Genomic DNA, 116,726 nt, shown 5'->3' with positions numbered 1-116,726 from the left:
TCGTAACTGTATCCTCAACCATTTGGATTTCAAACAGCGCAAGCCGCCAGGATGGCTCAAATGGAGAAACAAATTGAAGCCCTGGAAAGAGACAAGGTAGAACTGGCTGCGCAAAGGGACTCGGCCTTGAAGGAGGTTGAAGGTACTGCCAGCTGACAATCTGAACTTCTCTCTTTTTAATGCAGTAGATTTTTATCATAAATGTGTTTTGTAGACCGCAAAATCAAATCTCAAGCTCAATTTGACGTCCTGGTTGGTAAGATCAAGAGGCTTGAAGAAGCAAGAGATGAAGTCGCTAATGTCGCTACACCACTCGTCCAAGCTATGTTCCTCAATAACAGTGGTCCGAGTGCACTCGACGCAACCGAAATCTTCGACAAGCTGAGAGTTGCTCCGGATGTATATTTCAAGAATATCAAGAAAGCTGGAAGTATGGGAGCTAGCACGGCATTGGCGATGACCAAATCCTTGTACCCGAGGATTGAAATTGACGCCATTGATGGCTTTGCAGACGGGACAAGCGTAGAGGCTGCTCTTGATCTTATCAGCAATGCTCAAAATGCGGCTAACAAGATTGCAAGTGACGTCGTAGATCAATTCCGCAACACCGACCTTCAGCCGAGTAGTAATAACTCTGATGATGAAAGGACTGATTCTGACTGAGCATAAATGTAGCAAATGGAGGCATAACTTGTACAATACTGGTGTATTTATGCTGTGCTTGATAATTCTAGCCAAGTCTTTGATTTCTTAAAAGCTTTTATCAAGCTTTGTTGAGCCTAAAACCCAAAGAAGCTATTAAAAACTTTCAGTCCTCGCAGACTAAGTAGAAAAATCAAACAAGGCAATGATAGACCAAGGAAGCAAATTGAATTGATAAAAAATCACACTCCGTTATTATGATGATAGCCCCCGACTGACAACTTCAAGAAGAAAACTTGATGTTGACAGTCAAGATAGGGAAGTACAGTGATAAGCTGAAGCGTAGAAACGACGAAGATGTTCGATGTTCCAAGAGTTGTCGACGAGTGTACCGTCTTCGCGCTTGAGTCGATAGGAGCCTGGCCGGGTGACTGCAGAGATGATAAATGGCCCTTCCCATAGAGGAGATAACTTGTGCCGATCTCGTGTAGTTTGAATTTTCCTCAAAACGAGGTCGCCGACTAGAAAGGCACGGGATCGAACATTGCGATTATGATAACGTCGCAACCCTTGTAAGTATCGAGCCGACTGAATCAAAGCTGCTTCGCGGACTTCTTCCAGTCGGTGCAAGTCATCCACTCGGTCCTCCTCGTAGCGTTCTTCGCGGAAATTACGAAAGCGCAAAGACTCGAATTCGACTTCACTCGGCAACATTGCTTCTGCCCCATAGACAAGGAAAAAAGGTGACTGGCCTGTGGCCCGACTGGGTGTAGTACGCAAAGACCAAAGTACTGATGGTAGCTGTTCCACCCATTTGCCGGCATAGGGTTTTAGCCGGTCAAAAACTCGCGCTTTAATCCCTTGAAGTATCATGCCATTGGCTCGCTCCACCTGTCCATTGCTCATGGGATGTGCTACTGAGGCATAGCAAATCTTAATTCCAAAGTCTTCACAACAGTCTTTAAAAACTCCGCCAGTGAATTGTCTGCCATTATCAGTGATGATCCGATTGGGCACTCCAAATCTATGCACAATGTTGATGAAGAAGTCTGGAGCGTTATCTGCTGTAATTGTGACAACCGGTTTAGCTTCAATCCACTTGGAGAATTTGTCAATGGCCACAAAGAGGTGCGTGTAACCGCCAACTGCCTTTTTAAACGGGCCAACCATGTCGAGCCCCCAAACCGCAAACGGCCAAGACAGTGGGATGGTCTGCAACTCTTGAGCTGGTAGATGAATTTGTCTGGCAAAAAACTGGCAACCTTCGCACGTGCGCACAATTTTGTCGGCGTCGGACACTGCAGTAGGCCAAAAAAAACCCTGCCGGTAAGCTTTGCCGACAATGGTGCGTGCGGCAGCATGGTTTCCGCATATCCCAGAATGTATGTCTTTCAGCAATTGTCTCCCTTCCTCTAAAGATACGCAGCGTTGCAGAATCCCTGAAGGGCTTTTCTTGTACAACTCAGCTTCATGCATAACATAAAGTTTGCTTCGTCTTGAAATCCGCTCGGCCTCATCTTTGTCTTGGGGGAGTTCTTGGGAAGTCAAGAATCGTATGAGGGGCTCTCGCCAGTCGGCTTCAACCATAGCTACGTCATGAGTGCCCGCAACTTGAGTAGTATCTTTGTGAGGTACTGTCGGCGTATAAAGGTGTTCGACGAAAACATCGGAGGGCGCCACCTCGCGCTTGGATCCAAAGTTGGCAAGTCTGTCGGCGGCTTCATTATTGTGTCGAAGAACGTGACTGAGCTCGAGCCCATCGAACTTGTCTTCCAATTTGCGTACCTCTTGTCGATATGCCATCATGTTGTCGTCAAGGCAGGACCACTCTTTCATAACTTGGTTGACGACCAGCTGTGAATCGCCTCGAACTATTAGACGCTTTATCCCTAGGGAGATCGCAATTCGCAGTCCATGAAGGAGCGCCTCATACTCGGCAACGTTGTGGGACGCCGAAAAATGTATCCAAAGCACATAGCTTAATCTTTCTCCAGTTGGGGAAATTAGAACCACTCCTGCTCCAGTGCCCGAAAGTCTTTTTGATCCGTCGAAATGCATGGTCCAGTGCTCCATTTTCTCCGCGGGGGTATCCTCCTGGCACTCGGTCCATTCGGCGACAAAATCAGCTAACGCTTGGGACTTGATTGAAATTCGGGGCTTGAATGATATGTCCAAAGACATCAACTCCAAAGCCCACTTAGCAATCCGTCCGTTTGCTTCGCGGTTGTGCAGTATATCACCGAGTGGAAATGATGTGACCACCGTTACCGAGTGACCTTGAAAGTAGTGAGATAGCTTCCTGGTAGTAATTAGAATACCATATAACAGCTTCTGAACCTGAGGGTACCTCGTTTTGGAGTCGGCTAGGACCTCGCTGACAAAGTAAATCGGTCGCTGGACTTTCTGGACATGGCCTTCTTCCTCACGCTCAACGACCAAGACTGTGCTCACAACCTGGGAGGTGGCTGATACATACAGCAACAACGGCTCCTGCGGGTGTGGTGAGGCTAAGACCGGTGGCTCGGTGAGGAGTTTCTTAAAATCTTCGAAGGCCTTCTGTGCTTCGGGTCCCCATTGGAAATCATCTGTTTTCTTCAGTAGCTTAAAGAAGGGCATCCCCCGCTCGCCAAGTCTTGAAACAAATCGGCTGAGCGCCGCCATGCATCCAGTCAGCTTCTGAACATCTTTCTGGGTACTTGGCGGTTTCATGTTGAGGATAGCAGTAACTTTCTCCGGGTTGGCTTGGATACCCCTATGAGACACCATAAAACCAAGCAGCTTCCCTGACGGTACTCCGAAGGTGCACTTTTCAGGGTTTAATTTCATCCTGAAAGCGCGGATGCTCGCGAAGGTTTCTTCTAGATCCGAGATTAAATCATCCTTTTGTTTGGTCTTGACGACTACATCATCCACATAGGCTTCAACGTTGCGGCCGATCTGCGTTGAGAAGCATCTCTGGATCATACGTTGATAAGTTGCTCCTGCGTTTTTTAGTCCGAACGGCATGGTGACATAGCAGTACGCTCCAAAGGGCGTGATGAATGAAGTCTTCAAGCAGTCGGATTCCTTCAGTCGGATCTGATGATACCCCGAGTAGCAATCCAAAAAACTGAGAAGCTCACAGCCGGCGGTCGAGTCGACTACCTGGTCAATGCGAGGCAACCCAAAAGGATCTTTAGGGCAAGACTTGTTGAGGTCAGTATAATCAACACACATGCGCCATTGCCCCGTTTTCTTCCGAACTAGAACCGGGTTTGCCAGCCAGTCGGGATGATGGACTTCTTTGATGAAGCCTGCCGCTAACAGCTTGGTTAATTCCTCCTTGATCGCGTCCTTCCTGTCTTGTGCGAATCGGCGGAGTCGTTGTTTGATAGGCTTGGCATCTTCTTTGACATGTAAGGAGTGCTCAATCACCTCTCTAGGAATACCGGGCATATCAGATGGTTTCCACGCAAAGATATCTTTATTGTTCTGAAGAAAGGTGATGAGCGCGCTTTCCTATTTACAATCTAACTCGGCGCCTATTACAGCAGTTTTAGTAGGATTAGAAGGATCTAGGGGAATCTTCTTAGTCTTGGCTTCGCTTTCTCCACTTTTTGAAGTCTTGGTAGCGGGCACTTCTCCTTCGCTCGCCGTGGCTGCAGCCAGTCGGATATCCTCTCGGGCAGACGCCATCTCGCGGGTTTGGGCCATGTCGCAACTCTCCTTGTCGCATGTGACGGCTTGCTTGATGTCGCTCCGTAGGGATAGGACTCCTCGGGGACCAGGCATCTTCATCATCATGTAAGTGTAGTGCGGGACGGCCATGAACTTGGCTAACGCCGGGCGTCCGAGTATGGCATGGTATGCTGTCTCGAAATCGGCAACTTCAAAGCTGATATTCTCTGTGCGGAAGTTTTCCCGAGTGCCAAAAGTGACCGGGAGGGTGATCTGGCCGAGTGGAGTTGCGGATAATCCTGGAATTACTCCGTGAAAAGGCGCATTGCTTGGTTTTAGCTCGGAGCGAGGAATCTGCATATCATCCAAGGTCTTGGCGAAGAGGATATTGAGTGCACTGCCACCGTCGATGAGGGTTCTGCGAAGCTTGACATTACGGACCACTGGGTCTAGTACCAGGGGGTACCGCCCCGGGTGGACCACTCGGTCAGGATGATCCGAGCGGTCAAACTTGATTGCAATCTCTGACCATCGAAGATATTGGGGCGTGTCGGGCTGAACAGCATTGATCTCCCGTTCGGTCAACTTTTGCTTCCTTTTAGACTCATAAGCCAGGGGGCCGCCGAAGATATGGTTAAGCTCCTTGCGGTGGTCTTGAAATCCTACCGGGGTGTCGCCGTCGTCCTTCTTCCTCGACGTGCTTTGTTCTTCGTCGGAATTCTTCCGTGTAGTCTTGGTGTATTGCTCCGCGAATTGCTTGTAGACGAAACAATCTTTGGCCACGTGGTTGGAGTTAGGATGGTGCGGGCATTGGGAGTTCATGATCTTGTCGAACGTGTTGACGCGCGAACGCTGTCGAGAAGAGTGAATGGCGGTTGCAACAAGTTCCTCAGGCTTACGCTTGCGGTCCTTATGATTGTTACTTCCACCTCCTCCCGTAGCCGGCGTATCCTTTTTTGGCTTCCAACTGGGACCCGACTGCTTTGATGCGGTGACGGCGTCTTCGGCTTTGGCGTACTCATTGGCTTTTTCAAACATAAGTTTGACTGTCCTGGGAGGTTTACGCCCGAACTTGCCGACCAATTCTTCGTGGCGAATCCCTTTGGTGAATGCGGCGATGATAACGTCGTCGGTGATGTCGGAGATCTTGTTACGTTGTTCAGAAAATCGCCGGATGTAATCTCGAAGGGATTCTCCGGACTTCTGAACAACGTTGTAGAGGTCGAATTGTGTGCCGGGACGCTCGAAGGTGCCTTGGAAGTTGGCGATGAAGTGGTCGCGTAATTCGGCCCAAGATCCAATCGTACCACGGGGCAATCCATGGAGCCAAGATCGGGCGGAATCCGCTAAAGCCACTGGTAAATAGTTCGCCATGGCCTTGCTATCTCCTCCTGCTGCGCGGATCGCGAGACCGTAGACGGTAAGCCACGATTCTGGGTTGGTGGTACCGTCGTACTTCTCTATTCCAGTCGGCTTGAAGCCGGCTGGCCAATCCACTCGACGCAGGTCGTCGGTGAAGGCTGCTACTCCATCAAGGTCGTCGTCGTGGCGGTCCGGCGAATGATGATGGCCTCGAGCTGCTCGGCGCTGTATGATTGTGTCGCGAAGATCGACGGGGCGGCGACGAGGTGGTGAGCGAGGCCGTTCCACTCGGCGCTCCCTATGATGGTCGGGAGGCGAGTGAACGGACCGCTCGTCGTGACCCCTGCTCCTGCGATTGGATCCTGCGCCAGTGATGCTGAGGCTTGGATGACGGTAGTCATGAGATCGGAAGTGGGGGAGTCGGCTGCCAGTCGGCGTGCGGACGCTTTCGGAGTTAACTGGGACCGAAGCCGCAATCATGGTCTTTGTCTGGTTCAAGATGTTGACGACGTGATCAGATTGATTGAGCTCGTTTTCCTTGAGGAGGGTGTCGAGGAGGGTGATCGCGGCAACCGCATTCTGTTGAGGGGTGCGGAAAACCGGTGTCCCTTCAACATCTTGTTGGCCGATGAAATCACGCGCTCGGCGCCCTGCTTCCAAGGCTCGCTGCCGTCGGTCCTCAGCCTCCTTCGCGGTTCGCTCACGCTCCTGCTGCTCACGCCGTAGCCGTTCTTGTTCTTGTGCTTGACGCTCCTCCTCTAGTCGGCGACGCTCAGTCTCGCGACGTGCTTCGGTTTCCCGGGCTTGGCGTTGCTCCTCTGTCTCGTTATCGGCCATGAAGACGCCGAAGTAGAGAGGGGTGTAGTTGTCATCTAGGCTTCCGTCGAAGTCGTCGAGATCCGGGTCGTTGTAGCGAGAGCTAGACTCGTCGTACTCTACGATGTCGGTGGGACGCGAGTCGACGGTGGGAGAGCTGTAGTAGCCATCCAGCTGATCCGTCGAAACCGTGCCGAGTGGTTGGAGGATGACGCCGACTTCCCTGAAGCTAGGCGAAATCGGTGTTGAAGCCGACTTCCGCCTAGGCCTACGGGATGGAGACGTTGTCGTGATGGAGACGGCCGCCAAATCGTCGGGGAGCTTCATCAGGATCGGTGGGTAAGCCTCATCATCTTGATCTGGTGACATTGGAGAAGATGCGATCTCGCCCGAGTGGTTTGAAGCCAACTCGATTGAGATGGTCTTGAAGTAACTTTCAGCCGCGTTTAGGAGTCCAAACGGGACTGAAATCCGGTTCTCCCCCGACTGGTCTGACTCCGAGTCAAGGAGAGAAATCTTGCCGAAGTTGTTGGTGACGAAGTCGAGGCTGCCGAACCGAAACGTCTGCCCGGGTGGGAAGACGAGGTCGTCGATGCCGGAGACGGAACCCATTGCACTGATCGGCGAAAAGCTTGACGCACCCCTACCTGGCGCGCCAACTGTCGAAACTAGATTTCGGCAATAATAAAAGGGGGTAGCTATCAAGCTGGAGAAGTGAATGGGTTTGGAGACAAAAGATTTATACAGGTTCAGGCCTTCTTATTCAAGAAGTAATACCCTACTCCTGTCCGGGGATGAATCCGCCGAGTATCTTATTGATTGTATGATTTGGAGAAAATCAACACATACCCCTAGAGGCACCCGGACCCCCCTTATATATGGGAAGGAGTCCGTGTTACAAAAGATAATCTATATCCCTAACGGAATATGCAGATACAGATAAAATACAGTCGTAACCGACTAAGTCTCAAGGTATTTCCTTGATGTACAAGTTGAGAAACAAACCCGAGATACAAATAAGATATTCTATCTATATTCGGTATCCTATATTCAGCCCAAATATCATCGCCGTGTAGATATGGGATATCCATAATCTCCACAAGTTGTAAAACTGTTCAAAATATCCTCATGCTACTAGATCTATTTTTATTTTTTATTCTCTTCGGCTTCAAGTTTCACATCTCCTTGCCATGTCGATGAAAACAAGTACATTGCCGATGATTATGCATCAACTAAAAAAAATCAAAATAGTTGCAAACATTTCTTAAAAAAAATAACAACATTTATATGACATAGTTTCAAAATTGTTGAAACTATGATTTATTAGGGTGGATATTCTCTGTTTTGTCCATATTAAATATGCTAGTGTGCAGAATTTATACATTTAACATTTTGATGTAGCCTAGCGGCTTAAGTCCATTGCAGAGGGTCCGCAGTGGGACGGGGGTGACGGGCTGAACGACGGCGGCCGTACTCCTGTACGCGAATTTTTTTTCTTAGAATCATTTTTTTTGTCAACTCAAATTTCTAAAGAGAAATTGGACAAACTTTTACTGAAATATTTAAAACTTTAAACTCGAAAATAGAAACAGATTTAATCAAATTCTAGTAGTACATGCACTGATGAATGTGACAGCAAAGCTAATGTAGCTCGTCTATGCAAAGCGTCGTCGTGCATGCTCTCGGCGGGGGTCGTCGTCGTCCTCAGGGAGCCGCCGTCGCAGATGTCCTCGAGGACTAAAAAGTAAAACCGGATCATCGTCGTCGTCATCATCATCAGACTCAGAGTCATCATCGTCATCCTCATCGGCGATCGGCGGCGGCGTCACGTGGCGGCGGCACATGGGGCAGGTGGCGTACGCGGCCTCGAGCCACTTGTCCAGGCACCCGCCGTGGAAGCGGTGCCCGCACGGCGTCTCCTTCCACTCCGCCGCCGCCGCGTCATCCCTGTCCAGGCAGATCGCGCAGTTGTCCTGCTCCTGCCCGTCGTCGACGTCGTCTCTGGGCGCCTCGACGATCGCCGCCCTACTCGACGCGCGGGTGGGAGCCGCTGCCGCCGCCGCCTCCGCGGACGACGACGGGATCGTCGTCGGGACGTCGTCGTCGTCGAAGAAGTTGCGGAATATGTAGTCGACGGCATCATTGACAAATTAAAGTCGTTGAGCGTCATGTCCATGAACTGCCTCATGTCGAGCAAGCTCTCCTGCGTCTCAGCGGCGTCGTCCGCCGCGGGCGCCGCCCGCCCCGAGTCCATCGCAGATGCAGCGGTGGAGCTTGGTGTTCGTGGTCGTCCTCCTCGCGCCGGCCGAACGACGAATTTATTAAGGAGAGGCGCGCGCGCGATAGCGTCTGGAGCTCGCGGTTGGCTGCTATGGTGGGTGGCTTTTGATATATAGGGCGGCATTGGCTGTGGGAGACGCGGATGACGAGACGGCGTCGGAGTCGGATTCGGCCTACTGCGCTGCCTGCCTGCCTGCCTGCCTGCTTGCCTGCGTGCGTGTGTGGAGTGGGGGTTTAGCCATTTAGACCGAGTCGGAGTCGGAGTCGGAGTCAGAGTTGGGAAGAGTTCTCTCAACTGCGGCCGTTGTTTGGACTGTGTTCGGGTGGGCTACTGTGCTGGGCCGCCGTTGTCATACGCACGCCTAGATGGCCCACAAAAGATGTTTCCGTGGTTTTACTTGGGGCTATGCTTTCGGAGCTTAAAACTCTAAGAAGAACTTGTCGGTAATCAGTTCTCATAAGTTAATGAGAATCGCCGACGCCGCGGTAGGCGAGGTGCCTCAGTGGAGCCGGGGTTCCGCGTTGTTGGCGGCTCTGTACCGTGCACTTTGTGAGTCTTGCACGAAGACGGATCCCAGCGCGACCTTTGGTGGGTGCCCTCTCTTTCTTTCTATCTGGGCAGCTGAGAGGATTGCGATCGGCCGCCCTGAGGTGGACCAGCACGCGTACGAGGAGTCACTGTACGAGGAGCGACCAGAGGTCGACTACCCTACGATGGGTACTCTGTGGTGCCGTCGTCAGGTACGTTGCATCGATCTTATCGTATTGTTAAGTTAATTGCTAAGTTCATTGTACATCACATCGATCGTCTCATATTGCAGCGTCGATGGGCTCACGTCCAGGTTAGGCGGTCGTATCCTGAGTTTGTTATGGAGTTCGACCGCCTTCTGCCGACTGACGTTGTGTGGGAGCCCTACAGTGCAGCGGCTACCCAGGCTCGTGCGTCGTTGGGTCTGTCCACACTCTGCACCAGGGACCAGGCGTACTGGATGACTACGGTTCCGATGGTCTTCGACATCTGCGTTGAGCCTCACGCCCCTTTCCGCGTGATGCGGCAGTTCGGCTTCCGTCAGCCCTTTCCAGTACCGTTTCCGACCACCGTCCCAGCTGCTGTTCACCGGTAAGATCTTGCACTACGCTTTCCGTTGTTGCATTAAAATCTGCCTGTTCACAATAATTTGTAACATCTGTCGTTTCACACTAATATTACATATTAATTCGCAGGTACTCGCGCAAGGGTCAGCACTCAGCTGGCGACTAGCTCGCCAAGTTGGCGACTTTTGTTGAGGACTGGTTGCTCGCAACCGAGGAGGTCGTGGACCACGAGGGAGAGCCACACACTGAGGAGTCGTACCAGGCCTACCTACGCTGGTACCAGCCACGCACCCGTACTAGGGTCACCTTCGCTCCCTTGGAGCAGCAGCCCCACGTTGCGAGCACTAGAGACCTCTATGCCAGGCACCGCGACCAGGACTTTGCTCGTGCTGTGAGTACCCTGCATCGCACCATTCCTTTATGTTTTCATGTCTTTCTCTTCGTCAAATTTTACGAATATTTACGAACAAATTAACCATGCAGGTCGACGACATCAACCGGGTCGTCGTTAACGGTTCAACGACGATCCAACGTTTAGGCGTGGGGATTCCGGTACCCGTAGAGGAGCACCTGACGACGTACACGTGGATGGTGGAGTCGATGCGCTCGATTCTCCGAGTGCTCACCTGTCGTGTAGACGACGTTGCTCGGGCAGACGCAGCTGTACAGCGGCCACCCGTACTGACTGGTCCCCGTCCAGCTGCGCACGTTCCTAGGCCGACTCCCCCTCCGCACGGAGGTAAGTATTTTTATTACTATTTCTGTACATGCCTCGCACATATAAGTGAGCCGTTTCACTTGCCGATTGCTTCAGGGTTTCGTGCACCGTTCAGCACCCCGCCTTCCTCGGCTAGGCCTTCTGTTGTGCCCCCCACAGGTACTTAAAAAAACAACATTACTTCGACAATCAATTTACATACATTTTATGTCTTAGCTTACAAGGGTCCCGTTGTCGATGTGTAGGTTTCGCCCAGTTCGCTATGACGCAGGCCGCCCACTTCTCCCAGGCTGCAGGGTCAGCGTCTTAGGCAGCTGTGTCGACCTCGCACTCAGCGCAGTTCTGGCAGTACACCGGGACTTCGTCACAGGCAGCCGGCACGTCGAGTCAGGGTCCACCACTGGACCATGCTGGGACCTCGTCGGACCGCTTGCTGCCTTCCACCTTGCTCTTCGACATCACTGACTTCGACTTCGCTTCAGGCTCGACAGAGGACGTCATTGGCCCCTCACAGCTGGGAGGCGCACCGCCGGTGCAGACGCAGGACCAGGCGCAGGCCACTCCTCCGCGGGACACTCGTGCTACCCGTGCTGTGCCACCGGATCGTTTCACCTACTCCCAGGACCACGTGCGAGCACAGGCCCGGAGGACCAAGCGTGGTCGCGGCGCGGGGCAGGGCCAGTAGAGCAGTCTTCTCTTTGTTTACTTGCTTCACTTTCCAGTACTGTATGCTCGTGTAATGACTACGTTGTTGTTATATGTGCACAATACCTTTCGGCGCATGCACGATACCTTTCGGCGCATGCACGACTACTTTCTGCCGCACCGATGCAGCCTCCTTTATTCGCGTGTGATACGAGTATTTGCCCGCCATTTGGCGCATACGACCAATGTAACTTTCGGCGCCGATCATGCATGTATCTTTCGGCGCCAATCAGGCGTACCCACCATACCCCACCACGTTCACATGTCAGGGGTATCACTCGATTTTTTGCGCCTATATAAGTCGCCTTAATGAGTGAGGCCTCACAATCTTTCAGAACTCAGTCACATTCAGTACTCTCTTCCCTACTTGCTTCATTACAAATCCGACCGGCTTTCGTCAATGGCTAGACGCCGGGGTGTTGAGGATCCAAACTGGCGTAGCGATCCTTGTGTATACCTACTACCACCTTGGTGCCAGCGTCCTCTCTGCCTATGTCTTCATCGTGCGGCACAGGTCGTGATATAGGTTGTCTTGGCAAGCGGTGTCGGAGCTTTGGCTGCTCTTTGCTCAGCCCACTTCTCTTTGTGGAGCTCCTCTCCTTCTCCCCGCGTGGAGCTCCATGGTGCTGATGTGGTGGAAGGCGACCGACGCAACGGACAGATACCTCCGATGGCTTGGTATTCAAAGTTAGTTTGAGCAAATATATGGTCAAAAAAAGCAAATATTTATGACCAAAGTAACTGAATTTCACAAAACTACATGTATCCGTAACACAAAACCGATTTGGAAGGAGGGAATTGGGACCGTTCGTCTAAGATCCATATCCATTGGTGAAAAATCTCAACCGGGATGGGATTCCTCTAAAAACATGAGCATTTGTTTCTTACAATGAAATTAAATTTCTTACAAGAGATGAATTAATTCCTCAAGAGACGAGATGGAGTATATCAACAAGCTAAAGAAGACTGAAACAAAAATGGTGGATTAATTGACAAAGCACCTCTCATGGTCTACCTACTATACATATGGTCAATCGACAGTTTTGCTACTTTGTTTAGATTGTCGTGCTCCATGCAAGGAGCCGCCTCGTAGTCGAAGCCGACGCCGCCACTCCTCCATAGCCGCCGCTCGAGTGCGCTACCACCACTCGCAACTCCAACGGCAGCGGCCCCACACCAGCCTCCACCTCGTCGTCGTCGCCGGCGTCCTCCTCCTCATCACCATCCAGATAATCCTCCTGCTCGGCTGCAGGCGGCGGCGGCGCGGTAGTGGTCGGCATCTGGTGGCGGCACATGGGGCAGGTGCCGTGCGCGCGCAGCCACTTCTCCAGGCACCCGCCGTGGAACCGGTGCCCGCACGGCATCTCCTTCCACCCCGCGGGCGCCGCCGCCGCGTCCAGGCCACCGTGGAGGCAGATCGCGCACTCCGCCGGTAGCTGATCGATGTCGCCGGTGACGTCCTTGAGCGCCTCGATCGCCTCGTCCGAGGCAGGCGCCACGCCGCCGCCGCCGCCGGTGGTTCTTGTCGCCGAGGTGGAGTGGATCTGGTCGAGCTGGTTGAGCAGGTCGGCGATGGTGCGCGTGCGGGGGTGCAGGCGATGGTCGTCCTCCTCCGTCTCCATGGCCGGCGTGCCGGTGGCGCTCGTCGTGGTCGTCGTGGTGTGGGGGCGTACTACGTCAGACAGTCAGAGTCCTTACGTTGGATTGATTGGAAGGAAGCCGACGGGCCGGGGTGTGCAGCTATATAGGCGCTGGGGGGCGTGAACGCCGAGACGGCGTCGGAATCCGATATGAAAATTGTTGCCATGCAAGGTGAGTCGGATTCGGCCGACGTTTATTCCCAATGTGCATGTATGCTTTGAACGAAAATCACGACGCCCATGACAAAATTAAGGTAGAAAGATCAACGGGCGGCTTTAAGATATTCAGAAACAGATCAAAACGTAGCAAGGGCTACAAAATTTTCCAAACTTAAGAGCAAGGTCAATAGTATAGCCGGTTGTTGGCTCTAATATTTTCCATGTCATTTTGCAGTTGATACCAAAGACAACTAGTACAGTAGATTGGCTATTATATCAGCATCATACATACGGTGAGCTTATATGGTGATTAGATAAATTAAGTACAGAGCTCTGCTATTGAAGCTCCGATAACAACTTGATTGTTGGTGATTATATAAATTGGGAATTAAGATAACAAGCTCCAACAGTGAAACAGAACAAGAAGAACAAGCTTAAGCACTCGTACATAACTTCATCAGATTAGAAGATCTCTTAATATCCATATGCAAAAACCCAAAATAACAAGACAACTGAACTTGCAGAGAAGCTGATGCTTGTGTCTCTGACAAAGTAGAACTCAAAATGATTCTAACATCAGTCATATGATGTCGATTAATTGGGGTCTTGATTTTCAAACTCTAAACACCGAGAAGCTGATGCTGCTGCAGTAGTTTCATGATGAGCTTGAAATAATAGATTTGTGAATTCTCCTCGAATTGGCGGAACAAATATCATTGAAATGTCACCAAATGGCATCACAGTATTTGAGTCAAGTGGTTCCTGAACCTATTCATAACAAGAAAAAATTTAAGGTACACTCGCAGATAAATTATGATGGAGATTTAATTCTTATTGATCTTACAGTTGGCTGTGAAGCTCCAGCTATATTTATGTTTGATGGCTGTGTGGTTTCTTCTCCTGCAAAGTTCATATGGCAAAATTTGGTACTTAATGAACAAAAGGAAAATGAAAAAAAACAGACAAGCAGGTTAAAATAGAGTACCTCTGTTTGTTGTTGTTTTCATTCCTCTGTCAAGCGAACTTCTAGATCTTTTTTGCAGTGGACCTTTTTTGTGAGGAGGAGCTCTAATTGATATGCTCTCTTTTGCAACTTCTTCTGTACACTCAAGAAAACATTGTGGAGCTTCATTTTCATCTAGATTGACCTTGCTTAGTAAATTTTCTACTTCTATGGTCAGTTTATCAAAACCATGATCCAAGTGTTGGAGGACTTCATTCGAAACTCCACATTTTAGTGTAACAGATATCATTTTTCTGCAAAGATTTGTACTTTGTGATGCTAAGCTGTCACTTTGGCCTTTTCTCTTGCATGCAAAGATTCTTCTTTTTGCATATTTTGTCCATCTACTCAATATATACTGAGGAGGTAAAACAATAATATTGTTGTGGTTGAAGGTCCGTAGTACATGCTTGCATAAAATACCTGCATGATTCAGAATTTGTTAGGGGTATATTAATTCCAATTCAAAATTTGTTATAGGTCAAATATTAATTCCAACTAGAATGGGCAATATGTCTGGAAAATACACTTACCAAGACAATTATACTTCCTGCAAGAACATGATATATTCATATGAACTGAATTAAAGATGACTCTTGCTTCGTCCTCACTGTGATCCACAGTTACTACCTTGTATGTGTTGATTGTCCCCTCTTGAATTATCAATGTGCATGATAGAACAAATTGTTTCTGAAATTCCTCCTCAAAAGCAGAATACATATTTCTCGTATATGATTCAGCGGCTGTCTTCAACATTGGCAAGTTACTGATACAAAGAATTGGATCTGAATTCCGTGATTTATGATCTTCATACAACTCTTTCCGGCGAAGACGTGCAATGCACTTATCATATTGTACCAAAAGTTCTGAAATGGAAAGTTTCCTACGAAAAGTTTTTTTGAATATATTGTTCATACCTTCACTCCTTTGAGTGGATGTCATGTCTGCACAAAATGAATCACGGCGATATATTGTGGCCCACTTCTCACGCAAATCATACAAGTTCTGTACCCAGGCATTGTCTTCAAGGTGGTAATCAGATATCAACTTTTGCCAATTGAAGTTAAAGTGTGCCACTGACCTTTCTTCATACACACATCTTTTGAAGTCACGAAGAAAATTAGGATTATTGGAGATTACATGGCTTAGATGCTTTGCAGCATTTTGGTATATACACTACAAGAAACGAGCCCTTTAGTTACCAAGGTTCTTGGTGACAAGATGTTGAATATTGGTTGCTGTTGATATATTGTTACCATGAGACCTTGGTGACACCTTGGTGGCTACAATCTGGTCGCTAAAAGTATTTTGGTACCAATGTTGGTCTCCTTGGTGACTAAATGTCACATCAACAGTTACCAACCAATTGTTGGTAACAATATGTACAACTATTAGTTACAAAGCAAATGTTGGTACCAATATATATTTAGTAACCAAGCCAATACTTGGTAACAAATAACATATAGGCACCATGGCCTCCTTGGTCACTGCACACTTGTAGCAACCATGAAAAATTAACCTTGGTGACTAGATACTAGGAAAAAAATGTTTCTAATATTCAAAATATTTCTGAACAATACCATATGCATCCACAACATTGACTACAGAAGTAGTTAGATCTAGCAAAATACAATTACAATAATCCATATGTCAAATAAGATCATCCAGGGAAAAAATCCATATGTCAAATATAATTACATTTAAATCAACAAATATATCCAAAGGCAAAGGCTATGGTTGTGATTCAAGGCAGTAGCCTATTTAGATGTGAATCTTTTGACATTTTAATACATTCATGGCATTTACAGTAATTAATAAGCCATTGTTTGTTCAATGTAAGGCTTCAACTTGACATGGTATTTGATATCGCAGTGTCGCCATGTTGTCAGGTCCATTTTTCCTATAGTAGTGGAATCAGGCAATATGTTGAAGGGCACTACCAAGTGATAACCTGAAAGAGAAATTCCTGATTTAGATTAATCACCAGAAAAGAAATGGCCACAATATTGGATAAAAAAATGAGCCTCACTCTATCAGAAGCACTAGATAAAAACATCTATGATTATGTTTCAGATCTTGGCGCATAAATCATGGAAAAGAAAATGATGGATACTTGAACATATGTCCATCTTACATATACATAGATGATCTGCTTGTGTTGCCTAGATAAGCTTGCAAATTCAGAAGTATATAAAAAAAGAAGTATTGAAGCTATGGTTACAGTGGAGTGTAGGGAAACAAAGCATGACTTAAAAATTAGTTTGTTCACAAGGATCAAGGATGAATTACACCTTGAATTGTTATTAACATTGAAACTAGAACATGTTGAATGGAGTAACTTCAAGAAATATTTAGACTACAAGAATTTCAAGGAACAAAAAGATCTGTGTTTCCAGATGAAGTTTATGAGGCATGAATTAGAGATGACCATTAATTAGTTTCAAACACTTACAGTGGAGTTTTAAGAAAGGGACATAACAGAAGCAAAAGATCTTCAGGTGCATGATCTCCTTGAGATTCCATCCGAAACCAGTGAATCTATCAAATAAATTTAACAAAAGCTAAATTGCATTTTCGTGTATTATAACACTATGATATGCTTTTCTATTAGAAGAAGAATAAAATGTTGCATACTAGATCCATCATTTGAGGTTGTAGCTGTGTAAGCCGGCACTGATGTACCATTAGCATCCATACAAGGAGTTGGGATACCAGCAAGTTTAGACACAACACTGTGCAACCAATCAAGTTGTTTTTGTTGAGATTCAAGCTGGTTTTGTTGTACAGCAAGTTGGTTTTGCTGTACTGCAACAGTTTGTTTTGTAGAAGCCAACTCTTCTTCCATCTGTTGATAGGTCCTTGTTGAAGTTGATGTAGCTCTTCTATTAGGTTTTGGGCCATGACCTCTCCCTCTAATATACCCATATGCCTTCCCGAGCACCTTCTCACATATTTGCGGCTCTGTCAAAGGTATTTCATCCTGTTGCATGGATTCTTCTTGCATCCTTACCATTTGATCCTTTAACCAACAAAAAATAAACACATGGTATATTAGATGATAAAAGTGATCCTTAATGGAAGTAAAGAGCCACTTACATGCTTTTCTCTAGCATCACTTGAAGCCCATCCTTTATCATTACTATAACATTCTTTGTACAATGTTATATCACCACATCCCTGTCAAAGTATAATAGTAAAATAACTCACCGTGTAAAAGTATAATAGTAAAATAACTCACTGTGTAAAAGAATAAAACAATATAACAAATACTTTTGGCTTACAAGTTCATGTTGGAGTGCTACAAATGATTTTGTTCCCTTCCAATGCATGTATGGCAAATTTGAACGGTTGTCCTTTCCTATTGTTGATCGTTTCTGCATATTTAGAAGTAGAAAAAGGATGACAACATATATATCTTACAAGTATTTAGTTATTTACAACATATTCTAGCACAACATGTATAAAAATAATAGTCTATTGGTAATACTATCATCTTCCTGTACTTCAACAAGCTAGCACAAAGAGATTTACAAACACTAACTATAATTCAGAGTTATACCTGAAACTCTTCTGTCTCAAAATGATCACACAACCAGAACCAGTCAGCAAGACGGTCTTCAAGTGCTTTGTGAGGATTCATTCGTGCGTTCTCTCCACCTCCATGCTTCACATAGTGCTCATAGAATCTATGGCGGAAACTTTTGTAACTAGAAGAAAACATCAACTCCACACAACCTTTTACATTTTCTTCATTGAGATCAAGATCGAATTTAAGCTACAAAATAAATTATGCCTCAGTTTTCAATTATTTTAAGTGAATACATCTAATACTAAACAAATTATAAACTAATGAACAAATGTTTAGTATACCTTTAGTAGTGTATGTAGTGCTTCCTTGTCAACTTCAGTCATATTTTGCCAACCAATACACTGGATAGGTGCATGGTAGCGAGTAATAATTCCAATTTCCCAAGAAAACAACTCATTGTTTTCACCAACAGGCCTTCTCTCAACTGAAATATTTAACTTGATTGGTTTGCCTCCTGTTTTTTTTATTAGTCGATCCAAGCCTTTCCCTTTATTGATTCCCCGAACTTTCCTCACAGATGTTGCCGATGAAGTTCCAGCAGATCTTTTAGAACACCGATCTTGAGCATGTGCTAAGTTGCGAAGCTGTCGAGTTTTTTGCCCTGGTGCCATCTACAATATTAAAAGAAATGCAGATCAGCACACTTGGTGAAATTACAAATTAGAGATGAAAAATAAATACACATTTATATTGCTCAATGACTAATAACTTTAGAAACATGCAGAAAAACAGCAATTATATGTCTATAAAATAGTTACCTATCTAAAAGAATCTCTACTCAGCTTCCTCCTCATACTCATTTCGAGAAATAGGCTGTTCTTTCAAAGCTGCTAGCTCTTTTGGATCAGTCACTACTTCTGGCCTAACATCATCTCGATGCAACATGATAGCTTCAAAAGTTTCATCCAGTAGAACATCACCCCCCTCCTCTTGAAATGCAATATCATCACTAATATTAATATCAATGTCACTTTCATTTGTCGAGCTCCAAATCTCTTGGTCAAATAGATGGCGATGGCTGACTTTTTGGACTACATGCCAATTACCTTTTAGTTTTGTATCAGCTACATAAAAGACCTGATTCACTTGACTAGCTAGCACAAAAGAGTCATCTATATACCATTTCTTTCCCAAGTTAATGCTACCAAAGTCATTGTCAATCCTCACGGGCTTGTTTCTCTCAAGGTCATACCATTCACACTTGAATAAAACAACCTGTCGCTCATTGGGATAACTCAAGACATATACATCTGTAAGAATACCATAATATGTTATCAATTTTCCCTTATGTGGCCCCTCAACACATACTCCACTGTTCTGAGTTTTTCGACCCTCTTCACGCTTCTTTGTCAAAAATCTGATTCCACCAACGATGCAACCAGAATATATGTCTACTTTTTTATGGGGACCAATAGCTAATGCATACAAACAATCAGATACTTGAGATGATCCTTGGTTTCGTAAATCTATCACCTATTTGCAACAAACAACAGAAGTTAGCTAGTGAAAAGGCTTACTCTTATATATGTAATAAACTATATGGACTTACTTTTTGGCGAAACTAATTGGCAAACTCTTTACACTGCCTATTTGGAACATTTCTTATACCTTCTGCTACTAAGGCATCCTCATGTTCACTAAAATATTTGAGAAGAATAAGCTTCTAATAAGTTTGTTCTAATAATTAAATAATTCTAACCAAAATTAGATGTTGACTTACTATATATACTGTTGCAGTTCTTCACAGTTATTGAGCACATACCAACACAAGGAGTCATATTGATCCTGTGTTAAGATCACACAATCTTTATGGCCAAATGCCCTGAATCTAGTAGAAAATACTGAGTAGAGCCCAAGAGGTGGCCTCTCTCCATCATAGTTGCGCTCTGCTCTGTTGAACCTTGTCTCAATTCCATGGAGATACATCGAGAAAAAAGTTGAACACTCTTTCATTATATATGATTCTGCAATAGAACCCTCTGGACGAGCCCTATTGCTCATCATTCCTTTCAAAGAACCAAGGAACCTAAACAAGCCATATTTTAGTCTTAGTACACTATAGTATAAAACCTAGATTGTTATGCGTACAAATGGGAGAAGTTAATACAGAATAATATACCTTTCAACAAAGAACATCCATCTATATTGTACAGGACCTCCAAGCCTTGCTTGTTCAGGTAGATGGACAGCCAAGTGCACGATGACATCAAAGAATGCAGGTGGAAGAATCATTTCTAGTTTGCACAGTACAATGACTATTTGTTTCTCCAACTTCTCTAGCACATCAAGCTTTAATGTCTTTGAGCATAGTTGGCGAAAAAAACTACCCAGCTGCAATAGTACTTGATAGAAATCTTCATGTAAAAACCCACGCATTCCAATTAGAAGTATTCTTTGGAGAAGTATGTGAAGGTCATGGCTCTTTAGCCCGGCTATCTTGCCCTCTTTATAGTTCACACCATTAGATATATTTGTAGCAAAACCATCAGGAAAGCAAACTGATTCTATGAATTTAAGGAACTCATGCTTCTCGTCTCGGGATAGTGTGTAACATGCATGAGGCTTAACTATACTACTACCCCTATGTTGCAAGTGCAACTCTTTTCGGATATTCATATCTTCTAAGTCCATGCGGGCCTTAAGTGTATCTTTTGTCTTGTCATCTATGTTTAATAAAGTTCCTAATAAACTGTCGCAAATGTTCTTTTCAATATGCATGACATCAAGATTATGGGGTAGTTTAAGATCCTTCCAATACGGTAGTTCAAACAAAATGCTTTGCTTGGTGAAATTCTTCCCAGGGATTTCCATACCCTTCTGTGAAGCTTTCCTTTTCTTGTTTCCAGGATGTTTTCCATACTTGAAGCCCTATAGATGGTCTAAATTTTGCAGCAATATAAATATTTGACTTCCTGACATTAGCTTTGGTTTCAGGGCTTCCTCATTCTTACCATTAAAATCCTTGCTCTTTCGCCACCTATGATGAATAGGCAGGTACCTCCTATGACCCAAGAAACCAATTTTGCTTCTAAATGACTCTGAATATGTCTCATCCAAGCAAATTGGGCATGCTTTATAACCCATAGTAGCATATCCGAATAGTGTGCCTAATGCTGGAAGGTCATTAATTGTCCATAGCACTACTGCACGCATATTAAAAGTGTCTCCTTTAGAAGCATCATAAGTAACCACTCCAATGTTAAACAATAGCTTCAATTCTTCAACTAGTGGCCTCAAGTAAACATCAATATCTCTTCCAGGTGTTTTCTTCCCAGGTATCAATAAAGGCATCAACATGAATGGTTCCTTCATACTTTTCCATGGCGGTAAGTTATACACAACTATAATAACAGGCCATACACTATAAGAGCTACTCATAGTTCCAAATGGGTTGAAGCCATCTGTAGCAAGTCCTAAGCGCAAATGGTGAGGTTCTTGTGCAAGCCATGGGTACCTTTTATCCAAGTCTTTCCAAGCTTCACCATCGGATGGATGCCTCAACACATTTTCTTCAACTACGCGCTTATCACTATGATATCGCAAATCTGAAGCTATTTCCTTATTCATGAATAATCGTTGTAATCTTGGTATCAAAGGAAAGTACCGCAGAACCTTTCGGGGTACTCGCTTGATCTTCCCTTTATGTTCCTTCCACCTTGATTCCTTGCAAACTGGACACTCATCATTTTCTTCCAATTCATTCCTGAACAACACACAATCATTAACACATGCATGTATACTTTCATAACCTAGTCCTAGGTCTCTCAGCATCTTTTTTGCTTCATAATATGTGGCTGGAAGTGAATCTCCTGATGGCAAAGCCTCCTTCATTAGTTTGAGCAACATCTCGAATGATTTGTTGCTCTAATGATTCAAATCTTTTAGGTGGACAAGCTTCAACAGAAATGATAATCTAGAGTGACTTTTGCAGCCTGGGTATAGCTCGCGTTGTGCACTTGTTAACAGACGGTCAAATCTGTTTGCTTCTTCATTAGGTTCAGCACCAATATTTCCACTACCTGCTTGGTCACCAATACTTCCACTACCTGCTTGGTCTTGCTGTTGAATCCCAGCTGTACCTCTATGGATGTCTCCTAACAGATCTTGAATCATGTCCAGACCATCAAAATCCTCATCATCTTCATCATTGATAGGCTCATCAACTGGATCAATATCTAGGTCCACTTGTTCACCATGAAAAACCCAATGCTTGTATGAAACTTGTATGCCATATAATACTAGATGAGTTCGGACTTCATTGATAGGTTTTTGGCTTATATTCATACACCTTTCGCAAGGACAAAGCAGTGCATCCTTGTCTCTATTTTGCTGACAGGAAAATTCGGTAAATGCATTCACACCGGCTATATAACCTTGTGAGAACCTATCAGGCAAATTCATCCAACTCTTATCCATATCCTAAAGTCCTGCACAAGCACCCTAGCTATCATTAATTTGTGGACTGAAATATAATATCATATATATGTCACTAATTAATATATATTTGTAAGTAGACCAAGCAATTTTCTTATGTTATACATAGCTGAACTAACACAAGTATTAAATATTGCAAGACCATATATAGGTCTATATTGGTCTGTAGTATATTCTCTTATTCTAGTGTCATCTACTAGGAAAACATTTCTCACAACCAAATCAAAACAGGGCATGGAAGCAGTGAATGGCTTTAATTAAATTCGGACTAGAAATTTGTCACCACTAATTATTACTGTTAGGCGTATGGTGAGTAGTGGGCCAATAATCAGTAACCACTCATCACACAACAAATTCAATCATATCACACCCAAACCAAAAATTGGGGCAAGTGAGCACCTAAACTGAGGCATTTGCCAAACTATTGTAGTTCAAGGCTCTCATTAGACATAGCAGCACCAATTTCTTCAACATGATTACAACAAAATCAATCCACAAAACCATAGTACTTAGGAAATCAAACGTGCAAGAGTAAAACAACCATTCAAATATCAGTTCAAAGCATTTCTATGGTGCTCAAAATCAGTTCAGTTAATAATAAAATTAATGTATGTAATTTGAATCACAAACCTAGAAAAGGGATCGTGAACCCGTCGATGTAGCTGTGAAACAGGATGCTTCTCCTTGCCTGAGCTTGCTGCAGCCGCTGCAGATGGATCTCCGAACTAGCCGCAACCACTACCAATGGATCTCACTGGACTCACGATGCTGGTCCTGATGCAGCCGGATGGGCCACCGGAGCCGTCTCCTACACCTCGCGTGGCCGACGGAGCCGTCTCCTACACCTCGCGGGGCCGCCGGAGCCGCCGCCTCCACCTCGCGCGGCCGCCGGAGCCGCCTCCTCCACCTCGCGCACGCACCGCAGCCGCCGCCACCACCTCGCGCGGCCGCCGCAGCCGCCTCCTCCACCTCGGGTTTTTTTGTGCTTGCTAGGTTTAGGTCTGAAGAGAAAAGGCCTTAGCCTCGGTGACAAAAGGCCCTAGAAGGCCCATGGTTATCACGTTTATCAATTTTGTGAAGGACAAGTTGGTGTGAATTCCTGTAGATCTTTTAGTCACCAGGGAATTAGATACTGGTAACTATTGATACACATGTAGCTACCAAATTCGTTGGTAACAAAATATACGGTAACTAAAGATTACTTTTCTGTAGTGATATGCCATAGGCAAAGACGGTGACTTGAGCTTAGGAATACAATCCTAATCGCCTTTGCCATTGCAGCACACTGATCTGTGAAAATTGTTTCAGGTTGCTTTCCAGACATTGCTTTCAGAAAGTTTCTAAATAGCCAAACAAATGAATCAGCACTTTCATCGAATAATAATGTAGCTCCAAAAAGAATAGTTTGCCTGTGATGAATTGTTCCAATAATAGGAGCAAATGGCATTTTAGAATTGTTTGTTTGAAATGTTGTGTCAATGGAGAGAACATCCCCAAAACAAGCATAATCTACAATGGCCTGACCATCTGTCCAGAAGAAACTACAAATTCGACCATCCTCTTTGTCCAATTGCAAAGAATAAAAGAAAGAAGGGTCTTCTGCTTGTTTGTTATCCAAGTACTCCAATAATGTTTGTGCATCTTGTGTTTCCAAATATTTTTTGCGCTCTCAACCAATAAAGTTATTGCAATCCATTTGTAAGAATGGCACATTTTCATCTCCATCTGACCACCGTTGAAAAAATTCAAATATCTCAGCTGGCTTAACTCCTGCTTGTTGCATCATGCTAATTATATGTTCATCGGCATTTGACATACGCCGTTGTGATCTAAGCATGTGTGCCTTGTCAGGACTTACAAAAGGGTGATTGTGTGCCAATTCAACTTTCTGCACCTTCCAAATACCTTCCCGGGAAATAAAGAACTGAACACGAACCTTGCAATCTATTCTTGTACAAGCACGTTCTTTCTTAGGCTGGTGTGTTGGATTACTGTTCTTGTGACCTTCATTACTACAAACCATGTACTTGGATGATAAAGTACCATCTGCTCTGTAGTTAACATGGCACTTTCTTACACTAAAGCCCAATGGCACTTTCTTACACTAAAGCCCACTCTTCTAGCATATGAATTGTAGAAATTGTATGCATCATCCTCAGATTGAAAGGTCATGCCAACCTTTGGCACTTGCTCGCAAGGAGCATTCTGATTGGTAGCCTATAAGTACAATGGAAGCATATATTAAATCGAATATTTTCTTGAATGAGTTTATAGATGACTTCTACACGGATGTGGTCAATTTGTTATAAAAAGAGCATCTTACCTTTATATTTGATTGAGCAAATTGTTCAAATTTCTCACAATCTGATCTGAACTCTACATTATGACCCTCAAGATTGCAATCCGAGCTTTCACCCATAGCATGATGGCCAATAGAGTTGAACATAAAACCGGTTACTACCAACACTAGATGGAATCAAATTGAAACAAAAATCGTGTTTAAGTCATCAATCTATTAGCCATATGGAAGAATCAACAGCAGATGGATAGTAAAAACAAGCATCTTCTCACCTTGGCTTGCTTCGCCGGCTTCAGGGTTTGATTCGCCCACTTGCCGCACCTCACGCAGGAGCACCGGTTCATCTCCTGCGCCGCGCTCGTCCATCTCCCCACAGCAACGTGCGCCGCGTCCGTTCGTCTTCTCACGTGCTAACGACGTCAGGATGCATAGTTAAGAGGGTTTGAGGGAGTTCTGTGCTTTGAGATTGTGACGGGACACGTGTTGCACAAGGGATTAAGTCTTTTGCAGGAGCGTAAGACTTCAGTCTTACCAAATTTTCTTCCCAGTCTGTGACACACAAAAGCTTTCCAACGCCAAGCTTGCCAAGGCACTTGCATTTTGTTTGTTCTATGTGTAGATCCTGAGGAGGCTGACTTGCTCGGACCTGGCCGAGGGAGCACATTGGGAGGTGGTGCTCATGGCGCTCTCCGCGGCAGCAACGGCACTGCTCGTGCTCGCAGCTGCAGCAGCGATCGATGACCACTACTCAGCGAGGCACCTCACGTCGTCGTCCAATTCAAACAAATCAGAGGCTGACTTCGACTAGATTTACGCCAAAAAGGAAACCGCGAGTTGTTCTCCGAATTGATAGGGATCGGGCATGACCTCCACGGACCGATTGAGAAATCCAAGAATCAATCGCGAAGGTTGAGCGGAGTGGAGAGGAGCCACAGACCAGGTGACCACGGAAGAGGAAAGCATGATCGGCGGCCGAACGTCGACATGCGCGCGCAGTCAACCCGGAGATGGGCCACGCGCTGTCCGGAGGGGAAGGAGAAGCCCGGTGCTAGTTCTATCGGCTACGCACGGGATCTTTCGCGATTGTTGTGGGGCCCGGCTGTCACACCCCGAAGTTCTCCTCCCAAGCCTAAAATTTAATTTATAAACGACCCCAAGAAAATGCAGGTGCAATCAAGAGAAAACCCTAAGAAAGTAATGCAAATAATAATCGGATTTGACATGTGGAATTTTTCTTGAGTTCTACATGTCGAAATTCATTAACAGGATTTTTAGTGGAATTTTCAGAGCTCTAGAAATAATTTTAACCATTTAAAATTGAGCAAGCAATATTTTAATTCCAGGGAAAATCCTTTTTCCTTTTTCTTTTTCTTTTTCCTCCCTTTTTTCCTCCTTTTTTCGAATGGGCCGCCGGCCCATTCTCTCCTTCCTCCCCTTCCTCCCTGCTGGGCCGGCCGCAGGCCGAGGCCCAGCCAGGCCGGCCGCCTCCCTCCTCTCCCCGGGGTCGCCGACAGGTGGGGCCCACCTGTCGGGCCCTTCCCCAACCTCCGGCCGCCCGCCCACGTCGCCATCGCCGCTGAAACCGCCGCACCCCGCCTCCTCCGGTCCACGTCGGCCATGCCCGTGCGTGCGCCGCGCCTCCCGCACCCACTCCCCCTCTCTCTCTTGCCGCGCCCTCAACCGAGATGGCCGGGATTCAAATTTTGAATCCCGCCGCTCTTTCTCTCTCTCCCCCACCTCCAACCTCCCACGTTGCCGGCGAAATCGGGCTCGCCTCGGCCACGTCCGTCTCTCCCGAGCCCCTATAAAGCATGCCCGCACTCCCCTCCACCTTTTTTCTTTTTCCACCGCTCTCTCCCGTGCCCTCCATTGCTCCCGCGCCGTGCGCCCATCCGCCGCCGCCTCTCCCGCTACTCCGGCCGCCTCTAGCCGCCGCTACACTCGCCGCCGCACCGCGCCGTCGCCGCCGTTGGGTTCGCGCGGCCGAGGTCCACCTCGTCCACCCCTCCTCCGTCAATGTTCGCCGCCGGAGCCCCATCCCCGTCGTGCGCCGGCGCCCTCGCCCTCTCGCACTCTCCTCTCTCCCTCTAACCCCTCTCCTTTTGTTCGTTAGGAGGTTCCGGAGCTCGTCCCACCGTCGCCATCGTTCTCCGTCGCTCGCCGTCGTCGATCGTTGTCGGTGAGGTCTCTCCTCCTCTTTCTCTCTCTCTCCCGCACTGTTTAGCCGTCGCGCCGCCGCTTAGCCGCGTAGCTGCCGCTTCGCCGCGACGCCGCCGCTCTCCGCCGCCGGTCGGTCGCCGTCGGCCGCCGTCTTGCGCCGCTGCCGCATGCTGTCGCGACCGGGAAAATTGCCTTTTCCCGAACGCTAGTGTATTAATCCCCGTCCCAGGAAAAGCCGGGGTACACCACACAAACATGATATAAAAGACACATCTTTATTATATCGATAATATTTACATTATTACAAAGGCGCTTCAGGCCTGACAATCAAAAATAAACAGCAGCGGACTAGCGGGCCTACGGCTCCATCTTCACAGGCGCTCAACTGGGGTATAAGCCAGGACTCCACCTAAGACATCTTCTCCAAAGCTTCTCTTACTGAAGGGGGGAGAAAGATAGAGCAAGAATGAGTACAACCACAGTACTCAGCAAGCCACACCGGAGATGCATAATTAATGCAAGGGAGTACAAGGGGATAATAATATAGGGGTTAAGTTTTGCAGTAAACAGCATTTAAAAGTCACTTAGTTGCCCAAAGCCATTTTATAAAGACGATCCTAGAGCTACACAGTATTATTAATCAAGGCCGTGAACCCACACGAACCTGCCTTAACCCAAGGCCTACGATGATTCAGACCGAACTGGCAACCCGACCCTGGGTCCCAGCTCGTCCCAAGCCAACCCAGGCCAACCATTCCACATTTTAGTTGTTAAGCAAATTTTAAGAATTAAAACACTGACTTGGGTACATTGCTCGGCTTGCCCATAACCGAGGGCGCGGCTATTCGAATAGATTATACTCTGATCAGAGGTGTACATCTTTACCCACAAGACACATCTTCCTCACGTGTAACCACGTGCCACATACCACCACGGTATACGGACGGAAGACGTGACATAGTTTCCAACCCATCCTAGCCATAGACAAGAGTACCGACCCAACCCCACCTACGGCCGGAACCCCCGGGACAGGCAGACAGGATTGAGCCCCCTAGCAGCAGGACACCAGCCCTGTGCCATGACATCTCGACTACCGGGCCGCAGCTCGTGTAGCCTTCATTTGCCCTGGAGAATGTCCATCGACCCCCGACTTCATCCATCTCCAATCCGTGTACTTTTGTTTATAACCAGACTGAGCCACAAACTAAGCCTTACCCACTAGACATGTGGAAGTACGGTAGTGCTTTGCAACAGAGGCCCGAGCTTAATCCTTATAGTACCCGAGGTACGACTAGCAAAACCCAACCACGCACCTCGAGCCCAGCCTAAAACCAATTTGGGGATTTTGAATAGAAGGAGCGGTGTGAAGCCAAATCCACAATAACCAAACCATTCCATAGTGTCCAGGTGATATGAATATTCCCAAAGTCTAGAGTTGTAAAACCACCTAATGTTACCTAATTAAATTGCGAAGCATCTACCTAAAATTAAACTAGTGGTGCCATGAGTAGAGTGTCCACTAGTTGGGGTTTTGTTTACTCTAGGGTGAACAAGGAAATAATAACAATAACAATAATAAGGTCATAACAAAGGTAAATAGGCATGGCTAGATAAAACAGTGATAACGCAGGAATTTAAATAAAGCGATAATGCAATAATTTAAATCAACATAATTTTATAAACTGGGATTCAATATGTTCAAGGATGATGTGACTTGCCTTGCTCGCTTTCCCAAACGTCGGCTTCAACTTCCACGAAGAGCGGATCTTCCGAAGCTGCAGCGTCTACACGACCGACGGAAAAGAAAAGGCTTTTACTCTACTAAACCCCATATAACAAGCAGAAACAAAGCACAAAAATGGGTTCTTGACTTCTTAAGGAAAAATTAGAGACTTGAACGGTCCAATTCCGAGTTCAAATGGCCAAGATATGGCCATTTGAAGTTTATATGCTCTTTAAATGGATATTTACGAATTTCTTCATTTAAATTTTAATTTAAAATCGGATTTATTGCGTCAGCCGAGGGGAGGGGCGCGCGGACCGGGTCCACGGGAGTGGGGCCCACGCGGCAGCCTCTCGGTCCACGGTGGACCGGGCGCACGCGGCTTGCGCTGGCCGGCGCCGTGGGTCCCACGCGTCAGCCGCACCCGAGGGCGCGGGCGGCTGACGGCCGGGCCCCACATGGCAGCCGCGGGGCGCGCCCGAAGGCGGCCTCGCCGGCACGGCCGACGGGAGGCGGCGCGCCCGCGCCCCGATGGTCGCCGGCGGCGACCTCCGGCGCGACGGAGCGGCGCCCGAGAGAGGGGAGGGAAGGAGGAAGCGAGATGGCGGTCCTCGGCTCACCCCGGGTCGACGGCGACGACGGAAACGGCGACCGAAGCGGAGAGAGGCGGCGGCGCGGCTCGGGTCGACGAGGACGGCGGCGTTCCGGCGGTCGGCGGGCGAAACGAAGGGGTGGACGAGGTCGACGGGGACGCGGCGAAGCCGAAGGAGGCGATGCCGAAGCGGGAGGAGGACCGGGGCGACGACGGCGGCGGACCGAAGCTTGGCGGCGACGGCGGAGAGAGAGGACGACGGCGCGAGCTCGATTCCGACGGGGAGAGCGAGCGGCGAACGGCGGAAACGGAGGAGGGAGGCACGGGGAGCGATTATATAGTGTTGGGAGTGAGAGAGGGCGGCCGGAGGGGAAGGAAACCGGCGCGGCGATCTCGGGCTCCATCAATGACGCCGGCGAAGTTTGCGGGAGTGATTCCAAACGAATCCGAGGGAGAGAGAGAGGGAAAAATGGGGGGAAAGGGAGAGGGGATCACGGGGAATAATTCCCCCCACTTTAATGCGCGCGGGGACGGCGGGAGGTGGCGGGATTCGCGGCGGCGGCGGCGCTAGGGCACGGGCGAGGCGGCGGGAGCGGCGGGAGGACAGGGATGACAGGTGGGCCCCACCCGTCAGCGAGGGTGGCAGGCGGGCCCGCCCGTCAGCGGCGCGCGCGCGGGGAGGAGGCCGATGGGCCGCGGGGGAGAGGAGAGGGAGGGAGGGAGCTGGGCCGAGCCGGCCCAAGAGGGGGAAGGGGGGAAAAAGGACTTTTTAGGGCTTTTCTTTTTATAAAACCTTTTTAACTTTGTTTATTTCTTAATAATTATTATTTGTGCTCTGAAAATTCCACTAAAATTTGAGGGCTCTTTTTAGACCAAGGAGAATTTAACAAAAATTCTCCGGGCCACATTTGAATTTTTCTTGTACGTATTTTAGTGTTTGCCAATTTCTTTTCGAATTTTAATTAATTCTATTATTCCTTTTGGAAAATGATTTTTAATTCGGGATGAATTTATCAGGACGTGACAAATCCACCCCCCTTACAAGAATCTCGTCCCCGAGATTCGAGGAGGCTAGCAAGAAGATAGGTTGGGTGGTCTTCTCTTCTTGTTTGACTTCTTCCGCTCCGTCTTCACAAACTTTCAGCAAAACTTCACGACTCGGAACTGCTTGGCTTGACCTCCTGTTGCGGATGGAATCTTCTATTCACCTGACTTGAACCAGGGTGCACCTTTTAGCTGACTCAGACTAGGTTGCGGTAGTTTAATGATGCTTCCGTTCCAGAACTTCTCATGATTCATATCTTCGGAGTCAACCTCATACAAATTACCCACTTCATGTCATGCGTCGAGATCAGCTCGTCATTACTAGGATACCATGCTTGTCATCATGAGAATATCATGCTTGTCATTTACTTCTAACTTACCACTGAATGCTTTGGACTATGATATCACGCTTATCCAGCATACCATGTTTGACAACTTGTCACTAACTGCATCATATTAGCTTTCCTGCTCTCCGGGTGCTAGCTACTTCTGCTATTCCATGCGAGGGTCGATAACTTTGCCTTTGAATTATGTTTCTCAACCGAACCAACTTATCCCACTTGACATGCTTTGACGTCTTCCCAAACGGCTTTACTGCTGGACTTCTTATTGTTTGATCGTTATCCTGCCAAATCTGAAGCTTCGTTGTCTGACCTCAGTAGACTATCTTCGAACATATCACTTGGTTCATAACTGGGAATAGCTCCCACGAACAAGCAGCTCGGATTCACTTTCTTTACATTCAGTTTATTTCCCACTATTATCTTCAGGTTGTCCTCAGTTAGCATTCAACGTATTCCTTTACACCTTTATCCTTGATGTGTTCTTTCCTATTGGATCATCTCCCAAGACATGGCATTGCCTGGTAACCGGTGCTTGCACTTTTCACTCCGTGTAGCATCTGATACCGAGTTAAAGATTTCATTCCTTGCCTTCAAAGAAACACTTTTACCTAGGTCGTCTTGCTTACTTCATCATGCTCAATGACCAGGTGACTGTTGCGGGGCAATTACTATCAGGGGTCTTCCTTGAGCGATGCAGAGCATGTTTCTGTTTATCCTTTATCAATCACCTTTCGGCCTACTTCTTTCCTGCTAGAGAACATCTTTGCCAATCTCTTTTATCAATCATCTTTCGGCTTATCTCTAACAGGTGGTATTCTTTAATGTGGATTGCGGACGCTTCTGGGGACGATGAGGTCCTTTGGCTTGCTGCCTTTCAGTGAAACCTTGATGTGGTTCGTCAAAAAGCTGCACTGACTACCTTCAAGGAAATACATTGCTTGCTATCTGTATCTATGCCACTAGGGTTTAATTGCCGATGATCATCTTTAGTGCTTCCTCGAGATGGGGAGCATCCAAATTGTTCTTCTGCCATATCACCTTTGACCCTTTTCTGATACCTGATAGACTAATTACCAACCATCGACTACTATGTTCTCAAATATTGATGTCTCCTGGATCTTCTTAACTGTTTGCAGGTATATCCGAACTTATCAATGTAGAGGCATGGCGGGTACCCTTATGGGTTTCATCCAACAATCCTTATCTTGATCTGTAAAAGGCGTATCCAAACTCCTATCCCCAACTACTGTCTCATTGGCTTTTTAACCCAACACAGTTTTAATTGGTTTTCTTTTCCATCAACAGGTTGGTTATTAACTCGAGGTTGGAACATAGTTCCTCTGAAATGAGACCCTAGGTCTCCTTTGCCAGCAAACAATTATACACATAATCCCATATCAGCATCTTCCAAAAGAATCCTCATAGAACTTGTTTTTATTACACATGTCTTCCTTAGTACACGAATACAAGGCCCTGCCTTAAACAAAAAGGGAAGGTGCTTAACATCGGTACATTGCATCCTCAACATGAATCTTCCATAAACATAACAAGCTCATTGTTTAAAATCATGAATATATTTATTTATTACATGATTGCTGCAAACTTTCGATTACACAATGATAAGTAGCAAACGGAAAACCACAAACGTGGCTACTCATTTTGATTCTGGAGAGATATAGCTGGTATTGTTCTAGTGACTGCATCCTGGATTGGTTCTGTGATGATGTGTTATTACTGCATATTGCTATCATTCACAGGAGAAGCTTCCTTCTGATTGCTAGTTGAAGCGGATAATGGTCTTCTGCTTCGTATCGCCCTCCTGAGGTTGATTGCCCTTTGCTCGGCCTAGAGTAGGTCGGGGAGAGACACAACTTCTTCCATCAACGACAATTCTTTGCTGAGGCTGTCGGTGCAGAGAATGGTTGGTGCTGAAGGTATTATTGCTATGATTTATTGCAGAGTCAGGTGCAGCAGGAGGAGCATTGGTGTTGTGGATGATATCGTCGATGTTGCTGTTGGAGCTGACTAGCTGATGAGACAACCGTAGAGTTGTTCGTTGGATTTCTGCGGTCTTGGTCAACAACACACTAAGTTGGCAATCCTTGGGCACATGGTTTGTACCTTCGCACAGAAAACATGTGACCTTGCGGGTGGGACACTCCCCTGGTGGATGGTCTTCTTCACAATGAGGGCAGAGTGTGAGACACATGCTAGCAATGTGTCCAATTTCTCCGCAACGGGTGCATGCCTTTGATTCCATCTCTTCCTCGCCGACATGTCGGGGAGACTCATCTTCATCATCCGAGGAGACTTGATCTGACCCTTCACTATCAGATACTCTGCCACCATGGCTTAGAAGGTGCTGGGTCAACTGTCGGGCACCTCGAAAGGTATTTCCTCTTTGACGTCTAGGAATAGTTATCCCTGCTGGAGGCCATTCGGTGCTGGTAATAGTCATCTTACGTACTTCTTCTTCAGTTCGCATCGGTGCTTTTCTCTTCTGATTCTTACTCTTCTTGACTTTGGCTTGCTTAGTACGTGACCCCACGTGATACGAAAGGCTAGGAGGAAAGCATTTCCCGGGATTCCATGGATTCTCTCCATTGGGCTCTCTACTTTGCACACTAGGCTGCAAGCTTGACTTGGTGTGAGGAGGCTGGTTTAGCGATGTCTGCCCTGCTAAACCAAAGGAAGGGGCTTCTTTGACATATACCCATGGACAATTCAGGGCATAGTGTCCTTGTTCTCTACAATCATGACAAAAGGGGACATCCTCTTCTGGCATTGGAAGCTCATTGACCTGGGTGGCAAATGTTCGATCAAACACATACTGATTTTGGTCTTGACTTCCAACCAATGGTAGCTGTGAACCAAGCAGCATGCTCGGAATGGACCAAGGGTGTGCCCTTGTTAACTCTCTTGAGGCCAGTGGTGGATTGAGTTGAAAACTTGAGTTACTTGAGGCATACCCGCTGACATTCTTTCCTTTTTCTCTGTTAAACATCTGTTACAGGGATTGAGGTGAGAGAGGAAACAAGCTAGGAAAGAATAGACCAGAACTAGAGACAGGACCTTAAAGGAACTAACTCTTTTTGTTGTTGTGTTGTTTGTTTCACTTATTCTGCAAGTTGATTAAGCAAACAACCTAGCATGGTTACATCACAACCCACCGATGCAAACCACACACTACACACACAAGCAAGGAAACACACGACAAACGAAACACTAGAGGGTGGCTTATGTTCTGCGACGGGTTCCCAAGATCTTCACTCCTTCACAGCTGGCTTCACTGCTTCCTCCACTTCGCTAGCGGACCCTGCGGTCTTCCGGACCTTCGGCGAACAATTGGCGACATCTTCTTCTTCGCAAAACTAACCAACTAGTACTAGTTGAAATTTGAAGAAGGAAGAAAAGGGTATACCTTTTGCAAATAGCATTAGGGGAAGGAGAAAAAGAGGAACTTTCGCAAATAGTTTTATTTATAAAATATGTCCTTAGGTTTTATCCACTTGGCTTATCCTACAGTCGAGATGGCTCTGATACCAGCTTGTCGCGACCGGGAAAATTGCCTTTTCCCGAACGCTAGTGTATTAATCCCCGTCCCAGGAAAAGCCGGGGTACACCACACAAACATGATATAAAAGACACATCTTTATTATATCGATAATATTTACATTATTACAAAGGCGCTTCAGGCCTGACAATCAAAAATAAACAGCAGCGGACTAGCGGGCCTACGGCTCCATCTTCACAGGCGCTCAACTGGGGTATAAGCCAGGACTCCACCTAAGACATCTTCTCCAAAGCTTCTCTTACTGAAGGGGGGAGAAAGATAGAGCAAGAATGAGTACAACCACAGTACTCAGCAAGCCACACCGGAGATGCATAATTAATGCAAGGGAGTACAAGGGGATAATAATATAGGGGTTAAGTTTTGCAGTAAACAGCATTTAAAAGTCACTTAGTTGCCCAAAGCCATTTTATAAAGACGATCCTAGAGCTACACAGTATTATTAATCAAGGCCGTGAACCCACACGAACCTGCCTTAACCCAAGGCCTACGATGATTCAGACCGAACTGGCAACCCGACCCTGGGTCCCAGCTCGTCCCAAGCCAACCCAGGCCAACCATTCCACATTTTAGTTGTTAAGCAAATTTTAAGAATTAAAACACTGACTTGGGTACATTGCTCGGCTTGCCCATAACCGAGGGCGCGGCTATTCGAATAGATTATACTCTGATCAGAGGTGTACATCTTTACCCACAAGACACATCTTCCTCACGTGTAACCACGTGCCACATACCACCACGGTATACGGACGGAAGACGTGACATAGTTTCCAACCCATCCTAGCCATAGACAAGAGTACCGACCCAACCCCACCTACGGCCGGAACCCCCGGGACAGGCAGACAGGATTGAGCCCCCTAGCAGCAGGACACCAGCCCTGTGCCATGACATCTCGACTACCGGGCCGCAGCTCGTGTAGCCTTCATTTGCCCTGGAGAATGTCCATCGACCCCCGACTTCATCCATCTCCAATCCGTGTACTTTTGTTTATAACCAGACTGAGCCACAAACTAAGCCTTACCCACTAGACATGTGGAAGTACGGTAGTGCTTTGCAACAGAGGCCCGAGCTTAATCCTTATAGTACCCGAGGTACGACTAGCAAAACCCAACCACGCACCTCGAGCCCAGCCTAAAACCAATTTGGGGATTTTGAATAGAAGGAGCGGTGTGAAGCCAAATCCACAATAACCAAACCATTCCATAGTGTCCAGGTGATATGAATATTCCCAAAGTCTAGAGTTGTAAAACCACCTAATGTTACCTAATTAAATTGCGAAGCATCTACCTAAAATTAAACTAGTGGTGCCATGAGTAGAGTGTCCACTAGTTGGGGTTTTGTTTACTCTAGGGTGAACAAGGAAATAATAACAATAACAATAATAAGGTCATAACAAAGGTAAATAGGCATGGCTAGATAAAACAGTGATAACGCGGGAATTTAAATAAAGCGATAATGCAATAATTTAAATCAACATAATTTTATAAACTGGGATTCAATATGTTCAAGGATGATGTGACTTGCCTTGCTCGCTTTCCCAAACGTCGGCTTCAACTTCCACGAAGAGCGGATCTTCCGAAGCTGCAGCGTCTACACGACCGACGGAAAAGAAAAGGCTTTTACTCTACTAAACCCCATATAACAAGCAGAAACAAAGCACAAAAATGGGTTCTTGACTTCTTAAGGAAAAATTAGAGACTTGAACGGTCCAATTCCGAGTTCAAATGGCCAAGATATGGCCATTTGAAGTTTATATGCTCTTTAAATGGATATTTACGAATTTCTTCATTTAAATTTTAATTTAAAATCGGATTTATTGCGTCAGCCGAGGGGAGGGGCGCGCGGACCGGGTCCACGGGAGTGGGGCCCACGCGGCAGCCTCTCGGTCCACGGTGGACCGGGCGCACGCGGCTTGCGCTGGCCGGCGCCGTGGGTCCCACGCGTCAGCCGCACCCGAGGGCGCGGGCGGCTGACGGCCGGGCCCCACATGGCAGCCGCGGGGCGCGCCCGAAGGCGGCCTCGCCGGCACGGCCGACGGGAGGCGGCGCGCCCGCGCCCCGATGGTCGCCGGCGGCGACCTCCGGCGCGACGGAGCGGCGCCCGAGAGAGGGGAGGGAAGGAGGAAGCGAGATGGCGGTCCTCGGCTCACCCCGGGTCGACGGCGACGACGGAAACGGCGACCGAAGCGGAGAGAGGCGGCGGCGCGGCTCGGGTCGACGAGGACGGCGGCGTTCCGGCGGTCGGCGGGCGAAACGAAGGGGTGGACGAGGTCGACGGGGACGCGGCGAAGCCGAAGGAGGCGATGCCGAAGCGGGAGGAGGACCGGGGCGACGACGGCGGCGGACCGAAGCTTGGCGGCGACGGCGGAGAGAGAGGACGACGGCGCGAGCTCGATTCCGACGGGGAGAGCGAGCGGCGAACGGCGGAAACGGAGGAGGGAGGCACGGGGAGCGATTATATAGTGTTGGGAGTGAGAGAGGGCGGCCGGAGGGGAAGGAAACCGGCGCGGCGATCTCGGGCTCCATCAATGACGCTGGCGAAGTTTGCGGGAGTGATTCCAAACGAATCCGAGGGAGAGAGAGAGGGAAAAATAGGGGGAAAGGGAGAGGGGATCACGGGGAATAATTCCCCCCACTTTAATGCGCGCGGGGACGGCGGGAGGCGGCGGGATTCGCGGCGGCGGCGGCGCTAGGGCACGGGCGAGGCAGCGGGAGCGGCGGGAGGACAGGGATGACAGGTGGGCCCCACCCGTCAGCGAGGGTGGCAGGCGGGCCCGCCCGTCAGCGGCGCGCGCGCGGGGAGGAGGCCGATGGGCCGCGGGGGAGAGGAGAGGGAGGGAGGGAGCTGGGCCGAGTCGGCCCAAGAGGGGGAAGGGGGGAAAAAGGACTTTTTAGGGCTTTTCTTTTTATAAAACCTTTTTAACTTTGTTTATTTCTTAATAATTATTATTTGTGCTCTGAAAATTCCACTAAAATTTGAGGGCTCTTTTTAGACCAAGGAGAATTTAACAAAAATTCTCCGGGCCACATTTGAATTTTTCTTGTACGTATTTTAGTGTTTGCCAATTTCTTTTCGAATTTTAATTAATTCTATTATTCCTTTTGGAAAATGATTTTTAATTCGGGATGAATTTATCAGGACGTGACACATGCGCGCCGCGCCGTCGCGCGCCATGGCCGCCGGGCCGGTTTGCGCCGTGCCCGCGCGCACCGGCCGCGAGCTCCCGCCGCCGTCCGATCTACCCTTGGGTAGATCGGGGCCATCGGTTCGGCCGTCGCGTGGCCGCCGCGTGGTGCGCCGCTCCTCCCCGGTCCGTGGACCCGATCCGCCGTGGACCGCCCTCCCCGAGTCACTGCCATGCGGGTCCCGCTTGCCGGCGCCGCGCCCCGCCTTGATGACGTCAGCCCTGGAATATATTGCGCAATAAATGATTTAAGGTTTTTCTTGTATAGTAATAAACACAGTGAATCTTCTAAAATTCATAACTAATTCATCCGAGCTCCGTTTAAGCCCATTCAAGTCTCAGTAAATCTAGAAAAATGTGTAGAATCCATTAAAAATGGTTTTGTTCTCTGTTTCAGTAGTCTTATAGCCTTTTTGCAATGTTTGCCTTGTATGTCGCTAGATTCCGGTTCCTCCGACGCTCCGGTGTACTTCGAAATAGTCGTCAAGGTTCCTCCAGCAGCAGAGCAAGGCAAGTCATGCTTGTCACTTGAACATGTTGATCCTATATTGCAAATGCTCTATTGTTTTCTTTCAAATATTGCATTGTTTTATAATGATACTATGGGTTGTTTACCTATTGTCATAGCCATGCTATTGTTGTACCTTGTTTCTTTGTCAACTTGGGGTGCTAACATGATTAGAGTTAGGACTAGGGATTGCTTAGCCATGCTTAGTTCAACTAGTTCACATTGGGGAAAATCCTATTAATGTTTAGACTATTGGTTCTAATGGTTTTGTTGGATTAGTGACACCGCTTTGGTGTTGGTTAATTAAAATAAATCACATGGTGGGCTGTGGGTGCATGGTTTGCTGGACGCACCCATGACAGTTAAGGACCGGTTCGCGGGATGCCCTGGAAGAACTTATCGTACTTACCACAAGCCAGCGTGGGCAACGGCTGGGCCTGTAGTGTAGCTCTCCTCTAGTCGACGCATCCAGGCAAGGGTGGGCGTGATGGAGCGGGGCGGGCCCTGCGACGGCCTCTGTCGCTTCCGGATTCACCTAGGCACGAGAGGGGACTGCCCGTTGCCCTCTGGGGACGGGGGTGAAACCTGAGGTGTGGTGTGCTTGGCTAGAGGGGGTTATGTGAAGGGTCCTGTCACGGCCTCTTTCCGATATGTCGTGGTGGCATGTCGGCGCACGGAAACGTGTCGTGGGGCTGTGTCTTGTGGGTACAGTTGTACACCTCTGATCAGAGTAAAATTATTCGAATAGCCGTGCCCGCGGTTATGGGCGGTCAACCAGATTCACCGTGATTAGTCTCACCCTAGTGTAATCTTTTGAAATTGGATAGTTTAGGTGGATGGTTGGGCCTGTCGCAACGTGGGTCAGCGTTGGACAGTGGATAGTTAATATTAATTAATTATTACAACTGTTTAATCTTTCAACTTCTGTTTATAAATGCTCGCTTTATGCAAATGAACCACTCTAGCTCTTCTTTGATAATTCCTTGCATCATATCCCTATTCCGGTATGACTTGCTGAGTACAGTGGGTAGTACTCAGTCTTGCTCTACTTTTCCCAACCCCAGAGTTCGAGGTTGTGTCAGATGAAGGTTTCTCCGAGGAGTAGGCTTCGTCCGTGCCGTCAAGGATGCCTGTGGAGTGGTGTTCCCGCTGCAGTTTTAGTCAAGGCTTAGCTCCTGTTGCCTTTCTTCTCTTCTGCTGCATTTGTGTAAACTTTTATGATGTTTGTAAGACGTGGATCTGAATGTCAACATTGTCGCTTGTGTACCCCGGCTGGTCCTGGACGGGGAATTTAATGCACATTCTGCTTGAAATTCTATTCGGAAATTTCTGGGCGTGACACCGGCCCGCTGAAAGTGTTTTCTATCGCTAGTACTAGTTGCATGCCGATTATAGCGCGTGGGAACCTGTGTAGCGTGCAGCTACAAATTAGTCCCGAAAATTTGACAATTTGACCCTTTTTGAAAACTATTTGTAAATTTGGTCCCTGGCAAAAACTATCACCAGATCTGGACCCCGACCTCAACGCCAGGGTCGATGGCGCTGAGCTTGAACACCTCAGCGCCGACCGCATCGGCGCTGAGTACGTGACGGCCGTTTCCTTCGGTGTACCGCCGTCTGCTGACGTTTGGGGGGGGGGGCTGAATCTCCGCGCCAAACATACTGGCACTGAGGTTGGCCATCTCAGCGCCATCTGATTTGGCGCTGAGATTGCCACCCGAGGGATTCTGAGCCGCATCTCAGCGCCAAAGAACCTGGCGCTGAGGTCGGCCATCTCAGTGCTAGCCGATTTGGCGCTGAGATTGCCACCCGAGGGATGCTGAGTCGCCGGGTGAGCTGCAGCTCAGCGCCAAATGGATTGGCGCTGCTGTTGTGCACCTCAGCGCCAATTGTTCTGGCGCTGACCTGTACAATCTCAGCGCCATTCTATTTGGCACTAAGGTCTAGCAGTGGCTGGCAAAGCACAGCCAGCCACACAGAAATTGACAGCATCACAAAATATAGAGTATTTAGCATCACAAAATTGACAGCCACACAATATTTAACACATCACAGCAACAGAACATCCATCAACCATCACTGTATTTAGAGTTCATCACATCCATCAACCATCACAAAATATAGAGTTCAACACATCCATCAACCATCATCTAGAGTTTGATATAAGTCTAACGCTGCCTAGAGTGTTAAGTACAAAGTAATCCACTAGTGCCGACCTCTCCGGCCACTAGTGGAAGGTGTGTACCGGTCCACCGGTGCCCTCTTTCTTTGCGGGCGACCCTGGGAAGGTTGCGATGGCTGCGGGGCACCTGCAAGCTGAGATGACCCGATTTCTTCGGGTTGTTCCTCTTCCTCTTCGTCACTCTGTCCATCTTCTTCTTCCCCTTCATCATATTCTTCCTCCCCTTCCTCTTCAGCTCTTTGTTGACTTGTTTCTCCGGCCTGTGTCCACATTAGTCTTGGTTGTGGGTCAACTGCGTCTGTGGACCTACAACCAAGTCTTGCCGCTAACATCCGACTTCGTTGTTTTAGCCTCTGCAAGAACAAAACAAATTAGTTAGAGGCAAGTGAAATGATTCATGGATTGAACTAATTGGTTAATTACTTGAAGTGCGCTCCGAAGTATCCCAACTTCATTCTCTGACCCAGCGGGTGTGCCAAGGGCAACACCCACGTCGTTCACGGACCTCATCAGCTCACGTGTCTGCAAGTGGATTTAATATTGTGAGAACATGTAGGTGTAATGTGAAATGAACAACTCTGAGCCTTAATACTCACCACTCGGTCACGTATAGGCCCGTACTTGACCGTCGCTCTTGCTCGAGTGTGGGTGTCATACTCGTTCATCTCCTCAACATCCTCGGGATCTGTAGCTATGCCAGCTAGAGTCCATGCCGGCCGAAAGATCCATGCGGCACGCCCAAATACACGTCTCATTACCCCATCCACTGGCCTCGACCTCTCTGGGTGAGGCTCAACAACATAATGCATTGTGGGGTTCTTAGCCTTAATAGCATTTAGAAGCGTTGGGAGCCGAACATATGCCTCATCCCAATCTCCCCATATGTTCTTCATGGCCACCTGCTTTGCACGCCAAGCTTTACCGTACGAAGGACGATAGTGCCATATGGCCTCCACAGCCTCAACTATAGCAACATGAGTCAATGTCGGCTCAGCTCGGACAAATGGTTGCAACCTATTACCGATGAACTTAGAAGTTAGTTGCAAGTGATTGCCAGAAGCCTCAGCACTACAACATGTGTGCTCTTTGCCTACACCGGTAACTCTCCACCTCCCATCCTTAGTCTTCCTTGCACGAACCTGCCATTCGCATGATTCTTCGATGCAAGCCACCGTGTACTTTTTAGAAGCGTTGGAGTGCTTCACATGGAATGGACGATGCACACTGATCGAGTAACTCTGCAGCCATATCTGTAATAGCTCAAGAGATTTAAATTCCAAACCATTCTTTGGCTCCTCACCCATTGCATCGATGATGCCATTGTATGTTACTCCTCCATCAACAACTGCTAGCTCATAATCGCTAACATCCTCGAACTGAACAACCTCTGGATTGCGTCCAACTAATTTCTCAAACACCTCCCTTTCTTCCTGAGACATCTTGGCTACTAGATGATCGTCATCTGAGTCTACGGCATACTCAACCTCATATCCCTCCTCCTCATGTGTGTCATCATACTCCTTTGAATGTTGGTGCAACAAATCAACACTCAATCCATTCATCAACAAAGTCTCCTCACACTCCCTCCGAGTATATATTTTGTCTCGAAAACAGAACCGCACCAAGGATGCTAATTGAGCATCCGTTGTACGCTCTTCTCCACCTCCCCCCATTGATCCATCTGCCACTTCATTATCATCATCAACATGATTTCCAACTATCGGAACTACCTGACTCCTTGCCTCATTCACCTCTGTTGCTTCCTCCTTCTGCAATTCCACATTTACCTCCACCCCTTCAGATTCAAGCCTCCTTGCCTTATTCGCTTCAACTGCTTCCTCCTTCTGCAACTCCACATTTATCTCCACCCTATCAGATTCCTGATTCCTTCCCTCATTTGCATCAACTGCTTTCTTCTTTTGCATGTTAACATCAACCCCCATCCCTTGAGATTCTATGACTTCCTCAACTGTCAAAGACTTAACCGACTGACTTTTCATAGCTCCTTCATCATCAAATGCTTCATAGTTTGGTTCATCATAAAACAGTGTGCGATTGAGGTCAAAAGAATCATCTCTGCAGTTAGTACGATCAAGCTTCGAAGCAACCACCTCAAGCGACTTGAATTAGGAGCCCAACACTATATCCACATATGTGTTCCACTCCAACTCCCCATTCAAATCTAGCATGTACTTGTGTGAAATGGGTCTTGCTCCAACATCATATCTACCTTGTATAGCTATAGACTGATTGCTCCACCCCAGCACATCCTTTGTACGACAAACTAACTCCTCAAAACTAGGTTTTCCACCAAATATAAGTTGCTTAACACTCATCCCTTCGAAATTGCTACCACTGTTACTTTGCTCTACCACCGAACCACCATAGTGCAATCGTACTAATCTATCCATCTACAACATTAACCGACATATTAGCATATTGCATTTCTTAAAAACTTGAATTTGCAATAAGAAAAAATCTAACCTACAACTATGTCCCCCAACGAAATTGTCCATAAATATCTAAACATACACAATCTTCCATTTGTAACGATCCATTCTAAATTTGAACTCTCGCCTTGTGATAAAAATTTTAAAAAAAAGAAGTGTTCTTCACTAATTTGGGGGAAAAATTAGGGTTCTTCCCTAAGGGCCAAAAATCTCCACTAAAAATTAGGGTTCTATGAGCATCTAACCATTGCATCACCAATAACAACTACAACCACAGAGTAGAGAACCAACTAATTTGGGAAAATAACCTCAAATCACGATTCTAGGGTTCATCCATCAATGAGCAAATCCAAGCAAAAAATTGCGAAATGACGAGAGGATTCGGAGGAGAATACCTTGCCACTATGTCCTCCAACAATTTCCCCTCCAAAATGCGACGATTTAGTGGAGATTTTTTCGATTTTTTGGAGGGGAGGAGAGAGATGGTTCGGCGCCGCTGCGCCTCAGCCGAGAGCCACTGAGGAGGAAGAAAGAAGGGCCGGGCTGCTGGGCGCGGCTCGGCCAAGGGATGTAGGACCTCAGCGCCAGACCCGATGGCGCTGAGGTCCTGAAACACAGCGCCAATGCGGTCGGCGCTGACATTGTGCCGTTCCGTCCATCCTCGTCTTAGGGCCGTTACGTACTCAGCGCTGATGCGGTCGGTGCTGAGGTGTTCAAGCTCAGCGCCATCGACCATGGCGCTGAGGTCGGGGTACGTCCAAATCTAGTGATAGTTTTTGCCAGGGACCAAATTTGCAAATAGTTTTCAAAAAGGGCCAAATTGTCAAATTTTCGGCAAATTAGTCGCCTGCTTTCATCTCTCTCTCCTCAATTCTCTTTTTTTCACGTAAGAAAAGAATGTTGTGGATCTTTTTGGAGCCTGCCGAGTCATCTTATTGTACCTGCTCTAAACTGGTTCATTAATTCACTACTGAATACGTGGACAGATTTACTCGGTACACACCACTGAATTCACACGTTCATCGGACGATGAACTTTAAATCAAATCAAGTATTGAGAAAGGATTCAAGGAATTAGACAACAATTTTAGAGTAAGGATAATCCCTCCGCTGACGTTGCCTTTGTCGCCCTACGTCGCTCCGTCATCTTCTGCCGGCGTTGCCTCCGTCGTTCGCAACAGCGATTCGTACAAGGTACAAACTGATTGATAAAGCATTCGTCCGTCATTGAACCCTAAAAATCCTCACCATCGCTTTGAGAATACTACGTTTTACCATCCTGCATGTCAACTCTGCAGGGTATCCGTGCAGAAAAAGAACTAAAAAATTTCGGCAACTAGCACAGACACCCATCTGGCACAAACTCACTAGCAAAAAAATTAGAATGTTTTGGCCAAAGTGTGTATTTCCTCCTGCCTTCATATTCCACTTTTGAAGTAGATCCGATCTAACCTTCAATTTCTCGGTTGAGGATTCTCTACCATAATGTCACTATCATTACAGTCACTGGTACGTGGGTCTCACCCTTTTATTGCCCCACATATTTATGTCTATAGTGATAGTGCCATTATGATAGAGAATGTGAAACCCCAATTTCTCATACCCTTCGGCCCGGAATTGCTTCCATTATTCAGATTGTTGAATTCTTGCTTTGCTTGGATACTTGGAGTTGGAGGTTGTCTGAAGATTCCTTCTGATGCTCATCATCAGTTCGTCACTTTGTCATCAGAAGCCTCGATCCCATCGTACGTTCCTAACATGAAGAATTCTATTGTTTGAAGAGTGATAAGACAACGCAACCAAATCGGAGATTGAGATAGATAGGATGGTTTATCTGGAAGCGTTCCCACGAATCGATCGAGTGCTCGCCGGAGCTTGGCGGCTTCCTCGATCGTCGTCATGCTGTCATCTGGCAAAGGACCCCGGAGGTCGACGACAGGAGAGGCGACGCGGGACGACGAAGGCAACGGCGGCGACGGACGATGGGTGCGGTTGAGCCGACTCCGGTCCGCCTGGGAGCCGAGCCGAGAACGCTCAAGCCGTTGGATTATTTGGGTGAACACGTGCCGCGTATCGGGCACAGGTATGCACAAGAGCCCATTTGGAGCCGATCGATCGGGGCCCTCTCCATTGGACTCCGACGCGTCCGTGTCGTTTCGTGTAATCCGACTCCGACGCTGTCTCGTCATCCGGCCGCCCTATATCTTGCGCCGCGTGTAGTGCATCTCTCCCGCCTGGTCGATCTCCTCTTCTAGCTCGCTCGGCAATCAGCCTCAAATCCATCACCCAAGCCCACCTTAATAAGATAAGCCTTCGTATTTACTTAATGATAAATCAAGCTACAATAAAAAAAACATATTTACTTTATTTTTTTAATAAAACAAATGGTCAAACATGAATAAAAATCAACAACATCATATATTAAAAAATTAAGGTACAATATATACTCTCATTTAATTTGTTTTCGACAGTACAACAAACTTGCATAGTTGCATGAGACATGAATAGTTGAATACTCCATCCGTTTCATATTATAAATTATTTGACTTTTTTTCTAGTCAACCAAATTTATAGAAAAACTTAGCAACATGTAAAATATGAAATTAGTTTCATTAAATCTAATATTGAATATATATTTTAATAATATGTTTGTTTTCTATTGAAAATACTATTATATTTTTTCTATAAACTTGGACAAACTGAAATAAGTTTGATTAGGAAAAGAGACAAACAACTTATAATATAAAACGGAGGGGAATACTTTACATATATAAATTGTTACTCCCTCCGTCCCTAAATATTTGACACCGTTGATTTTTTTTAAACATGTTTGACCGTTCTTCTTATTCAAAAACTTTTGTAAAACATGTAAAACTATATGTATACATAAAAGTATATTTAATAATAAATCAAATGATAGAAAAATAATTAATAATTACTTAAATTTTTTAAATAAGACAAACGGTCAAACATGTTTAAAAAAGTCTACGGTGTCAAATATTTAGGGACGAATGGAGTATTACGTTGTAATAGTTCATAACACAAATATGTCACATTCAATACCACCTGTCAAATTTGCCTAACCTTAGACATGGCAAACTGTGGCAAAGTGTGGCTTGCAACCAAACACACCCCTAGTATGCCTGTAGTTCACAACAACGAAGAAGTGGAGACATCGTAGGAGTATTTGTTGCACATGTGATGCGTGGGGTGAGGATGACACATTGAGACCGGCAATTCTTCATGGCACAGTTTAATTTGAATAATGGTCATCGATCAATGTCGTCGTTGATGCTCCCGACGGCAGCCTCCTCCTTTTCGGCGCCGCCGTCGTCACTGTACCTCGATGCATGACATCACCATCAATGTCTTCGTCATCATCACCTCATCAGTTTCGTCGTCGCCGACCTCCTTGTCATGCGGGTGGGCGCGGGCGCGGAAGACAACGCGTCGAACAGGTCACCAGCGCCCGCGCTGGTGATCATCTTCATCAGGCTGCACTGCAGCATGTCCAGAGCCGACATGGCCGAGTGCGCGGCGATGTCGCCGTACGTCTGCTGCCAGCTGACGTGACATTATTTTGACTGATAAATAAGATCCATTTAATATTTTTTCTTTTCCTTTTTCTTCTTTTCTTCTCGTATTTTATTTTTTTTCTTTTCTTATTCTTTCTCTGTGAACTAAGCAGAAGAAAGGAAAAAAAAAAAAGAATGAGTCGTTGTGCTTCCGGCGCGTTCGTGGGTGACGCGCGCGTGCGGACGACGAATCCTGTTTGATCTCGGCACGGCACATTTTACTCATCGAGGACTCTGGTTGGTATCGTCCCTTGAACTACTACGAGACGAACGATACATAAAGCGCAGCCATGGAAGGAAACAACCGAAGAAGTACGCGACATGCACACGTCGAGATGATCACCGCCGCCGCCGCCGCGGAGCAGCATCTGCCGGACGACCTGCTCCGGGACATCCTGCTCCGCCTGCCGCCGCGCAGCGCCACCCGCTGCCTCGCCGTGTGCAAGGGCTGGCGCTCCCTCGTCTCCGACCCGAGCTTCCGCCGCGCCCACGCCGAGCGCCCCGCCGGCATCGCCGAGGCCGACCACACGTTTTGCCTCCGACAAGACGGCGACTGGACCTTCCAGCAAAGGCTCCGCGAGGTCGTGCTCTTCGACTCGTTCCGCAGCAGATGGTGCCGCGGCGACGTCCGCAAGGCGCCGCCGCTCGACCTCACGCTGATCCCCTCGCCCTACGCCCCGGCGGCGACCATGGTCCTCGGCTCCTGAGACGGCGTGCTCTGCGTCGAGCGCGGCGCTCCTCCGCTCCGGAGACTCCGCTGGCGCTTGTTCGGCTGGCCCGACGACGGAAGCGGGCGCCGGGGCTACGTGCTGTGGCATCCGTTCGCCATGGCGTGCGCCACCGTCTCTCCCCCGCCCGGCCGCGGCGTCATCATCGGCGCCTACGCCCACCCGGCCACCATGCGCTTCCACCTCCTGCACGCCGCCGGCGAGGCCGCGTGCCTCGTGGACCCCGGCCTGTACGTCGCGACCGCCTTCCGGCTCCGGCGAGTCGGAGACGGCGCCTGGCGCGAGGTTCCCCTGCCTCAACTGGAAGACGCAGATGCGCGGCTGAAGATGCACGGAGCTCGCTCCATCCGACTGCACGGCAACCTCCACTGGCTAGTGCAGCGGGGCTCCGGCTCCGCCGGGAAACTGCAGGTGCTCGTGTTCGAGCGGGCGCGCGAGAGGTTCCGGCTGATGGATGCGCCGCCGCGCCGCCGTGGCGAGGAAGAAGACATGGCGAGATCGCGAATCTGCGTCCTCTCCAGCGGCAAGCTCTGCGCCGTGGCCGTCGCTCGGGCGACGAGCACGATGGAGATGTGGGTGCTCGACGACTACCACCACTGCTCCGACGACGCGCGGATCAGCGGCTGGCGGCTGATGGAGAGGGTCAGCCTGGTTATGTGGGACGGGGACGGGCGGCGCGACCTGTCGAGGACGTTCACGTCGGAGACCCAGGTGGAGGCGGTGCACGGCGAGGTGGAGGGCGAGGAGGTGATCGTCCGCAACGGCGGCGAGGTCGACGCGTACAGCCTCCGGCGCGGAGCGTGGTTGTGGGTGCGCGGCATCTCCAGCTCGGGTGGTCCTGTACTGGATGTGGCGCTGCTGGCGCACCGGGACAGCGTCGTACACCACGACGTGAGCTTCGGCGAGGCGTCGCGGCCTCTTCGATACCCCGACGACATCCATGGCCAGCGTTTGTTTGTATAATCGCATATTCAATTTGTTTTCGTTAAGGCCCGTTAAAAATTTTCACCCTGTAATATCAAATGTTTTGATATATACATGGAGTATTAAATTAAATATAAAGAAAAAACAACTAATTACACAGATTGCTTATAAATTGCGAGATGAATCTTTTAAGCCTAATTGTTCCATGATATGACAATGTGGTGCTGTAGTAAATATTTGCTAATGACGGATTAATTAGGTTTAATAAATTCGTCTCGCAGTTTACAGGCAGATTCTGTAATTTGTTTTGTTGTTAGTCTATGTTTAATACTTCAAATATATATCCGTATATCCGATGTGACACGCCAAAACTTTACACCTGTGGATATAAACATAGCCTTAGTACAGCAAACTTTACATGAGACATGAATACACTGTATGTAATATATCTTTATTATGTTGTATATAGGAATATAGGATCCGCACATATATACACAGACAAATATATCACATATATACAACCATGTATGCATATAGTCCATACTCGATCCCTCGCCCCTAAATATAAGGATTTTTTGTTGGATATGAACTTGTCCAGATTTGTTGTACTAGTATGTGCCACATCCAACCAAAATCCCTTATATTTAGGGACGGAGGGATTAACAAGTAGGGAAGGTTGGAGACATCACATGAAAATCTTCCCATCGGGCGCCCAATGCCCCCCAAAAAAATCGGTCGGTCAAATGTTTCAGTTGACCAACGAATAAAGCATTAAGTTATATATAGTGAAAAAAATAGCAACCGAAATATTTAAAAATTTTATGAAACATGGTGAAGTACATGTTAAAACATGTCGCTATATCATATGAAACAACTAATGTTAACGGATTGAAACTTATGTTTTTTTTCATCAGAATATAATCATGCGATATCTTGTCATAAAGATTTAATTACAACAAATACAACAACGTGATTGGATCGTAGATTAGATAATTAGTTTAGGAGAAAATTCACTAAAATGCAATTATATCCAATCACATGATATAATACATTATCGTAGATCGGTGTCACATATATTAGACCCTGTTTAGTTCCCGAGCAAAAGTTTTATTCCCTGTCACATCGAACGTTTGGACACATGCATGGAGTATTAAACATAGAAAATAATAACTAATTACACAGCTTGCGTGTAAATTGCGAGACAAAATTTTTAAGCCCAATTATCCATGATTTGGCTATGTGGTGCTACAGTAAACATTTGTTAATGATGGATTAATTAGGCTTAATAAATTCGTCTCGCAGTTTATAGGCAGAATTTGTAATTTATTTTTATTATTAGTGTACGTTTAATACTTCAAATGAGTATCCGTATATCCGATGTGACACGACAAAACTTTACACCCCTAATCTAAACACCCCCTTAGTCTTTTGCATGCTGTAAAAGCAGTTATCCAATCACATGATAGAATATATGATTGTAGATCGGTGTCACATATATTAGTCTTTTGCATGCTGTAAAAGGAAATCTACTCCACCTTCACATCGTAGAATACACAAACATCAAAATGCTCTGTCGGCCCGTGCTAGCTTGGGCCTTGGAGCACCACTGTTATCCGATAACCATAACGAATTGGATGACCATAAGGAAGCAACGCTCTCGATAGAACTAGAAGCCGTGCAGCCCATCTGCCTGGCATGGCTATAGGATCAGCAGGTTTCAGCTCCGGCGTCCCTCAGCAGCAGCAGCCGCCGCCGCCTCCTCTGCAGGCATCTGGTGGCGGCACATGGGGCACGTGCCGTGCACGCGCAGCCACTTCACCAGGCACACGCCGTGGAACCGGTGCCCGCACGGCATCTCCTTCCACCGTCCCGCCGCCGCCGTCGCCGCGTCCTGGCCGTGGAGGCAGATCGCGCACTCCGCGGCCGGCGCCAGCTGGTCGACGACGACGTCCCTGAGCGCCTCGATCGCCTCCTTGAATGCGGGCGCCACGCCGCCGGTGGTGCAGCCGGGCAGGGAGGTGGAGATAATCATGGAGACATGTTGCTGCTGCTGGCGCTGGAGATGGTCGTCGGAGACGGAGAGCAGCCGCGCGGCGAGCATCGCGAGCGACTCGCGGCTATACGGCGCAGCGGCGGGCGTGGCGGCGCTGTTGATCCAGGTGGAGTGGAGCCGCATGAGGTGGTCGGAGTTGGAACGGAACCGCGAGGCGAGCACGGCGCGCGACGGCGGGAGGCCGCCACCGCCGACCTCCGCCATGGCAGCAGCTGCGCCCGTGGTCGTCGTCATTTGGACGTACGCTCGTGTACCGGGTTTAATTGGAGTGCGTAGAATCAAGCTAAGCGAGCGATCGATCGAGCGCTTAGGTTTGCAGCTGCAATATATGCATGAGACAGGCGGCTGTGTTGTTGTTGATTATTTTGCTAGCAATGGAACAGAGAAGGAGAACAGAGGAGAGAAGCTCTGTGTTTGTTTCACAAACTGGTTATGCTTTGCTCAAGTATTGCACGTTACATTGATTGTTGGACAGCAGCATCACATCTAGGACATAGCTGCCTATTTATAGGATGGCTAGGAACTTTTCTGAACACAACTAGTACTGGTACATGCATGAAAATACTAGAACTCACAAAGAACATATTATTGTCTACACTACTCTAGAAATTTCACAGAGAAAGGACTTGCTCCTTGACTTTTGTTTCATGAGTAGTAGAGAGAGTTAGAGAGTAGGCTGGTATGTTCTAGAAATAAATTAACTCCAACAAACTCCCCCTTAATTTATTTCTTGCAAACTCCGATGAGCTCTCTGTCGCGGACAAATTTTTCTTTGGATAAAGCCTTGGTAAATATATCTGCCAACTGCTCATTAGTTCGGCAAAATTCCAATTTAACTTCCTGGCGATCAACTGCTTCCCGGATATAATGATACTTGATAGCAATATGTTTCGTCCTGTCATGACTGACTGGATTTTCGCTGATCGCAATTGCAGACTTACTGTCGCAATAAATTGTAGTAGGCTGATATTGCTTCTCGCCCAGATCTTCCATAATTCTCCTCAACCAAACAACTTGTGAAACAGCTTTTGATGCTGCTACATATTCTGCTTCGGCTGAAGATAAAGCGACAATATTTTGTTTTTTTGTAGACCAGGAGCACATACCTGAACCAAGTGAGAAAGCGTAGCCTGATGTGCTCTTCATATCGTCAAGACATCCAGCCCAGTCACTGTCCGTATAGCCAATTAATTTTGATTCTTTAACTGGCTTATACCATATACCATAATCTGCGGTCCCTTTGATATACCGCAAAACTCTCTTTGCAGCGGTAAAATTTAATTGACTTGGGCTAGACATATATCTTGATAATAAACTTGCCGCAAACATAATATCCGGTCGTGTTGCGGTCAAATATAATAAACTTCCAACTAAGCTTCTGTAAATTGTTGGATCTACCTTATCAGCTCCATCTCTAGCCTTTTGCTTTTCATTTGGCAACAAGGGGGTTGTAACTGACTTGCAGTTATCCATCTTAAATTTCTTTAGAATATTTTCAGCATATTTCCTTTGTGATATAAATATTCCTTCATCACTTTGATGCACTTCCATACCGAGAAAATAGTGGAGCAAGCCCAGATCACTCATTTCATATGTATGCATCATATCTCTTTTAAAGTCTTGCATCATCTTCTCACTATTGCCAGTATATATCAAATCGTCAACATAGAGTGAGACGATTAGGATATCCGTACCTGTTTTGTTGATATATAGAGTAGGCTCACTTATGCTCTTGGCAAATCCTTTCTGAATAAAGTACTTGTCAATTTGACTATACCACACTCTAGGCGCTTGCTTTAATCCATATAAAGCCTTCTTGAGTCTGAATACCTTATTTTCTCCCCCTTGGACTGAAAACCCTTCAGGTTGTTCAACATAGATTTCTTCATCAAGATAGCCATTTAAGAAAGCCGATTTAACATCAAGTTGATAAATCTTCCACCTCTTTTGAGCTGCTAGAGCAATTATGGTACGAATTGTCTCTAGCCTGGCAACAGGAGAATATGTCTCATAATAATCAATCCCAGGCTTTTGCTTAAAGCCTTTTGCCACAAGTTTTGCCTTGTATTTCTAAACTGAGCCATCTGGATTTAATTTTGTCTTATAAACCCACTTAACTCCAATAACTTCTCTGTCCCTAGGACGATCAACCAACTCCCATGTATTATTTTTCTCAATCATATGAATCTCATCTTCCATGGCCTTTATCCAATTATCATGTTTTTCTGCTTCTTGGAAACTTTGTGGCTCAACAACTGAATAATTGCAAAATTCATGTTGTTCTGACCCTCTTTGTTGAGAAGTAGATTCTAATAATTCAACCATACTTCTTACCCGTCTTGGAGCTGATTCCGGTGTAGAAATTTGCTCTTCACTGCTCGGGCTTGAATCTGAACTAGCACTTGAGCTTGACATTGGACTTGATGGCTGTGGACTTGGAGTATGATCTTCCACTTCATGAGTGCCATGCATATGTGGTTGGCCTAGTGTGATGGTAGTGGTTGGCAATAATGGAGTACTAGAGGCTTTTGGAGACTTCCAGTTCCATGTAGCACTCTCATCAAAAATCACATCTCTGCTAATGATAATTTTCTTTTTCTCCAAATTATAAAGTCTATAGCCTTTGATACCATCAGCATAGCCAACAAATATGCACCGATCACTTTTATTATCAAATTTTACTCTCTTTTGTGCTGGCACTTGAGCATAGCAAATGCAACCAAATACTCTCATATGACCAATGACAGGCTTTTTACCATACCAAGCTTCAAAAGGTGTACGGTTTGGTACTGCCTTGGTAGGACTTCTATTTAAAATATAAATTGCAGTATTAACTGCTTCAGCCCAGAAAGATTTAGGCATACCTTTGTCTTGGAGCATAGAATTGGCCATATCATTGATCGTCCGATTTTTCCGTTCTGCAACTCCATTTTGTTGAGCACTATAGCCTGCCGTTAGCTGTCTTCGGATGCCAGCATTTTCACAATATTTCTCAAATTCTTTTGAGATATATTCTCCTCCTTGATCGCTGCGCAATACTTTAATTTTTCGATTACTCTGATTTTCCACCATGGCCTTGAATTTTTTGAATATCTCCAAGGCTGCAGATTTTTCTTTTAGAAAATATACCCAGATCATTCTTGTATAATCATCGATAAATGTGATAAAGTACCAATTTCCTCCTTCTGAAATTGTTGGCACTTTACCAACTATATCAGTGTGCACTAGTTCCAATGGTGCACTTGCTCTCCAAGCTCTACTGTGGGGAAAAGAAGCCCGAATTTGTTTTCCAAATACACATCCTTCACATGGGTCAGACTTGAGAGTAATAAATGGAAGGCCTTGAACCATACCTTTTGTCCTGAGTAGCTTCAATGCTCTGTAATTAAGATGACCCATTCTTTTGTGCCATAAATCGGAAATATCAATTTCACTCCTGAGAGCCATTTGAGTTGGATGATTCATCCTTAATAGAAAATTTCTGTTCTTCTCCATATTTATTTTGGCAACCAGACGATTATTTTACGATCCAATATTTTGCAAGAAAAGACTTCAAAATAAACCGCGTACCCGTGTTCTAGAAGCTGCCCAATACTTAGCAAATTTTGCTTTAAATCGGGTACCAACAAAACATCTTTTATAAATTTTGGACCGTCTGCTGTTTGAACAGCAACCGTACCTTTGCCTTCACTTTGGGCTATAGAGCCATTTCCCATGTGGATCTTTGCATGATACGATGAATCCATTTCTCGAAATAAATTTGGATCAGCGGCCATATGGTTTGTACAACCACTGTCAATAACCCAAACATCATCTTTTTCTTCTTGAGCAGTATGGCAAGAGAAAACCATTTCTTCAGATTTTTCCTTTTCTTGTGAAAAATTAGCCCGATTAATTTCTCGAGTTCTGCAATATTTTGAATATGGCCCTTTCTTTTGCACTTGTTGCAGGTCATTTTCTTCCAGCACATATCTGTAGTATGACTAGATTTTTGGCAAATGTCACACCACAAATTTGAACTGGACGTACCTTTTTCTCTTCTCTCTTGACCATCTTCCTTCTGCCTGGAAAAGCCATTTTTCTGAAAATAACCACGGTCTCGCATTGGAAATCCATTTTTTTGAAAATTTCCGCGAAACCTTGAGTTTTGAGGCCTGAAGCTCAACTTTGACTGAAATGCATTTTCAATAGAGCTCCCTTCGCGCTGAAGCTTTCTTTCTTCGTGAGATTCCAACGAGCTCATTAGTTGCTGAATTGTGAGAGTCGACAAGTCTTTCGACTCCTCAATAGCAGCAACAATGTACTCGTATTTTTCAGGCAGACTGATTAAAATTTCCTCCACAACCTTCTGGTCGTTTATATCTTCACCATAGAGGCGTATCTGATTAACGATCTCAATAACTCTTGAGAAATAGTCTTTTACCTTCTCTGACTCCTTCATTAGCAAATTCTGAAATTGTCTTCTCAAGGTTTGAAGCTTCACCGCAAGTACCTTCTGAGATCCTTGAAACTCCTCCTTCAACTTGTCCCATGCTTCCTTGGATTTCTTGGCGCCAATAATACGCGGAAATAGACTTTCCGCAACTCCTTGTTGGATCAAGAACAAGGCCTTGGCGTCCGACATCCGATCCTCTGCCAAAGACTTTTTCTGTTCCGCCGTAAGAGTTTCTCCAGCGGAATACTCTTGATAGCCATTCTCAACAATATCCCACAATCCTTGAGATAGCAGCAGCGTCCGCATCTTGATGCTCCATATATCATAATTTTCTCCTGCAAATACAGGAACCATAGACTGCGCCATTGTGGCGCCCGAACTTGAAGCCATACTTGTAGCTTCAATTGACAATACCGATACGCCGTGCTACTCCGTCACGCCCTACTCGAACCTGGGCGCTCTGATACCAGTTGTTGTTGTTGATTATTTTGCTAGCAATGGAACAGAGAAGGAGAACAGAGGAGAGAAGCTCTGTGTTTGTTTCACAAACTGGTTATGCTTTGCTCAAGTATTGCACGTTACATTGATTGTTGGACAGCAGCATCACATCTAGGACATAGCTGCCTATTTATAGGATGGCTAGGAACTTTTCTGAACACAACTAGTACTGGTACATGCATGAAAATACTAGAACTCACAAAGAACATATTATTGTCTACACTACTCTAGAAATTTCACAGAGGAAGGACTTGCTCCTTGACTTTTGTTTCATGAGTAGTAGAGAGAGTTAGAGAGTAGGCTGGTATGTTCTAGAAATAAATTAACTCCAACAGGCTGTACGTGCCGTTGGGCTTCGTGAACGCCGAGAAGCTATCGGAATTCGGCCATCAGAATGTCATTGGGTTCTAGTGATCAGGACTGTGATCACAAGCACCAACGCATTCGGACTTGGACCTAGGACTCGGATTCGGCCTATGTTTTCAACTCGATAAGTCGGAAAAAAAATGTTTTGACTCCATTCTAAAATATATATACCGACACAGTTACTACCTCCGTCCTAGAATTCTTATCGCTTTGAGTTTTTTTTTTTTAATTTTTGATTTTTCGTCTTATTCAAAAAAATTATGGAATTTTTATTTATTTTATTTGTGATTTGCTTTATTATTTAAAATACTTTAATTATGACTTCTTCGTTTTTATATTTACACTAATTTTTCAAATAAGATGAAAGATCAAACGTTATAAGAAAAAAAGTTAAAGCGACTACTAATTTGAGACGGAGGTAGTACCTTTTTTCAAAGTTCTTTAGCGTTTATTACCTGCAGGGTACTGTAGAATAGGTCCCACGGTAAACCGAAAGACCTGAGGCCCGATGGCCCGGCTCATGGCACGAGATTTTGGCCCAGTCCAAGCACAGCACGACCTTTAATTAGACCATGTTTGGGCCTCTGCCTCGGCATGATAGGCCAATCCGGTATGACCCAGTCCAACGATTAGAGAGTTAAGTAGTTGAGGGAGCCAAAAATAAACTTATTCTAGCCATATAAGGTATGTCCCAAAGAGACGAGGAATGCAAAATAAACTTATTCCAAACATATAAGAGACGGCACAAAGAGATTAGGGAGCCAAAGTTTTTTCAAGAAGGAGCACCGTAGGCTTTCATGTCTTCGGGTCGGCCCGGCACGACCCAAGTCTTATTGGGCTGTGCCTGGGCTGATGGTGCAGCAAGTGAGTGGGCACGGCCTAGCCCTGCGTGTAGGTCAGGCCGTGTCGGTCCGGGCGGCCTATTTGGCCATCTATAGAAAAAAAAACTAGAAAACTTAGCGCGGCTTTGCCGTGCCCTTACGATAAACGGGTACAAAGCAAAAGCATCAAATAAATATGAGAATTTTTACCATTCTTGAGGAGGTACCAAGAGGTACCAGGTACCAGGTACCAGGAGGTGCCACTCACATCTAACCGTCGATCTCAGAGGGGTAGGATTGGAACCGGTTAAACGGGATGTAGCTTATCGTCTCCGCCCTCCCAGTATGGAATGCTGAGCTGCACATATACTCCCTCCGGGTTAATAATACTTGTCGTTTTGGAGAAGGGCACGGTCTCCAAAAAGTAACTTTGACAATTATTTTCTATTATAATATATATAGAAATATCAACAAATATATGGTTTGTTTGAAGTACTTTTTAAGACTAATCTACACATATGGTTTTTATATTTTTAAGATAAATATTTTAGAAATTATTTGTAGTCAAAGATTTTAAAGTTTGACTTTACCCTTATCCAAAACGACTAATATTATCAGTCCGGAGGGAGTATCTTCTTGGGGATTCCTAGTTGGTGCGTGCGTGTCAGCAACGCGCACGCGGCCCAACCCTCGTGCGACAACCCACGATTAACGTTGTAATTAGCGCCATAACTAGTTTTGATTTCTCGGTAATTTGCCGTGTCCTAATTTTTTAATTTTTTTTAAGTAACAGACTAAAAACAGATCTACACGTGAAGTCAAATTTTGAAAACTTTCAATCTAGATTTAAAAACTTTTCAACTCGAAATTTGAATTTTTGAAATCAAAATTTGAAAACTTTCAACTTCTCATCTCAAATTTGAAAAACTTTCAACTAGGGTTTGAAAACTTTCAACTCGAGATTTGAAAACTTTCAACTCGAGATTTTGAAAACTTTCAACTCAAGAGCAACTCGAGATTTTAAAAACTTTCAACTCGGATTCGAAAACTTTCAAGTCGAGATTTAAAAATTTTTAAATTAATTAAGATTTAAAAATTTTCAAGTACAGTCAATATTTAAAAACTTTCAACACAAAAAATTGAAAACACTTGCTGCTGGAAGATTAAAAAGTAGTGGGAAAAAACGCAAAAAAAAAGGGAAAGCGAAAAAAATCACGGAAAAAAGAAAGCAGAAAATAAGAAGATTAAAAAAGTAATAAGAAAAAAGCGAAAAAAAGATGAGCTGCGCGAAAAAAAGTAAGATTAAAAAGTATTAAGAAAAAACGCAAAAAAAAAGGAAAGCGAAAAAATATCAAGCGAGAAAAAAGAGAAAAGGAACAGATGGGCTGCGTGAGGGGTGGGCCGCGTGCGAGCATGGGCCAGGAACACGCGTTGATAGTGCGTACGCGCTAATTAGGAAAATTGTATCTTCTTGGCTGTGTGAGGCAGCATTAACAAATTGAGTGAATATGCAATGTTCAGGAAATTCCAAAATCATCTAATGGCTTAATGCAACGACAATTATTTTGATCTACAGTGTCAGAAGGCAATATAATTTGATAAGTTAATTTGGACCTCAAAATAGCATGAGTTACTTCGTATTCACTGCCAAACTGCATGCAAAAAATAAACGTATAACATGTCTTGGTCAGAAATTGGTGTGGGGATGAAAGCTATATATAACAAAAAATGGCAGCGGCTCTGAGCCTCTGATACTTCCTAAGATAAAGAGCATATGATTTCAGTTATTGGTCACTGCAAGTATAACAAGTACATAAGTGGTTAATAAACCCTATCATCAGTTAATTATGCTTAAAGTCATGCATATTAACCATGAACACAGTACATCAGAATAAGAAAAAAAGAAGAATTAAACTTGTTCCGAAGAGCAAGAGATCTCGTCAAAACATCAACTCCCTTCGCAGCGCTTCCTTGGTTATTAAGTGATGCCAACTTGATTTCTTTCTCCCGAAGGTTCATATAACGGAAAAAAAAGTGAATACACCCCCCTTATCTACTACTTAAAATGTTAGTAATGGTGGTGTCTATTTCCAACCACCCCTAGCATTGATATGTAGGCTTCACAATCTATACTATTACATTACCTCTCGAAAAGTCCTTTCCCGTTTCACTATTGACTCTTCTCAAACTTCAAAATCACGTACTTATTCAATAAGAAAAATTATAGTATTACTAGGACTAAATAAGTGCTCATTAATTGATTTAATAAGGTAAAAACTTAATGTGTTTTCTGTTGCAACGCACCAGCTCTAGGCTAGTCGAATATAAACATTTGCATGTTATAGGTGGAAATGAAAAGTATACAGCTTCATGTTGGTAGTTCCTTCACCAATTGGAGGCTCTTCTACTGTAACCTGCCATATGCGTACATTCTGATGTCTTCATCCACAATTCCTGCCATGGAGAACAAATCAATTTCACTAATCCATGAACAATTGAGCAGATGAAGAACCAGGGATATCAAACATGACCGCTGAATCAAAAATCCATTCATCTTGCTGAATCTAAATCGATTGATTCTACTTCTGTTTTTGCATTGAGCAACTGATGAACACATTCTTTCTCCCTCAATTCCTTCATCACCTTGGCTGCCACGCCTTCTCCCTCCACATAGCAACCTGAACCAAATCACCAAGAAACAAGCATCAACCCAAGTCAAAAGGAATAACCAAACACGAGATTCACCAAATGGGAACAGCACCGCTCGCCATAGCGTTGAGTTTCTGGATCCTATCGTGCTGCTCGTCGAGCACCCTGTCGAGGGAGGTGGCCTTCTACTCCAGCCGGTCAACCTCGGCGACGAGCTCTTCCGGGTCGGCCCCGGCCCGCGCATCGGGCTCCTGCCGCCGTGCCGCGTGGGAGGAGCCGACCTGTGTGGGGCACGGCACGCTCCGGTGACCTGGAAGAAGAGGCAGGTCGGGTGTGGGCGACGCCACACGGCTACTTGCAGATGGGGCAGGTGATGAGTGAACTTATTCTCCTCTCTCGGGCAGTACTCCAGCCATTGCTCCAGGCTGCCCAAGATTAAACCATCATCATTCGGAAATCGATTCGAAGAATAAGGAGAAATTTCATAATATACCATTCAATTCGCAGCACCATCAGGAATTACCACCTAATTCGTAGCACTTTCAGAACATACCACTGAGAACGCGAATTGTTCCATTCCGTGACACTCCGTCCCTTCGCAAGTCACGCCGCCCCGACGCCCTTCATGTGTCGTCCATCCCTTCATCTTCCGTCGCTGTCGAGCTTCTCCTCTCCCACGCCGGCAGCTCCTCCTCCCCACGCCGTCCTTCCCCTCCCCACCCGGCGGCTCCTCCTCCCCACGTCGGCGGCTCCTCCCCACACCGGCGAGCCCCACGCCGGCGGCACCTCCCCACGCCGGCGAACTTCTCCCAACACATGCCGGCAATCTCCCCACACCGGCGAGATCTTACCCCCATGCCGACAAGCTTCTCCTCCGCACTGCCGGCAAGCTCTTCCTCTCCGCGGTGGAGCTTCTCCTCGCGCATGTCCCCATCCTCACAACGCCGGCAAACCTCGACGGCTGGATCCACATCAGCCACCGCCGGCGCTCGTCGTCCCCTCGTTGCCTCCCGCAAGGTGATGTTGCTCCTGCCGACGTGGGGAGGAGCCGCCGGCATGGGGAGGAGGAGAAGCTCGCCGGCGGCGGAAGATGAAGGGGATGGACGGCGCGTGAAGGGTGTCGGGGCGGTGTGACTTGCGAAGGGACGGAGTGTCACGGAATGGAACAATTCGCGTCCTCAGTGGTATGTTCTGAAATTGCTGCGAATTGGGTGGTAATTCCTGATGGTGCTGCGAATTGAATGGTATATTCTGAAAATTCTCAAGAATAAGAGGATGAAATGGATTTGGGATGGAGGGCGAACCACAGGATGTGGAAGATGTGACTCCCCGCCAACGGATCCAAACTCCCTGCCACCGTAGCCACATCTCTTCGTCGCCGAGGTGCCCACGAAACCATGGTAAGTGGAGGCAAAGGGGATAGAGGTGCGGCGGGGAGAGGAGGTCATGGCGGCGGCGAGGCAAGAGAGGAGGAAACCGAGTGAAGTGGGAATTTGGGATTGACTGATTTTGAAAAAAAAAAAACCCTCAAACTTCGTATATACAACAAGGTCCACCGCAGCGATCTCTCACCGTTGATCTAAGCTGGAATCGCGCAGGGCCACGTGGAGGGGCTATTTGCACGTGGATCCGCATAGATTTCGATATTTAGAGATTCACAGTGTCCTACCGAGAGCTAACGGTGGGACCCACAGAATAAACGATCACACTTTCTCTTTTTTTTTCCACCTCAATCCCTTCTCTTGCATGTTCTGACAAGTGGGACAAACAATTACTCCAGTTTATTCCATAACACCGGTTGCTTCGGCTAGGATCGACTCTTCTCTTCTCAGCACATGTTATTTTCTCTGTAATGTTTAAGATCGGCACTATCTCTTTTCTCTCTTTTGTAGTACCCAGATAAAGCATACACCATGAATGCTCTAAGCACACTCTTCTCTCCTAAATCCATATATTCTTCAAGGCCGGCGGCAGCGCGGGCGGAGGGCCGCGGCAAAGGCGCGACTGAAGGGGAAGGGTGGCGGCGCGGCACGGGCGGAGGGGCGGCCAGAGGGGAGGGGAGGTGGCGGCGGCGGCAAGGGCGTCTTCAGGGTCGGCGTTGGCAAGGGTGTCTTCAAGGTTGTTGGCGGTGCGGGCGGAGGGGAGGGGCGGCGGCGGTGGCACGGGCGGAGGGCAGAGACAGAGGCGCGGGCAGAGGGGGCAGCGATGCGGATGGAGAGGAGGTCGGCTCCCCTCCCTCTCCTCTCCCTTAGCTCTACTCTCCCTCTGCCGCCGTCCACGATGACGCCGCCGCCGCCGCTTAGGTCCTGCACCAACTGCGACGACGACAACGACGCCGCCGGCTCGCTCCCCTCCTTCTCCTCTCCCTCCGCCGCCGGCCGTGACGACGACGACTACCGTGACGCCGACGCTTGGGTCCCACCGCTGACTGCGACGACGACGCCGCCATCGCCTGGATCCGCTGGAGGGAGAGGCCGTCGACGCCGCCAACGGATTAGGTGGTGGCGCCGGATTTTTTTTTTGTTAGTTGAAAATATTTTCACAGGCGGGTGGATCTACTGCCTGCGAAAATAGATGCCGCCTGTAAAAATGATTTTCGCAAGCGGGCTATTTTCGTAGTCGTTTGTCTACAGGCAGTCCTTCCCCCTGCCTGGAAAAACTATTTTTTACCGCCTACAAAAATGCTTTTAGTGTTGGAGCATCTATTGCACCTGCTCTTACGGCCCTCTTCTCTAGGATTTGAACCATGATGATTGGAGTTATATAGCCACGACTTTACTGCCACACTATTGATGTTACCCCCTCTTTTCTTATTTCTCTTTCTTCGTTAATTAGTTTGCTTTTTAAAAAGATACTAAATTTTTACGTAGGATTTTAATTTATATGATTTTTTTTCTGTTATTTTTTTTCAGATTTCAGGATTCGGGTCGTCTGTCAATTTGGAGCAGAATTGCACATAGGCTGACATATTTGACGCAATGCAACACTGTTGTATAATACAACACTTCTGTTTTTATTCCTTAACTTGCTGCAAATGGCACGTGAATTTATGGATGAATTTCTTAAAACGAAAGGCAAGACAGCACCAATGATTTACGTATCCATATATATTTATATTAAGGTAATATCCATTGGTAAGAGGAGACTGAACATTATTATCTAGGCTTAATTAAGAAATAAAATTGATGCTTAGTTGCTTACATCCCAGTCATAGGGATTAGATAATGTAATTATTCACATGATTATTGTTGATATTTCTTAACGACATTACTAGAAATATAATTTCCAACAATGAAGCCCGAAATGTTACTCGGTATTCTTTACGGATACAGTTATAATCCGCAAGCACGCGGATATACCGTTGTATTCCAAGGTATCTATTTATTTAATCCCAAGGGAAGATATGATAAGAGAGTATTATGCTAATAATTTTATCGCTTGTATAGATCAAAGTCTAACGCAGGGGTTAATCAATTCGAGTATAGGGTAGGTTGACACATAGAAGAAACTAATCATAATACTCTCATTCAAAAAATATTCTAAACTAAGTGGAGAAAGAATAAGAAAAGAATCATTTCTGCACTTCTAATATATAATTATTTTAATCTACACTTGCTATTGTACAATTATGCAGCCAATACCCCCTAACTATGCCCTCCTAGTATATCTTGAAGCCACCCCTAATTGCCGAGTTTCTTACGACAACCCGTCACAGCCATCCAACTGGTAAAGAATACGGAGGAGTACCCACACCAGGAAATTCTCTTAGTATTATATATGCACGTGGAGGAATACTCGTACTGAGTTGTCACCATTAGTGACCTACCTCTACAGACATGTGGCATATAACAGCTTTTAATGGTATCTAATAATCTAAGCACTGCGCTTACATTACTAAATACTACTCTACATCTCTGCAGATGACATAGAGCAATCATATAAATGAACATTAAACCAATACCATTGCATATCTCTAGTAAGCTTGCTACATAATTATTACGATTTACGAGACAAGTATAAGCAAAAGTCGGTACTCGAATAATTATATAAGTAAAGTAAAGTACCAAAGCTATATAAATAAGAATATTCATTATTGAATAAAGTCTTACAAGAGGTAGAAGGGATACTAGAGCCATACCCGAAATCTTCGGAAGACTTGAAGAACTAAGAAACTATTCTAATTCTACTCCACTAGTACTAGAACAAAGTAAATAAACTAAAGAGAATTCTTGATTTCTTCTTCTTGGTTTGTGTTGAAGTGGATAAGGTGAACTCCTTAAACAGGCTGCCAATGATGGTTGTGGCGGTTGGAATTGTCAGAAATGCCCCGCAACCATCATTGGGGAGTGATCAGGGATGTCCACGTGTACGGCCAGGATGAAAGGGCCTGATGGCGGTTCAGCCAAACCCTAGGCCCCACCTCCTGGCCTATCCTTTGGCCAGGAGGCTGACTGGTGGGTCCTTATGGCGTTATGATAGTTATGACCCATTTTGTGGTGGTTTCACCTGACTTGTGGGCCCTTCAATCCTTATACTCGCGCCTGATTGGTCGGAGGTGTGTCTTTGATAATATTTTCCATTATTCTTCTCCATTTGTATGAAGATCTCTATATACAAATAAAGTTCCAAGTACAAGTGGAAATATATTATTGTTAGACAAATATGCATGCAAGCATTGCTAGTTCTCCTTGATTTCCGAATATATTGATAGTCGAAATTGGTCTATAATATCCGTCAACAATTATCTCATAGTTCTTAAGTTGTAATTGTGATATTTGTGTTCTTCTTTTAGTGTAGGCTATTGTGGATATTGAGTTCGATTGATGTATTATGCCGATTCTGACCATCTTCTCCGGATTTTTAATATTACCTACTTCATCATGCTAGAAAAAACCACTATTATCAGTGGGTTTCTTTGTTTTGGTAAACATTTTTATTGCTTCCTATTTGTTGTTATACATCGTCATCTTTAAGTTAAGTTATTGATATTAAAATTTTTCCTTAAGGATTTCTATTTAGTACTAGAAAAATGCCCATGCTTATTTGAATATTATGTTAATTACTTGATTCAAACAAATATTGACTATTACATAATATCAGAAAATATCAAGAACTAATTTGTAAAACATGTAAAATAGTGGTGGTAGAGTGGTAGACTGATGATAGAACCACCACCACTATTATCCTTATAATCCTTTATAGTAGTATAGATAATATTGCGTGAGAATTTGATATGATTGATGTAACTCAGACTTGCATTGTCGACTCAACTTGGCTCGAGAGCCAATCGTTTTATCATTTAGCTTGCACCCCTATGGTGGCCTACCAACAGGAGACCCATTACCAAGGCCATCTCCAGGAATTTGGGACCTTGGGATGAAATGCAAATTGGACCCTAAATTTTCAAAATTTTATATGTCTAATATAAACAATATAAACAAGGCATAGTTTCACTCAATTATATAACTTCAATATGTGTTATTTTCATACAAAAATATATCAAATATTAACGCTAAAATTGTCAATGTAGTGCTAACCTCATGTTCTACAGAAAAGCACCATTTGTCTATTATTTTTTAAAATAAAATATTAAATTATATGTACGTAATTAATCTACTCCGAGACATCATTTTCAATTTCTATTGTTGCCAATCCATCGAGTCTTTCTTATATCATAGTACAACGACTTGGGTTTAGAAAAGCTCCTTTCCATAGATGCAACGGTCACAGCCTCACATGAATGGCTAATAAAACTTTGTATGCAATAATAGCATTAGGATAAAAGGGGCGCTCCTTCAAAACTTTAAAATATCAAAGAACACCCTTTTGAGATTGAATTGCTTCTTCTGGTCTTTGCCTCTTCTTTCGCTTTTCAGCACCAGAATCGTACTTCCTATTTCTAGCTGACATAATGAGGATTGAGGAAATAAGTGTCTTCCTATTTCATAAACAAAAGAAAAGTAATTTGAGTCAAACAGTCACATCACTATTTAAGTTTTGATTCAATCGATAGTTTGATTCATATTACATCTACTATTTGATACGAGACTCAATGTCTCAACTCTTAAGTCTAAAAGTAACTTTCCAATGCTGCACAAAGGTAGTAGTCAGGGACACGAAGATAAGTGGATGAGAGGCACTGACAAAGGTAGCCGGCCAACCGCTTGGCATTGATGGCGCTTGCCCGTTGGTCGCTCGCTGCCTCGTGTTGGGCTGGGGTCGGGACTTTGCAGGCATCGTCATTTCATCGTCGAATTTGAAATCGAGATTGACTCCAGTCACACGACATGACTACACAACAGTGTGACTTGATCTCGTTCGCCTCTCAGCCTCCAATGCACCTGATGGCAGATGGGCCTCTCTAATCGATTCACAGGTAGAAGCAGGATTGTGGCTCGGCTATGCATTAATGTGCGCCTCTCCGATTAACTTGGGTGCCCCAAAAAAATTGGGGGACACTCTATCATCGCCAATGTCGCACACAACCTTCGACAGGCTTGCCCATTAGTGTGACACTCCTGCCCACATCACTGCTCCATTGTCATCCATCACCTTGTCGACCATTGTGGTGTGCCAAACCGCGGCTGTCGTCTGTTTGTGATTTTGTAGTCTGCTTGTACTCCCTCTGGAAGTGTTTTTGTTCGTCGGTTTACGAGAGATGGCTTGACCTCAAGAACTAGCCTAGACAAGCAACACTTTAGCTCGTGATCCTAACTAAACCGAGCTGAGCGTCTCTTTCATCAAGCTTCCACAATGCAAGCCAAACCAAGCTCCGCGCTTAGCTCATTTCCGCCCCTATTTTAGGGTTGGGCCATATATGGCTGTGAAGTTGTTCATGGAACAAAACAAACAAATCCATCCATTAATTGCTTGGAGTTTTCCTTTCCACTAATGTTTTGCCTTGGTTTTACAACAGAGAAAACTTTTCTTGACAAATAGTTCCATAGAGCATATGTGATCTTTGCTAGCAAATTCTTGGTAAAGGATTTTAGGTGCACTGCAGATAGCAAAGGTAAAAAATCCATAACACAATAATATTTACAAGGATATTTGTGGCCCTGTGGCAGGACAATCATCAACATAGTTTTGCCACACTATTACATGAGTTCATATACATCACAATACTGATAGCATCCGGAAGAACACTTAATTTATTTACAAAGCATCCACAAGTGAGCGAACACTGCACATTTTTTTGGACATAAAACACACGCTATAAAGGTATTAGTCAAACACACACAGTAACACAAACTTCAGGCAACATACAAGTTAGAGTGCCATGAAACACATACACACATCGGCACCCACAGTTAGTCATTCGATGGAGAGCGGCTAGTAAGTTGTAAACTATAGTAAGCACACACAGTAGTAGTAATACCATAATTACCTTTTCATTAGATGTCTTCATCCTCAATTGCATCAATCTTTTTAGTATTTAGAAAATCATTAGACAATGAGCTTTTTGATGCGTCTTTCCGCAATGATTTTGACATGGGGACGTTGAGAGAGAATATCAAATTCCTTGAGAATATGAAGCGCACCTTGCTCTATCTCAATAGTTTTCAGCGTTGTTGGTACATCAAGCTTGATCTTCTTCAGACTAACAAATCCAATTGAAGAGAATAAAAGATGCTCGTCCTTGTATGACTCAGAATATAAGGCAAGGGTTTCAAGAGATGGGAGTTCAGCAAGCTTTGAAATGAATCCCTGAGATACCTTTGTTTTCTCCAATGAAAGCATGCTGAGATTAGGAAGGCATACATCCATACCAGTTATCTCATATAAAAATTTTAGTTTCCCTTGTAACTTCATGGACTTGAGGCGGCGAAGCGAGATTGTGATGAACACGGTTGATGGAATAATGTGGCCATGCAAGGCCAAATTCCTAAGATTCTCTAGCTTGCTCAGAGCAGCAAACAAAGCCTCCATATTACCAGTTGTAATGTTCCAAACAAATAAATTTTCTAGATGGACCATCTTTCCAACTGTCCCAATCAAATCCTTCTCACAGTTGTCAAGCTCTATTGAGTCAAGTGTCTGCATATGCTTCATGCTGCCAATTTGTTTAGGCAATTTGAGGGTAAAACCAAATACATGCCTTAGTGTCTTGATCATCAACCAAAAGTTCAGTGGGAGCTTCCGAACATTAGTTTCTCTGACATCCAATGTCTGTAGACCACTCAGGCTTCCAATGGACGGAGGGATCACTGTCAATGAACAAGATGTAATTCCAAGGTACTGCAGATGCACAACACTACCTATTGCATGTGGCAACTCATCACCAATCTCAATCCCTTGTAGGTCAATGACACGGAGGAACTCTGATCCTTGTAGCAATCCTTTTATGTGAGATCTGATGTCTTTCTGCTTCTTGTTGGTTATCCACTGTTGAGGTGGTGTGCAACATTGTCTAGTTTGGTCTCCTTTGGGCTCTTGTTCCTTTGGCTCTTGCTCAAACTGAGAGAAGATGGATCGTAGCTTTGGCAATGGATTAGCTAGGGCCGCATACTTGTCTGTGTAATTCTGTAGAGAGAGGCGACGAGCACTTGTCAAAGTAGGGATGTCATCACCACTATGCACCTCCAAGAAACTTGCCTCATGCGCTTCAGATTGCAAAAACTCATGTACTTTGTTTTGGATGGAGATGAACATAGTCCCGGTAGTAGAATTATCATCTACAAGAACAAGATTGACTAGATTCCTGGAAATCAGCTCATTCAGGAAGATGTAGCCCACCTTCTCCAATGTCTTTCCAACTCTAGGTGTTAGAAATCCCTCTGCCATCCACATACACACCAAGTTGCGTGCCTCGACCACTACATTGGGAGGAAATGCAGCAAAGTATAGATAGCAACATTTCAGTTCGTGTGGAAGATCATCAAAACACAGGGACAGTAGATTGTCGAGCCGCTTTGATTTCTTGGAACTAAGATACTTGAATACTTCTGTCCACTCATGGGGAAACTCTTTGGTTTGGACAAGACCTGATAAAAGAACAACAGCCAGAGGCAACCCTTCCGTGATTTTGCATATGTCTTCACGGTATTCTTCAAGTTTTTGATATTGTGCATCAAATTGGAGTAGTTTCTTCAACTTCAATACCATTGGACCTCCGGCATCACCTTGCTTGTCTTGGTTTCGTAATCGCTTGTGGAACAATTTCATGACAACATTATTTTCAAGAGGTTCTAACCGAATGTGATGATGATAATAGAGAGACGACTGTTCTGGTCTGTCAAATCTGATATGCACTATTCTATTACCAGTAGAACCGACTGCAAGGGTAGTGAGCATAGTGATAATGTTCTTCCATTCAGTTCTGCTAACTTCACCATCTATCACCAGTAAGTATTTCTTATCTCTCAACGCTGTAGCCAACATTTCATGGACCATGCTTCTAGGACAATTCTTGTTGTCTTCTGTAAGCTGCTGAACAATTTGATGTAGGATGTTGGGGGCTGTTAAATGAGGTGCAAAACTCTCCATAGCATGAACATCAAAACAATTCTTCTTCTTCATTATATTGTACACATTTCTCACAAGAGTTGTCTTGCCAACCCCACTCTTTCCAGATACAGAGACCACAATTGGACGATTATCATTTTTCTGTAGTTCTTGATCTGTTGGAGTAAGGGCTTTCTCAAGTTCCTCTTGGTGCTCTTCATATAATGTCAAATTTCCTTGTTGTAAATCATCCCTGTAGTTAAAACATTATACAGTTAGTACATTAAAGAGTAAATTTGCATAATGCCAAAGTGCAGTGTATTGAGAATCAGTATCAAGTTTGAACCATCTAGCTGCCTTTTCCCCAAATATTGGTAATTCAGAATCTTGTGTACATATATAAGCCCAAAACCCGTTTATGTAACTTTATGAAGGAGAAGAGATTACTGATGAGGCATGCACTTTATGTACATGTATTTTTTTCGTATTTCAGTATAATTTTTATCTTAACCACTAGCATTTATGCAATGCTAGTCATGAAGCAGCTAGTAGGTGCATGCTAGTAATTTCAAAAAACAAACTTTTTCTAGTAAATTTAAAAGGTAAATTTAAGTCTATCTATTTCTGATTAGTTTGAGAGCTTTTCTACTTTGTACCTAATATCCACACGGTTCATCATACAGACCTAAAATTTGATAATATATGGTGTATATTTCAACATACCTTGGGCAAATTTCAAAGTTGTTTTGCATAACGTGGCAGTAACATGGCCCAAGTAAAAATATTTTTAAACATCTACTACCTCCGTTTTTTAATAGATGACGCCGTTGACTTTTTCTCACATGTTTGACCATTCATCTTATTCAAAAAATTTACATAATTATAATTTATTTTGTTATGAGTTATTTTATCACTCATAGTACTTTAAGTGTGATTTATATCTTATACATTTGCATAAATTTTTTGAATAAGACGAATGGTCAAACATGTGAGAAAAAGTCAACGGCATCATCTATTAAAAAACGGAGGGAGTAGTAAATACTGAAAAAGTTAGAACACGCATGCACATTAGAGTATTTAGAACCTACATAAATTGTTTCCCCAAAAAAAATGGTTTCGTTCGGTTTTAAATAATGTTTTATAACTCAATTAACCTACTTTATTTTGTATGTACAAAATTAGTCAAGAATATTGGTGGTTTCTATAAGTGAGATTTCATAAGATCCATTTTACTCAAAAACCTACTTTTTCTTGGTATACCATCTTGGCACCATGTCATCCAAAATCACTATTAAACAAGACCGAGGTAAAAAACTATGCATGACAGTTGAGGTTTGAATAATGTTCAGTTTGATGTTCATTATTTGTTTTTATTCTTTTTCTATAATTTATATAGCATTTCTCTTGTAAAAATGCATGGAGCTATAAAAAGTGTTTCGTCGATGTGCTCTTGCTTGATCACGAAGTATATTTGGTCTGACACTGGAGTTATGACTATATGGTACTTAAGTCCCATAATTAAAAGCCTCTATACATTAATGGTTGGTGTAGAGGCTGAGTTATATTTTCATTAATGATATGATAAGTGTAATTTTTTAAAGAAATTACCAATATTATTTGGTTTACCAGTTTGTGCTATAACTACCAATGTCAAACATGACAACTTTCCAGTGGCTTAACCCCTTTTACATGAAAAGTATTAGGGATCATTTGGAATGCAAGATTTCAAAAATGCAGGAATAGAAAAGAAGACAAGATTAGAGTGTCACATGTGAACAAATCCTATGGTAATTCAAAACATAGGAATCGAAACATATTTGTGTTTGGATGAATCATTGGAATATAACCATAGGAATTTGATGGAACTAAGAGAGATAAGATGTATATTGGACTTCTCAAAGGAAATGTAAAATAAGGTTTAAGCTTAGTGTAAAATTTTCTATATATAAAATGGGTCCAGAGCATAGCAATCCATGGGAATTTGGTATGCTAAAATCTTTTGTTCCAAACAATAATATAGAGCAAAAAAAATCCTTGTGTTTAGAATCCTTTAAAATTTATTTGAATTTCCTTCAATCAAAAGTAGCCCTAAAGCTACTATTTTTTCTCCATTTACATGCAACATATGCACACCACAACACATGCCCTGAGAGAATTGTGTGCGGTAAATTTTCAAAGTAACAATTAAAGTAATTCCATATATGTTTAATTATATGTGGACACTAATTAAGATATAAACATTATTAATATACATCTCCACTTTTTAGCAAGTCAAAGACTTACGAGTGTTCGGTGTGATTAAGAAAACACAGTTGTATCTATATGTAGTTAAAGAAATCATATGCCATCTGCAGATTGGAAAATAGAAGAGAACCACACCACCAAGTCTGGATTGGAATGCCATTTCCACCATTTTTCATCATTGGGAACATTAATTTTTGATCTATCTACTTATTAGACTGTCCAACAGGATTCTAGGCCATTGGATTATATATTTACATCCAAAATGCTGTCACTATAGTTTCATACTTTATTCTTTGTTACTTTTTGTTTGTTCACAAATATTTCTCTTCCAGAATTGAAAGTGCATTTATCCCCCTAGTGGTTTTTGGTGATTAATGATGAAGTGGTTAAGGGATCAATGTGTTTATGGAGTAAAATGCAAGTGTTTTAGTCCCAGGATGCTTGGAGAACCCCCAAATCAACAAATTTAAAATGGCGAAAGAACTCGGAGTTGTATTAGACTAGTTTACTTTTTTGCATTCGAGTTTAGGAAAAATCATACTATTAAGAGGGATTCTAGGTGTGGTTCTGAGATAGTACAAGTGCTCTTACTCCTGTCCAAGCGAAGAAATATTTTTAAGAGCCATTTTTAGAATGGGTCTTCTCAAGACAGCAAGGGCCGGACGGAAGTTCCTGGCACTTTGGGCCGGAAGTTCCTAGCTGAGGTGAAGTCGACATTTTCCTAAATGTTGGTCGGAAGTTCCTAGCCCCAGGACCAGGAACTTCCGGTCCACCCTTCAGTTCAAATCTGTGAGTGACGGCTAGATGACGTCACATATTTGTTATATATATCAAACTCAGACCCAGCTCATTCTTTGGACATTTCACTTTTGCTCTTCCGTTCCCTAGTTATTTCTAGCCTCTCCCAAGGTGAATTTGCTTCCCCCACCCAAAATCTTGAGCCATTCTTGTGTGAGAGAGTGATTGTGAGGGTGTTAGAGAGATTTGCAAAAGGTTTTGAAGGTTAGGATGAATTGAGCACTTGGGGTATCTCGTGGGCTGTCATTTGGAGCTTATTACTCTTGGAGGTCTCTTCCTAGACGGTTAGGTGTCGCCCATGAGCTTCCTTCGAGATTGTGGATGTCCCGGGCAAGTTTGTGAAGGTATTCCTCACCTCCGCAAGGAAACGAGGTAAGTGATTAAGGAAAATGTGCTAAGGTTTCAGAGATCGTCCTAGTAGAGCAATTCTCACTTGTGGTCCTCTCTAGAAGAAAGTTGAGTTGGATCTTGGCGGTCACTCAAATTCTAGAGAATAACCTAAGGGTGTTGGATTGAAGGCTGTGGACCTTTTCTGGAATCTTTGCACAAGAGAGGCAAGAGGTTAATCGAGACCCAACTCTTCAGAGTTCCTCAACAGAGAGTAGGATACGTGCGATCCGAACTTCAGGAAAAAAAATCCCTCTTGTCCTCTCTATGATGATTTTGTGCTCGTCTCTGTGATCCATTTACTTTTTTGTTATCCTATGTTTTATATTGCTCTAATAGGTCAAGTTTCTTGAGTCGAAGTTTGAATCTTTGCTCTGATTTACCAATTGCTCGGAAGTTCCTGTCTTGCAACACCGGAAGTTCTGGCGTTCTTCATCAGGATGTTCCGGACCCTGTTAATTTAACCGCTGCGATTTGTTTTTAGAATTTCAGGTAAACCTATCCCCCCCCTAGGCTACATATCTCTGTGTTCAAGGAATGTGTGTGGCTAAACTTTCAAACATGATTGTATTTTTAATAGTTCTGTCCATAAATATTAGAACATGTGTGATGGACAACAATGCATTTGGTGCTTTGTTGGTATATTTCTTATAGAAATTACACCTATATATCCTCTCTAACAATTTATATAAACAATTTACCTTGGTAAATCTAATTAAGTGCACACTAAGTATGTTGGATAATGGAGAACCAACTAGAGAAGCATGTAAAACACAAGGAAAAATGCACTTTTGCACACTTACAGCTCAGAATTGCTTTCGGATATTGACGTTGAAGCCTTCCATGTCACTTCTATTCCCTTATTCACATCGTCCATCTTGTACCTATCTTTGTTTTGAATAATTTCCTCAAGCCTGGTGTTGATAGCCATTATCTTTTTAGAGAGAATGCGTCGCATTGGTACTTGCGTTGTAAAGGTTACAACATATCTCATGGATGGTTGAGCCCACCTTGGAAACCTGCAAAACATATATTTATACACTGAAGCGCTAGAATAGATATTTACAAATAGAACCTTAGTGGGATTTTCCCCGCACATGCGCACCATTAGTATTTAGAATAAAGAGGTGGGAAAGTTGATTTTTGAACTAAAACATAGATAGCCAATTAAAAGCCATGGATGCTTAATGTCTGTCGAGTTAAGTGAAATATATTAGGAAAATAATCCATTTTACAACTCTAAAAATAAATCCTAAATTTCATTTGGACACCGTTCAACATTGAACTTTTTTTAAAAAAAATCACTTTGCATATATCCTATATTAAAGTTAGAGTGGTCTTCCCTAATGTGGTGTTGAGTGGCAATCAAATCAGACAAAAAAGAAGAAGCTAAAAAAAGGCCCTCACATGTGTCATCCTCCCTTTATTCTTTCCCCTCTCTTCCTGCCGGCCACCTTACCCTCAGCCACCACACCTCATCTCTCTCTCCCTCCCTTCCGCGCTCCCCTCCCCCTCTCTCTATCTCTCTATGTGTGCACGGCTTCAAAGTAGCCAACTAAGTTATATTGAGCACCGTGCTCAACCTGCAGCTTGCCTAACAACCACTACGGGAAGCTCCAGGAGTGAGTCCTCTTATCCTATATACTTATATAGTTCATCCCCACTAAGTGTAGTTAATGCTATTTCTCTCTTCTCTCATTAAGCCATATCACCCCAATTATTTCTAGCCATTGGATGATAGATCTATGGTTCAAATTTTCTCTTCTTTCCTCTCATAACACCAAGTAATCTCAATCATTTTTAGGCCTCAAAATTCATAAGTATCAATTTGTTTTAGTTTTAATATTCATATTTCATCTTCTTTGTACATATTATGCAACTTAATTTCCAGCAGCAACGCGGCGGGGTATTCATCTAGTTTACAAAAGTTGCACCCTAGCAGCTTTTGAGAGCATCTTTTAATCCAACCTATAATCCAACATCCACCACCGGCACCTCCTATTCTAGTTGCGTAAACATGGCATGGGTGTGTGTTCATGCCAACGTGCTTTCGTACCACTGAGGTATGCCCATTGTTATGTACTTGTATGCTAAGCTACCAAGGACATTAGCCTTGAAGAGTGATGGGGATGGGGATGAGAGTAATATCCTAGATAATAATTTTCCTATTCACCCATTAATTAGCCCTATCATATATGCAATATGTTGCCTGAGGTCACACCCTGTAGTGGGGTGTGATATTCTCTAATTACTTTGGGGCAATTTCGTTTCTGCCCTACTTTAATGTCTAATATTGATTTACCCATACTTTTTAGGGTTTTCGTTTTTGCCCTCACTTCTTTTAAACGAACGATCGTTTGCCCCTACTTTGGATGGGGAAGTTAACAATGTTAAGTAATTGGCAGAAGGGCATTTATACCCTCTCCTATTTCTGTTCGTTAATTGCGTTTTTGCCCCCATTTCATACATATTGCTTTGGAACTTTATTTTTGTGAATATATTTAAAATGAAATGGCGCACATTGACTAATATAACAATTAGGACAGGAGACAGGACATACATTGCCACAACAATTAGGTCTGAATCTGTCCTAATTGTTATATTAGTCAATGTGTATCATTTAATTTTAAATATATTCAAAAAAATAAAGTTCCAAAGCAACATGTATAAGATGGGGGCAAAAACACAATTAATAAAAAAAATATAAGAGGGTATAAATGTCCTTGTGACAATTACTTAACACCTTTAACTTCACCATCCAAAATAGGGGCCGGATGATCGTCCGGTTCAAAAAACTGGGGGCAAAAACAAAAACCCTAAAAAGTAAGGGTAAAATCAGTATTAGACATCAAAGTAGGGGAAAAAACAAAATTGCTCGAATTACTTTCTAGTTTGCCCATTAATATTTTTTTATTTTGCCATGTGTTTGCTCTAGTTTTCCAGTTTAGTCTAACCTGAGTTTAGATAATTTCAAGCCAACATACAATCATTTGTGCTCCAACCATAGCACCATGGACTTAGCCCTTTTAAACTAAATGGGGATAAAAATGTAACCATTTTCCTTAACCTCTGAAGGAGATTATGTGTCAGAACTGCCACAAAGCATGTCCACTGCTAGGGTTAGCACCCCATTGCACACCTTGTCGGTGTTGATACGTCATGCGAAGTCCGAACTTAGGGTCAAGTAGGGAGGGAAAGAAGCATGATCCGTGCATGTGCACTTTGTGTAACAACATTTTACTTTTATTATGGGCATATGGTCAAGTGTTTGGCTGAAATTTTAACACTTTGACCTTTTACAAAACTAATTTTATAAATGAACCCTGCACAAAAACTATATAAAAAATGGACTTCGAGGACAGAACCAGGGCCAAAGGCACTGAGTTCCAATGGCTCAACGCCAGCGAGCATGGTATAGTAACCGCTACCACGTTAGCGGAACCTTATGCACAAGTGGCATCGGGTCAGCACTACGCTGAACTCATATATCGACAATTAATATATACCTAATTAAAAATGCGTAAGGCTTCTGGACGAGATTTTTGGCTGCCCTCTCCCTCCCATGCGCCGCACGCCTCCCTCCCTCCCTCCCTCTCGTGTGCGCCTCCACCTCCTCCCTTCCCCTGATCCCCCTTCCTCCCGACGACCTCTATCTCTCTCTCACAATCCCAAAAAATCATCCGATCCAACCCCATTGGACATGCTCCCCATTCCCCCGGCCCCTCTCCTCCCCCCACGGCCTCTCTCCTCTCTGGCGCTCCTCCTCCCCGTCGCCCCCTCCTCCCAGCGCTCCTCTTCTCCCCTACACTCCCTCCCTCCTGTGCGTTCAACAAAAATGGAACCTCCTCGTCTGGGAACACATTTTGACACACTCACCGACCGTGTTCACCACAAGAGCTCGTCGTTGTTGTTTCTCTCTCTATCAGGACAACGTTGTTGCTGGTCGTGTTTCCTATGTCTGGTTTTTCTTCGTTGCCACCCTCCATCATCTATGGACGAGTCACATCATGAGACACGTCCAGCCACCTTACTCACCACCGTTTGGTCGCCAGAGCATGAGCGCCCATCTTCACTCATGTTCTGTTTTTTGTTTAGGCTAGGGAAGACAATGAACAACGTTAGTCGCCTTTCTCCATCTTTCGTTCTTCCTACACATTCAAGGAAAACGGAACCTCCTCATCCAGGAACACGTTTTGACGCACTCATCTGGTCGTCCTCACCACCAGAGCTTGTCGTTACTGTTTCTCTCTCTATCAGGACCACATCATTGTTGTTCCTGCTATTCTGGTTTTCTTCATTGCCAACCACCACCATCTACGAACTAGTCACATCGTGGGGCATGTCCGGCCACCTTACTCACCACAGTTTGGTCGCCGGAGGACTGATGTCCATCTTCCCTCCTTTTCTGTTTCTTGTTTCATGTTGTTTTGATTTTTTTTTTCATTGGCAACCTCCACCATCTATGGACGAAGGCTCTAATCCTTCGTGGTCTAGCCCAACCATGCTCCTGGACCACTTACATAATATTGAGATCATAGGAATATGATCAGAACATGAAATTCTAATTTATATCAATGAAACGGGTACCCGTTCAGATTTTATGGATCAAATTTTCATCAATGGGCTAAAATAGGTTCTTTTTTAATTTCTAGTTAATTTCATTTGTTTTTTCGTTTGCGATATTAGTTTTAGTGCTATTTGATCCACTAAAAAATTATTGTAACTTGCAATTTCCTCTGTATTGAATTATTTATAGCTAAATAAAATAAGGATTTAGTTATATAATTTTTTCTGATATTGAAATATCGTTCCAGCCAAAGTTAGTTGTAGTTTAATACTGTTATTTCTGTGATCATATTCCCTTCAGTCTAATTGTGATATATGCATGGTTTAGGATTTTAATTTATGTCAATAAATGTTATTTAGAATCCGTTGCAACGCAGGGGCATTATGCTAGTACTTAATATACCACATCATGTCATCACCTTCTAGGTGGTGCAATGGTTTGTTGCTATTGAACTCCCAAGAGGTCCCACAAGGTATGGTGTTGACCCCAACTTCGGGGTTTGTGTTAACCTAGGTGTCCATTCTTATATACTTTAACAGGGTTTATTTCAAAAGGACTGGAATGTTATAATTCCTGAGTGTTTGGACCGGTGGTGTTTGATCAAGTGTTTAATATATAACAACCAATATTTATACAATTACTTAGTTTAAGTAAAGCAAAAGGAGTATTACTAGATTTACCATCAAAAGCACTTTAAGCATGTCTAATATGTTTATATATATTTGTCTAAATATTTCTTTCAGAAAAAAAAAACTCAAACGAATTAGAAATAATTTAACTACATCATATGTTAAAAACCGAAAATGCTTCCGGACGAACGTCCAGACACTGCAAAATATGGGACGTCGACCTTATCCAAACACACAGCCACATCCCACATCCTTCTCCACCACAGATTCCTTCTTTTCTCTCTCTTTCTTCTCTCTTGCTGCTTCACCAGCGTTGGCTACACAGCGGCAGCAACGGAGGGCGAGACGACGCGGGATAATTGAGGCACTGATCCTCGCAGAAAGCCACACAGTGATGGAGCTTATGCGGCGGCGCCGGCGGTGATGGGACTGGTCCTAGCTATGGGCACCCACCTCTCTGTTGCTCGTTAGGGGGCAGCGGCCGGAGTTGAAGAAGAAGACAGAGGTGTCGGGTGGCGGCGACCGGAGTTGAAGAAGAAGACGTAGGTGTCGAGAGGTGGTGGCCGAAACTAAAGAAGAAGACGAAGGTGGGTTTCCTCGGGGGCCGGCAACCAGAGTTGAAGAAGAAGTCGACGGAGGTGAGTTTCCTCGGGGGCCGGTGACCGGAGTTGAAGAAAATGGAGGTAGGTTTGTTTTGTTGGAGTTTTAGTGATGTTGCATTCTACTGTTTAAGCTTGTTGCACTCCTATTAAGGTGTTTCATTTTGTTTTGATTTGATGTTGCATATATTGAATCTTTGCAATCAATATGTTTCGATTGCATTTGGTTGAAACACTTATGTTGAAGCGATGAAACATTTTTCCTTGATGGATGAAACATCTGAAACATTTTGTAACAAATACACCGTCCGATGTTCTGAGAAATGCCAGACGTCCGATTTGTCCATTTAAAACCAGAGGCAATATCTATCATGGATGCAGAAAAGGGAATAACATACTACCTCCGTTTTTTTAATAGATGACGCCGTTGACTTTTTCTCACATGTTTGACCATTTGTCTTATTCAAAAAATTTACGTAATTGTAATTTATTTTGTTATGAGTTGTTTTATTACTCATAATACTTTAAGTGTGATTTATATTTTATATATTTACATAAAATTTTTTGAATAAGACGAATAGTCAAATATGGAAGAAAAAGTCAACGGCGTCGTCTATTAAAAAATAGAGGGAGTATCTAGTAGCAGCTATATATACCTGGACATATCGACGCGGAGATAGAAATGATCGAGGGCGTCCTCGGCGTCGAAGACGGCGTCGCGCGTCTGCAGCAGCCACACCTTGTTGACCTCGTCGGAGACGGCGCGTCGCTTGGCGTCGGCCTCCCGGAGGAAGGCCTGCAGCCACATCAGCCTGTCCCGGAGCCTCACGATGTCGTCGTTCACCGACACCAGCGCCCGAGCCTGCCCCACCGCCATCTCCTGCAGCCTCCACACCAGCGGCCCGATGATCGCCTCCGCCATTGTCGATCGATTTACTCTCTCTCTCTCTCTCTCTAATTGATTTGTTTGAGTTTTCCTTTCTGCAGACAATCTTTAATTTGCTTATACATTGACTTAATTCGTTACATATATATGTATATAGAGAGAGAGAGAGGGGACGACATGCTTGTACGTGAGCTAGCTAGCTTATTAGGTAGCTGCTCAGCTGTGTTACGTTTGAGTCGCTGCTCGGGGAGGAATAGATTTTGATTCCTCCTCTGCTGACTTTGCGTACCCATATCGCTCTGACTTGGTTGTTCTTTGTTTAATTGTGTCATGTGTGCTTAATTAAGGTATATGCTTGCTTTCATGCTTTTTTTTCCAGAAAAGAAGTTAGGAATCATGAAAGGGAATAATAAGCCGTTGGGTTGTCAACTAATTCACGTCTTTTAGAAAGGGTTGTCTGGGCATTCTGTTCTTTGTTTTTTTTTTTTCACTGAGTCTTCCTGTCCCAAGTTGTGGGAAAGAGCTGTAGCATCACGGGCATATGCAACTCGATCAGGGCATTTACAATGCAAAACTGTGCAAGCGGCTTTACCGAGTTACCTCGGAATCAGGGTTTCCCAAACCGCCGGGACCGGGGTTACCGTGCCCTGGCGGTAAGCACGGTTACCGCGCATTAACCGTGGTAACCGTGAAAAACCGTACGAAACCGTACAAAATTTATCAAAAATTCAAATTATTTTTTAAATTTATTTAAATTTAAGTAGGTTACCGCGGTTTTTCTATTACCATACCCCCGCGGTAAGGCCGGTAACGGCAGTAACCGCATAGTTACCGACGGTAATATAAACCCTGCCTCGAATACAATATGGCTACTATCTATGCTGAGACTACATGTGCAAATGTAAAACAAAATCAATGGCCTCATGGAGTTATAGATGGCTAAACAGCCCAGGGCGCGACGACCCGGCCCAGACATGCACGGCCCGACTAGTGTCTAACCCGTACCAGCTCAGCCCAACTGTTGGGCTGTGTCTGGGCCTCTGCCTCGGCATGGTGGGCCGGCCCATCACGGCACAACCCAACAATTAGGGAGGCAAAATAGATGAGGGAGTCAAAATAGGCTTATTTTAGCCAAATAAAGCATGGCCCAAAGAAATGAGGAATGCAAATAGACTTATTCTAGCCTTATCAGACAAGGCCCAAATAGATGACGGATGCAAAATAGATATATTCCAAGGAAGAACCCGCTGGGCTTGTCGTGCCTTCGGCCCGGCACGGCACGGCCCGAGTCTTATTAGGTCATGCCTGAGCCGTTGGTGTAGCCCGTGGATTGGCATGGATTTTATGGATTTTAGCACTAGCCATGCCTAATCATGTCATGGGGCTCATTTGATTACCTATATAGGTAGCTTCAAAGCCTCTAACATTTTATATTTAGTCCTCTTCTATTTCTAAATGACAAGGAAGTTCAAAATTTTACACTACACTTCCTAAATTCCATAAACTAAACAATATAACTACTCTCTCCCACTCATTCACTCCATCAGCTCTCCTCTCCCTTCTTTGCTGCCACCATGGTCGCCGCCTCTCTCCTCTTCGCCTATGCTTGCTCCCTTCTTAAGCACTGTGGTGACAAGATTTGTGGTGGCTAGCTATCCTATCTCAGATCTCCTTGGTGCTGCAGTGATGATCTCCGCCGTTGTTTGTCCTCTCAGACTAGGGGCTTGGTGGAGTGGATATGACGATGAGGATCCCGATGGCATTTGCGGATGGTGAGTGGAGCTCAATGACTACGCCTGATGTGGCTACAGGCTCGCCAAATCTATCGCTATAAGATCTCCATCACCACTTCCTCATGCTTAGGTCAATGCTCCCTCCTTCTTGGACCACACATAGAATGCCAGGTGAGGTTAACGTGCCTTGCAGAAGGCACAAGGACCCCATGAAGCCACTTGCCCCCATCCCCTTTCTTCTCCTAGGCAGTATGTCGCCAACATATTCCACTCTCTCCTCCAAAGCAATATGTCTCCAACATACTGAGTTGAAGTTACTTACCAACTTACCGCATTGGAAATAAACTTAGAGAGCAATTACAAAAGGCTCTAGCATAATGATCCTATCTCAATCTCCAAACTTTTCCAAGTGCAGGACCACTTAAAAATTTGAGAGCTTAGATTAGATAGCTAAACATGCTATGACTTCCATTGTAGTTCCAGAAATGCAAGATACACCTTTGGCTAACAATGTCAGGTTAGTCAATTTTCATGTTACTATTGCCCTCCTGCATCCTTATCTTTGGAGAGTTCCTTATCTTCTCTATCGACAAGACGGGGTAAGGGTTGAGGGTCATTGCCAAGCGCTACTGGCTCTAGGTTTAGAGGGGGAGGTCAAGGTGATGGAGGACCAGCAATATGGAAGGTGTAAACACAACGTGATGAGATGAAGATGGTACCATTGAAGCCATGGGGGTATAGAACAAGCAGAGAAGGGTGTTGGATAGTGGAGGCTATCGAACAACTAAGATATAGTGGTTAGGCGCTAGGGGAATCCCTGGGAAAGTGATTAGGAGGCGGTAGATGGTAGAATAACACGAATGAACGATAACACATCGCATGGCACCGTAAGAGAGTTGGTTGTGGTGTAGAGGCAGTTTTAATCCATCATAGAAAAAATAAAAGTGAAGAAGACAGAGAGGGTTCGGCAAGGCAGAGGAACGAAGGCAACAAGCTGAAATTAGGACGTTTCGTCGTGCGATAACGTGTAATGCTGGAGTGCTTCGCAACAGCAGTAACGGGTAATTCTGAAGCGCTTCACAACAGCAGTAGCGGTTTCCACTTTTCGCATATGCACCAACAAACTCAAAAGATCCCTAGAATATACATGCCTGCGTGACAACAAATTATTTGCGAGTTCGAATTCCAGATTTATTAGAACAATTTTGAGGCCAGATTTAGTATCCGCTTTAGTATAATCAAAGCCAGTTTTCAAAAGACAAGGTACCCAACACTTCAAATATTCCCAACAGTATTAGCTTGTGAGACCTGGGATATATTTCCTGGGTACACTGAATTCACATGTTCATGAGGAGATAAACTTCAAATCAAAATTTCAACAGCGCAAACAACAATTTTTGACAACCCTCGGTGGCTAATTTTTGTTTTCTACTCATGTAACAAAAATTAGGTCCCTAATAAGACAAGTTCCCGCAAAATTAGGTCCTATAACAAAACCGAGCTGACATCACATATTCACTCTTCCTCTTCATCACCATCACCATCACCATCACCACCAGAGGCCTCCTTCTGGTTCTTTCTCTTTGACCCTTCCAGGCTCACCGCCAGTGGGCTGGTAAGGGAGAAGTCGATGTGCTTCTCTAATCAAGTCTCACCATGAATAAGGGGATGTTGACAAGCTGCCTTCCCACTCTGCACAACCCAACATTTAGCAAGTAATCTAGGCTTCAACTACGCAAAGACAAACTAAATCCATTTTGCACATTTTGCAGGACCTATTTACACAAGTACTATAGCTGTGATAGCTTTATGCATCAATATGAGACTAAACACAAATTAAATCCTAGCAATCACCGTGGACATGATGGGATCACGCAATTCCTTAACATGCAAATAATGAAAGACAAGTGAGATCCATTATTAAGAGAAAAACAAAGTCATGTACAATGTGGCACTCAGAATGAAAAGGACATTTTGAGTCATTAGCCTAATGGCCTCATAGATACATTAGCAAAGTTAGTTCCTCATTGTGCCACCAAATACAAACTCCAAGAAAAATGTGCAAAAAAGGGCAACAAAATGGAACTACTACATAATGCCAAGTGCCAAACCAACTTAATGACAATTATGAACCAACAATAAGATATTATAAAATTCTGCAAAAATAGTATGTGGTTCACATAAAACTAAAAACATACATGACCCTAGCAATGTAAGAAGTTTAAAGAGAAATGGCAGGGCATCAGAGATAATATGACTGCACCATTACACACTAAGTGTCTCAGACGACCGTCGTGAGTTGCATATTGTTTCTCATCACATGACCCAGAATGAAAAACAGAAGTGCAGTTCGAAAATACTGAGCTATGAGGTTATCAAAACAGAAAATCAATGTTCAATCAAGCCCATGTTTATTTATGCATATGCATTTCAGCAGTGTACCTAAGTTAAATCACCAGTCATATAAGAAATTTGAAATCCATACCTGATGTGGTGTTGCCTGATGAGTACATGATCATGATGAATGGATTTCACCGTGCCGTTCTTGAAGACAATGGTCTGGAGGCGGCACTGAAGGAAGTTCTCAACGGTGAGCGCAAGCACGTAATCAAGCTTGTTCTGGCCCTCACCAAGGAGACCATAGCGGTTCATGTGGCGCAGGAGAGCCTCGCCCTCAAAGATACGTCGGGGGTTCTTCTCATCAAGGGTGAGCAGCTCCCTTGCAGCATTGCGGATAGGGCTTAGGGCTTACTGCACACGCCACAGCTCACACTTGGACCTGAGGCCATACTCACCATACAGCTTCAGCTCAGCATCAGGACGCTCTTTCTCGTATGGACGCCTTGGTTTCTTGAAAGTCTTGCCATCTGAGAAATATTAATATTGCGAAATTAGACATGTATAGCCCAACACACCATGAGTATCAGGTAAATGTACGAAAATCTAAGGCATCAAATAAAAAACCACGTTTGAAACAACAGTCAATTTATATCAAGAGCTACTGATCCTCATATCATGAGCGAACGTCTCCAAGATATATGCCCCTATAGTCAAACACTTTACTCTTTCGGTTAGGATTCAAAAGGTGCATTTCAGAGTGCAGTTTTCATTTCCACGTCAAGCACGACTACTGTGATTATTAATTCACATAAACGAACTATTGACAACTGGCAAACTCGAGCAAGCCGATTAACCAAAACGACTCAAATGTACCAAATCAGTTACCTTTGTGAAATCAGGCAAGACCCTTAATCTGCCCGTGGACTACCAAAACAGATTCAAATGACGAGATCTCGGACTCCAGATTCAAATGCGGAACCAAGTAATTAAGTATCAAAACTTATCAAAACTGCTGAAGAGGCTAGCTCGGGATCAGATGCTACTGCTATCACGTTCTGTGATCCAATGGATCACGGGTACAGAGAGACAAGGCAAGGATGTTGCTTACAGTTGCGATAGAAGCTAACGCGCACCATGGCTGACGCCGCCCCCGCCCCCGCCGCTCGCCGCCGGTCTCGGCCGCCGCCGCCGCCGCGGCGAGATGGATTGTGGGGTTAGGGAGGCAGTGGAGGCGGACGAGAGTTGGGGGCGGAGTCCTTTATAAAGCAGGCGCTAAACCCTAACCCTAGAGCTTTTGCCTTGGTGGGCCTATCTTTTGTGGCCTTTTAGATGATATAGTGGGCTGTCTTATGGGCCTATGGTTGAACACCTCTCGCTTTGTTTTCTCCTCTATCTTTTTTTTTTCTTTATCTCTTCTACTCTTTACGTGTGGTAAAGGAATTCCAAATTCTTCTAAAGAAGAAGCTATATGCATAAAAAAGAATCATTACAAATATTTTACTAACACTGGTGTAGTATAATACATTGAATCTTGGTTTTATATGACCTCCAATTAATTAATCCTAGTATGCTATCAACTGTGATAAGAAGCACTTAATTTTCCGTGCTCTTGCAACAATTAAACGGTACTGATCCGATGATCCATTAAACCTAAGAATTGTGATAATGTCTTGAAGTTCTTTGTAACACTGTAAAGTTTATTCAACTTGTTATGTAGTTTCATAATGTTTGAAAAAAGAAATACCAGGTTGGCAAATTGAGGTTTAAATCTTAAGATATGCTGTAGGATAAATACCTTCAGAATCTAATCCTTTAGGAAGTACAGTAGTAGAGTCCAAATATGCAAATCTTATAAAAGGAGCATGGTCAGTCGAACTGTCCATAAGTACATAAAAGGTTTTGATTGAAGTTATTGAAATAATTTGTGTTGAAAAGACAGCTGAGAGTGTGGGAGCAAGAGCGAGAGGGATGGATTCTCATTGATCAAAGCGTACAAAATATATAATGTGAAGCGGTGGCAAAATATCACTCAGTTGTCGAGAGGAGCACCGAGGGGGGAGAGAGGAGCGATCTCCCCCATCTCTGCCAGTTAGTTTCTTAATGATTTGGATTTTTGAGTTTTGTGGATGGGTATAATGACGTTATAACAACGTTTTCAAAATAGTTGTTTTTAATGGAATTTTGCACTGTAACGTAGTTTGACTAGTTAGGTTGGAAATAGTCCACTCGGGTTTAAGTCTTAAACTTGATACGAGGGCTTGCATTTATGACTAATTCTTTTTTCCAGCGGTGGATGATGCACCCGACAACGATGTGCCTGTGATGACTTCGTTAATGTCAACGTATGTCGGATGAGTTTTCCGAATGTACGTTCATAGAGGTGGTTGTGCGCGCTTCTGTGAGCATCAATATTTGTATTGTCTTTCTGAAAAGAATTTTTTTTACCAAACTAAATGTATTTAGGAGGGCTTATGATAAGATGGGTATCAAATTGCAGAGGATTTCTTAGTTGATTGCTACCTATACTCCGGAACAGGAGAGCCTCTCTGCGCGCATTTCACCGAACACACACCATGCACTCGCTCCGGCGCGCCCTCCGCGTCCCCACCTCCGCCTCTGGCCTGCGTCGCCTCTCCTCTAACCGCCGCGCGCCTCCGCCGTCGCGAGCCGCCGCCGGCGCCGCCACCGCGACCACCGGCGACGACGAGTGGAACGACGCCTGGGAGACCTCATGGCTCCCGGGCGACTCCCCCACCTCTTCCCCGGCGCCCGCCGCGCCGTGGGAGTCCCCCACCTCGGGGGCCGCCACCGTCCCGGCCATCTCCGCGGAGGTGGACCCTGACACCAAGGCCTTCGTGGCCGACATGGACGAGCGCTGGGCCGAGCGCCGCGCCGCGTCGAGGCGGCCGCGCCCCGCTCCTCGCGCGGAGGGTGCGGGCGGCGCCGCGGCCAAGAAGGCGCAGGCCGACGAGTACAGGGCGAGGAAGCAGCGGGTGCACGCCGCGCTGTGGGTGAAGGAGATCGAGAAGATGGAGGAGGCGCGCCTCGGCGGCGGAGGCGGCGGCGCCGACGACATCGACCGACTCCTCGACTCGTGCTCTGAGTAAGTTGCTGCTCTAATTTTTTCCCCCCTTAGACAAATTTGCGATTTAAACTGTATTTGCCTGCCAAAATGTCGCTTGCATATTATTTGATTCCTCGTTGTGCACCGCACTTGGTGGTGGAATCTGGAGCTGATAGACCATGAATCTGTATCAAATTTCAGCTGTATTTTATAAGTTAGATAGGTATTGTGTTAGACTGTCGGGCAATACTATGAATTATGGCTAGTTCATTTGTAGCTAGAGCCTGGAAAAGCTGTGATTTCCTTTTCATCTGGTATAGTTGCTCATTGGTGAAACTCTGATATGTTTGATAACTTGGGACTTGAATAGTGTATATTATGCCTCCGATTATTTTTTTGATGCATAGCACCTGCTGCATGTCAAATTGATAACCTTTTTGTTGCATGATGTACAAATTAAATGTTGATCTGGTGTGGTTCATTCAAAATATAACCGTGTTGCATATATTGTTTATCTCCAAGCTTCCAATGTAGCAGCTTGGTTTCACAAATTATGCGTACTATGTGAATTTCTTCTGGATCTAGTACAGTTCACATCTTTCACCCTCAAATTTATTTTTTTCTCAAAAAATAGGAAGTACTGTGCTTCGATGTTTACTTGATTTTGCTTAGGAACAAGCATATGTTAGCGTCATTTGCTGCTCACCATTTAGTTGATAGAAGCAGGAGCATTTGGAATGACATTAGTTATGCAGTTTTCTTTTCATTTGCTACAATTGCTTAGTAATCAGCATATCAGGCATTAAAACATAAACTCTCATAGTCTCGGTATTATGGCAGCACTCCAAAACTCCTAATGCTACTGTCAGTCTATTTGTCATTTTTGCATATCTTCCTGCCATAACAATTTTTTGCTGCATGATTGGGGAGGCTTTATGGCTTGTACAATGTTTTAGTTTCCGTAAGCTCTTGGTTTTGCTAAGTTAGGAATGCATATTTTTCATGTGAGCAAAATGCTTAGCAATCTATAACACGTAGCTGGCTTATAATTTTGTGAAATACAGGATTTTCGATTCTGGAAATACAGATTTTGGCGATTCAAAGATTCCAAGCACTGCTGAGATCAAAACCAAGCCTGATGGTTGGGAAACCACCTCTAGAGGACAGGATGGTAGCATATGGGATATCTCACAGCGGGAAGATGACATTCTTCTCCAAGAATTCGAAAGGCGGATTGCTTTCAGTAAACAGCAGGTCCACAATCACTCTCTCTCCACAATTTTTTTTGTGTTATTCTAGTTATTTCTGACATGGTGTTGAAATGCGACTGCAGATTGCTAGCTTCATCAAAACACACATATTTAGCCGGAGGCGTCCTATTGACGGATGGAAGTACATGATCGAAGAAATTGGCCCTAATGCTAGAAAAGGGAAGGGGAGCGTACAGAGACTGCCCAGTGTGACTGATCCTGCTACTCAGCCGTACAGGGAAGAGCCACCTGCAATTGCATCTGGTTCGCCATTCAGAGGAAACCGGCCATAATCTCTCGCGTATTTCCGTTGGTGTGTTTGAAGATGTATCAGTAGATACATTATGTGCGAAAGGACATGGTGACTTTTTCCAGCTACGGAGTGGAGTAGTTCATAAAATTTTGTACGGATTGTTCTTCTGAATAACAGCAATGGAAAATATTCAAGTGTTCAATGTTAATGCTATACTACTATATATCAGCCTGTTTGGTTGCCAGGTGCTGCATAGTTGTATTGAGATGTTGCTGGTTCGTCAGACTCGATAGAATTGTGATAATGTTGGCTTGGAGGCTGGTTACAGGCGTATAGTCTTACAATTTTTGTTCTTTCATAACTTTTCCTTCGATTGCAATTATCGCATAAATGCATTTTAATTGGACATCAATATTTGCAAGGGGATAAAACGGGTTCTATTCTCACTAGAGTTTACAGAAACAAAAGGGAGATTGAAATATTTACATGCACATCATTCAGTAGTATATCCTCTAGGCTCAAAGTGAGTTTCTGATTGGTTGGAGCTGATCTACTCAGGTCTTACTTGGAATGCAGGAAATTTTCCAGTTTTCATGCAAGGACAGAAGTGTTTTCGTGTGGAATTCCTGCATGCATTAAAAACAGACCCTCTCAATCTCTACCTGTGCTATCATCTATCGTGCTACCACTACATTTGCTCATCTTCCATTCTTGGAAGTCCCAGGCTAATAGGCCAAGAAGATGCCTCTGTTGGGTACCTCGGCTGCGGTCGTGCCACATTGTTCGGAGCCTCCTGGTCTTCTGATGGTTCAGGGTCTTCGGCGGGGGGTGCTTCTAGGAAGAGCTTCAGTTCCAGTGGCTGTCTTGCAGAGGGCTCAATGACTGTTGGTTGTGGCAGTGGCTGCTGCAAGGGGAACACTGTGCTTGTTGTCATGGGAGATGGCTGCATTGGCTGCTGCGATGGGAAAACCGTGCCTGGAGAGGGAGGAACGGGGAGAGGTGATCCAGTCGCGCCATGGCCCCAACCTGGACTCCCTGTCGCACGCATCCTCAGCTCGTTTTGGAGGTCAGAGATTTCGCTGCGTAGCGCACCATTTTCATCCTGCAACTCATTCCTTTCCATCGTAACCTGTTTGTGGGAGAAAAAACAATGTTGGAATGAGTGTTGCATTATGCATACGACAAGTTAGCAATGTAAATCATCAAGCACGCCAAAGAAAGGGAAATGGTTCTACAACTGCAACAAATCAACAGTTTTTTTTTTCCATAGCAAATATTACTTACATAATTAGATTCATTCTGGAGGGTGCTGTTTTCTTGCCGGAGAGATTTTACTTGAGAAAGCAGATCTCTTAAGATCCGGGTGGTGTCAGTTAGTATGCATGCCTTCCCATTACTCTGCCTATCCGCTTCTGCAGAAGGTTGTTGTATTTGATCAGATGCTAAATAGCAGCAAATTTAAGCAATGATGAATCCAGTTGCTAGTAATACGAATTATATAATGACATTCAAGAGAGAGATATGTGGTTTGTATTTCTGCGCAACAAGCTATAATAAATTTCCAATTCAGACACATAGAACTGACGCAATGCCTTGTGATCAAAACAGCTTACCTAGCATATTACCCAGCTCGCCGAACAGATCATTGAGATGCCCGCGTTTAAGCTTCTCCCTCTCAGATTTGTGAACCTTCCTCGGGACCTTCTTCCGGCACTTCTTGTCAGAGATAGGCCTGCACAAGGTTTCAATGGGAACTTACAACATTAGCAACAATGCACAATTCTCAACTTTCATTTCCTCCCAAATGGAAAAGGGATAAGAATTAAATCGACATGCAGAGATAACAACTAAGTCAATAAACCTGACGACAAATAATTTGCCAATACCACTATATAGCTCTACGCCACCAACGGCGTCTAACGCAGTATGATTGGCAGGCTTCCACATTTACTATTGCAGGGTTGCTGCTTGAGTAGTGAGCATCATCACTAATTCTGTAGATTCACTATGGTATGATGCCTAACAAACAAACTGCGCCTCGAGACAAATCATGAAACAAAAATTTTAGCATCCCCAGAGCATCTATCTCTTTGCTTCCTCCAAGAACAAGAACTATCCCCCAAGTCCCCAAACGAGACAACCAAGAAACTTCAGTCACTCACCCATGGACGAGCTTGTCGGCAGCGGCGGGTCTGATGGCGGTGGCGACGTCCCCCCTCTCCGACGGCACCATGGCCTCCTCCAAAAACCTCCCCCTTCCGTTCCCTGCTGAAAACCAATCGACCAAGAAAGAACCCATCAGCCATCGATCCACCCAACCCAACCCGACCCCCCCAAATTAATCACCCAATTAACAGCGCAAAACATCACAGCAAACAAGGGCAAACCTCAAATCGATCGAGGGGGCAGAAAGAGAACCGCGTGGGCGCGTACGAGGAGGAGGAGGAGGGCGAAGATTGAAGAAGAAGAAGGAGAGCCGCGAAGGGAGCAATAACAGCAAGGGGGAGAGGGCGGCGAGGCGAGTCAAGCGCGGGAGGGGCACGACGCGGCGCGTGGCGCGCGCGTTGCGGCGGCGGGTGGTTTCTCACTGGCACGTGGGGGCCACGGGAGTGAACGGGCCCACCTGTCTGTGGGGGTCGGTGGAGAGATCTGGTGGTGGGCCAGGAGCCACGTGGAGGGGCGCGTGGCCGGTGGCGGCCTCTGGAGGCGGGAGCGCCGGCCTGGCGCGTGCCGGTGCGTGGGGTTGCGCCACACGCCCAACGCACGGCGCGTGCGTGCCCCGGTGCGCATCAACTATCCCAGTTCCTCCGTAGTTTTTTTTTAAAGGTGGTGTTTGGATATCGGGACTAATATATTAAAAATATTAAATATAGACTAATAATAAAACTAATTATATAAATAAGAGCTAATTCACGAGGCAAATTTTTTAATCCTAATTAATTTATAATTAGCACATGTTTACTGTAGTATCACTAGATTAATTAGGCTCAATAGATTCGTCTCGTGAATTAGTCTAGGTTATGGAATGGGTTTTATCATTAGTCTCTATTTAGTACTTCTAATTAGTGTCAAACATCCGATGTGACATGGACTAAAATTTTAGCCCCTAATCCAAATACATGAAAAGATTTAGATTTTAAATTTTTTAAGTATAGTTTTGAAAATAGGCACTTTTTTAGAAATAGATATTTCTTCGATATATGAACACAAAGTTAGTGATATACGATGATTTATAGTCGGCAGCGTTGTGAAGTTTGGCATCGAAGTGCTCGTGATCATCTCTCACGCAAAGTAGTTTTGCAGTTCGATTGTTTCACTTATGCTTATCCATATCGCTTATAGGTAAGAAAATCTTATTTATGATAAATGTTCTGTATACTTGTCGTTAGCGTTCAAAAGCAAATAGTGTAAAATAAATTACGATGACAAACCCTTAAAATCAACTCTGAAATTAAATTTTAAAATTTAAATTTTGGCTTAGAAGGGTAAGCATAAGTAAAACAATGGGGATATTGGTGACTGGATAATGGCTATGCATGTCACACCTTGCTGTCAAGCCTAGTACTACCATTTGGCTAAATATGTTGATTTCTTCAAAATTCATATAAATTATCTGGACTATAAACAGGGCATTAAAAAGACCTATTTTTTATTGTTTGGTATAGAGAAAATATTTTTTGCGATGATGCATTCGATGGGCGAAAAATAAGAGAAAGTAAGTATTTACAAATATGATTCAATAATTATGGGTCTTTCATCTTGTGTTGGTGCTTATTAATTTGTGTTGCTTTATGTTAAATTGGTGTGTTTTGTGGTCTTATTAGATTGTGAGCGCTTTTGAGCGATTTGACGTAATAATTGGCTATAGCTCATTGAGTAAAGGCCGGAAGTACATTCCATTATATAAAAAAGAGAAAGCAAGTATTTACAAATACATGATTTGTAATGCGATACAAGCTGCCATCAGTTGGCCAATTGCTGATAATACGCCAAAAGACATATTAGCGTAAAAAAATAATATATGGTTAAAACTTTTACATATGTGTTTTTAATGATTTAAACTCCGATATTAAAAAAAGAAGCCATAATAAAAACCTTAAAATTAATTCTAAAATTAAGTTTTAAGATTTAAATTTTGGTATGAGCATATACTACTATGTCCCAGAAAAAAATTAAACTATGAGTTTGAATCTAAACACATCACATGTGTGTGTCCAGATTCAAACCTAAGGTTTAATTATGTTTTTTGGGATGGAGGGGATACGTTGTAAGACAAAAGATGTGGCCCACGAGCTTTCACAATGTTATAACAAATTATGATTCACGCATTTCTCTTGTTATTCAAATCTTTTTAGGAAAACCTCTTTTACAAAAATACATTTAGACTCGATGATGAGTTATGAATGATGGAAGTGTAAAATATAAATTGTTAAATTATTATTCATGCATCCATTATTAGTTTTCTCTGGCAGTATATATTGACTTGTTGAGTAAACCTTGCTACATAATTCCTGCACGCAAGTTTTGTACATTGCATGCGCAAGATGGTGTAAAGGCTAAAGATTGTCTTAGGGACTTCCAGTTATTACAAAGTAAAGGTGCTTCTATTTCTTGGTTGCAATATGTTGCTGGGACTATTATTTAATAATAAAATAACTATTTGTTAACTGATAATCTACAGTCCGTCACTTCTATTTTTAGGGTTAAAAGTGTGAGGCGTCATGGAACCCGAATTTCCATCAAAGTATGAAAAAAAAAATAATATGAGGCTTCTAAACCGGCATAGTACATCTAACCATCCGTTTGGTTAGCCCAAGTTAACCATCTAACCATCCGGCATAGTACATAATTCCTGCACGCAAGTTTTGTACATTGCATGCACGAGAGTGAATACATCTAACCATCCGTTTGGTTAGCCCAAGTTAAAACCATTTAGAATAAAATCATTTTGAATTTTGGTAATTACTATTAATACGGACACATAAGCAAAACCCTCCAAAAAAACAGGTGACTGGCAATAGAAAAATTGTTTTTCCCGGTAAAACAAAACACTCCGACAGACCAATACCCATTTCAGATTTTCAGTAGAGAAATGCCTGCAACAGACGAACTGCAAGTTGCAGCTCCATCAAAATCGAACAACATTTGTATAACTGAATCTCAAAAGGACAGCCTCAAATAGCACTAAAAATAAATCGTTCGTCTGTTACCAACAGAAAAAAAACTATTACATACGTAGCTAAATTTGATTATTGGTCACCTCGGTTCAGACGATCAGAATACTAGAATCTTATGGATCTCAGTTTCATTACAGTGCGACACCTCCTTAGAGCACAAATGCACCAAACAAGCAAGATTAGAGGCCAGTTTGAGCATTCTCAAATTGTCGCACCAGCTAAGGCTAGACAAAACTGGCTAAAAGAAATACGGTCATGACAAGCCTTGCATACATGAACTTTCAAATCCAAGCCATTTACATCAAAAGATGAAACCTGTGGTTGAGATTGTCAAGACTGAGGCAGCCGGTTTTGAAAAAGATTTATACCTGCAGTGCAATTTACCTTGAAAAGAACTGGCAAGGCCACATTGCAAGGGTGCTAACTTTTCGGAAAACTCAAGCTGCCAAGAGTTCATTCCTGACTACAGTGGCTATAAGTTTACAGAGGAGGTAGATGATGCATACCCTTCATATGTAATTAAGTCATGTCTTAGGTCTTGTTGGGAGCTCAGTGGAAAAAAACAACCCAGCATATGTAATTAGCTGCTCTTGCTTTCAACAACCCAGTATTGTTTAACCGCAAAGAGTATCTTCTCAGGCACATGAGGGCCACCCTCATGATCAGTCAATCTTGTCTGCCACCTCATGGCGTTAGCTATTTTCTCCACCTTTACAAGAACATCAACCTTGTCACGGATTATAACTGCGCCCTCTGGTCGTAAGATCCGGTCCATTTCCAATAGTATATCTTCAAATTTACACCTGTTTTTTGTAAATAGAAAATATCAATTAGGAAGATGTACCAACTTAGGAGCACATTCTTGTTTTTGCAATGTATGACATTCTTACTTATTCTCATATAAGCTGAACACAGCGTTAGCATGTATGAGATCATATGTCCTTGGATATGTAGAAAATCCTTCACACCTGTACAAAGAATAAAAAAACTATGGTCAACACATATACCTATGTAACAAGAAGCAACCAATGCTTTTCAGATTTCAACTGATCAAAGCTAACAGTCAGCACAGTCAAAACAAACACATATTTACAATAGCAGAATAACTAACAGACTGATTTTATTATTATGCAACTTCACCATGAAGAGCTTGAACTGATATTGGCAGAGCTAAAGTTCAATCCTATCCTTCAGTCTCTACAGAAGTAAATAAATTGATCCGTTTTTGACATGTTTCTGAAGCAAATGAAAACCATTAAAAAAAATAGGTTTTCCATGTTGGTAAAGTAAAATGTGTCTCCTCTAAAAAGCAAAAAATAGTATGCAGAAACAATGGCACGAAGAATAACTGAATAAGTGAGAAAAATAGAGTGCAATGACCAAAACATGAGTCCAGGAGAGCAATACAGAGAAGCATTACATACCAATCATGATACATTCCTATTAATCCCCGCTCGTAGATTACACCTAATGTAGAAGTATCTGCAATGGTTGGAACAACATTCATGACCCACAGCTTCGTGGACTCCAATGCAGCAGCAAAACTACCAAGGCCAGCATTCATGTCCATTATGTTACGGTATCTTCCAGTATCAAGCAAGTTATTGATCTTTTTGTAAGCGTTAATATGTTTCTGCCAAAGTTTATTGTCATCTTGATATGACTGGACTGAGAACCCAGGTACAAAACCATGGGTAATCCTGGGAGGTACTGCATTGAGTCTCTGGGGAAATGGCTCTAATTGACCACCAGCAACCTCTGTCATGGTTTTAACCTCGGGAAGGGGAGTTACACAGACCTCCATTTTCTTATACCTGTATTTAGTGAAGGAAATTGAATTCAGAAGAATGTAAGTGCTAGAAAAATGAAGGCAAAAAAAAAAGATCATATAGATTAAAACGGCATATTTTTTTGTGGAGGATGTCAGAAAGAATGTCACTCACCATACATCATTGTCATATGCCAACTCACACTTGTCAACTTTTGGATTTTCTTGTTTCATGGGGCAGGATTTGTCGTTTATTCTCTTTCTCCATATAGCAATACCATCCTTCTCAGAAATCTTATTCCAACAAAGAAGTTCTGCAAATTGTTCTATTCTTCTCTGCTCACTTTGAAGATCATCCTTTGTTCGTTGCCATCCCTTATAGTGAATCTTCCAGCCAATTGGTGGGCCTGAGAGTACCCAATACCCTCCAGGCCTTAGTACCCTATCAACTTCCATCATGTACATTCCATCTGCAGAACCAGAGCAACCAGCTTGCTTCAGATGTGTAAACTTTAAATGAGAACATTTTAAACAGTAAGGATTCTAAAAGTGATTTTACCATTTCCACTCCATGGAATTAAACACCTTGAGCAGTGGGCCATGTCAAAGACACGTGATGGGAATGACAGTTTCATTGATCCGAGAACACCTATATATGCGGGAACACCTCTCTCCAGTGCAAACTGTACTTGAGCCTCATGATTATCCCTTGGTGCAAATGACATGGTCAAAACATTTTTCTTCAACAGGTAAGCACCTAGACTAGCAACCTGAACAAAATTGTGGCAGGAAAAAGCATTAAAAGATTAAACTCCGTAACATGATAAGAACAACAAAAACTAATGCTTGATTGCTCATCTAAGTTTGCATCTTTAGAGTTGAATCCTTTACGTACCCCACAACCAGTGTCGAGTGCTGTTCTCACTTTCCCATTGGCTATTGGGATAACAGAAGCAAGATGGTCTATATACTTGTCTGCACCCTGAGGAAACTGTGTTCCACCACCAGGAAACCTGAACACTTTACCCTCGTAGTGAACCCAATTCTGGATAGCCTTCTCAACCGTGAGGCTCTTGTGAGGGATATTTGCATAATGAACATAATCACGGCTCTTTGGCCAATGAAAAGGAGCAGCATAACCCTTTGGTGCTGGAACCAGACAATAGAGCTTATCCTTTTCAGGTGGGCAATGCCTCTCCCGATATATCATATTATCCCTAGGGAAGGTCATTGCACGCTTTTGCTCCTCACAGGGAGTGTAATCTGTGTACTGTGCATCACATGGCTCGAAAGTTTTAACCTCAGTACTCCCAGTATCATTAGGAAGGTCTGAAGCACTATGATGGGTTTCAAAATTCAGGTTTGGAAGAACCACGCATTTAGTCTGTTCGTTCACCACAGCTGCTATGCTGTCTCCTCTTCCGAAACCACTTCTCTGCCACACACCCAAGAGATAGAAGAAGGAACAAAGGCCAAATAAAACAACTACAGATACAGTGGTCCTGGTCCTGCTCTCAGTTGAACTCCGCGCCATACCTCACTGTAAGATAAATACAATTAGATTCAGTAAATGTGTATAGCACAAGTATGGACAAACCGACAAGTTACAAATAAGAGTAAATTTTAGAACACCCCTCAATCTATGGTCAAAGTTGCAGAAAACCACATGTATAGATTAGAGCAAGTTTAATAGTATAGCCAACTATTAGCTCCAAATCATCTATAGCCAATGTAATAGCCAATTCATACAATAGTTGCTTACTATACTATTAATATCTGGTCCTACCTGTCATACACACATTACGTTTTGGAGTCCGTGCTGCAGCTGGCTACAAATCTGTAGCCCGCTGCTGTTCTCTCTCTTCCTTTATCTCTTTAAAATATGTTTATAGCTGGCTTATAGCCTGCTATTGTACCTACTCTTAAGCAACGTTGACCATAAAACATGGGGTTCTGTGCAATTTACTCTAAAAAATAACTCTGAAGTTCATCATCAATGGCATACATTAAGCAAGGAATGGAATGAATTCTTGATTTCCGCTCCTTATATTTCCAATGAAACTTACTAATCAAGCCATCAGTCCATTATACAACTGAATTATGTTCAACCAAAAAAAAAACATGCAGATATGTGCAGAAAATATGTAAGTACCGAAACTAGCAGAACTAGAAACGAGTCCATGAACCTCTCTATGTTGCCAGCCAAAGGCATCAATACATTACTACATTCTGCAATTGAATTAGATTTGGTAAGGAAAAAAATGTACAGCAGAAACTATCACTACCGAAAATTAAGATAACTTGTTCCAAGTTAACAAGAAATGTTTTAAATCGGATTATGTCTTCAACAACACAGTATCTTTGCATCGTTTCATCCTACCAGCACCGACTGAAGTCAAAAGAGCACGTCCTATCCATTCGATGCAAACACAGATCATGGATTAAATACGCCAAAATTTTGCGTATGCGTGCGCGCTACCTGGACGGAGCTCTCCTCGGCGACGGGCGGGGAGGAGAAATCAGGCGCGGGGATCGAGCGCGCGCGGACCGGATCGGGAGATCGGGGCGGCGCGCATTAGCTCAGACCCCCCAGGATCGATCGAGAAGATGAATCAGGCAGGTGTTGGTTGGTTGATTCGGCCTCTCTCAATCCCCCCTCCCCACCGCACCGAAAATATCTCCTCTCTTCTCACTCTCCCAACCACACGCGGAGCAATGGGCTTGGCGTTCGTCGGAGCGAGCTCGCCAAGGAGAGCGCACTAGCGAGGAGGGAGAAAGTGGAGAAGAGGAGAGAGAGAGAGAGAGAGAGAGAGCGACAGAGGAGGAAGAAAGGGTTGCGCTTGCGCACCATGGCATGTGGGCCATGTGTGTAAGCGCGTCGCGTCCGTGGGCCGGAGGTATAGTGGCGATGAAAATAGATGGACCGGATGTTGTGGGCCATGGCCCAGTAAGTGCTTCTTCTTCCTCCGTAGTAAGTTTACTTTAGGTCCCTCAATTTGTCGTCGAGTCTGGAATTCATCCCTGAACAACAATACCAGATATGACGTGTCCCTCAACTCTCAAAACCAGTGCAAATAAGATCCTAATCTGTTTAGATGACGATTTTAACTGATGTGATGTATACGTAGCGTTAACAAAGTCACAGAAAACCATGAAACCCGCTTGGGCTTCATCGTGCCGGAGTACTTTGGAGTTCTGGTGCTCGAGATCGTCACCGACGAACGAGCTCTCTGCATGTTCCAGGAGATGTTTAAGCTGCCGTCGATTGAATTGATATATCAGAGCAATACTCCCTCCGTCCCATAATATAAGGGATTTTGAGTTTTTACTCGTACTGTTTGACCACTCGTCTTATTCAAAAAATTTGTGCAAATATAAAAAATGAAAAGTTGTGCTTAAAATACTTTGGATAATAAAGTAAGTCAAAAAAATAAATAACAATTTCACTTTTTTTAGTAAGACGAATGGTCAAACAGTGCAAGAAAAACTTAAAATCCCTTATATTATGAGACGGAGAGAGTATATCCGAAGCACAGTTAACCATCAAATCAATGAACAGTTAGATGTAATATATGATGCTCTGAATTGGTTAGCTATGCTTCGGATATGTTGCTCTGAATTGATATTTGCTCGTCGACTGGGGTGGAGGTTGCTTAACGCCGTCGACAATGGCGTTTCTTCTTCTTCTATACTAGTACCGAAGAATTTGATGCAAATGATGCCACTAGGTTACTGTTTGCTTGGGCTGGTGTGCAGCAATCCTAACCCGTCGGACTGGCCGAGCATGACAGAGGTGGTGCAGGTGATCTCCCGGTCGGCGGCGCTGCAGCCGGATATGCCGCTCGTGAAGCTGATGTTCGTGTGGTCGCCGAAAGGAGGATGTGTTGATAGGACTACCCTTGTCCGCTGCTGATGCAGGAGTTCTTGCCGAGGCCGATGATGTGGAAAGAAGAGGGAAAATGACGGGACATCCTATGTTTTTTCTAACTTTGTCGACACCACTTAGACGCCACGTTAGCCGAAAACGCTTTGAGGTGTTCTAGTTTTGGAAGTTGAGGGATGCGACCAGGGGCGGAGCTACATTGAAAAGAGGGGGTGCCCAGAAACCCGGTCAAGAAATTTTTTAGTTATATTTCATCTATTTTCACCGTATATGCGCCCTCTTCAACCCAAACTCAAACACTCATATCAGCTTAAACTCGACCTAAAGCAGAGTAAAGCAAGCAGTGCCACCCCCTCCCCATTTCGTTCTAGCTCCACCCTTGGATACGACGGTTTAGGAATTAATTTTGAACTCGGTGACAAATTACGACACCTAAAGTGGAGAAACACCTAGGTATTCCAGCTAGCTCCACAAGGTGGTGGGCTAGACAACCTGGGTTCGAAACCTCACCCCTTCTATTTATTTGATATTAGATCCTTCCATAACATTCACGTGTTTTACGACACCTAAGGGTGTGTTTAGGGTGTGTTTAGTTCACGCCAAAATTAGAAGTTTGGTTTGAAACGATGTGACGGAAAAGTTGGAAGTTTATATGTGTAGGAAAGTTTTGATGTGATGGAAAAGTTGGAAGTTTGAAGAAAAAGTTTAGAACTAAACTCGGCCTTAGTTTACGCCAAAATTAGAAGTTTGGTTAAAATTGGAACGATGTGATGGAAAAATTGGAAATTTGTGTGTGTAGGAAAGTTTTGATGTGATGGAAAAATTGGATGTTTGAAGAAATAGTTTGAAACTAAGGGCCTGTTCACTTTGATGCTAAAAAAACCTTACACATTTCAAAATTTTGGTATAGTTGCCATTTGCCAAAGTTTTGGCAGGATTTCTTATATAGTTACCAAAATTTGGTAGCAAACTAAATGTAGTTATTTTTTTTAGTAATTTTACTAAAATTTGGTAAGATTGAAAATAGCATCAAACTGAACAGGCGCTAAACTCGGCTCAACAGGAGCCATAACAGGAGCCATGCCGGCGCCGTGATTCCACAGTCTGCGTGACCGCATCGTACATCGACGGACGTGTGCTCCTGTGGCCGCTTCGATCCTCACAATCACAAGGGGAGGAGGTACAAGCCTACAAGGTGGCCAGGCCACGCATCGTGGATTACATAGAGATTCGTCCTGTGGCTAGTTAATTACTGTACTATAGTTCAATGCGTGTCATTTGTGAACAGTTAACTGTTCTTTCGGTTCTAACTTTATCTGGCAGGAGTACATGACAAATGCACCTTCTTAACTTCACTGTTTCATATTTGATTACCTCCGATAGCAAAAAGTGGGAGGTCATTACAGTTCATACTCAAAGAGTGGGTGGGTAAAACTACTAGTATTAGATTCTCTGCAATCTTTGGTAAAAGCTTGTTTGTTCTGTACTTGAGTGTCTTTATGAACATCATAAACTTAAAGACACATCATAAACTTTCCATGTAACTACGAAAGCAGGAAAAATAACAGTGCTATTTTTTTTTTGAATTGAACTGTGCTGCTGCTTTAATCACGGTGTCATCATTACTCTGATAAGATCAATATCTTGTCTCTGCTAAGATCATGATCTTTTCCAGCATTGTATCAATTCCTTGTATGCTGCATTGCTTAACTTAGAAGTAAATATTTGTTTGTTAATTTATTTGCTGTGCCCTTTCTGATAGAGTATTCCTATAGACCTAATTTAGTGTCATGAACCAGCACAATATGATTACTCCTTTTCTAATGGAATCCTATTTTGTAGATTGCTGTCCCGGACAAAAGCCTCCCATTATCAATTTCTGGGCACTTTAGCAAGTATACATATATTTCAAATAGTGACTTTACCAAGTATTTGAGTTAGCACTTTAAGAATCTCTTCAAACAAAAGGGCAAACCATTGATAATTCATTCTGTTACCTTTAATTTCCCCTCCTTTTTTCTTTTGCAGCTTGCTAGGAAGATTTTGTGGGCTCCCTAACCCACTTAGCAAGAAGCAATCTTTACATAATCTTCCATCTCTTTATAATGATTTTCTTCTGGTTTAAAATTTATGCATCTAAGTGCTGTGTTTATTACAAATTTGAAGCTAAGGTGGCCTGCCTCCACTTTAAAAGGATTCAGTAGCTACTGTTTTCTCTCTTTCTTTTTTCGCTTTGGTACCAATAAAACGGCCTCCTTAGACCATGACCAGTCCAACACATACACAGCTCCAAGAAGCTACAACCGTCGTTGGATCCTGAAAATGCTTTAAGATTCACCATTCTTTCCATTCCTGCACCAAAGCTAGGAGAGCAACTAAAGCATTGGGATGCATGGCAAGTAGCACACATAGAAAATTGTGAGGAAAGAGGCTATTGAAACTTGGTGCACTTCCTTTTAAGTTTTGAATGCTCCCCCATCTTTGGTGGCCTTAGCTTGGAAGAAGATTCAAAGAGAAAAGTGTGTTTCAACCAAGAACAACAAACAACAACAAAAAAAAAGATAGAAAAGCAAAAAAGCCTCACTTGTTTCACTCACCACTGTGCCTGCTGCTTTAGTGTTGGGGGTTTTACTGCAGACAGTGGCCAAGAAGGGGAAGATAACAACAACAAGGAGCTAAAGCAAGTCTTTGTTTCTAGCATACTGTTGCTCCTCCTATCCCCTACAAATCTACAATTGCAACTTTAGGTTTTGTCTGTTGGGAGATAAGTACCCCCCCCAATTCATGACTTTGCCAAAATCTGCCTCCCTCAAACTTTCAGGTTTTCAGAACCTTCCATTGACAGCCTTAGGCATGCTATGCTAATATGCTGTGCTTGGCTTCACTTGTCCCTTTGTGCTTTTGGACTCGACACTGCCTGCCCCTGCTATATCTAGAGACAAGACATCACCATGATTGATCATTGTACAAACCATTCTAGCTACAGAGAGAGCCAAGGTAGAGACTTGTTTGTCTCCATCTGAGCAGCAGCAGCAGAAGCCAACATGGTGCAGCACACAAGCCGTCTCGACCTTTTCTTGGTCTGCACCGTCGTCGTCGTGGTTGTGGCGCTGCACCACGCCACGGCGGTGCACGGCCTGACGAGAGCCGAGCTCGTCCTGGCTCCGGCTCCGGCTATGGCGCCGGCGCCGGCGCCTCCGGCCAACAATGTCGTCGGCGTCGACGCGGCGAAGGAGCGGTTCGCGGCGACGACGGCCGCGGCGCAGACGAGCAAGTGGCGAGTCCGGCGAGGCTCCGACCCGATACACAACCGGAGCTGATGATGATCATCATCATCAGAACAAAATGCAACTTCTTCGGCAGCTGAAGGTGTTGGTTTTTGTGGATTTGGTAGAGACAAAACTTTTGTGTCCAGAGATGATGAGAAGAAGAAGAAGAAGCTCATGAGGATTCTGGACAAGATTAATAGATTATGTGCTCCTCCGGTTTAGGAGATGATGAGAAGGTGGACAAGATGATGACGGGTTTAGTTTCTTTGCGTAGCCAGCTTAGGACAGAAGCAGCAGAGGGTTGGTTCAGTGTAATACTGTAATGTAGGCCATTCAGTTTGACTGTAATATAGCAAATTCCTCATCAGAGGCTAAGAACAACTTAGGATGGATTCTTATTCCCCTTGCACATTCATTACAGCTAGGTTTCCTGAACACATTATTGTTAATCAGCTTTGCTTGGTTGTTCATTGAGAAAACTAATCCTGCCTAGTCCTTGGCCTGAACACTAAAGCAGGGGCTATTCTGAAGCCGAATCCTGTGTGTGGGCGGTGTGTTTGTCAGCTTCTGAATACCCAAAGCTCCTAGTTCTGCTTGTTGCTTTTCTAGCCATATTTCGAGTTGACGAACTTTCTTGGAATCAGGGCGAATTGTTCGTGACTATAATAGGATTGTTGTGAGCAACAAGTCATCATCATCCGTGATACTTCATTGCCAGAAGAAAAGGAAAAAACAAACAGAGAGCATCTAATGAAATTCCGTGAAAATCTTAATTTGTTTCGGTGCAAGTCTCTCATATTTTCTCTGGACTGTAAGCACTTTATTTTCTCCCTCTAATAAAATTCCGGCAGATCTCCTGCCGTCGTTCTCCTCAAAAAAAAAAGAAAAAAAAAGAAGTGAACATGTTATATAGGTTCCATTATACACAGGTCATTTTAGATTTTCTTTAAGCCACACTACAATGCACTATACTGGTATTACAAATTAATCTAATCCGTTGATCATATCTATTATATTATTAAAGGAATAGAAAAATGAGCCTCCACGTTCGCTCTCATGGCTTATAAATTCTCACATTAATCGGAGAAAAAAAAAGCAGAGTCCATGTAGAAATACAATTTAGAAATAGCTGAAATTTGGAATTAAAAAAATAAGGAATATTAGAAAAGGAGACTAGAGTCCATATAGAAATACAATTTAGAAATAGTTGAAATTCGGAATTAAAAAATAAGGAATATTAGAAGAGGAGACTAGAGTCCATATAGAAATACAATTAGGAAATAACTGAAATTCGGAATTAAAAACAAGGAATATTAGAAGTAGAGTATAGAGTCCATATAGAAATACAATTAAGAAAAACATATAAATTCGGAATTAAAAATATATATTAGAAGTTGAGTATAGAGTCCATATTGAAATTTAAAACTAACTAAAATTTGGAATAAACATAATAAAATTAAAAGTAGATTTTAGAGTCCGTATAAACATATAATTTACAAATAACTAAAATTCTAAATTAAGAAAAATATTGGAAGAATAGTTTAAAGTCAATATAGGAATACAATTTAGAAGTAACTGAAATTCGAAATTAAAAATTAAAGAATGTTGAAAGATGAGTTTAGAGTCCACATAAGAATACAATTAGAAAAAATAAAAATTCAAAAATAAAAATAAATAATATTGGAAGAAGAGCATAGAGTCTATATAGAAATACAATTTACAGAAAATTCAGAATTAAAAAAAAAGAAATATTAAAAGACGAGTCTAGAGTCCATATAGGAATATATATAATTTACAAATAACTAAAATTTGATATTAAAAGTAATTAATAACTAACATGTATATAAAATATAATATGAATATTACACATTAGTAGTTTTGTAAAGTTATTGCAAAATTTAAAATTATGTTATCATTTTAATATATTTGAATAATATAATGAGAAAACATATATACTATTATATGAGAGAAAATATAATGATACTAGCCGCGCAATCTGCGCGAGCCACTATGCTAGTTCTACAAAAGGGATCAAATCTTATTATACCACCACCTCAATTAACAACAATAAAAACATAAGAGGGTATAATAGTCCACATTAATACAGATGTGTGGAGGGGTAAATTTGTACTTTTGAAATATAAGTTGGAAACCACATAAGGAGGTCATGCGCTATGTCACATAGAACGTGGAACTTAAGTGTGTTCCTCGTTCCGGATTGAGAAGCGGGAACTATGTGGAATTTTTGTCCCGAAAATGGATGGAACTTGTCATCCTAGTACAAGGTATGATGGAGTAACAATAGAGCGGTCTGATAAAGAAATACAACACGATGGAGCGAATGATGGAAAGACAATCCAAATCAAGCAAAATCTATAATTTGATTAACTTTCACTAAATTTGAACTCATCTGGATGGGACAAGCGCTGTTGTTGCTCCCTCACTGCTCGCCAATATCATGTTGTGTATGTACGGGCGTCAGCACCATCATGCAGTGGAGACTGGACAAGCATTGCTCTTGTCGCGCTGTGCGATGACCATGAAGAGATAGAGGGGCATTCCAAATAACTTAGGAACACGTTCCAACTAACGTTCCATATTTTAGGAGGAGGTATACCTCGTCGTTTTATTTTTTTAGAAAATAATGTCCTGCATTCCAGTTTCTCAATCCATCCATCCATTAACTTTTGTGACTTAGGTCATGCGCTGGCCAGGGCTGGTGCACCTTGAGACTAGGGCAAGAAACCTTGTCAATTCAAGGATTTAAGCGCCAATCAACATTACAGTGTTTTGAGCACCATTCTAATGGGCACTCTGAACTGCGCAAATGACTATTCTGAACTGAAATACTTGGGTACGATCCTTTGGAGAAATTCAGCACTGTTAACGACTTAATTAAGAACAGAACACAGCATGTGGAGAAACTAATCAAATATATGTGTTTTAAAGATAATCATGGGGAGTGTCTAACATTAATTACTTGTGTTCTTGCTGCTCGATGTTGACTATATATATTGATTTGTTCAGTATAGTAATAGCTTGCCTGATTTTGTCTGTTCGACGGAGGAGAGAGGGCACTGCCGCTGGAGTTGAGCGCACGCGGGAACGAAAGGACCAGTGACTGGTCACTATAAAGAAAAGAACTTTATTGGTAGTATATTATGAGAGCTAAAATAGTACTCCATCCGTCCCTAAATATTTGACATTGTTGATTTTTTTAAAATATGTTTAACCATTCATATTATCAACAACTTTTGTAAAATATGTAAAACTATATGTATACATAAAAGTATATATTTAACAATGAATCAAATGATAGAAAAAGAATTAATAATTACTTAATTTTTTAATAAGACGAACGGTTAAACATATTTAAAAAAAGTCAACGACGTCAAATATCAGGAACAAAGAGAGTAATTTATTAATATAATGATTAGAAGTTACTTTATCTTTTATTTTTTTCAACTAAATCCATCTGTAATCATATCATCTATTACGCCGGCATCACTCATTTTTCATCAAAAAGCCAAAAAAGAGGAAAAAAAGTTTAGTCATTGCTAAATAACAAGTATATATATCCCTCCACACTTATTTTTTTTGACAATAATGTATCTCCATATTTCTACTACCGCTAACTGGGGTGGTAGTATAAATAGATCGGAATCCTTCGATAAAATAAAATTAACACTTCAGATTGTTTTCGGCTACTAGTAGAAAGCACCGTAGCGAGGCTCGAAAAGAAAAAAATAATGTTGCAATTATCTCTAACTATATATTAATAGAATATATTACGTGCCCTTATAGGGCCTGTTCGGCAGGCCGATAGCTGCAGCCGTGGCTGCGGCTGCGCACAGTGAGTGCGGCACTGTTCGTGCCGGCTGCGGCGCAGCTGCAGCCCGGGCAGCCGAACATGCCCATAAATTAATGGTTTATATAGTAGTATTCTACTAGCGGTAGAATACTACGGGTGATTCTAATTTTATATAGAAATGTATCCAGCCAAATTTCAAACGTACTATTCCATCCTTAAAAAATGAATTCCTAGCCACGAACTCGAACATATATGTTTCTAAATTCGTAGGTAGGATTAATATTTTTTTAGACAGAGGGGTACATACATTACGTGTAAGCTGACATAATGCACGCATCATGATCACGTTGGTTTTCATCACAGGGGAGCCGCCCGTATGTCGGTTACATCTCCCGTTCTGCTGGGATTAAAATAGCATGGACACTCCGCCCACATGTTCCCACCGTCATTGCGACGTGGACACTTTCCATGAGCTTTATTTGTTATGGTTCTCTATATAATATTCTACTATTAATAGTAGAAGAAATAGTTTGAACGATAATTATTTTTCTTACTACTCATCCCATTTATTTTTGTGAAGTATATCGATTTATTTGGACTGTTTAGAAAGTACCCGTTGATATCTTATTTTATCGCTACAATTTGGGAAGTATCGATTGGCTATTTTGGTCCCAAATTTTGAAGTACCCAATTCTATATATTTGTATTATTGAAGATTATATATACCCTCTAATATTTATACCTTCAATTAATTAATTGAGACGATAGTATAAATAAATGTTGCCCCTTACATAGAATCAAATCAACAGTTTATATTGATCTCTACCACCTTCATTTTAAAATATAGCTATATGTCTAGTATAGTATTTTGTCTTAAAATAATAGGGTGAATAGCTAATTCAGTCCCTCGGGTTTCACCGAAGGCTCAATTTGATCCTTTAGGTTTCGTTTTGTCCATATAGGTCCTCTAAGTATTTGTTTTGGATTAAAATCATCCTTTTACCCACTTGATGTGCCATATGGCTATTTTTAGTCAACATTTTTATTAGAAAATGTCCCTTTCGCCTTTAATTTGTATACTACACTATAAAAGAGAAAAACAAGATGAATAAACAATATTGCAGATGTAATTTCTATTATTTTAATATGTGCACATGAAACTTAAGCCTAATGGCTATCTATACAATTGAAAGTACATAATTTATTTTTGTTTTACATAAGTACTATGCATTATCTATAAAAAAAATCATTGCATGCAATTTTTTCTAGTGAATGAAGGAGTATAAGCGTTATTTATTAAGAGTTGTTCGTTATGTTTAGTCATGTGGCTTCTAAGTGGGTTTAAGGATAAGTTTAAACTAAAATAAAAACTTGAAGAACTAATATGGACAAATTGAAACATTAAGGACTAAACTGAGCCTAGAATAAAACTTGGAGGATCACTTTAGCTGTTCACCCAAAATAATACTATTTCTTTACAAGCATTCTCCATTTAAATTATTCATCTATTTTTATCTTGTCAATCAATCACAACATTTCTCCAATAATTTCTACATAATTACTTCAAATTCGATGAAGTAGATGAAAAGAACAACGCGAGTGATATTAACTTATAGCGGATCAACAAATCTGCATGCCGGAGAGTTGTACAGTACGTATATATGGTCACTTTCGGCCGGAGTAATTAATTAATGGCGCCGTGCCGACGATCAACCGACTTACATAGATGGGCCAAGTTGACCACCGTGCCGACGAGGCGACCACCACGACACGGCGGCCGGAGAGCAGTGGAGCAACCGTCGTCGTCTCTATTGCCCTTGTCGGAAGGGAGAAGATGGATCCATGGATGACTAATTAGCAGTGTTTTTTTCGGTTCGTGGGCAAAAAGGAGTGTTACTTTGTGTCCCTTTCTCTCGATTAATTGAAGAATAGAAACAGTTCACGAATAAATCATTGTAACAAACTCCCTTCGTTCATAAATATAAATAGACGAACACGGTTATTTTTCCTTTTCTTTTAATAACTAAAATAAATTTGGGCAACCACACACATCCACGAGTCCATGATCTTAGTTACATGTGCACAACATTATTAAGCTTACTTATGCTCGAGAGCTTTCGTAATTCAGACTGATGTATCGTGTTGTGAGAACAGTATACACGATTATATAAGTACTCCACTGTAACTCGTTCTCCACGCACGCACGCGCACGCGCATCCAATCAAACTAACCTATGAAATAATAATAATAATAATAATAATAATAATAATAATAATAATAATAATAATAATAATAATAATAATAATAATAATAATAATAATAATAATAATAATAAATAATGCAATATTTGTTATGTCAGCATATTGTGGCACTACATGATACTCGCGCTCCAACGGGCCAACAGAAGGTACAAGCAAATGCATCAACCATTTAATTCATGGCTACTGATCGATCATAATTAATTTAGACACATGCCGCATATATATATCAGCCTAATTAAAGATTCATTCATACAGTGACAGTGATTAAAGGTTCGCAAAATTTTGATGCCTATATGGAGCTTTGGCGCCTTAAATGCAAAACTGTTGCATATCCAGGCTAACGGTAATGGGAATTAATGAGAGCGAAAGATGACGATCTAGCTAGCTAATTAAGCTGCTCATATATATCTGTGCTCCACGATACTCCACGTCACACTCCAACAACAAAATGTGTGTTAGCCTAGTCGTTCAATGGTCCAAATTAAGTTATGCATTTGAAACGTGGTAGGTGTACAAAAATATATATCCATGACTCCATGTAATTTAGTATGATATACTTCCTCCGTCCCATAAAAAATCAACCTAGTACTGATATAACACATTTTAATACTATAAATCTAGCCATACATTTTTATAGAATGGAGGCAAAGGCAGCAGTTGCCAACCCAGTTCAGATCTGAATTATATTGTGGCAGCCAGGCAACAAGAACCGTACATGTACAGGCATGTGTCATATCTTTGTTAAAAGCTACTCTCTCTCTCTCTCCGTCCCAGAATATAGCAATCTATAATGGGATAAGACTCATACTAGTAGACGCCCAACAACGGCGGCATAATAGGCCAGCCGTGCAGGCGGAAACACCAGTCGGCGGCGGTCGAGGCGGCCGGTCGGTGAAGATGTAGACGCCCAACAACGGCGGCATAATAGGCCAGCCGTGCAGGCAGAAACACCAGTCGGCGGCGGCGAAGGCAAGCCGGTCGATGAAGACGTAGACGCCCAACAACGGCGGCATAATAGGCCAGCCGTGCAGGCGGAAACACCAGTCGGCGGTGGTCGAGGCGAGCCGGTGGTGATGTTCTGACTGATCCATTCCTGGAGCGTAAGAGATAAGCTTAAAGCCATGAATCCCTTTTATGCATATCTGGATCTGGATCCTGCAGAACAAACATATAGGATGAGTAGTATCTGATATAAATATAATACTCGAGAAAAAATCAAGTATTTTAAAATATTTATAAATATGTATTTCTCCTCTTGTCAATTTTGATTTCCCCGAGCAGATGACTCTGTACGTTTAAACACTCTGTCCGACTAGTCATAGCCCCCAAGCATCGGGAGTCGGCCTAGGCATTTCCCAAACATGCATATGAGTGACATGAGTTCGTCATTAATGGAACAAAGTTTCACGGATCAGAATTTACTACTCAGGTACTTTTGCAATTATTAAGAGCAGAAAATAAATTATATTATCTCTATGCTTTTGATTTCTTCCGAGTAATACTCAGCACCTTGCGTTACTCGGTCCATCCAACGAGTCCCCGGGTGCTAGGAATCGGCCCAAAGGCAACCATCCATTGGCAAACCAAACGGAAAGCATAGGAAGATAGAACTCCATAACTCGATAGGTACTTTTGTACTCAGATTATGTCGCAAGCAATCAAGATAAATATTATGAAAATTGTTTAAAAAATACGATATAACATCTATAGCCCCCGACTCACTAGTCAACGGCGAACCAGTTGAGGTAGCGAGGCAAAGGAAAAAGCAAAATATCATATAAAGAATAAAATAAATGATGACTTAGCTTTGTCGTATTCCCTCGATGACAGCAAAAGTAGCCGATGTGGGAACGAAGCAGTCCATCAATGGTGACAAAAACACCAGTCGGCGCCAGTGGAACCAAGCCAGTGGTGTAGATGATGAAGCCCATTAACAGCGGCGAAGTCCGCCAACCGTATAGGCAAAAACACCAGTCGGCGGCGGCGAAGGCCAGCCGGTCGGCGAAGACGTGGACGCCCATGAACGGTGGTGTGACCAACCAACCGTATAGGCGAGGACACCAGTCGGCGGCGATGGAGGCAGGCCGGCGGTGAAGTCGTAGACGCCCAACATCGGCGGCATAATAGGCTAGCCGTGTAGGCGGAGGCACCAGTCGGCGGCGACGGAGGCAGGCCGGCGGTGAAGTCGTAGACGCCCAACAGCGGCGGCATAATAGGCCAGCCGTGTAGGCGGAGGCACCACTCGGCGGCAACAGAGGCAGGCCGGCGGTGAAGCCGTTGACGCCCAACAGCAGCGGCATAATAGGCCAGCCGTGTAGGCGGAGGCACCACTCGGCGGCGACGGAGGCAGGCCGGCGGTGAAGTCGTAGACGCCTAACAGCGGCGGCATAATAGGCCAGCCGTGTAGGCGGAGGCACCACTCGGCGGCAACGGAGGCAGGCCGGCGGTGAAGTCGTTGACGCCCAACAGCAGCGGCATAATAGGCCAGCCGTGTAGGCGGAGGCACCACTCGGCGGCGACGGAGGCAGGCCGGCGGTGAAGTCGTAGACGCCCAACAGCGGCGGCATAATAGGCCAGCCGTGTAGGCGGAGGCACCACTCGGCGGCGACGGAGGCAGGCCGGCGGTGAAGTCGTAGACGCCTAACAGCGGCGGCATAATAGGCCAGCCGTGTAGGCGGAGGCACCACTCGGCGGCGACGGAAGCAGGCCGGCGGTGAAGTCGTTGTTGTTATCAGCAATGGCGGTGGCGAAGACAAGCCGGCAAAGTGGACTCGCGGCCGATCGACCGGAAAGCTGAGACGCCTCGACTCCATGACCAGCATTAATCGCCTCAATAGTGCCGCGTAATTATATGCGAACAACAACAAAAAATAACAAGAGATTAATCTGAGATTAAAAATCAATATGATAAATAATGATAAAACTAGGCGTCCGGCGCTGGACGAGTAGTTAGCATGAGTAGATATAAAAAAATTGCTCAATGGAAAATATCACATAAAGAGGAAAAATAAAGGCACTTAGCTTTTTTCTCAGTGTCCTCCGTATATATGTGTTAATGGGTGGACAGGAGATCATATCGGCAGCTTGTGACAAACATGCAATACATGCATGAGTGCTGCACTTCCCTGCGTGAAAATTGCTCCTATTGATTGGCTCAGATTCCACGTCGACTCCAATTTAGATTAGTAATTGAATATCGCCAGGAGATTTGACATCATCAGATGATGGACTCGGCATGTCAAACGATCAAGTTGACGACTGACGTCCCGTCGGAATTTCCGGCGGCGGCGATGCAAGCCGAACTCCAGAAGAAAAGAACCGGTCCGAAGATGAAGGCGGTGCTGACGGCAGCCATAGGAGATTGAATCTGAAACTTGCCGCGGTAGATTGTTGTAATCCCTCGATTGAGTTTCCCCCTGACTGATTTGGATCAAGTCAGAGAAGAGGAGCTTGAAGAAGTGGTCGACGGAAAGGAAGTGAAAACTCCCGAAGCGAAAACGAAGTCGGCGACTCATGAAGTTAATTCCATCGCGCTCGTTGATAGGAAACTCGACGCAACCCCTACCTGGCGCGCCAACTGTCGAAACATGAATTCGGCAATAATAAAAGGGGGTAGCGCACGAGACCTAAAAGTGGATGGATGTGGAGACAAAGGATTTAGACAGGTTCAGGCCCTCTCAATGAGAGGTAATATATTTTTTTAGATTGTCCTAGGATGTGTCTCATCCCATTAGTTGCTATATTCTGGTACCGAGGGAGTAATAGCATATATTGCCCGTGGACCGCGAGTTGCAACACATTTTTTAAACTTAGCATTATCATTAATTTATTTTTCATTACTTTTTATACATCGTATTACTTAGTCGTACCTTTCGGTTGACACGTAGATCGTTTAACCCACACTTTTGTTTTCTTATAAAACAATGGAGAGTTAGTGGTGCCAGACTTATCTCCAGCTCATTTTCACCGTTTGCTTAAAGAAAGTACAACTAATTAAGAGTGTTTAGATTTTTTTTATTATTTCCATTATCTAAAAAAAGAAAATTTTAAGTTCAGTCATTTATTTTATCCCATTTTATTTATTTATAAACAAAGTCACATCTTTAGATAAAAGGGTTGAATATAATAAATTATCCTAACATACGCAAATATGCAAAAGTACATAAAATAGATAATAAAATAAAATAAAATCTTATATAATAACACAATTAAATATAAATTGAACTAAAATCGTGCATTGCTTAAAATCTAGCAGACCCTAACTTCTATATATGTTTAAGAATTGCTCGAACTTTTTTCACTATGTATACTCTATGATCAAGGTTTCTGTCGATCTAGCTATCTAGTGGTTGATCAGCAGACAATTAATCAATAATCCCTTTAATGGCAAAACGGGATCGACGAATCGTCGCCGTCGGCGAGACGATGGCGATCCATGGGAGGCATGGTTTCCTGGAGAGTGGAACGGAAAAATTCGTACGTCTGCTCGATCGATCGGTTAGGTAACGATCGGTCGATGATGTAATTAAGTTACTAGCTTAATTGCGACGAGACCGATCGATCGAGCTCGTGGCTTTGGGATCTACTATATAGTGAGTGATACCCAATGTAAGTACGCCTCTCTTTAATTCATTATTAATTCGTCGTCCGTGGTAAATGACAAAAAGTAAAATTTAAATAGCCGGCCGGCAGGTGAATTAAAAGAATGATAGATGATGATCCATATGAAACGTGAACATTAGGATCGATTGAGTACCAGCAATTTAAAAGGTACCCCCAATATATGGTACATTAGCTCCCTTCAATTTAAAACGTGAACATTAGCTCCCTCCAAACATAATTTCATTTCTACCCAATAAAAGTATAAAACATATACCAATATAAAATTCAAAAGATACTATAATACACTTGGGAGAAAACTCCCGATCGGTTGACCGATGGACCGGTCCATCCAACTGCTCTTTTCACTCCATCCTTATATACATACATGTATTAATTTTTAAAATAACTTTTTTTTCATAAACTACTAATCTAAATCTTTACAACCAGATATCATATGATTATATTCTGATAAAAGAAAAATATATGTTTCAAGCCGTTAACATTAGTTGTTTCATATGTGATAGAGATATGTTTCAACATGTGTACCTTATTTCATAAAATATTTAAATGTTTCTGTTTTTTTTTTCACCATGTATAACTTGATGTTTCACTTTTTGCTCAACTGAAACATTTGGCCACCTGATTTTTTTAGGTATCGATCATCCGATGCGTAGTTTTCTCCCTACACTTTACTTGTATTAAATCCTAATATTGTTTCTAACTTTAACAGATCTAATGAATTTTGTCTCTAAATTTATCAGTTCTCAACGTATTTGTCCTAAATTTATCAAATCTTAATGCATTGATTATTTAAAAATAAAGTTTCTTTAAGACAAATGGATAGAGAAAAGATAAAATTGTTTTGGGACCAAATAAATTCTTTATGTAAAGCAAAGTGAGCATGGCTCAACTAGTTAGGTTCGTTGTGGTGGAACCAAACTACCTGGTAGTAGACGACCTACCCGATGCTCGGTTAATTATTCTTTAAGTGGTAGACGAGTACCCGGCGCCTGGCTAACTAAGGCAAATGTGGTGACTTCGATATACCGGTCCAGCTTTTCAAAGGTGCTTATAGGTGTGCGTGTTCATAGGGATAATTGCTCGTGTCATGAGCACTTGTGTTTTTATGTTTATAATAAAAATACTTATATAAAAGATCAGATGAGCTTAAGTTAATGTCACGCCCCGGACTAGTACCGACCGGAACTAGCCCGTGACGCTCCAAATTACCCTGTTAATCGATACCAGTCCCAGGAAACAGTGCTGGTATCACAGGAAGACAGATTATCACAGCAACAGAGGTCTCTTTATTATAGAGTAGAGGTACAGTCATGTTGGGCTGCGGACAGATCCCGAGCTCACAACTGCATTACAAAAGGGAAACGGAAGCCAGGACTTGGACCAAACAACACAGGCGCGACTTGGGAACTAGGCCGAAACCCTAAAACTCATCGTAGCCGGCTTGCTCCTGGAAGAACTCCTCATCGGCGGGATCCGCTTCATCTTCTTCAGCAACTGGGGGGGAAATTATTTATATAGAGCAAGGGTGAGTACGGGAGTACTCAGCAAGCCATGGGAAATAAGTGTTTAATGCAGGCTTCAAGGAAAGACTGTTGTTTTTGCAATTGATTTTATTTAAACTCTTCTCTAAAAACAACTAAGTGAGTGCTTCTCAAACGACACGGATGAGACAGTGTGTCTCGTCCGGTCGGAGTTTGTGCAATGTATCAGTCTTTTGAAATGATTCAAGGTTGGCACCCGGCCAACAGCTTTTCAAACGGCCACCCGGGCCAACAACTTTCAAACGGCCACCTGGGCCTAGCTGATCCCATCAGCTGCAGATTTTTCAATCATCGAACCCCTTTCCACAACAGCAATTTCACAAGCAGTAGTCAAACAAAACTACGCTAGGAATCACCTCACATCCACCCATGACCGTGGGCACGGCTGTTCGAACAGTTTGTTAACCTCTGCAGAGGGGGTACACTTTACCCACACGACATTACTAACCCGGATCACCCAGCTCGTGGGGATCAGCCACGTCGGGAGACCTCCAAGCTTTCATGACAAGGCATTTCCAAAGCCGACACAGGTTTACCATATGCCAACGAGAGGGGTCCCAGACCAACAACAGGTTAGGTCCCAGACCATACTGTGCCAGGAAGCCCAGGGGTCCTCCCCGACACCACCCCGGCGAATCCACATGTCTCTCGGCATCAAGGCTCCCCTGATAAGCTAGTTACTCAGCCAGGGGTGTCCCATTCCACCCATGTGGTCGTACTTGTCTTATGTTCAGATGAAATTCCAAGGAAACGGTCCTTAGGTGCAAGAGCGGGAAAACCGTACACCCAGTACGTTTCCCGGTCCGCGGTTTTGGAAATCCATTTAGTTCGCAAGCACCGACCCAGGTGTCGGGTTTTCCAAGTCTTTTGTATAACCCAAGTTTTACCCAAGAAGTTTTTCAGATTTTAAGTTTGAAGGCGTCCGTCGATACTCGCACAGGGTGCACGAATATCGAGACGCAACTAGATGGTTACAAGGGGACACGATATAACAATTATCAAAGGAAGGATCAAATGCAACAAATTAGGTAGGTCCGCCAATCTGCCTTGTAGACGGGACAACAGATTAAGTGCGATCCTATCAATGCATAATATTTTTCAAGCAACATAATTAAATTTCAAGTATAGGCTCAAGATGTTCAAAGGTGGCTTGCCTTGCTCGAGATCTGGAGCTTGATCCTCGAAATCCTCGCACTGCGGGTCTTCGGGCTCTGAAACTACACGCGAAACGGGACAACTCAACAAACGGCAAAAATAAAGCCTTATTAATGACCTCTAAGCGTGCCATTAGATAGATCTCGAGATTTGAGGAATTTTGGAAGTTGAACGGAGTCAAACGGATTTACGGTTGGGAAGATATTAAATTTCTAAGATTATTGGATTTTTGGTCTAAAGGAAAAGGATTTAATTAAATCCTTTTTGGAAAAGAAAAGAAAAGAAAAGAAAAGAGGGAGGGAATATAGACTTTTCCTCGGCGGCTAGGGCGCGGCCCGAGAGAAATGGGGCGGTCCGGCCGAGCTAAATGGGCCGGCCGGCCCAAGGCGGCCCAAGGCGCGCGCGCGGGAGGGGAGGAGAGAGAGAGAGTCGGTGGACCGGGCTCACCACGCGTGGTCCCGGGTGGGACCCGCTTGTCGGTGACACGGTTCACCGTGCGGAGCGAGCACGCGGCGCACGCGCGCGGGCGGGGGAGGGACGCGGTGCACGCGCGCGGTTCGCGGTGGAACGGATGCGGCGGGCCCACGTGCAGCCTCACGGCTCGCGGTGGAACGCGCGCACGGGAGGGGCTGACAGGGGTCGGCCCGACCCGATCTCGGCCGAGCTGGCGCCGACGTGGCGCCTCCGTGGCGCCTACGTGGCTGCCACGCGGTCTGGCGGAAGGTAGACGACGATGCCGGCCGGAACGGACGGCGGACGACAGCGGCGAGCGGCGGAGCGATCCACGGCGATACAGGTGAAAGCGAGCACACCGGGTGGTTGCACAGGACGAGGGGAGACGAGCCAACGGCTCGGATTCACCGGAGGATGCCCGACGGCGGCGAATTGCGGCGGCGGCAACCGGCGGCGGGAGAAGGGGGAAACGGCGACGAGGTCTCGAGGGGCCGATTCCCGGCGGTGAGAGCATCTACGCGGCTACGGGAATCCGTTGCTAGCGTCGGATTGAGCGGAGCTACGCCGAGCGAGGCCGGCGACGAGCGGGTGCTACGGAGCACGGGCGGCGACGGCGGCGAGCACACTGCGAGCGGCAGCAACGGTCGGGGCGGCGCCGGCTAGCTACGGGGAGGCTACTCGAGCTACTACCGAAAACTAAGGGGGGGAGATGGAGCGGGGAGGAAGAACGGAGGGAGGCACTACCGAGATGAGGAGGGGCGCTGTGACGAGAGGCTGACGGCGCGGAAGTAATCTCTCCGGCCTCGGGCCGGGGAAGAGACGAGAGGCCGACGGCGCGGGAGTAATCTCTCCGGCCTCGGGCCGGGGAAGAGGGAGGAGACGAGCGCCCGGAGTCCCCTTCCGCGTCCACGAACGCACCGGCTCTCCCGGCGCTTGGCGATGAACGGCGGAGGCGAGACAGAGCTCGGAAGGCGGCGGCAACAATGGAGTGGAGGCGATGAAAGGAGAAGAGAGGGAGGGCGCCCGGGGCTTTAAGGGCGGCAATGTCGGTTTGGAAACCGACTTTGGGCGGTCAAGGCGCGAGCTGGCGCTCGGCGCTCGCGTCCAAATCGGCGACAGGGCGGAGGGAGGATGACGCCGGCGGGAGGAAAAGGGGAAAAGGAGGGAGAGAAATGGGGGCTCGCCCCTTGCTTCTTTGGGAAAAGGAGGAGGGGAGCGGGGGCGACGCGGCAGAGGGAGGAGGGGCTCTGCCTCCGTCCCTTGGCGGCTTGCGCTCGGAGTGGCGGGGCCGAGGCGATGACGACGGCGATGACGGCGGGGCGGTTTGGAGCGAAGCGGTGACACGGGCGACAGGCGTGGGCAGGCGCTAACGACAGCGGCGACCAGGCGGTCGGCCACCACGGCACGCGCGCGCGGCTTGCAACGGGAGGCGCGGCGGATTGAGTGGCGCGGCTCGGGCACGCGCGCTGGCTGCGGGGCCGAGCGGCTGCGCGGCTGCAGGCGGCAACCACGCGGGCGCGCGCGCGAACAACGGCGCGCGGGGGCCGGCTTCGCGGACGGGGAGCTCGCCAGGGATGGGGAGAAGGAGAGCGAGGGGGGGAAGGGGCGCTCGGCGCGGCGCTCGCGCACGCGCGGGCAGAGCGAGGGGAAGGGAGGGCGCTCCGCGCGAGCGGCTCACGCGCACGCGCGCGCGGCGCGCGGGCGGAGCGGAGGGGGAGGGGGAGAGGGAGAGAGAGAGAGAGAGCGCCGGGGGAGGGAGGGGGAGATGGGCCGAGAGAGATTCGGCCCATCGACCCCGGGGGAGGCAAAATAGACTTTTGCGGAGGAATTTGATTTGGAAGGATTTGGATTCGGGATTGAACTCGACGATAGATCGGGGATTTGAGATCTTGAGATGGCACGGACACTAGACAATAAGCAAAGAAACAAATTTCGCAATTAGGGTTTTTAAGAGATAATTTTCCCGCTAGGCGCCACGACGGAACGGGCGCTACAGTTAATCCTATATCCTATATATCTATAAATATCATCCCCACTAAGTATAGTTAATGCTAATTTTCTCTACTCTCATGAAGCCACATCACTTCAGTTACTTTTAACCTTCAGATCATTCATCAAGGGTGCAAATTTCATCTCTTGTCCAAAAACCACACCATATATAACCGAATCATTATAACCTTTGGATAATTGATCAAGTTACAAAATATATAAGCACATTAAAGAAAATTGTATTTTAATTATGAGATAAAATTTTACAACGCATATTTACTATTTTTTTCACATAATTTCCTCCGCCGCAAAGCGCAGTCTATACTTTCTATAAAGTTATAACATGCAACCATGCCACATCACACTGGTGGAGAAACCATCTTTGCTCGGTTAGCCA

The 116,726-nt window shown here is 44.3% G+C and overlaps 9 protein-coding genes, 1 long non-coding RNA gene, 2 other non-coding genes and 2 pseudogenes across 20 annotated transcripts; 3 read left to right on the top strand and 11 right to left on the bottom strand.

Annotated features, from left to right (window-relative positions):
- Positions 1-12,158: 12,158 nt before the first annotated feature.
- Positions 12,159-12,897, bottom strand: LOC112938213 (E3 ubiquitin-protein ligase AIP2). The gene has a single exon (XM_026023818.2). It carries the CDS (start codon positions 12,895-12,897, stop codon positions 12,331-12,333), a length of 567 nt encoding a protein of 188 aa, XP_025879603.1. The 3' UTR covers positions 12,159-12,330.
- Positions 12,898-13,944: 1,047 nt separating this feature from the next.
- LOC136355632 (uncharacterized) lies at positions 13,945-45,680 on the bottom strand (annotated as a pseudogene).
- LOC9268328 (uncharacterized) lies at positions 15,698-23,103 on the bottom strand. 6 transcript variants are annotated; one of them, XM_015776651.3, is made up of 12 exons: positions 22,731-23,103; positions 19,786-22,093; positions 19,387-19,692; positions 19,216-19,303; positions 18,425-19,139; positions 17,948-18,277; positions 17,637-17,852; positions 17,359-17,451; positions 17,174-17,254; positions 16,712-17,096; positions 16,530-16,615; positions 15,698-16,028 (listed from the first exon to the last, which is right to left on the bottom strand). In XM_015776651.3, exons 6-11 carry the CDS (start codon positions 18,275-18,277, stop codon positions 16,572-16,574), a joined length of 1,149 nt encoding a protein of 382 aa, XP_015632137.1. In that variant the 5' UTR covers positions 18,425-19,139; positions 19,216-19,303; positions 19,387-19,692; positions 19,786-22,093; positions 22,731-23,103; the 3' UTR covers positions 15,698-16,028; positions 16,530-16,571. The 6 variants fall into 6 exon arrangements, with proteins under 6 accessions (XP_015632137.1, XP_015632138.1, XP_015632139.1 ...); XM_015776652.3 differs by lacking the exon at positions 19,216-19,303; XM_015776653.3 differs by lacking the exon at positions 19,216-19,303 and having other exon boundaries at positions 19,429-19,692.
- A 242-nt stretch (positions 45,681-45,922) lies between the features above and the next one.
- Positions 45,923-47,511, top strand: LOC107276268 (uncharacterized). Its single transcript, XM_015774702.3, is given in 1 exon segment — positions 45,923-47,511. A coding segment is annotated over 1 exon segment (1,401 nt). The 5' UTR covers positions 45,923-46,021; the 3' UTR covers positions 47,423-47,511.
- Positions 47,512-48,954: 1,443 nt separating this feature from the next.
- Positions 48,955-49,662, bottom strand: LOC107275534 (E3 ubiquitin-protein ligase AIP2). Its single transcript, XM_015774040.2, has one exon. The coding sequence runs from the start codon at positions 49,638-49,640 to the stop codon at positions 49,101-49,103; it is 540 nt and encodes a 179-aa protein (XP_015629526.2). The 5' UTR covers positions 49,641-49,662; the 3' UTR covers positions 48,955-49,100.
- A 7,653-nt stretch (positions 49,663-57,315) lies between these two features.
- Positions 57,316-59,345, bottom strand: LOC107280394 (uncharacterized). 2 transcript variants are annotated; one of them, XR_003241276.2, is made up of 3 exons: positions 58,759-59,345; positions 58,318-58,630; positions 57,316-58,234 (listed from the first exon to the last, which is right to left on the bottom strand). It is a non-coding gene; the product is annotated as an uncharacterized lncRNA (long non-coding RNA). The 2 variants fall into 2 exon arrangements; XR_010739864.1 differs by having other exon boundaries at positions 58,699-59,344.
- Positions 59,346-65,259: 5,914 nt separating this feature from the next.
- On the bottom strand, positions 65,260-77,912 carry LOC107276559 (putative disease resistance RPP13-like protein 2). Its single transcript, XM_015774038.3, has 3 exons — positions 77,530-77,912; positions 71,882-72,097; positions 65,260-67,902 (listed from the first exon to the last, which is right to left on the bottom strand). The coding sequence occupies exons 1-3, from the start codon at positions 77,793-77,795 to the stop codon at positions 65,652-65,654; spliced, it is 2,733 nt and encodes a 910-aa protein (XP_015629524.2). The 5' UTR covers positions 77,796-77,912; the 3' UTR covers positions 65,260-65,651.
- Positions 77,913-80,772: 2,860 nt separating this feature from the next.
- LOC4332974 (small ribosomal subunit protein uS4y-like) lies at positions 80,773-83,065 on the bottom strand (annotated as a pseudogene). Its single transcript, XR_001544177.3, has 3 exons — positions 82,941-83,065; positions 81,978-82,359; positions 80,773-81,184 (listed from the first exon to the last, which is right to left on the bottom strand). The product of XR_001544177.3 is annotated as a small ribosomal subunit protein uS4y-like (transcript).
- Positions 81,441-81,529, bottom strand: LOC112938393 (small nucleolar RNA Z162). Its single transcript, XR_003241592.1, has one exon. It is a non-coding gene; the product is annotated as a small nucleolar RNA Z162 (small nucleolar RNA).
- LOC112938392 (small nucleolar RNA Z161/Z228) lies at positions 81,730-81,819 on the bottom strand. The gene has a single exon (XR_003241591.1). It is a non-coding gene; the product is annotated as a small nucleolar RNA Z161/Z228 (small nucleolar RNA).
- Positions 83,066-84,339: 1,274 nt separating the features above from the next.
- LOC4332973 (protein GAMETE CELL DEFECTIVE 1, mitochondrial-like) lies at positions 84,340-86,601 on the top strand. The gene is made up of 3 exons (XM_015777814.3): positions 84,340-84,935; positions 85,961-86,150; positions 86,230-86,601. The coding sequence occupies exons 1-3, from the start codon at positions 84,406-84,408 to the stop codon at positions 86,437-86,439; spliced, it is 930 nt and encodes a 309-aa protein (XP_015633300.1). The 5' UTR covers positions 84,340-84,405; the 3' UTR covers positions 86,440-86,601.
- A 150-nt stretch (positions 86,602-86,751) lies between these two features.
- Positions 86,752-88,895, bottom strand: LOC4332972 (transcription factor BHLH062-like). Of its 2 annotated transcripts, none has more exons than NM_001417799.1 (5): positions 88,787-88,895; positions 88,562-88,664; positions 88,013-88,131; positions 87,684-87,811; positions 86,752-87,528 (listed from the first exon to the last, which is right to left on the bottom strand). In NM_001417799.1, exons 2-5 carry the CDS (start codon positions 88,630-88,632, stop codon positions 87,088-87,090), a joined length of 759 nt encoding a protein of 252 aa, NP_001404728.1. In that variant the 5' UTR covers positions 88,633-88,664; positions 88,787-88,895; the 3' UTR covers positions 86,752-87,087. The 2 variants fall into 2 exon arrangements, with proteins under 2 accessions (NP_001404728.1, NP_001404729.1); NM_001417800.1 differs by having other exon boundaries at positions 88,562-88,667; positions 88,787-88,894.
- A 2,654-nt stretch (positions 88,896-91,549) lies between these two features.
- Positions 91,550-96,108, bottom strand: LOC4332971 (probable methyltransferase PMT2). The gene is made up of 7 exons (XM_015777390.3): positions 95,824-96,108; positions 94,240-94,884; positions 93,904-94,114; positions 93,520-93,814; positions 93,001-93,390; positions 92,467-92,544; positions 91,550-92,379 (listed from the first exon to the last, which is right to left on the bottom strand). The coding sequence occupies exons 2-7, from the start codon at positions 94,876-94,878 to the stop codon at positions 92,157-92,159; spliced, it is 1,836 nt and encodes a 611-aa protein (XP_015632876.1). The 5' UTR covers positions 94,879-94,884; positions 95,824-96,108; the 3' UTR covers positions 91,550-92,156.
- Positions 96,109-100,018: 3,910 nt separating this feature from the next.
- LOC107275488 (uncharacterized) lies at positions 100,019-100,970 on the top strand. The gene has a single exon (XM_026024445.2). It carries the CDS (start codon positions 100,272-100,274, stop codon positions 100,545-100,547), a length of 276 nt encoding a protein of 91 aa, XP_025880230.1. The 5' UTR covers positions 100,019-100,271; the 3' UTR covers positions 100,548-100,970.
- The last annotated feature ends 15,756 nt before the right edge of the window (positions 100,971-116,726 follow it).

Source organism: Oryza sativa, chromosome 3, assembly GCF_034140825.1.
Source record: "Oryza sativa Japonica Group chromosome 3, ASM3414082v1".
In the NCBI taxonomy this organism is placed as follows: domain Eukaryota; kingdom Viridiplantae; phylum Streptophyta; class Magnoliopsida; order Poales; family Poaceae; genus Oryza; species Oryza sativa.
Note: the sequence above shows the minus strand (reverse complement) of the source record. Positions and strands in the feature narration are given on the sequence as shown.

What these genes read in the sequence shown, in the direction of transcription:
- LOC112938213 (XM_026023818.2), bottom strand. Translation starts at nt 12,897, where the DNA reads ATGGAGACGGAGGAGGACGACCATCGCCTGCACCCCCGCACGCGCACC.
- LOC9268328 (XM_015776651.3), bottom strand. Translation starts at nt 18,277, where the DNA reads ATGGCACCAGGGCAAAAAACTCGACAGCTTCGCAACTTAGCACATGCT. An exon ending in GTGATGCTAGAGAAAAGCAT is followed by an intron (nt 17,097 to 17,173) that starts GTAAGTGGCTCT and finishes TGTTGGTTAAAG; the next exon opens with GATCAAATGGTAAGGATGCA. An exon ending in AACCTCAAATGATGGATCTA is followed by an intron (nt 16,616 to 16,711) that starts GTATGCAACATT and finishes TTTATTTGATAG; the next exon opens with ATTCACTGGTTTCGGATGGA.
- LOC107275534 (XM_015774040.2), bottom strand. Translation starts at nt 49,640, where the DNA reads ATGGCGGAGGTCGGCGGTGGCGGCCTCCCGCCGTCGCGCGCCGTGCTC.
- LOC107276559 (XM_015774038.3), bottom strand. Translation starts at nt 77,795, where the DNA reads ATGGCGGAGGCGATCATCGGGCCGCTGGTGTGGAGGCTGCAGGAGATG. An exon ending in CTCCGCGTCGATATGTCCAG is followed by an intron (nt 72,098 to 77,529) that starts GTATATATAGCT and finishes TATGTTTTGCAG; the next exon opens with GTTTCCAAGGTGGGCTCAAC. An exon ending in TCCGAAAGCAATTCTGAGCT is followed by an intron (nt 67,903 to 71,881) that starts GTAAGTGTGCAA and finishes TTTTAACTACAG; the next exon opens with GGATGATTTACAACAAGGAA.
- LOC4332973 (XM_015777814.3), top strand. Translation starts at nt 84,406, where the DNA reads ATGCACTCGCTCCGGCGCGCCCTCCGCGTCCCCACCTCCGCCTCTGGC. An exon ending in CTCCTCGACTCGTGCTCTGA is followed by an intron (nt 84,936 to 85,960) that starts GTAAGTTGCTGC and finishes TGTGAAATACAG; the next exon opens with GATTTTCGATTCTGGAAATA. An exon ending in TTGCTTTCAGTAAACAGCAG is followed by an intron (nt 86,151 to 86,229) that starts GTCCACAATCAC and finishes ATGCGACTGCAG; the next exon opens with ATTGCTAGCTTCATCAAAAC.
- LOC4332972 (NM_001417799.1), bottom strand. Translation starts at nt 88,632, where the DNA reads ATGGTGCCGTCGGAGAGGGGGGACGTCGCCACCGCCATCAGACCCGCC. An exon ending in CGAGCTGGGTAATATGCTAG is followed by an intron (nt 87,812 to 88,012) that starts GTAAGCTGTTTT and finishes AACCTTCTGCAG; the next exon opens with AAGCGGATAGGCAGAGTAAT. An exon ending in TCCAGAATGAATCTAATTAT is followed by an intron (nt 87,529 to 87,683) that starts GTAAGTAATATT and finishes TCCCACAAACAG; the next exon opens with GTTACGATGGAAAGGAATGA.
- LOC4332971 (XM_015777390.3), bottom strand. Translation starts at nt 94,878, where the DNA reads ATGGCGCGGAGTTCAACTGAGAGCAGGACCAGGACCACTGTATCTGTA. An exon ending in CACTCGACACTGGTTGTGGG is followed by an intron (nt 94,115 to 94,239) that starts GTACGTAAAGGA and finishes AATTTTGTTCAG; the next exon opens with GTTGCTAGTCTAGGTGCTTA. An exon ending in ATAGGAATGTATCATGATTG is followed by an intron (nt 92,545 to 93,000) that starts GTATGTAATGCT and finishes TTCTTTGTACAG; the next exon opens with GTGTGAAGGATTTTCTACAT.
- LOC107275488 (XM_026024445.2), top strand. Translation starts at nt 100,272, where the DNA reads ATGGTGCAGCACACAAGCCGTCTCGACCTTTTCTTGGTCTGCACCGTC.